This window comes from Osmerus mordax, chromosome 10 (assembly GCF_038355195.1).
Source record: "Osmerus mordax isolate fOsmMor3 chromosome 10, fOsmMor3.pri, whole genome shotgun sequence".
NCBI classification, from domain to species: domain Eukaryota; kingdom Metazoa; phylum Chordata; class Actinopteri; order Osmeriformes; family Osmeridae; genus Osmerus; species Osmerus mordax.
Window position 1 is genome coordinate 6519551 of NC_090059.1, and position 116529 is coordinate 6636079.

Here is a 116529-nt window from a genome sequence, read left to right on the forward strand (position 1 = left end):
ATGATTTGTTTAGTACATCAACACCAATGAGCCTGTGATGGCCTATAGCAATGGCAGGTCCTACAGGGATGATATACAAGTGCATGTCTGCTGTAGAGTCCCACGATTTCACACGACTTATCTGAGTGTAAACATCCCAGAGATCATATCCGTATGCCACTGTGCAATTCCCACGAGATAAACATTAACCAAGACACAGAATGGCTGTGCTTTTTATGATAATAAAAAGGCATGCCATTGAAGCTTGTTATTAGCAGGGATCCTGGGGAAAAGTCATATTAACAAGAAATGTGTGTAAGTGACGGAGATTGTCCTAAGTATGAGCACAGCGGGGTGGCCGTTTTCACTCTAATTCACATTGGAATCAAATCACCCTGCTAAGATCTCATCAGTGTTATTGCCAATGTGCTTAGCCAACACCCTCTCTGCTGTCCATGTGTCCCATGGAGCAAGGCAGGCCCCCGTCATCAACACTAGGGCAGAGGATTTGTCATTATCGTTCCCCACCTCATTTAGATTGGCCAACGCAATGCTGATATTTGGGAGGGAGGGCAGGAAGGGAGGGGGTGGGGGTGGGGGGGAGGACTCGATTATCTTTTATGATCTTTATTTCAGATCGGTTATGGCAGGGATGAATCTTTTACTGAAGGGACGACCGTGTCTCTCCTCAGGTACCAACCGTGGTTAATTGTGGTGGAACTTTAATGACAGCTAATGTTACCACTGTGTTGAGTCACTGAGGAAAGCGTGGATGGGGACCCAGTTCTGTTTGTACTATACTCCATGTCTTCACAAGTCAAATTCTATGTGTGCAGGACATGTCTTTGGGACTTTTTCCTGATTGTTATGCTAACATATTGCTAATATGCATTGCATAATACCTTTTTGCCACTGTTGATGTAGGGGACGAGAAGGCCATTGTGAAAGGGGTAGGAGAGGTGCTGTTCAGGCTGTTGAAGACTTTACTGGCTTTCTACAGACGAATTGGTCTTGGCCAGGTCACCCGAAACTCCAAGGCTAAAGGCACTGTGATAGAAAACATGATAGAGCAATGGGCCGAGGTTGTAACAAACATGGGCTTACATCAATAAAATGCACTGTACTGTATATCCACTGTGAAGTGTATTCAATTGAAACCATTAAAATGCTGAGAAAACCCCATAGCGCAAATGAAATTGTTGTACATACTCACTGGGCCCTGACCGACAAAATGGAGTGCAAATGTTAAATACTGTGAGATGTAAAGTACAAACACATTATGGGCAGGTATTAGCTTATAAATACCATGAAAAAAGAGATTGTGGGGGGGGAAATCCCTGCATTGCTGTGGTTGACCCCACAGACAAAAGTTTATTATTGTTGACTAAATGAAACGTTTGGCTATTTGGTGGAATCGCATTGTGACATTTAGGATAAAGCAAGGACTATGTTATGGGCTGGTATAGCATCCACAGTATGGCTATTTAATGTTAACTTTAATTCTCTTTATTGATTCCAGTGAACTATACACAGTATAGGAACTGTTCCTAAACTCTGCCTTACTAATAGTCAAACCATTACATGTTGTCAACAAAACCCCTGTTCGGTTGTATCTCCTAGTTGTTCTGTCTTTCAAAACTTGTTCAGTGTTGGTTAAGATCTTTGGAAGAACTTGAAGGAGAAATGTTCACTGATTTGTTGCCACTCAGCAGTACTTTTCTTGTTAATGAATTTTTAATATCCTTAATGACAGCAGAAGAATGATGTCATTAAGGGACGAAGTTTGGAAAATGCTGACTTGAACTCTCTTGGTCGACCGTTTTGATAATAATTTAATATAGATTAACAAATCATCTTAATGAGCAGTTTGCCTTGAGGGGGCTACCTTATATTCATATAAAGCCTGCATTCCCGTCCAAAACTTTTACAAAGTTTTCTGTCAAAGCCTTTAACTTCCTCTATCCGGTAGTTTACTGTGCTTTTCAACAAACTATCATATTGACTTGTGTACTCTTCAACCGTCAGCATACAGATCAATACCCAGTGAAGTGAAACTGAAGACTCAAAAGTGATATTCATCTTTACTACATAGTTACAGTAACGTTCACTTCCCACACAAGATAGAACTAATACTGTCAGAAACTGACAGGTATTATAGTCGGAGCAGATGTGTATTTTATCGTCTTTCACACTTACACTTACAAATATATTCACACACACCATGAGGTTCACATATTGTTGACATGCGGTCCTGATATTGCATGTGTCCTCTGCCATTGTTGCCAGACACAAGTGCAGAACACAAAACGCTTTGATTCCACCAGCCTAGAATCCATGGCATGGCAAGCATACTGGTGTTCTATCAGCCCCTGTTCTGAAGCCTTGTTCAGCTCTGGACGTAGCAGTAATGCTACGGAGGGAGAGAATTAAGATGGTGTCCTTCTGGTAATTTACCTACTGGACCTCATGTGCTGCTGAAGTGTGAATCAATTTGTAAAGGATAGTTAAATCTCTATAACAACCTCCCCCTTTCTTCACACTTGACTATCCCACATCAGCCATTAAAAATGAAAGGAAAAAAAGTAATCTTAGGAGGATGATCAGGGGGGGGGAGGCTTGTCTCTACAGATGAGAAAACGGGTGGTCCCTGTTTTACCCCTCTGTGCAAATAAAACTCTCCTCTTGTGCGTTAGCAATTGATAAATAAATAAACAACTGAATAAAAGGCGAATCTCCAAGCAGGCCCTCTAAGACACTGATATCCCTCGGCAAAATGTTTTATTATATTCAGCAAAGGAGGAGCCTTTATTTTATTGATTTAAAAAAATCCCAGAGGCACTAAAAGGAACAGGCAATGATTAATGTCCCTCTCAGAAAAAGAAATTATATGGAATAAATTAAACTACTGCGGCAGCAAATTGAAAAATAAGGATGTAAATGAGGTTTGAATACTTAATATCTTATAAAGAAAAATAGTCAATGAGGCCAAAAAATTATGAGGGATTGCCAAAGAAACATAATATTAACTCTAATGACTGAGGCTAGATTTTCTGTACTGTCAGAGTGTATCTGTCACGAGTGATTTTCTACCAAGGACATGAACTTTGAGGGACAACATGTAAAGCAGTTGAAGCCACTTACCCTGTTTACTGTAAGAAATACAGTGGGGACAGACAAATACACATAGGAATAGACAAAAAAAGGTGGTGAGGAATTTGAAGTTTTTCATTATTTACTCAGACTGTAATACGTAACAGACATGATTGATTCCATTTAAGTTATAATGCCTAACTTAACAAATGAACAATGTTTATTTAGTTAGACAAAAATTTTAATTTACCAATCTGGTCATTCTTAATTTTAAGCATTCTCTATAGCACAAATCCATGAAAACGTCACCACCAATTTTCTTGTACTATACAGTATGGTCATTAACCTAAATGATAGACAATCTGATATATGAGTAATTAACAATGTGAACATGTTGATTCATCTTTGACTGTGATCTGAAAGGTCAATCTACTCAAACAGTGCTTCTATTTGTCATCAAGAGCAATTAATATTTTTCTCATCCTTTTCACGTACCCGCAATTAAGTCATTTGAGAATCTATTAATAGTGTCATTGAATTAAACATTAAAATAAGGAGGAAGGCTTGCCATTTCTCATAGTTTTACAGTATGGCATGCATATCTTTGTTCACATAGTTTGGAACTGAATAAAATACGGAAACATGATCATCAGGGGATTTTAGCAAATGCATCAGTATTTTTTTGTTGCATCTAAACCAGGGCCTAGTCCTCTCCACCCATCCATAGTTGGGTTAAATGTTAGACAGAGTGAGTAAGTGGGGGGGCCTGAGGAGTGGCAGGCGGGTGCTGGCACTGCTCCCCATTACTTCAGATGGATAGCAGAGGGGTGCTCCACATTAAACACTGTTCTCTCAGATGGAACCTGCAATTATAACTCCTCAGTATCACTTACAGCAGCCCAGCACAGATGTTAAAAACCTTTTGCGGCTTGGTTACCCTACCTTACTTAATCTCAAGGAGGGGGCGAAGATACAGATGGCATATCAAGAGACTGAGTATATGCTTGATCTCTGACAACAAACATGTTTTTATCGTGTCAGGGAGAGAGCAAAGTGGGGAAGGGAGGTTGGGAGGTGAATGGAGGAAGGAAGATTTGGTCTGAAGTTAATTATTTGATTTCTTCTGCCATCACTGTCACATCATGGTAATTCACAGTTTTTTGTGTGAATGGGAACACAACACAATGTGGCGTCAGAGGCTGCAGAACAAACTGTTGATGGATCAAATCAACGGTGTTTTAAGCAAACATAAAATCTCATTAAAAACACCTTAACAGAATTGTATTTGACCCCACCAGTATCAATGATTGTGCTTTAAACTCACAGGCATCTACCAATAGTACTTTCTACCTGGGGTGAGTGGCCTTTGAACAAAACTCAGTGTCTCTCAATTGTATTACAGTACTGTGTACTCTATCTTGAATTGTAACCATTAAAGTCCAATTACTCAGGGGCGGTCTAAAGGCCTCGTCTCTGTGCATCACCCAGCTAGCCTATATAAGCTTGGCAGCGCTACAAGCAAATAAAAGTTAGGGACAGTGTTGCTGCTCCATCTCTTTGTTCATCAAGAGGTTACTGCACATCTGTCCCTTGTCTTTACAAGGGTACACTCAATCCAAAGGGTAGTAAATTACATCTGTGCAATCCTATAAACATTGCTTGTGACCGTCACCTTCAAGACAGCAAACAAACTTTTTTCCACATTAGATCCTTTGCATTCCATGGCACCCTAGCTAGAACAGTTTTGAATATTTTATTTGATTGCGCACATGTCATTAATTGTATTTAAACTGCCAATATGTGTGTTTATATTGGATCTATCAAGAGGTCATAAAACCTGAAGCCAGAGACTTGTTAGAGACGTCTTTTGACTCTTTCTACCATTTTATAGGAAATATAATTAATTGATATTCTATAACAAAACAAACATGCATTCTTGTATGCTCTTTTTCTGTTACAGGTCATCTGAATAACTAGTGAGGGGAATCTGTATGGAGCGGAGAGACTGTATGACAACAGTCTCTGATGCAAGGTGCCACAATCTAGAAGGTTCGGTAAGTGCGACATCCTGACACAGAATCCATTTGGTGAATCTATAAGCCTTGCCTGAGTGACTATGTACTATGTGAGCAGATAACACATCTCTCTCCACCACAATATTCAATGCTATTGGTGCATGGTACCTGTGGAAACATACTGACAACATGTACAGCAGAAACCACATTTCTGTTTTTCCACATCACGTCTCAGTGATGCAGATGAGGTGTCAAAATGTTATGCTATGTATTCCTTATACACAAAGAAATCATGTCATCCCACATGTTTGCGAGTAGGAAATTCTATAGTGACTTGTCATTGAAGACTTTTGTATATGCACGCAGCAATTTTTGGTAAACCAATATGTTTGCCGTGTTAAGTCTCAAACTACAGTAAACATTCTACCAAATCAAACTGTGCTCTGCCCAGACTGGAATTGTAACTGATGTCTTGACATGCCAATAGTAACAAGCTTGGCCTCCAACCTATTCACACATTTTTCCATTGTGTATGTGTTTTACATATGCAGTAGTACATACAACTTACACTCCAAAATCTAAACCCCCAACCAAACCCATACAAATTCAAGAAGACATTGTATGAAGTACATACACTATATGGATATTCCACATCACACACCACAAAGGTGACTCTCCTGCATTGGTGCAAGAGGAGAAAACTTAACTTAACAGACCTTTGCATTAAACATGTCGTAGAATACAGTCTAACATTCATCACTGTCATGGACAGAGTTTGAATACATTTAAATGCACTGGAGCGTGCAAATATTTTTTTCTCCATTTTGCCTTTGTCTATGTATGTATAATCTCAGTATAAAACAGCCTCAGTATTTTTGTGTGTAACAATACAGACAAAAAAGGCTACAACAGTTGGAATAGGAAACTTTGTTCAGATATTCTACTAAATCTATTAAAATGTCCATCCTGCAAGAAGCATTGTATTGAGATTTGTGGGAACAGATTGTTCAGAAATGTAGGCTGGTTTAAAACCAATCATGGCTTTAAGTGTAGCATATACTGGGGACCAAGTCATGGTGGTGTTGGTGCCTGACAGATTTAACATTAAAATAAATTACCTAACCTTTCCAACATCTCGTGACAAAAACAGGAAAAATGAAAGATAATGGGTTATTATTCACTGAGGGATCCTATACATAATAATGATATCATCAATAATGGTGGTGATACACACAAATCCTGCAGCTTGAAAAAAATCTAAAAACATTTAATGGAATTACTCTTTTTGAATCATCAGTCCTGGTCTGGTCTTTAGCCATTCAACTGGAGAAAAAAGTAGAAAAGGGTGTGAGAGCTTTTGTTAGCGTGTATGTGTGAGCAAAATAGAGTGAGGGAGAAACCGAACAGGGGAATGTATCACATTATAATTCTTTGAAGTCCATTTCCAACCGATGGCCATGAGTCAATTTGCCAAATAACACAAGCAGAACCACACAAAAGAGGCACATCAGTACCTGCTTAAAGTGCACGACAGTAAGTGGGCAATAGACTTACAAAGTATTGCGGGAGCTCGCCTGACAAACGCAATAAACTGTATTATCCTTCAGAAGCGCTGCTGGTGGTGGCTGGTTGTGCTCCAGAGACCCCCCTGCCTCTCCCCACCTTCCCACCCCCATCTCAGTGTGGAAACTGGGGCGGAGGATGGTACCAAGCAGAGAAGTTGGGGTGAAGGGAGAAGGTGGGGTAGGAGGAGGTGTCTTGGGACTGGGGTGGTGGTGGTGGGTGGGTGGGGGCTCTGAGGGGAAGTTGGTGGTAGAGCGAGACTGGCACCGACATGTGGGGAGGTGTGTGTGAGGCAATCTACAGAACAAATGAGGGCACTGCTGCCTGTCATATTTCACTTTTTTTCTTCTAAATAAGACAAAGGCCCCGTGTGCTCGGCGAGTGGGGAAGCTCTTAGGAGGCATAAACAGCTGGAGAACGCTGCACTTCCATAGCACTGTGACGCGCCTGGCCATAAATCTGTATGAAAGTGATTATGATGAGCCAAAGTGATCAAGCAAATGAAATATCCAGGCTTTAGCATATAACTCAGGGATGGGAGGTGAGCTTTATAGTTCAGGCTCTGCAATAGCCATAACATGTCCTGGGCAATTGGCTGATCTTATTGCTATATTCAGCTTTTATTTCCAGTGTATCTGGCTACACTGTACAGTATGTGAGTGTACACGTGTAAATATATCTATGTAAGTGTGAGTGCATTCTGAAAACACACCCGACTGTGCGTCTTTGGAAAGCTTGTTGAAAATGAGCCCATGGTTCATAAATACATAGAAAAACACAAATATATTAGACATTTCTGAAAACTTAGTTATTCTTATAACCTTCTCACATAGATACAATACAGTACAATAAACCTATAATTATTATTTCACTATAATTTCAAAATTATGCTAAAGCAATGCAACAAATGGGTCTGATAATCACACCAGTCAGAGCAGTCCATCTGTCCCATGTCTGAACACATTTTGTTCTTTATTGGACCACAACGAACCACCTTGGACAGCTCAGGACAGGGAGTCTGCCAACTCCCCGGTGCTGAGTCTATATCGTGATGATCTAGCGATCATAACTGGATCAATACATCCAGCCATGTGGACAGCCGGCTGTGAACTGCCTCAGTAGTCTCCTAGGGGACGGTGCGGTGTGTATATACCTCTCTCTCTCGCTGACTGACAACTTCAGACTCCTCTGACACACATCATTCTATAATTTGATCAAGAAAAGTGTCCCATTAAGCGTTTCCAGGATCATAAAAAAGTGGGTTTTATGAACTGTAAATGAGTACTCTTTCTTGGATGGTCATTTTAGTATTTAAATATATTAAACCAACATTTCTCCACAGTCAGCGCTATGAAGTAGTCTGTTAGGTGTAGCTGTTTGTTTGACTAGTTTGATGAATCATTTACCTATACTTCTTGTAAATCTTTCAAATTAATGTCAAAGATCATGATTAAACATCAATTGCATATTTGAATATATTACAAAAATATGTGGCTTATGTTTGCAATATTGATTGTCTGATAACAAATAAAAACATCTGCTTTGTTGAAAAACTATTTGATAGAATTATCTACATTTCATTACCATACATTTCAAAGCTAACTGTAAGGTTTACAAAAACGACACCAACTCTATATGTGTGTGCTCTGATGGAAAAAGAGCTGAAAAAATAGGTACACCCAAAGAGAAGTGTCTTTTATCGAGAATGAAATTCCTAATACAAAGGCATGTCGGTAATAACAATGTCCTTTCTCCAGTGACAAAGACAAAGTGCCTGCGTTTGGAGCGTACAAGCGCAGGAGACAAGTGACGGCTGAAGGTAGACTTTGGGAGAGCATTTGAATTTCATGTCCAGGAAGAGGCAGCCCATCATTAAAAAACCCTAATTTCAGTGTCAGGTAGAGTTACAGGTAATCGATCATCTTGTCAGACCGATTTATTTTTTTGTGCCTGTTCAAAGTGAATTCTACTTTTTTCCAATTAAACTTGTTGCTGAAAAAAGAAAATGTCTCTGGCTATTAAAGGTACATTTTGCCATGTTAGGTTTTTTTTTCCACACCAAAGGTAATTTCCAAACGTTTTGAAGAAAGAAACCCATGGGAAATTGAGGCTTCCTGGCCATTCTTTATGTATAGCTGATCTGAACAAAGAAGGTGTTTTGAGGTTGTCATTGAGGAATGTCTCCCATATGCTGTCTTGAGGCATTAATAACAATTAAAAAGTGGTCATGTAATATAATATATTTTTTTACCGTGAGTCAATCAGGGCACAATTTCTTTGTCCCGCCACTTCCATATGACTGTCATATTGAACCAAATGTAGGTTTCTCACCAAACTTTTACATTGAATGAAAATGTGTACTGTTTCAATGTGTGTGCGCAGCTTTACTTTTGTACATACAGTTCAATATCTTCAATGGCATGTTATAGAGGATACTACTTTAAGTCCAATGTCAAGACAACAGCAGATCTAAAATACGGAAAGTTCCATCGGTACCAACTGTAAGGTGATTTCAGAGGTTTCTTTCTACTGTCAAAAGCCTTACACAACCTGACACTCAGTCCCGAGCAACAAATATGTCTCCGACAGTGAGTCTCACCATACCACGGGATACCTCTGCATAAAAAGTCATTTGTTGGTACCTTTCTAAATGTTAACGGTTGTCAGCTTCAATTTCTTTCGAGGACCACGGCTACCTGGGGGATAAAAGGCCTCTGCAGTTGTGGGGCAACGCACCTCTGTCCCTGACAGACAGTGACAAAGAACACTGTGGCCTCCGAGGGACCCATGTGGGAGCTGATGCTCCTTTGTCCCTCAGACTAATTTATTTATGTGGCTAATCTTCAGGGGGTGGAGCAGGCCATGCTCAGAGCTATGTCGATTTACATGGGAACCTCCTGAAGGATCAGTGACCTTGTGAAGACGTAAAAAGTGTGATTCATTTCAATTATCACCTGAGATCAGTCTTGGTTCTCAGTGACATGAGGGATATCAAAGGGCGTGAATAAACAACAACTAGATGTTCCCCTTTGCTTCTGAAACCTTTGACCGCCCGTCAAACACACTTTATCTTATACTGTTGGAGATTGTCATTGAGTTACCAAAGTGCCCTCATTGCTCATTAGTATAACTGAGAAAAAGGATGTGTAGATTGAAAGTTGACTGATCTTAAAGTGGGTAGATTCAGCACTGCACATGGTGTGAGGCTTCCAACACATGGCTCCTTCAAAACTCCTAGTCAGAAAAGAGACCACATTCATCCTTACTCCACAGCATTTATTTGGACAGAGGTGCAGTGGCAGCAGAAAAGAGTGGAGGAGACGGGGAGTTGATTAGCAGAAGCCTTCCCAGAATGCAATGCTATGACAAATGATTGACTCGGAACAATATCTAAGGCGATCAGGATAAAGCACCTACCATTTCAAGGCTCAGCAAAATTCTAATTCTAATTAGACTTTGCACCACATACCAAATAAAAATTGTTCCCATGGCATTTCGGCCTATCAAGTGTCTCGCTCTGATCACTGAAACAAAACGTATAAAGAACATGATTAAAGTGATAACAAAGGCATAAAATGTAAATTATTGAGGCACCACATCTGGGATCTGTATGTCACTGCTCTACCATTTTTGCCCTCCCATTCAGTACTTCATTCTCTCTGCATGAGAGAAACTGCAAAACAGAGGGAAGGGAGAAATGGGAGAGGGAAAGTGGGGGGAAAAGATTTGTAACGTTAAAGGTAGAAAGCGAATACGCAAATAGGCAGCTTCAGCTTTAGCGTTATTAATGGCTCCTCAAAAATCGTAGACTTTTCCAATCTCTCTGAGAAGCGCATGAAAGAGTCTGTAGATGAAGCTGACCTTCAAAATGTTCTTTGGTCTTTAGTTAAGAAATTCACTCGCCATTATGGGATCATTAAGGAAACAAGGATAAAATTACTCCATGGTTAATGGCCTATAGGATCCCCCACCAAAATTTGTTTCAGATCTAATAAAACTGTGCCTAACACACTCGAATGAATTATGAGAACTGTTATGCAGGGTATTAAAATGTGGAAAATAGATTTTCGAGAGCTTGGAGGACTGGACTTTTTAAATCAGATAGTAGAATGGAATTTTCTGGGCAATAAATTCTACCATGTCTCAATTTCATTTCTTTCAGCTCTCAAAATCCAAAGCTATGATCAATTGTGTGGGTTTGAGGCTCATTCAATGACATTTCTGCGCGGCTCCGGTCCCTTTGCTACATTGAAAACATAAACACAAACATTTGCACACATATTCACACACCATACATATCTGCTATCTCTTACGCTCACACCATGCATCCTTCCCAAAAAATTATAATAAGGGCATATAGATATTTGAACACTGGCAACAGTGTTAAAAAGAGAGGTGTGATTAACAAGATCTGTGTTCATTTTTGCTGATGATTTACCGTTGAGACCATTTTGAAATTGGATTTTGCATTTACGTTGACTCAACATGCTGTGCAGATTACTGGGTGCCAGGGTAATAATTAGCGTAACGCGTCACAGGATAGGAAAAGTGGGCAGGAAGCTTTTACAAGGGGAAAACAAAGCAGTAGTGTATTGTGGATCTTCCTTACCTCACAGACAACACTGGAAACCTACTTAGCTGTCTCTGTTACACAGCTCGGTCTGATATCATAATCCATTCCCCGATGTGAAATTTTTCTTTTTTTAAAGGCAAAAAAGTTTGAGAAAGATAGTGCCACGGAGAGGTGGTTTGTGAGGTAATGGCATTTGCTCTCTTTAAACTTTAATCTTTCCTATTAATTCCCTGCAACTGGAGAATGTACGAGAGTTAATGTTCCATGAACGTGTTTCTCACTCCGCAATCTCTTCAAGCTAATTACCTTCAGGTGCTAAATGGTGGGAAATTGCCATCCATTTGGATGAGAAAAATTTCACCTCCCAATCCCTAGTGAAACATTTTTTTGCCAGGCACATTAAAAAAGGAGGAAAAGAGGCAGGCCTCAGTGAAGGTAAACAGTGGTCATAAAGCTACCACCGGTCTTCTCTGCCCCTGCTGCCTGAAATAGGAGACCGTACTCCCACTGCTCACCGATGGAGGTCAGGCAGAGGTCAACAGGTGCTCCTCTTGACAAGGGGAATGCAGAACAGATGTTTGATTGGCATGAATCATCTAAACTGCCCATTAAAAACTTATGAAGTGAAAGGATAGGGCTCGGGCTCCTGCTTCCTAACGTACTGACGGGTAAACAGAAAGGACATCTTAAAGGAGCTGTGCTTTTCAATTAGGCCCAAATGGTGGTACTGCAACCCTTTGGCCCAATATTGAATAACCTTGTCTGTCACTCACCTACCTTTGGATTTTTTCGGTTCTTAATGTCTGTTTTCTCCTAGCTTATATGAGGGGCAAACTTAACAAAAGCAAACTTCCAGTTTGCCCGGAAAGATGCAGGAAAAAAGCTGTATAAAAGCACACAAGCTTCATTTGAGTGAGAGCTCATACAAGAAAACAACCGTTTTTCCTGTGAGGGTATCAAATTTACTTCTGCATGCAGTACACTTTATGTTATTGTTTTGGATACAGTAACAACCTCATGTTGCAAGAATGTGGGTTGGGGAGGATAGGTGGGTGGACAAAATATTAAACTTTTTTATCTGGATACCCAAATCCACTCCCTAGAAAAAGATTGTAAAGCGTTTGTTTACCAATTCCAATATACAACTTGTATTTAAAGTGCCATTATAAGGTTTATTTGGAGTACCAGTTCAGAGAGCAATGGGGTTGTGCTTTTAAAGATACAAAGACTTCAGTTTCTTTGTGCCTGAATCTTTGCACAATTACACATTGCATCTTTTTGTATCTAACTGGCAAATGTTTTCTAATTTAACATTCACATTGTGGTATTGAAGATTGTTGGAGGTTTATGCAACCCCTGAAGATCAGGAGGTTGGTAAGGAGATCAACAAGGTCAAATCTAGTAGTAGAAACACATTCTAAACCGCGATTGAACTACGAAAACAAGCAGCTAACCATACAGTACCCCAAATACCCAGTATGTCCTACTGTAGTCACCTCTGTGTGGCCAGTATGACATCCTCCCTGTGTAGCTCAGCGGCTCTTCAGAAAAAGTCAGGAAGATGCATCATATGAGGGGAGTAAAAAGGCCAGCTGGGATGGGTGGGCCACATTGTGATCACTCACCTTCATCCCTGATTTGTAGTCATTATCCCTACCAGCATTTGAAGATCAAAAACAAGGGCAGGGAGAGTGATGGGACAGCGAAAGGGAGGCCGAGAAAGGGAATGGGAAAATGACTGAAGGAGGGAGGGACACAAAAGGAAGGGGTGGATGCGTGGGTCCCAGTGACTGCCATTTGCCCCATGTTTGGCGGCTGGGGTGTAGATGGTGGCGATGCCGGCGAGTGGGTGGGGTTGGGAGGAGGGTGGATAAGGGTGATAGCACCTAAAAACCAACGAAGCTGCAAAAGCAATGAATATTAAATTCAGGCCTAAATAGCTGGGTCTATGTGAAGCATTACAGTATTATAATTTTAGATTTGTCATCGATGGGATGCTGGCAGCAGAAAGAACAACAAAGCACATCGAACAACGTTTACTCTTTTAATAGTAGCAGGGTTGTAAATGTCATGAACTGAAAATGGTTGTGTGTTGGATCCAAACTGTATTCTTGATGTTTACCATGCATATCATTGGATTCAATTAAATAGTGCTAAATCATAGTTTGTCCTTGAAACTGAGAGAAATCATCAATGTATTGTGATTTGTTTAAAACCAAGACATCAAGTAGACAAACAACAATGTGAATAGAAAAGAGATGTGGCAAGAATCGTCATATTCACGGTATAAACATGAGCGTGAAACCTAAGAACAATAAAGTTGATGCCCAAATGCTTCTGGTCCCCCATAGGGTTATTGTATAAATTAACCAAACCCTCACTGTGCTAAAATCTCTCCCCAACTGTTTGTGTGTGAAAGCAAAGATTTTTCCCTTTTTAGATTTAATTATCTTTTGTTGTTCTTTTTATCTACCTTCAAGGATTGTCCTCAGTGGGGGGTTAAAAGAATGGGAAGTGGAAAAGACGAGGGGGGGTTGTTTAACAGCTAGCTCCGGGTATGTGGGGCCAGTTTGTCCTCTGTCTGTTCTGTCTCCTCAGATGACACAGCGGGAAATAAATATGAAACCGAATCTAAACTACTGTTTAAGGAACCACAGGGAAACCAGATCAGCTAATTTGCTTTCATGTTTCAGGGAGTCTGACTTCTCCTCTGTGTTTATTCTTTAGTTCAGGTTTATTAAGGGAATTCGAGAGCATACAAAAAAAAGAAGGATTCAATGTCCCTTGTACAATCCAGGTTGCTACAGAGAAAGAATGTTCAATAACTGTGTGCAATGTCCCTTTCAAAGGCACACTGTGGTATCGTGTAAATGTACTGAAGGTGAGTTAAATCCATTTTGGCAACCTAGATATTGATTGAATAGACCCTTTAAAAGAGCTTAGCTTCCCTCCTCAGAGAGAAACGGAACACATGTAGAACATTAGCTGAATAGATGTTGGTAAATAATTTAGTATCAAACTTGTATGTGCTGTCACTCATGCTAGAGTGGGTGCACAATACATTGATGATACATCGTTTTATATTTTTATATTTTCCATAATAAACCGTGTTTCTCATACTTTTGCCTGTGATGCTTTTGATATTTCAAGGCTTTCATTGTCAATTATACTGTATGTCGTGGGACACTTCAGTATTTGTTGTCTCTCATAGTCCTGAGTGAAAAGCCATAACTGGAATATGCTGTCCCCATAAGGCCTTACAGTTTGAGGCATGACCCAAGTTTTTTATGTTACTTTCTCTGACTATAAGCGTGTTTGTTTCTTAAAATAAAACAACTTAAATATAGGCGTGATTATCTCTCTTTTGACAGGTAGGAATACAGTGGATCATTTAGAACTTACAGGATGCTGATTGGCTCAAAGACATCAGGTCGGTGCAACAAAAACATTGCCGACTGATGGTTTGGCAGGTGGAACCGCCGCCCTGCCAAACTGTCACCATTTAGGCCCTGATAACGCAGGTAATTGCATTTCCAGAAGAGCAAGACCAGATGAAACATGTGGTGGACAGATACTGCTGGCACACTGGCCCCTTCTGTTGGAAAATTTCATTTTTCCACAAGGAAGCCATGAATGCTAAAGCTGAATCCAAATCCTTTTTTCCGCACTTTATCAGTGTATGGCCCACCAAGTGGGGAGATGGAGGTAATTCATTCAGCTGAGACTCACCACCCTAATCCAATTTCCAGCCTCCCGCAGCAAGAGATAATTACAAGTATTAAAGCTGTTAGGACAAGGGGGAAAGGGCCCTCTCTCTAAAACTCTGCTGCGGGCCCTGGAAATATCGACTGAGCGGGGGGATTTCTGCTGGGAGAACTCAAGCTAAGGCATTGTTCAAAACTAAGAAAGTGTGTTAACTAATGAGGCAAAGGGATTCTCAAGGTATAAAGGACACCCATAGCCTTAATGTCATAACACACCCGAGGACTTTTTCATGTGCCTCACTTAAACCTACATGAACAATTGGTCATTTCATCTGTAAAGACAAGTAGGGGTTTCTGCACTGTCAGTATGCATTTAATAGTCCCATAATACCTTTCCTCCTTCTTCACGTTAAAGAAGCATGCCTGAAAGTAAATTATGTCATCTGCATACACTGTACGACTTAACACCCGAGCAATCAACGATTAAGTTAGGCCCTGAGCATAAATAAGAATCAATGCGCCTTAACCTAGCAAAATACTTGAAATGAGTTTCGATGGATGGCCAGATGGATGAACTATGCAATATATGCTCTTATATGTTCAGGCGGTATTCTACACAAATTTTCTTTTATGGTAGTCCCCTGTCTAAACTATTTAAACATTATAACATCCCAGCTTTAAACTATACTTTTCTATGTCTTTGATGTTAGGGTGAGCAGAATGGAAAGGGGGGTGGGGAGGGTGTAGGGATGTTTTTTTCTGGATATAATGATGACTTCTCAAGGAACGGAAGCTGCAAAGAGTTCTAATTAACGGAAGGAGAGACGCTCCTCAGGTCTTCTATTCAGCGCCTTACAATGGGTGGACCTCTGAAGCAGAACCAGGAATGGAATATGGAGGGGACGAGTGAAAAACACACCCAAATAAGAGAGCTGGCATCACCCTGTCCCTTTCTTTGTCCCGTCTCTCATTGTGAGTCTGTTCAAGAGGTTCCACCACAGAGAGTTCTATTCTCTTTGAACTGACCTGAGGATCAAACAGAGATGGATTTGTAAATTTGTCCTCCGACAATGCACAAGAGGACGACACCGTGATATCAAATGACCATTGTAAAGTTGAAGTAGTATATGCATGTGTAGGAGCACTATACCAAGAATTCTTGGTTATGGGCTGAAATGCATGGAGATGACCTACCTCTATGACAAGCTGGCAATAAACACTTGAGGGAATATTTTTTGTGAAATATCACTTGAAGACTTAAGTACACTGCAAGAATCCCATCCTCTAAAAGCAGAATGGGCCAATATGAGGCATTCATTAGACTGTGGCTGATCCTACTAAAACCCTACTTAAAAACCCAATCTGCAGTACAGTAGCCATTCAATTTAAGGGGTGTTCCCACAGTGCCTCGCATAATAATTTCAACCAATATAAAAAAGTGTCAATCCAATTAATAAGCGTCAAGCTGGCAATTTTGCATGGTTGTAGTGTGTTTGGGCCTCTTATTGTGTCAGTTATCCCTCCCTGATTACAATGTTGTTTTTCTCAGTGGGAATTTAGGGGATAGGCAGGGATCATTTATGCAACAGGTCCCGTAACAAAAGCCCAGTGATGCTCTTTTCAGAGCAGTTTAACGCTGCTCCGCTGCTGAATCCCTCCACCGTGGTGGGTCTAGAGGCACTTTTCTGGAGGAAAGCATCAGAGCCCATTCAGATGATGAAACCTTGGCTACGTGATTGGAAATCCCTAAAACACATATCAAAGACTTTCCACTCAATGTCTTACTGAAATCCTAAATCGAATCGAAAGCCAATTTCATTCCTGCACCCAAATCCTTTTTGTGTGTGTGTAGTTTTACTTTCGCCTATGCTGTGAGAGCTCTTGTCTCAGTTGAAGTTTGGCAGTGGCAGAAAGAGCAAGTGTTGGTTTGGATACTCAAAGTATTGGCATTCCCATACCTCATACCCATTGTTTACCATTGAACATAACTTTTAGAAATACATTCTCTATCCTTGGCAGTGGGGAATACATTGCACCGAGCCTTGTGAGATGTTTCTAATATGTCACAGGCGTAGTGCTGTTTGGAAATGCAGTGTATTTTACTCAGCCTCTAATAATCTATTCTGCTCAGCCAGGCGCATACATTGACAAATGTTTCCAGCATTAGGTATTTACCTAGTGGAATGTAATGGATGTAGAGAGTTTGAAAATGCCTAGCGCACTAACAGCATGGGCAGTAGCAAGACTATCGAGAATGAGGAGAAAATACACCATTCAAAACACAATCAATGCACCTGAAGGATGGCGTGTGTGCGTGCATGTGTGTCTCCCTTAAACTGTGCATGTATAGCTGATGTATAGCTGGGCACATACACTTCAAGTATGACAAGAGTTGTGTATCCTTCAGATTGTTTCCTCTGTATCATAAGAAATCTTTGGTTCTGTATCACAAGAAATCTGTCCCATGAACACTGGAGTTCCCAAAATGTTCGTGGGCTCAAACTGTTGGTGGAACAGTTAGAGGGGGCTGAGAATAGGGTTCAGCTTGGATTCACAAGCCAGTGCGAGACAATCCCTCTTCTCATCTGGTTGATGTATTCTTTTGCGTTTTTCCTTTTTTTCTTTTTTTTAATCAAAACTCCTATTTCTCCCTCCAGAGGCCTAAACCTTGTCACTTCAGGCCTGGCGCACACACTCTCTGGCTGGGCACAGGAACTGGTAAGTTTATAGAGATGTGCTTTTTACCATATATTTAATTCTAAGTCTTAGTATTCTTTTTCACAAGAATTGTTTATTGCCAGTTTTAACGTTGGTCTTATAATAGTTTCTTCCTTATTTAAATGCTGTGGTACATTTCCATTAAATGTAGCTGACATTTCTAAATGATCAGAGATCACAAATCTAAGAATCAGAAGACTAAACTTATTTATACCTCCTGAAATTGTGAGATACACTATAGAGTATTGTGTTAACATTGCTGGAGGTTGACTTAGTAACTGTTTTGCATGATTGTATGTTATCATCAATCAACTTTTAGACTTCTTCCACACAAATCAGGACGACTACTGCTACTATCACTGTAATTTACAAAAGGTTTATTTTGGTTGTACAGTATGTCACAGATGGTCATGTTTTATACCACAACAAAAGTGAAGGACCCTGTGGCATGCAGTCACTATTTGGGTGGTGTTCCCTATATAGGCCCTGGCCTTATTTCTTTGCATGATTTATGGTCGCACCACCTTTGGTCAGACGGGCTCATGAAAGCTGTGTCACAGTGCTAATGAGACTGTTTGTTTTGATTCCCCATTTTGTCTCTTTTGCCTATTCCCCTCCCCTTCCACTGCCGTGCCCTAATTCCTAGTCTCCCATCCTGGCTTGTTATCCCCTTCTATTGCTTTCTTAATAGGCTTCTCGATGCTGAGGTTGGATGCCATGCCATGTTAATTTCATAGGGAACCGTGATAATGAGTTACACGAAGCAATGTAAGGTTACTGCACAGAACTGTTTGGTTGTCTGGTCATGCTAACTGAATGTATTAGCAGGCTGGCTAATACTTGTAACTTACTTGTAAAGTACTGTGCATGCTTGCTATACTCATTATCACGTAGCTTATGGTCCAGATAAATCTTTATAAAAATGGAACATGTATTATCTTACAGCAGTTATGGTAATGTTTGTTGGCTCAAGTTAGGTTTATAGTCTGGATGAACCCCCCCAAAAAATAACAGTTAATTTACATTTTAAGAACAAACTGAATCTTATAGTATAACAATTTAGGGGTTTTATATTTTGATAAAAAATAGCACAATTATTATTCCCACTGACTGGGATTTCACCTCTGTGGTCCATCACGCCTAAATTCCCCAGTAATTTGATCGCTGTGTTCGCAAAAAGGAATTAACCACAGGTTAATAATTAAACGATGAGTCTGTCAGACACTCTGTCTGGGAAAGTTTGTAAGGCGGGCTAACATGGCCAGGATCAAAAATCATTTGCCGTGTTCACATTAAAACGTGCTGACAGCAATGGGAGAATAAATTCCCATTTTCATATTGTGACAGACTTCCATCTGACCTGAACTTCATATTCCTCCTTCTGCAATCTAACTTTTATTAAGTGTGCCCACAACACTGACCAGGGTGTGGCATTGATAACATTCTCCATAGTAAGCCAGTAGTTCAATCAAAAATTAAAATACATAACAGCATGCAGCGCTGTTATATACATTTACTTTTCCTGTTTTTGTCAGAACTAAAAAAGTACACCCAATGTAATCATCACAAAGTTTATTTCATTTGTTGATGAGGGTCTGTAGATGATCAACAGTAGTATTTTTGATATTTGTACTGAATCAATGAATAAAATAGCCACAAATACATGATAAAAAAAGTAGCTCCACTTCTAGTAAACACATTATAATTAGGCATTAGAGTTACAATTGACTTTGTGATTGACTTAGGACTGAACTGACAGTGGACTGACAAGTCATAAAAGTTAAACTGTAGGAAGAAGTGAGCCCATTATGTCCCAGACTGCAGCCATATTGGGACAGCTTACTAAAGTCTTCTGCTGCCCCCCAGGGGTTTATCAACGAGAGTGCACTAGAGTCCAGTTATCACTAGTTATGTTTCTTTCTTTCTAGGTCCCAATCCCAATATGAAAGAAATATACTATCTATTAATAATCTAAAAATACATTACCAAATCATATAGAAATCAACCTGGCAATAGGTAAGCAGGAGCCTACCTTTGTAATATATGTCCTGTGATCTTTTTGCCTGTCTTACCTCTGTACCACTTATCTGTGGCTGTCAGAATGATGAATGCCCTGGAGTACACAAAGGAACTGACTGATGGAATTGGGCGAACATCTAATCCCTTATCTAAACACTTTGTATAATACATTAACCCCTCCAATAACATAGTCAGTACAAAACCAGATTTGTTATATTGTAGAGAACTATATTTAAAAGTGTATATAATGTTAAACATCAAATGCCGTCAAGACCTATTAAGTTGAAAACAAGCTCTTCAAAATGTAGTATTTTGTCTCTCACATGTGAAAACAGAAACAATGCATCACCAAACATGCTCTTTGGACAAATCTGAATTGTTCTGTGCTAGACCTAAAAAGACACATGTTCTTGGCAAGCCAAAACAATCAATCATAACATAACTGAATTTCAGTGTTTCAATGAGATTTTATGATAATATTCCAAAAGATGATGGTAATACATATTTGACAAACTATTGATATCATTGTTAGTGTGTTTTGAATGTGGGGGAAACTCTGGGAATGGAAAGAACACACAACCTATAACACGACTTAAGATGATTATACTTACAAAGTCAGGAAGGCATACATTTTTGGACAAAATGTGCCTATGGATACTGGATAATAATAAAATATAACTCATCTGCTCTAAGTAAGAAATAACAGTAAAGAAAATTCTAAACATAAAGGTTTGTCCTCTGTAGCTTCTAAATCCACAAAAGACAGTAGTTTAAAAATCTTACCTTCAACCCTGTAGCAAGCTGATGCCAAGGGAAATATTTTGTAATTATAAAAGTTATTAACTTTTATAATTAACTAACAGCCTCAAATGTAGAGTCTAAAATTAGTAGTTTACTCTTTCCTATGAAGGGATTCCATCTCTTCGACCTATTTTTGTCACACTTGGGTGGAATACATTATCCCCAATATTTGGAGAGAACACACCTGCAACAGGTTAATGACCTCACCATTTCCACACCATTTCACTTATCGGGCTATGGCCAGGAAAAGCTAAACGTTTCACTCCAAAATCACTAAATTATGAATTGGCCAAAAAGTGAGATTATAAAAAATGCAACATTTTTTCCTCCTCATCCAATAGATGGCCTCTAAGTTAGGCTTGGGTGGGATATCCTCTCCCATTAGTTGAAAACTATGTGTCGATATCCATTACAGAGAGCATAAATATTAAAGGAGGAGAACAAATAATCCAGAAATAACCAATCATAGTTCATGGAACCTGAGAGGACTGTCCTAATGGCATGACTAACAGGACACTGTACACAATCCGCTTAAGGAGGTGTAAGTGTATAGCTGAGAAATTACATTCTGTAATATAGATGAGATCAACCCCATCTTCATATGCTATAGTCGAATAAATTAATATACAGAAGAAGTAAAATTATAAACATAAAGTTGGATGTCTACTGATGTTGTCACTAGACCATTATTTCACAAGCTAGTCAGGTTGACTAGAGTTGAAAGCGTATTTATGCCAATAACTAGTAAATATATTTCACAGAGAATTTATGAAGTAACTTTTGTCAAAAGAAGCACATCCTGTACACAAGTGTATAAGTACATAAGCTGAAGTTTCCAGACCACATTTGAGACTGGCGAATGTGATCTCGTAATTGTAGCCTGTCAAAGTTCTTCAACCTCATCCATTTTGTAACAAGCACTGACAGGTCGCACAGAACAAAATGTAACGTCTGAATAATTTTAACAAATGCTAAATCATTACAAAACAGCTCAAGAGATCAATGACTTGAAAGTGAAACGTACGCTTCCCCAAGGCTCAGTGGCATCTGTTCTACATGTGTGCAGCAACAACATCCCTGTTTCACTGTATTAATCCCAATTAATTGTGTCTGATTCACAGCAAATATTTGACTTTGAAGCACTGGAGCCTTAATTGAAATCCACTTTGCATAGCTGCTGAAGCATAGTGGGAACAGGGAGTGTGTACATTGTGACAACATTTCAAGGTCAAACTCCAAATGCTAGCATGTTTCAAAACGATTCGCTTCTTATTTGGGCTGCTTACTCAAACTCAATTGATACTGTGTCAATACTTTTTGTCAAACCTCGCTCACACTAAATCTGTAGAAAGTGTGTGTTTTTGCACAAAGTATTCCGTAATAGGATGGGGAAGGTTTCCGCTTGGTTCCACAAATTTGACTGTTGAGCAAAACAGTTCAAAACAGTTCAAAACAGTCCAATGAGTCCCTTCGCCCAGACCCATGGCATGTCAGGGCCACCAGGGAGAGCTACTCGATGTTCATTTCTTATAGTTGCTGGAATGTTCCTCCACAGGCATCAGATAAGGAGCTTGTCACTTGAGCAGGGGTCTGCTGTCATAGGTCGGAAGAGATAAAGTAGGAAGAGCTATGCAATGAGTATACAAGCTGAAGAGAGGTGACATTCCTACATTGCTCCATACCTAGTCTGCATGTTGGGTGACTCCCAAGCTTCAAAACATTATAAGAAGGGGTTGCATGGTCCTTAGTGACATTTAAAAAATGTTGGAACCATGTCTAGTCTTAGGCTGTAAATCTGTTGGTACTGTATCTCTGCACTTAAGAAAGATCACCAATGTTTTGATAATACATATTCCATAAATACCAGCCCATCTGTTTTAAGTTTGACATCCGTGTTTCACAAATGCTGGACACAATGACCTAATTGGAAAAAAGAATTAACTAGATGAAACCGTTGGATGTGTGGTTGTTGGGGTCTGATGCTTCCGCTGGCCATTAACTTGGGATTAGTGCTGGCGGGGTACACAGCCTTTGAAGAGCTAATTCTTCACACTTCCTTGCTATTGAAAACTAGGAAGCCATCATAAACCAAGTCATGCAGATGGTCAAGACTTATAAAAAGCCCATGATTATTTCTCTCCAATGATAATTAGGACTCTCAAGACTCCTGGCAAACAACACCTAGTGAAAAGCACATCCAGGACATTGGGGGTGGGGGGAAACTGAGAAAGGAACAAATGATTTCTAGGCTGCTTATAAAGAGGAAGTTGTGTTTACTGGCGGTATAAAGTCCTCATAACTCAGCCCAGCTATTCCATAACTTGTAATATATCTGTCAACACAATGTACCCAGGACTATAAATGTAGCTACTGGGGCTTTCAAAGACATGTCACAATGCATTTCCATCGTGCGTCAGTATACTTAGAGAACTTAAGAAGGTATGTTGCTGTCTGTGTCGACTAGACATGAATCATTATTACTGTAATTATTTAGGATGATGCCTTTCAGCTAACCTTGAACAGCACAGGTGAGAAAATCATTGCTCATGGTGTGTGGAACTCTGATGACCTCTACAGGGACAGAGAGACATTGAGATTTATTTTCTTTTACTACACAGTAACCATGTATGAATAGTTCTGTCTATTTGAAAACTACAAATATGGAATGTTTTCCTCATAAAATCAAAGTGTACTATGCCATTGACGTGCTGCCTTTAAAAACCACAGTCTGGTCACACAAAATTCAAGGTGAGAATCATGCCACATGTAACTTACCACAGTTCAACAATGTGTTGTTTAAAATGGGGCCTACACGATTAGCATACAAGACTATGATTTAGGCATCAAAATGACGGGTTAGTGGTAGTACAACTTAAATGCACTAAAAATTACTTAACAAAACCAAATTCTTCAGCCAAGGTGCAGGCAAATTAGTTGTTTATTCCAAGATGTATTTCCTTGTTTACGAAGTGAACTCTCAGTTTTACTCAGTCAATAAATTATTATTTAACTTGTGCAAATATATGTGTGTTAATTTTAAAAGTGTGAGTTGCAAACGTAAAGAACCTACCCTCAAATTGGAAGAAACATTTAACATACAGCTAACAAGTCAAAAAGGGAATGTTGAATCTGGAACACATTAGCACTCCCTCACCCATTGTCTTGTAGACAAAAACATCTGATAAATGGACCACTAGGGCAGCGTTCAATGTTTTCCACCACAAGAGACAGTGATTATCAGCAGCTAGGTTACACGTCTGATAATCAGAAGCTGGAGACAAGTCAGTGGCCATCATGTGAGCTGACTTATCAGTCATTATTGCATGCTGTTGCATAAGTCCCGCATCTCTTTTTGCTGAAACCAAATTGCAGGTATGGCTTGTGAAAACCATCTGTAAAAAAAAACAACCTACCAATTTATTTCTAAAATTAGAGCTCAGTTCCATAAATATAAACTTTCAGGAATTCCATGTGACCATTCAACATTTTTGGTTTTTGACTACAGTACAAAACTTCACTTTTGTTCTCCCAAATAACTTTGAAACTAAACAAACTGAACTAAACCAATGCGGACAGACTCAATTTAATCAGATTTAGGAACAGTTGCTCCCTTGTTTCCCAGTCAACGGTGATCTACTACAGTAGCTTTCACTCATTCATGTCTGAATGTCCCCTCATATTGTTCTGTTCCTTCCTGAAACCCATGCTGATGAATGTGGCCTGGAAAAACAATATTCTTTAAGTATCTGAAAATGCTCTGCTTAAGTACTCATACCATGTAGGCTGAGGCCTTACCACAGGCGCTCCGGTTCGAATCCAGCCTTGGCGATAACCTGCATGTCCTTCCCTTACATTCCCTGTCGGTTCACCGTCTCTCTCCCAATAAATCTGAAATGCCTTAAGGAATACATGTAAGAACAACAATCTGGACTTCTTGGTTCAAAAGTGCCATGGTATGGGTGTTCAAAGAGATGACAGACATATGGTAGACCCTCCTGCCCTTTGACCCAGCTGTCTTCTGCCTAAGACAGATACTAGCTCAATCCACCTTAGTTAACAAGAACTGTGGGCCCCACCCTTGTGTAGGCCAATGAGTTTGGCTCCCTCTCACATGGGCCTCTCAGACCGTACTGTAAATACATGTTAAACTAACACTAATCACCCAAACTTGTAGTTAGGGGAGAGCAGAGAGAGAGCTAGAAGGAGTGGGACAGAGAGGAAGGTCCTGTCGTGGTTAACACAGATATAGATATGTTTTCCTTTAAACCTGTAAAAATACAGTAAGAATACCTTAACTGTTGCTGGTATAGCCTCGTTTGAGGTAAGACAAAGTAGTCCCTTGTACGCAGATCCTGTGCAAAAGTGCTTACAGACAAATTAAGTGGTGTTCGTCTGTCAGCTCTCATTAATGATAGGTCTTGGCCCTACCACCTGTTCGGTCCATTCTAATGCTGCACAGATGTTTAGGAAGCTGGAGGGGACTTGTCGCTGCAGGGCCGGGGGCGAGATGGAGTACTTCCCATACAGCACCAGTGTGCCCAGGACATTTGTGTAGCCTCCTTTGTGTTTGTGGGAATGCACACCTGTTTTCATCTCAAAATCAGCCCAGACAGGATAACACTTGCCTGATACCACACAGCAAAACATTGGAAGCACTACTAGTGGCTTTGGTTTAATATCTGTGATTTATCTAAAAGATGAGTTACAGATTGACGAATTTAGAAAAAATAACTTGCTGAAAAATGGTTGGTTTCTTTATGTAGTTTTTTGCCAAATGAAAAGGAATTTTAGCCTCACCTCAGCCATGTAACCACAAGAGGACTGAGTGTGCCTTTTACGCTAGAACTATAGAGGCTTTGTGCATAAGGAACAGCCAGGGGTGAATGTTTGAGAATGTTCCTTCTCTGCTATCCCAATATCAGAGCAGACAGAGTGGTCCTGTCCAGAAACTGACCGCTCTGGGACGCCCAACGTGGGAGCGTATTTCCTGCTTTGCCGCTTTCTCGCTCACCACCAAGTACATTTTTAGAGTAGGCCCAAGAGAGTGAGATTAAATCCCTCAAGGGAGAATAAACAGGATCCAGTTATTTTTGCACATACTGTACTAAGCCTATACAAACAACTTGTCTATTCAGTTGAAGTCAGTGGCATTACATTGCCTAATGGGTACTGTACAATAAATCATATGTCAAATATATGTATCCTTTTAGTCTCCTCGTGGTGCATTGCATCTTAGAAATCTGAAAAAAATGAAAAGATGCATATTAAACATCTAAACAGTCACATCACAGAATGCAGTTCAAAGAAAGACCATCATCTAATTAGTAACCAAATTGTTATGGTTAATTTTTTCAGATCCAAATACTTATTTAACAGTCACAACATGTCTTGAAACTGTGAAAGATTGTACATTCTATTGCCAAGAGTAAGCAGTATGTACAACCAAACTTTATAAGCATCCACCCTGATGGGTCATCTTCATCCTATCTGTGGTGGGAACACAAACAGTATCACATGGTTCCCACATGTCCTCTGTAATTTAATACAGGAAGCCTTTTCATTTGACAGTGGCCAGGGCAGACTGATTGCAGTTAATGAATGGATTAGCACTGTCACAAGCAAGCAGCAGGGATTTGAAACTTTGGGATTCCCTTTCTCATGAGTCATGTCTCAAAATGTCTGTTATGTTCAACCCTCTCATTTGTGAAACATAAAATGTTTTTTTTTGTTTTCTTTAAAGATTTGTGTATTTATCAAAACAGAATATGTTCAAAAACGGTCATAAACATCACCTACCCATGTTATTTTCAATTTATATTTTCTACCTATGTAATCTGTAATAAAGCAACAAATGGCAATGCAGTTCTATGGAATCTCCATCAACTTTTCTCAATCTATTGCAAAATGTACCAGTAGCACGGGATAAAGTGTGTGACGTGCATGAGCTCAAAATGCTTTTAGGGACCTTTCCTCTTGCTCCTGTGAACACAAACGATGGCATTGATGTGCGCCAAGGTAAGGAAAGACTACAGCTCTGTTTTTCAAACAGCTCCAACTGAGGAAATGGTGCTTAAACAAACCCAGGTTGAAAATGTTCTGAAGCTCTTCATCTTCGGTCCATTAGAAACTCTCTAAACTCTCTGAGTATAAGTCTAGCTGTTAGTGATTAAGATATCAGATTGCAAAGACAGAGACAATAGTGTACCCTGTAGTGTCAGTACTACGCAGTTGGACAAATGCAAATTCAAACAATTATTTTCACTTATTTTATCACAATGTCCTAATAGATGACTTTGTGTGATGTGATTTTCACTCATCAAACTGCAATGGAAAACCTATTTATTAATGTCAGAAAGTCTTACCATGATTTAGCATAATTTACAAGACTTGACTGAGGCCAAAAACTGTGAATGTATTGTTCATCAAACATATCTTGACAAAAGTGACTAATAGCACAGTACACCAAATACATATCCATTATCGATCTATCACATTAACATTAGTAAAAGATATGTTTTTTCTAGTAATGTTATATTGTAAGGATAGTGTTGTGCAGGGAAGAGAATGGGGAGGGTGAGATGAGAAAGTTGTGCGAATGTGAAACTTACTCTGATCCTCTGGTCCTCTTGCTGTAGGAAGTGCAGTTGACAGGAGAGCTAACAGTTGTATGGGTGACAGTCTGCTTGTGCCCAGTTTGTAATGTCTCGAGTTATATTAGACTAAGCACAATATGTGCAGTGGGTGTATCCTCTGTGCTTTGCACCACAAATCAAATATTTGGTCAATCTGGTAGTGACCCAGAGTCTGTGGATAGAATAGACCTTTGTGAGACCGTTTATTTTGTACCCCCTGATTACCCCTCTTTAGTTATTTACTTAAGAAGACCCTTTTTTCCCCCACTGACATTGTTCCTTAAATGGCTCTGGGCATTCCAAGGAATGGTTTCCAAGTGGTCAAAAACCAAATAGGGTCATGAATAACTATGCAGGGTCTTATTTATTTGCAGCGTTCCAAAGTGGCATGGTCACATTTCGGAGACCTTTAATCATTACTCATAGCCATTTGTCATGACATGTTCCAATCCTGTCTATATTAAGAACAAGGGTAAGACCTGTTGGTACTGCCAAAAACACAGAATAAGGAAAGACTCATGGTGGTGTGTGAGAGCATTCTCTGAATAATTGAGGTAATTTTAGACAGCATGTTGGAACAAGGTGAAACACCAACTGAGAGACCAAATTATATAAACGTTTTGAGGAGTTACATTGAGCATCATATGTAATTTGTAAACATATTTTGTTTGGGTTCTTTAGGCCAGACCAACTTACAACATTACAACATTATGTATTAGCTATATGACTCACTGTACGGGATCATGGGACCATGTGTTCGTTAAAAAACATTGCCTTATATAGACAGTAAAAGGGCATGTAATTTCACAAGTCATGTGTAAACATATGTAGGGGTGACACACCTATATAAGGGCTGCTGGTTCTTAAATTCATAACTTCTTGAAATGTCAGCCACATAAGTGAAAATGTTAGTACAACTCTACCACAGGAACCACATTTTGTGTTGTTTTTCAGACAACCATGTTTACAAAGAGACTCAGCAAGCACCAGACACCACATCCGTTGGGAATCTCTGTGGTATTTCTCACTTGTTCAGCAAAATACAAATTTGACCTAATCAGAAAATTGCATGTATGGCTCAGTGTCAAAGGGGTGATTTTCTGTGGAGAAAGAACTTGATGAAACATTCAACCTTTTACCTTATGAAAGTGGCTGAGTAACAGATACATTGCTACAGCTTCCTGCCTGTAACAGGAAGGTTGTATTGTACTTGAACTGGTTGCATCTCAAACATCAGTGTGTCGCCGTTGCTTCTGTGGCTGATACACTTCGGAAACTGATCTCAAATGTTTCCTGTAGCTACTTAAGAAACCGCACATGCAGAATATGTTTCACACGATTAGATATTGGTACTTGATAAGATCCATGTCTAAATCTATGTGCTGTACAGAATTTGAAGATAAAAAACACTTACAATAAAACCACAGGTTATCATTTCCTGTCCAGACTTGAATTTGCCCAATCCAAACAGCAAGACAGTAGCTCACAAGACATTTAATCCAGGGTCATAAAATGATAATGAAAAACAGCTTTCAACCCCAACACGTTATTTGAAACAGTAGGATACTGGCCAAGAAACATGTCCCATGTACAGTACCACCATGCCTAGCCGTTACAGCTCTATTCACTCAGCTCAAAGCTGTTCATTCAAACAGAGGAATGCCTTGTCTAAGAAAACCCATCATTTATCTGTCTACTCTTCAAACATCAACAATCATTATTGTCGGGCACCGACCGAGGGTGCTGCTCTTTGATGTCTGTGGCTCGCGTGTTTCTCAAATCCGAAAGGGAAGCTTTAGATTTCCTCCATTTTGTCTCTGTGTCGACAGATGCGACAGCATGGTATCTCTCTGACCTCGTCCTCCTCTTCAAGTTCCTTTGCATATTTTTAGCCACTCTTGGTCGATGTGGCAGGGCACCATATAACAGGGCAGGAGGGTGGAGTAACTGGAGCTAAATGCCCTTATTTCATTGGAGGGAGGAAAAGGGCTTTAATTCAGTGGAAAGTGGTTCTCCTATTCTATATTTGCCTCAACCGTACTGGGACTCCACCCTCCACATAAAGCCGCAGCAATATAAGGGTTTATGAATGCCCTGCTTCTACTCATTAGGGTGCCTTTACGTGACTCAGATGTCATGGCTCGGATGGCGCGAGTTAGACAGCGCCGTTGGTCGTTGAAAATATATAAGATAAGACGTGGGTCTGGGGAAGACACAAAGAGACGTGTTGATATGAATGAATAGCGGTGTTGGCTGAACTGTCTGGTCATGACTGCACTGGATAATGAACATATTCGGAGAGGTGTGTCGGCTGTGTTCTGTATTTGTCTGAGAAAGAAAGAAGGTAGACAGGAAAACAAAAAGTGTGCCTAGGAGAGAGAGAGAGAGAGAGAGAGAGAGAGAGAGAGAGAGAGAGAGAGAGAGAGAGAGAGAGAGAGAGAGAGAGAGAGAGAGAGATTTGTGCTTTTCAGTCTACATCCTCGCAGGGTTTATGTAGGCGTGCCGGGTCAGGTGGAGGAAAATGAGTCTGACCACATAATATGTAAAGTTTGGGGAAATTGCTAGGTTGGGAGACTTAAATAGCGAGGCCAGCACAGTAGTAAACATGCTGGTCGTTTAAGAGCTGCCTCCATGCAGTCCTCCTTCCTCGAAGGCAAGGTTGTTAGTTTGGTCTAAGTACAAGCAAAGGGGTGCGAGGGGTTCCTGAGTCACTTAGGAAAATAACGGAAGGAGTTTTGAAGAAAATCTTTGCATAAACAGTCAGTTGAATAGGGTCACACAGCCTTTTGGTTTGGGTTTCTTTAATAGTTACATTGCCTTTTAACGTATTGGCCCACTTTGGTCCAAAGACATGATAGAGATATAATGTGGGTGGGTAATGACCACTATAATACTAATAATTGCACTTGAGGGTTGCTGAAGAATGCATAGAGAGCTGTAGAGTAGTCATTTTATGGCAATACACATTCACCATAAGCATGTTCATTATAAATTGAAATTAAACACTATGGGCAAATATGAAAATATGATCAAAACTCAAAATTGCACTGGACAGTTTATAACGACAGTTTAGGCTCTTTTAATCACTAGCCAAGAGGCTTGTGTCAATAGACGATAGCCTTGCATCAAATCTCACACAATTCTGCAAACCAGCTGCAGTTCGAATGTCTGTACATACAGTACCACTGTAAACATCTGTTTAACAGAACAGGTACCAACACTGTCTCCAAAACTTCAAACGACTTCTGGCCAATTAAAAAACATGCACATCCAGCAACCTACAGCATGGGAGGCGCCCACTGGGAAATTGAGTGCACTCAAAGCCTAAGTTATAATGACCTGTCAACAAACATAAACTGCAGTATATTTTAAATTAACATGAAAAATAAATCCCTTCTTAGTGTTTTGCATTGCAGGAAATACATAATAGGGGATCAGTATTTCTTAGTATACACAAAGTAAGTCATTCATTTATTGACCTCTAACATTCATTTCAAGTTTTCTTTGGTTTAAAAGCAGCCTTTGTTCTTAAACCCAGACTTCCTGCCCTCTAAAGTCATTTCCAATAGTTCAACAGCTGTTCAAAATGTACTGGAGTGTTATAGATTTATGACTTATTTCATGCTGTCTCATTTCATATGTATATAAAGGAGTGTACATATATATTTTTCGTAAATTCACAAGCATGTGGTGGGAAACTAAAGCAAAGATTTACAGATCCCTGAAACCTGGTCACAGAGTGTGATAGATAACATAAAAAGGTGCAAAGTGGAAGGCAGTATTCAAAATCTTTCCACAAGAGCATGTGCATGTAAAATGATCTGTTTCAGTCACATACATCCTATTTGTTCCAAGTAAATATGAATGTTTGTGTTTGCTTGTACAGCAAGCAGGGCTATTTTTATCTCTATGTAAAGTTGAAATTCTTTTCCTCTATCAAACTGATGGACTTGTCTGTAAGCATTGCTTGACTGTTAACTATTTTGTACCCAAAAAGCTTTAATGTCGGCCCACAAACTCTCTGCACAACCTGGGCTATTTTGTATGGTATCCTGAACCTCCATTTCTCGACTTGCTCTGATGAGTTTTTCTGGGTTGAGTACACACCACTGGCCTCCTTGGAAGCCTGAGTGTTTTGGAGTATCCAGTTTTTTACCTGAGGAGTGAATGGGATGCCGGTAAACCTGTACATGTCTGCAGCCTTCCTCATGGGGAATCGGGCGATGTCCTCGTAGCGAACTAGCATGTAGCGTCTCCTCAGCCAGGGGGGCTGTCGCAACCCCACCTCAGCCGACATCCTAATGTTATCGCAGTTGCCTTTCAGCTTCCTCACCTCGTCATCGTCGATAGGCACGTCCCCATCCACTGCCCACTTCTTCCAGTTCTTGTACTTGGCAGAGAAGGCCACCATGCGTGAGGCCAGAACAGCCCGGGGGTCCCTGACCAGCTGGATGAACTTGACGTCCAGGCGCGGGTCCTCGGCCAGGGGCCGCAGAGTCTCGAGCTGACGCACCCTCACTGACTTGATGGCCCTGTGCTCCTTCTGCAGGCAGGATTCGGAGGCCATCGTCAGGTTGAGAGGCCCACAGCGCCTGGTCCTGCAGTGGTAGCGCTCAAAGACCTTCTTGACAATGGGGCTACAGACGGACTCCTCGCACAGAGAGCTGCTGGATTCCCTGCGGAAGAGGGCAGTGGTGATGTGGTCCACGGGCCGGGGTTCGATGAAGCTCTCCAGCATGGTGAAATCACACAGGAACAGCTGGCGGAGCACGTCCCGATAGGCTGCGGACGCTGCCGTGGCGTTTGTCCCTCCGGTCTCTAGCGTCAGGGAGCGCTCAACGTGCCACAGGGGCTCGAATAGGTAAAACATGTTGTCGCCCTGCTGGTTGAAGAACTCGCCCACAAAGGATGAACCGGTCCTGGTGGTGGCTAGCAGGAGGATGTGCTTCCTGCTGTTAGGGGTAACCTCATGCTCTGTGTAGTTCTCTAGGCGCCGCTTCATCAGGGTGAAGGCTGGGTCCAGCTTGCTCAGAGTGGTGAAGGAGCCATTGTACTTCAGCAGAAGGGGGGAGGAGATACCTTGCTGTAGAGGAGTCTGGGGGGTCTGCTTCAAGGCTAGTTTATCTGAAACCCTAAAAGACAGTACAGTGTTGGACCATTTAAAAATACAAAAACAAAACCTATGGTAAGTTCCCTTTCAGGAAGCTGCAAAATAATTGTTGTACCAAGCAAGACAATCTTTCCTTGAGAGAAATATGTAAGACAGGCAGGCCGAGGTTTACAGTTGGAAAACCCAAAAGCGCTCTGTTAATCACGGAGATGGCTTACCTCGAGATAATGTTGTTTTCCTTTTCAATGATGACAAGTGCCACAATAAAGACAAGGGATATTGTGTATTTGATCCTCATACTTGGATGTAGCTGTGTCAGGATATGCTTTTACAGACTGCTTCTTAATAGCTTCTGCCAATCTTGTCAGATTCTGTTTGTCTGTTTAAAGAGCCCTTCTGTTCTTGGTATTCCCCATTGCAGAAGTTGTTTCATTCTGAAAGGAAAGTGAGTATTAAAGTGTCAGTCACACATCTTACACATATCAACAAAGCTGTAAACAACACAAACCTTCTTTTATGCCATCAGATACAGCTGCCGAAATAGGTCTTCTCCATCACATTGTAACACTTGCTTGGTGTACAACATACTGTACAGTATCTGGACAAAAGAATTGCATGCCACCGCGTTGCTTTGTCAGCAAAGACCTGCTGTTAGCGGTTGTGTGCATAAAATGGTCTACAAAAGCCTTCCTCTGTTTCTTGCTTTATTAGGTTTATGGACTTTATAAATGTAAAAAATGTAATACTGAATATTTGATCTGCTTAGGGTTAAAATAGAAAGTGGAGAGGTGTAATTTCAGGAATGCAATCTGGTCCTTCCTTTGGGATGGGGGGTTAGTCTATATTATCTTTAAGTGCACCGGGGACTTTCAGAACATGCCCACCCACCAAGCAAGTGCTGAAAGCTAGTGACCTGCGCACAATCATGTCACAATCAACAATCCGCTGTTAAAGAGCTGCATAAACTGACTGACAAACGAAGCATTGAAAAAACTAGGAACACAAACTAAAGGGTAATACATTGTCCTATTTTCTTTATCTTATGAATGCAGACCTATGGTCAGTCATATCTATAACGCTTGTGGCCTGTTGTTGGAACTCTGCTCTTTATTTGCAAGCTACTCCTCCAATATATCAACACAGGGAGGATATCTTTTCAAAGGAGCCCCTCGGTGGGATGGCCAGGCTACAGACGAAGGAGACCATCTGGTGACGGGCTAATGGGCCCCCAGTATTCCCACATAAAACCTGGCCTGTCATGGACTGTGACTGTGAGCGAGGGGGATATATGGGCAAACACGCAGAGGTAAAAGTAAATAGAAATTGAGGGGGAGAACTTGGTTGTCATGGGGGCAATAAATCAAAGCATTGTGTGACGTTGCAGTACTGAGCTAGTAGGTTTGCAGGATACGTAACCTGTACCTGGAAGAGACTGAGATGTCAAGTAAAGATTTCATTTAATATTGACTTTGTGGATATTTTGTTTGGATATTTTGTTTTGTTTTGTTTCAATAGGCTCCAACCCAGGAGAGGGACTTCCTGTTTCTGGAGGACTGAGCTCTGTACACTGAGGCTTATTTACGTTTAAACAGACGGACTTGCCTATGCCTCCAGAATCATTCCACTTTGGGCTTAAATGAACCAAGTGTTTTAAGCACAAAGTCTGATTGTAGACACGAGGACCTGACCACTGTCCATGTGTTTCAATTCCAGATTTCCCAGTGTTCCACAGATATCCTGTCTGGGTCCACGGAGCTGTGGAGGTGCCGTTCTAACATCCTGTCGTGACCTCTGTCAAGGGCTGATTTGGAGCGCTGTAGCCTGTCCAAACTATTACAGTCTAAACACCAAAAATGATTGGACACCATCTGTGAAATTCTGGAAACGGGAAAGGGGTTATGCACTTTTTAGAGGCAGTACTTCTGTTGACGTGGAAGGTGAATGAGCAAAGGCTGGACAGGCTGCTTACTGAAGAGGAAATCTTCATCTCTGTGTTGCACCATCCTGCCGCATGCCAATGACACAAAGGTCTCTCACATGGGTTAAACTGTGAAGAGTTTTGGGTTGGGATCACAGCACTTAAACTCCCCAGGTCACTTGAATGTCTGTTAAAAGGCGATACAAATGTCACAGTTCAAATCAAAGAGATGAAAAATGAATAGCGATACACTTTTTAGACAGGAGATTACTTTTTCTGTATTTACTTTTGACTGAATTTTTTAGACCTTAGTAGCTGCAACAAGGTACTAACTGGACATTCACATATGCAGTTGCGTGGCACAGGGATTCCATTATCTGCAGAGCTGTGCTGGTACCTAGGTGTGGACCAAGTTGGAAGCTATGTGCAGCTAGCTAGCTAGCTAGATATGTTTGTTAGCTCTTTGTTTCCTTATTTGCTTTGTCTGTTTTACAAAAGACCAAAGCGTGCTTTTTCAGTCAGCTTTTGTTATCAATCAAATATATATATATTTTTTATAAAATCGTATCATCAACCCAGTATCATGATTTGTATCGAATCGTGAGTTGAGTGTATCGTTACATCCCTAGTTTTTTTTAAACGTTTTTTATAATGATTGACCGGCAGCTTAATGTTGTATTTGCACTGGGGAACTCGGAATGTAAACATTCCAGTCTGACACAGGTCAATTGACTTCCTGACCTGTACTAGCTGTGTTACTGAAAGGGTTGCACCAGGAAACCCAATCCTGTCATCTGTCTGCACACTACAAACGCTCTGTCATCGGTTGTAATTTTTTTCAAACAGGTATTCTTAAATATTACATTCCAAAAATCACAATCACATCTTGATGTGTATCAATTTTCTTACCGTATTTAAATATAATTACCATAATATTTAAACCATGACCATTAATAACCGGGATGATAGGGATGACGAATACGAAAGTGTATATTTATTCAAGAGAGTTAGTGATTTATAATATAAGTCAGTGTAGTACACCAATTATCTGAGCTTATTATTTCAAGCCATCTTGTCAAATAAAGCTTATGAGCTGATGTCTTGAATATTCACGAATTACTGAGACGAGTGACAGATTTCATCATCAGCTCCTAAAGAAACCACCATCGCCCCATTCATCATCTTGTTACAAATGATCCCACAGTATTAATTGCCTGCTCTTTAGTATTACAGTTTTAAGGGCACTTCTTTTTATAGACCAGGCAGTTTCATTTCCAAGTTTAAATTTCTGCTCAACAAGACTAATCATGAATATCATAATCATAAAGCATGAGTATTTTCACTGTACATTACGTTAGAATGTACATAACAATGAACCATTAAAGGAACATACTTGAAGTACCACAGGCACAAGCCACTCAGTTTTGTCTCTCTGGCTGATACTTAAACCCCCTGCAAACAGACTTTGGGTTGACATACTGTAATTATGAAGTGCCTTTTCAAGCATGGTATGGTACAGTGCGCTCACGATAAAGTAGGTGTTGTGCTCCATGAGGAGTCTGGAGAGCATGCTGTCATGGCAGGTTATGTCTTGTCTCATTGTAGAGAGCAGTTAAGTGATTCATATATAACTGGTCCTACCTGTACTGTAGTACTATTAGCACTATTAGCCTTGATGTACTGCCTTTGTTTGTCCAGTAAGTGAAATGAGAGAGAGAAAGCGAGTGTGTGAGAGAGAAAAATAAAATTGTCAGATGATAAAAATGTCAAACATACGTTATCTGATGCATTCATATTGATGTGAATTGTAAGTGATGTTCTACAATATGCTGTGTTCAAATCTACCAAGCTAGATTGTCTTAGTTACAGAAACATATGAGACATTGACTACAAGAGAATGTTCTTTGGAGAGACAAAACACAGACACTTGTTGGGATGAAACTTCTCTATGGGGATATGTGCGGATCGATGACTGATTTCTGATCTCACACCTATATAGACCTACACCAACATATTGGTCACTTATAATACCAATATATATTGCATTGGCGTGTACTTTCACATTCTACATGTCTGTAATACACTTTAATACATAGCCTACCAAATAATGTGTATCAGACTTATGTAGTCTATTTAGTGCTTAAAAGGTGCATTAATATAAACCCTTCCAGTAATTAAAATACATTGTTGCTTAAGATAACTATATCCATCCATAAACTGTGCTTTCATTGTAATTTACTTAAAAGAAATCCCTACTATACCATTGTCCGGATTGCAGCATAAAGAAAATGCTAAGGCGACAGTTCTGTGTCCGATGGCATCCCGCATGGTCTCTTCTTTCAAACACTGACGTTCTGTCTCAATCACTTTCAGAATGTTTCTTGAAGGAGGAAAACATATCTACATCCTTTAACTTTTCACGAGACATCCCAGAATGTAATGAGACGAAAGTGTTGTATCCGACCTTCTGAAAGAGATACTTTGTAGTAAGAACCAGAACGGTCCTTAATAATTCTTCCAATCTCAATATCACAAGTGGATAAATAGTTGTTAGTAGCCTAATATATATTGGTGCTCCGAGAAACAATACATCTTAGTTTATTTCCGTCACTTCAGACGCGTTTCTCAACGACGGTCTTAAACTGATACTGAAGTGCCAACCATGCAGGGACTAAAGTGCGCTGTTGATTCAGACTGACAAACCGTGGGTCACATGAAACCTTCAATACAGTGATAGCGGTTTCGAGAACGAGCCACCATGTGTAGTCTAAGCATAGGGATTTACTATAGAGTTTTCTGTTGTATTTCTTGGTGGTAGTCTCATAAATATTCGCATAGGCTACTTTACTACTGTAGGCCTATCCATTTTTATTAATAAAATAGTAGCCACGTGCTTAATTAAGCAGGCATTGTTTTGTATAAGATATATGCTACTAACTGGGTAAATAGCATGCCCTGCGTGAATCTATATACCTATTTAATGAATTACCAGGTTTTATCTGACAGATAAATTCTCATAAAATCTCATCAAAATTGTAGGCTATTTACTGATGGTTGGATTCTAAATTAGGCCTACTTATAGGGGCTGACTGACACCTAGTGGTGAAACACTTATGTTCCCAGCCCTGTCACTTCTACCCACCTCGAAAGTTTACATCAATGTAATTACATTTTACGTAGTTTGGTTTAAGGATTTTTTGTATTTCATTCCAAGTGTATCATTAAAGCAAATCAAATATTAAGTTTCTGCTCTTAATGTCCGATTACAAAATTAAAACTCGTCCCTTCGTGATGACGCACTCTACACGCAAAAGGTACATTTGTTTTGGTTTAACCGGAATATTTTCTTGTCACTTGCCAGTTGAAACAGAGTGGACGGGGTCATCTACAGTTTCAAATCAAGACCATTTAAAACATTTAAAAAATTTAGGTATAATTTTGTCGTTAAAAATGAAATATATTTAATAAAAGCACCATCGTTTCAATCCGCGACAAGTCGGCGCGACGCGGGGTGGCGTAAGTATCCAGATTTAAGGCCCTCTGTAAGAACGTTCAGGAAGGTTACTCCTTATTTCGTCAGTCAAGTGCGCACCGTGAACAGAAAAGGTGGACAATAAATTTACACTTGTGGTATGTTAGCTATCTATCTTTCTTATATTATAACAAGCTGTTTTCTTTATAAATATAGATCTTGCAAATTGTACGCCGGCAGACGTAGCAAAGTTGTATGCAAGAAAATTAGCTACCAAGATAGATAATTTGGCATTCCTTAGCCTACATGTTAGCATGTTACGCCACAGTTACAAAACATTGTGTCAATGCTGCCACTGGCAAGGCAAAGTGCGAGTGCTAGATATGACTTGGTGTAATGTATTTGTCTCACTAGCTTTGTTTGCGGCTGTTCTCATAGATGTGGACAATAATTGTTGATGCCAAAGTAACGTTTCAGATAACGTTTAAACGGTTAAGTCCTGGTAAAGTATAGCTAGGTAGCAGGCTAGCTACTAGCTAGCTTTCAATTGTGAGTAGATAGACAGCAGAGTATATCTCCTCGATGTTTATAACCTTTGTTTATGGGCTCTTTTCAGATCGTTTTACCTGAACTTCACCAAAACCATGTTGGTGGCGAGGCTAGCATGCCTGCGCACTTTCCCAGTGGTGGGGCTGCGTCCCATGTTGTCCGGGAGCACTCCAGCCATAAGGAACTCGACCCTGAAGGCTTGCCCACCCCTGCTGAAGCCTCACCAGGTAGGGTATTTTTCCAGAAGACAAGTTTAGATAAAGGATTTGACATATTTTGGAATTGGGTGGAATTCCTCCAAACTAAGTTAATATGTTTGCTACATTTCTCAAGTGCACACAGTAATTGTATGCCAGTATGTTCAGTGTCATTATATTTGATTGAAGGGACTGCTGTTAGGCCTATATGTCATGTTTAAGACTTCCCTCTCCATCTTCCCTCCTCAGGGCTATTCAACAAAATCCAGATTTGGCTTCCGCCGCACAAGAAGTCCCAAAGACCAACTCAGTGAAGCTGCTTTTGAGCCAGCAACCAATACTGCCATTAAAAGTGAATATGACTATTTTCTTATGCCCCATATTTAAAGAGTGACTTACTCCAAACCTCTTGAGTTAAAGCCCAATGATTTAATAATCAATTATGTCTAATCCTGGTCTTGATTCGGCCAAATATTTTCAAATGATTTATTTTTATGATTTGGTTGTAAATCCCAGGTTATTTTTTTGCCCCTAGTGATTCAAAACATTTGAAGAAAATTTGTGATGTATGAGAGCCTTTTCCAGGTACTTTGACGTCGAACTGGGAGAGGTATATTTTGTACCCTCCCCTGAGATGTGCTTGCTGGCAACACCGCTAGGCTGATTTATGAATAGAGGTGACTGCATGGTAGCCTGGTCCTAACCAGACCCTCGTACATTTCCTTTGTACAGAGGGTCTGGGATTGCTCCATTGACAAGAGTTAACTTCCTTGAAGGCAGGTACTCTGAAGTTTAAAACTATTGGATCTACCATAACCAATCGCTAGTGTTCGCTTTAGCCAACTCCTTCACCACTACTAGGACCTAGCTGCTGTAGTTGGAAAATCAAACTTTTCCCAAACCCCGTGGGGAGGAGGGCCACAACATCATGGCCACCAACAAAACTCAACAAGGATTGTTCTTGCTCCGGCTTTAACTTATGGATATTCGGCAGCGTTGCCACAACGGACCGAATAGCTTCGCTCGCATATTTCTCCGCCGCCATTACTGAACTACAACTCAAACTAATGCACGACATCAACGTCATCGTTCTCAGCCACCCCCTCTGTTCGCTGATTGGACCTACAAAAACGGTGTTTCTGAAAACCGACTAATGCACCGAAATCCCAGACCTAGTACAGAAGCAAAATCAAAATTGAGCGGAAGTACGTAGGAGGGCAGAGCCAGGCCAACTGTATGGGAGTTTTAGACTGATTTATAGTGTATTTCCTTTTTAGATTGACAAATGATATGCCTTCTTTGAAATTTGTTGAATCTTGCACAACTAAATTAAAGGGGAGTCAGGTGGCTGAGCGGTGAGGGAATCGGGCTAGTAATCCGAAGGTTGCCAGTTCGATTCCTGGCAGTGCCAACTGACGTTGTGTCCTTGGGCAAGGCACTTCACCCTACTTGCCTCGGGGGAATGTCCCTGTACTTACTGTAAGTCGCTCTGGATAAGAGCGTCTGCTAAATGACTAAATGTAAATGTAAATGTAAATTAATTTAGAATGGTTAATCATACATGTGCAGTTTGAAGTGGCAATAGCAATTCTGGACTGCGTAGGTTCCCACAGAATAATGCCCTGGCACAGCATTGTATCAGAATTGTTGTGTGTGCAAAAACGGATTCTGAACCTTGTGTGCCATGGTTTATTTATTGATTTTTGTAGGGTTTGGCGATTTTACTCGTCCTTACCCCCGAATTTGTTCTCACACCTATTGCAATCATTCTCAATGTTATGTTACCCCTGAAATGCTACCCAATATGTTTATGGTTTATATTATTTTCTTTTGTCTCCAGTTGACAGCATGGGCAGAATGGTTCTGGCTGGTGGGGCTGCTGTGGGTCTTGGAGCTCTGTGTTACTACGGCCTGGGCATGTCCAATGAAATTGGAGCAATTGAAAAGGCTGTGTATGTATTGAAAACTAACTCGCACTATGCAGTGGAAGTTTAGTGTCATCTGCCGTAAATCATACACATTTACAGCGCATGAAACACGTATAGCTAATTTCTAGTTATTCAACCTCAACTAACCATCTTTTTTGTCGCCACTTGGGGCAGATGTGACAATGTAAACACACGTTTATCTTTCTCATGACTCAACACGAGATCTGTTTGAAAAAGGCAACTCAAACTGTACTCTTTATCTGGTCTGTACTAGGATTTGGCCCCAGTACGTCAAGGACAGGATCCACTCCACCTACATGTACTTTGCAGGCAGCATCGGACTGACGGCCTTGTCTGCTGTGGCAGTGAGCAGGACCCCAGCTCTAATGGGCTTGATGATGAGGGGCTCCTGGATGGTAAAAAATGTTTTTACAGGATTCACCCCCCTTTTCCCATCTATCTCCATTCCCTCAATACATCCATATTCTTAACCAGTTTATTTATACAGGCCATTGGAGCGACCTTTGCTGCCATGATTGGAGCCGGCATGCTTGTCAGGTCCATTTCGTATGACCAAAGCCCAGGGCCTAAACACTTGGCTTGGATGCTCCACGCAGGTAACTACCGTTTAGCTCAATGCCGTTGTCATATGTTTTAAAGTGGCTGTAAAGCAGAACTAACAATGAGTTTAAGTTCATCACACCACAGAAGAATGTGTTGTTAACTATCCATCCAAATTTGAATGAACAAAAAAAACACACAAGTATGATAAATTAGGCTTTGATATCGTGAAGGAAAATCAGCAGTCTTCTCTGCTTGATACTGGGGGGGGGCGTGTTGCCTGAAGAAGCTGAAGCTCCGCCCCCTCTAATTTATTGAATTCAGCAACAACTAGCTAAATCAATTGCAGATATCAGAACAGACCTACCTGCAGTCTCTGAGTCTTTTATGTGTTAATTACTTTGTCTTTGCTAACTCCACATTTCAGTGTGACAAAGTTTTAGAGCTTTGCACATGCTTTCATTAATTCATTTCACACGTATATAATGTACTGAGAAGGAAATCATAGAATTAGCTTTACAGCACCTACATGATCCAACAGCTATAAAAGTGTTATTTGCATCAGTGTATCACTAGAGGGCAGCAATGTCAAGCGTTACAATTGCTAAAAGTTGTTTTTAATCTGAAAGGTTTCATTGCTGATTTGTTTGCTTGGCCTAAAGGTGTGATGGGTGCCGTTGTGGCCCCTCTGACGCTGCTGGGTGGGCCCCTGATGATGCGTGCAGCGTGGTACACTGCTGGTATTGTGGGCGGGCTGTCCACCGTAGCCATGTGCGCCCCCAGCGAGAAGTTCCTCAACATGGGTGGGCCCCTGGCTGTCGGCTTTGGAGTGGTCTTCGCCTCCTCGCTCGGTTAGTTAGCGGCCCTTGCAGTGAAAGGTACATGCGTGAAATAATGTAAGGTCGCTGATTTTTCAAAGCGGTCCTTCCCTCCCCAGGGTCCATGTTCCTGCCCCCCACCTCTGCGTTTGGAGCTGGGCTTTATTCGGTGGCGGTGTACGGAGGCCTGCTCCTGTTCAGCATGTTCCTGCTCTACGACACACAGAAGGTCGTCAAGAGGGCAGAGACCTACCCTCTCTACGGAGTCCAGAAATACGACCCCATCAACTCGTAAGTGCCCAAAGACCATTTTTCCGCCACCTGCTACTGGTGTAAATATCTGTTCGGCTCATCTTCGTTTGAAACGTCGTCTCTTAGGTGCATGGGGATTTACATGGACACAATGAACATCTTCATGAGGTTGGTGATGATTCTGTCCGGCAGCAACAGGAGGAAATAAGCAGTGCCTGTTTGGCAAACTTCAAATCTCAATTCTTCAATTAGCTGCATACACAATATCTTTTAGTCTAATGTTGATCTGAAAAATAAACTGTATGCATTGCATTTGTGCGAAGGAGAGGGATGGCATGTACTAGTGCATATTGTCACTCAACAAATTGCTCCAATCAATATTCTATAGTTTTTACCCTGAATGCAAAGGTGGTGCATTTGATTGAAGTCTTTAAGGGTTTATATACAGTGATGTTTGTCTACATCAGTCCACCTCAGTCTTGTTCATTTTTGTATTTATTTATTTACATTTGGGGGGGGTTTCTTTCTGTAAAGTGTTGGGAAAACATATAATTCAAAACAGGGTTGTGACGGCTAATCTAATGCTACTTTTGTCTCCCATTGCATACCATATGATAGCAGTACCTGCAATAAAGTGTTCAAAATGCATTTGTTGGGCTTTAGAAAAGTTACATTGACTTTGTCAAGATATATATTTCAGGAATTCAATAAAGCAAGATGAACAGACTTTGGTGGGTATTCATGTGAGTACAAATGTGAAGATTATTGGGTGTAATCATTATGCTGTTGGATACACCTAACTAGTAAGGGAGAGTACATTTTGTGAGTATAATCATGACTAAAGGTTTAGATTTATTAAATAACCTTGCAATGAAACTGTATACAAAGTGGTATCCTATTGAAACCCCCAAAATACCCATTATGTGAAAAGCTTTTTATAACACAGCATCTATTTTGGATTGGACACTTCACTTTTAACAACCAACAGATGCAAACACAGCTCTCACTTTTCCAGATTACATCTATTAGCTTTAACAATTTAAGAAATTGCTCACAGGTGATTTCTTCATTTGAAGAGAGAGCTGTATCAAAGGTCAACTTCAATAGTATCCCTAATGTACACCAATCAGCCATAACATTATGACCATCTGCCTAATATTGTGTAGGTCTGCCTTTTACCACCAAAACAACCCTGACCCGTTGAGGCACGGACTCAACTAGACCTCTGAAGGTGTGCTGTGGTATCTGGCACGAAGATGTTAGCAGCAAATCCTTTAAGTTGGGAGGTGGGGCCTCCATGGGTCGGACTTGTTTGTCCATCAAATTCCAAAGATGCTCAATTGGATTTAGATTTGGGGAATATAGAGGCCAAGTCAACACCTTGAATATACACCTCGCATTCCTGAGCTATTTTTGCTTTGAGGCATGGCACATTATCCTGCTAAAAGATGCCACTGCCATCAGGGAATACCATTTCAATAAAGCGATGTAAATGATCTTTAATAATGCTTAGGTAGATGGTATGTGTCAAAATAACATCCACATGAATGCTGGCTTGCCTTCTTCCCATAGTGCATCCTGGTGCCATGTGTACCCCAGGTATGTGACGCACCCATCTATCCACGCGATGTAAAAGAAAACGTTCTGATGAAACGATTCATCAGACCAGGCCACCTTCTTCCATTGCCCCATGGGCCAGTTCTGATGGACAATACAGGGGTCAGCATGGGCACCATGACTGGGTTGTGGCTATGCAACCCCATATGCAACAAATTGTGGTGCACTGTGTTGACATCAGGACCGGCATGTACGTTTTCTGCAATTTCAGCTACAGTAGCTTGTCTGTTGGATGGGACCACACAGGCCAGCTTTCGCTCCCTACTTGCATCATATGTATCAAAATGGTTTGCATCACAATCGGTATGCTGATGGCTCTCAAATATGAGGGGCTGCAGAAATATTTCAGACTGTTTACACAAATGTATATGAAACACATACATCGATACAACTGAAAACTCCCATACATACAGAATATCTGACACGCTCAGACACATGAATTGCATTCACACATACTTAGAAAGTGTTCATACAGATACACTAAAACTGGTAAATTCACACACAACAAGCTCATTGAGATACTGGTAAGACAGACTCACATGCATATGAAATGCTCAAAGATGCATTTGAAATACATTCACAGTGTTTCTGGTTTGTTGCTCAAAGAAATAATGGCTCAGCATGGAAATGCAAGGGTTTCCTTTTATTTCCTGGAAGGGACAAATTATTTACAACAGACACTGCTGAGTGCAAAATAAATAAGAATATTGTCAGACACAGTGGTACTAGCAGTCTCTTTTTTGAACAGGAATGTCAGAAGACAGAAAATAATTTGAAAAGAGGGTAGAAGTATATTGATATACTTATAAATATACTTTTATATTGTTACGTCATTACAACCCATACAAAGAGAATGTCCTTTACAGCTCTACTAATCACAGAAGTAGCGTTCCTAGCAACAAGTGCAGTATGGTACTAGAAACTACAGCCTCATGTAAAGGTAATAAGGTATTCGGGGTATGCCTGGTTGTCGTGAAAGATTACAAACATGATGGGGCACTGTACGTTGTCTACCAGGCAGTCGTAGCGGTTGTTGGGCAGCTGGGGAGAGCGGGGCGGGGGGATTATCATATCTGCCTTGCCTAGCGTGTACTGTCCTGTCAGGACCCTGGCCACAAACATCTGTTGGTTTCCGTCCTGGTCTTGTCGTGAGTAGATGGGGTTAGCGGAGTAGCTTGCATTCACAGCAAAGTATGTCCCTTTACCGTAAAGAGTGCCTGAGTGAGAGATGGAGAGGGACAAAAGAGAAAGAAAACCATTATATGAAAATCAATGGTTGGCGTGAGAGACTGAGTGGGTAATAAAGATGATATCATAAATGATAATATAGATTTAAAATAACAGTTTGCACAGTCAACTATACAGGAGAGGGGACTTTATAGTGGTTATGGAAGGGTTAAATCTACCCACCGTTCTGCCCAGCGAAGCTCCTGTTAAAGCCAGTCTCCAGGATGGCCTGGCTTCCCTCACGCGAGGTACCATGGTACAGTAGCTTCTCGCCCGACCCATTCTTATCCTCCAGCTGTTTTCTTTTGACCTCGTAGGCCTGCCGCAAGTGTACATTCTGAATGCGTTTAATCTACACAAGGAAACATGGACCTAGGTAAGGTACTATTAAGTATCATTTTGTGAATCACAAGGTGAACTTGAGTTCGGTCACTGAGTACAAATTCACAATTTTGACCACAAACAAATCTTTGAGACTCCAAATGACATTGTCCTGTGATATGCTCTGGTACATTTTTACATGATAGGTGTTCCCTTTTATAACTAGACAAGAGTTGCATACAGCCCATAATGTCCTTTACAGTACTACTATTCTAACTTTCCTAGCAACTACTGCTGTCCTAGGTACTATGCTAGAAACTACCACTTCCTTTAAAAGGTAATGAGGTATTCAGAGCAGACCTGGAGGTCATAAAATATTACAAACATGGTGGGGCTCTGATTCTTTGATCCACTGATGCAAGTTTAGGAGCAAATCGCAGTATCAAGAGTCTGTTGTGGCAGGTTATGCCCCTGCATCTACATTATTGAAATGTATTGAAGAGCAATGTAAATGGAGTCCGAATAAGATGAGCAGTAGTCCGTTGGACTGAGCCAAATTTCCTCTTCAGGCTATGCCCATATTTGGTGGGGCGGGGGCAGCTAAGAAGTGTACCGACACAAACTAGATTTGAACTGAAGTAGCACTGATCTAAGTGCAGTAAGACTTGTTTTGTGGCAATTTATACTCTTCATGTGACAAAACATTGCATCAAATAAAATGTGTAATAGCACATGGTCTTATAAGTTCACTTACAGTAAGTACAGGGACATTTCCCGAGGCAAGTAGGGTGAGGTGCCTTGCCCAAGGACACAACGTCATTTTGCACAGCCAGGAATCGAACTGGCAACCTTCTGATTACTGGCCCGATTCCCTAACCGCTCAGCCACCTGACTCATGACTTTAATGGAGTCTGCTTAAAAGTATTATGGCCTATGAGGATACCAAATAAGGTTACTAAGACTTTGAAATGTGTGAAGGATTGTTTATACGTCATGTGGGTGTTTGGCTTAGAATCACGTTATGGTAATTTCAAAATGTGTGTTGAACAACGCTGTCACTCTCGGCTAGTAGAGCTAAGTTAGTACTGTAGTTAGTAAGACACATGCCCGTCATTACTTCAATAAAATAGTAATTTTGTGTATCACATTGTGTTGTGTCTGTTTCCTTTTGAGAAACGTATGTTCAGCCTTTGTGAATGTGAGGTTCGAGAATGGACAAGAATACCTTAATAAATAACTTATAAATGTTTAATAAGGCATAGATAGTTCACACTAGATTAGGTCACGCAAAAGCGTTAACTAACAGTTAACGCTTTTGTAAATGCTTTATAACTTGCATTACTAATCACAAGTTGCATCATTAGTAAGTGTTTATTAAATTGTTGTTATGATACCTTTGTGAATGTGAGGTTTGAGAATGGACAAGAACACCTTAATAAATAACACAAAAGCCTTAACTAACAGTTAGTAAATGCTTTATAACTTGCATTACTAATCACAAGTTGCATCATTAGTAAGTCTTTATAAAATAGTTGTTAAGACATCTGCTAAGTATTAGTGTACATCATCTATTCGACTTGGCGTACATTAATTAAAGACATAAGTAAATATGTTGTTAGTTATTTACTCATGCTTTGTAAAGGTAATGTAAATGGTTTGTTCACCATTTGCTAATGCTTTCTATACCAGCTCATGTACCATTAACAGATACAACAGATAAACAACTGGTTTGCAACTATATTAACAAGCTGTCTATAAAGTATGGTAATGCAGTTATCAAACACCTTATGAATTGTATTATGAATCAAATCCATAATGTTTAACAGTGTTTATTAATGATTAACATAGCATTTAATAATAAGCTTATTAACTATTTAATAATGTATTGTTAATGTTTCAAAATGTTTTATAAAGGATTAACTAACTATTAGTTAACACTTTGTAAATGCCAAAAAGCGTTGACTTATTATAAAGTGTTACCCAGCAGGGTAATACTGGGGCACATGCCCCAGTAAAAAGGGTCTAATGACACCCCTGTTTCAGCCTCATGAGAACTGTTTTTATTTGGTCAAAATTCACTTTTGTACTACAAGACCATTGACAGAACCTCACTATTAGCGGCAGGGCAGGTTAAACCCAAACCCATACAAACCTTGAGCACAGTCCTGCTGGAAGCGGTCCTCCTAAAGTCCTCTTTCACCCTGCGGAACTCTACAGAGGAGGTGGGCAGGTTTACCAGCTTCAAGGACTCCCCCTGGGCCATGCTGTCCCAATCCAGAGGGAGACAGAAGTCTGGGAGAGACAGAACCATACAAACCAAAGACAGTTTGAAGGTTTAGTTTACAAGTGTCTAAAAAGTATACACCTGCTAAGACCTAAAGATGGGAGTAGTTTTGAGAAGGTGTGGATAAAACCTGCTGTCTAGGCTTGAAAAAACATCTAAATTAATTTAGTAGCTACAGTGTTGCTTTGGGTGGGGAGAGCAAGCAGTGAAACATGTACTCACCTTCAATGTTCTCCAGACGTTTCAGGTTAGTCACCCTGCCTGCATCCTGGGCAGTGGCCTCCATCTTCCTCAAATCCACCACCCAGTTTCCCCCCAGCCCATCCACCACTCCACCCTGCACCTCATGCCTCTCTAGCTGGAGGTTGGCCTCCTTTGGGACCCTCTCCCAATCACCCCTGGGACCCATCATGCACCAGGTTACGTGGGAGTACACCTCCTCCTGCTCCCTTTCCCTCCTCTCCCGGCGCAGACAACACCACTGGACTAGCTGCACTACCTTGTTCACTCCATCCTTTGGCCCATACAGGGTGAACCCTCCCTGGGTAGATCGACCCTGGCCTTCACCCCCACAGTGAAGCTCCATGGTCAGGTTCAGAGATGACACCTGCCTGTTCAGCTCACCTACCTCGGCCAGAGTAAGCCCAGCTAGGTCTTCCCTTGTGAAGCTGTATTGGCTGCACTGGTCCTGGTACACCCTCTTGATCTCTGCACCTGCCTTGGACACATAATTGTCACACAGGCCCAGCACAAGGAACTCAGATGGGGACTCTGGAGAGCGGCTTGTGGGCAGATGGCTGCTCAGGTCTGGGCCTGTGGAGGATGGAGGAGGGGCCTGAAGAGATATTGGGCTAATGGGGGACTGATATAGGTGAGCTGGAAAAAGAAATGGATGATAAAGTCAGCATAAGAATATAGTTTGGGTACTCTGAGGTTTATCACATCACTGTAACACTGAATCAACAGACAACAATGCCCCAATATCACCTCAGCAGAATTCAATCAGCTGGTCGACACCCTCCACTCCAGTAAGGCTGACTACTCTACCAAATGACCCAACAATACGGGGGGGGGGGGAAATCACCCAACATTGCTTTATAGGTCGTCTTATCTTTTGGAAGGAGCTTCTGGAGCAAAACCCTCCGTCTCCTGTTTAATTACGGCTTAAGAACCGTATTTAAATCCTCAAAAAATGTGTTCAATGTGTCTAGCTATATTTCTTACTTGTGACATTGGCATGAAGTTGATTTGTATTGTTTGTGTTTGAGTAAAACTATCGTTAGTTAGCACTAGATACCTAATAGTTGCAAGTGAGTGCAAGTCTGGATTATCTTCCCACCTTTTATGTCAATTGTTTGTCCTGTTGTTCATTTTGTGATCAAGACTCTCAAGTACTAAGCCCATAACATATCCAGTATTGTTCATTCAATATTTCGTATTACCTAAAATCATTGTGTATAATTTGAACTCACATACTCTACTATTCGTTCCCCCATGTTATAATCTTCTCTACACCAAAAATAATTACGATTTACGGTGTTCAAAGTCAATATGTCTACCTGAAACAATACTCCAATTCCACAACCTCAAAATTTCAATATGGAACTCCACATGTTCTTCTTACTAACCTGTCGAGGGATTTGCAGGGGGAAAGAGCTTTTCAGCAGAATGCTTGAATGCCAGGAAAACATTGATCTTGATGAAGACGAAGCGAACCAGTGTGAGGTGTTGGAGAGGACTGGACAACACTGTTGCTTTGATGCCACAGAGAATGGTGTCAGCCACCACCTTTGGGTCCAGCCCGTCCTTGCCTACATATTGAATGCAATATAGAGGCTTTTATTCACAGCAATGCTCTTCTATGAATGTACATTTTCCTAGCTAATTATTGCACACCGCTGGCGGTTGTATCTACAATATTATGTGCAGGTAGAAGAATCTGAGGGTTGATGTTGGATATTTGTGAATAACTGTGATACCTTTAAAAAAACTGTATAAATGGTACCATCTCTATTGTCTGGCATCATCTCCAGGCTGCAGTTACACTTACCTGCACAGATAGCAGGAATGGCCACAGACTGGTGTCCTTTCTGTTCACATGTCTTCATGATGTAACAGACCAGACATTGGATCACGGTGGCATCCTTCTCTCCGTTCACGTGCAGAATGGACTTGCAGGGGAATCGACCAGGTTTGGACTCAAACAACCCTCCTCTGGTCACATGGGCTAGTGGAGGAACAGAGCAGCACAGAGTCTAAGAGAGCTGACCTCAGATCAGCTTGTTGAGAGGTAAGAAGGGGAAAGACTATCACCTGATCTCAGTTCAGCCTGCACCTCAGGTCCAGCTATAGTCAGAATGTCCTTGCATACACCTGCAATGTGGGACACACTATAAAGTAAAATCTGGTCTTTTTGCTCTCGAAGCTAATAATATGTCAAAATCTTAATGTCTCAATATGCAGTTAACTACCAGACTGTAGGTCAACAAAGTCAGTCGAGTTCACAACCACATCAGTTCTCTCATTGGTGATGTCACCAAATACCAGCTGCACTTGGACTTTCCCAACCTCCAGGGTGATGGTATCCAGGTCAGAGGTCAATGAACGGAAGACCACTGAGGATAAAAATTCAAATTAATTGGAGGTGTAAAAAGGAAATATTCAATTTATGTACTACAGTTGCTATGTGCCAATTGATCAATTCAATCTTGCCTTTTCCTCTCCTGTTCACCATTTTGGAACGTAGGATCCTGTGGATATTCTGAAAGCTCTGGAATTACAGTAAAAGTACATGACAGCCCTACTGACACAATACAAAAACTTTACATCATATCTACAGTATTAGTCGTAAGAAAATTGACTAAAGGCGTCTTTTCAAAGGGAACCCTGCTTAAAGTGATAAGAAATTGGCTGAAAGTTTATAAAATCTGACGCCTCACCTCATCAGAGTCAGGGTACTCAGGCTTAACCACGATGCGGATGGTTAAAATGGACACAGTGGATCCGGACAACCCAAACTTGATAATTTCTTCCGTCAGAATACGTACTGCCTCACGTAAAGGGAACTTCAGAGCTATCCCAGGTCCAATCATAGGCAAAGCCACAGAACTCAGGCCTTGCTGCCTGCACATGTCCAAAACCTGGGACAGTCCAGTACGCAGTGCCTATATGGGTGACAGCGTTTGCGTTGTGCATGGGTGAAATAAGGGACACCCTTCTAAATATACAAAACAGTGAGTGAGTATGTCCAGTGTTCCATTTTCTTGACTCAATTTTTTTTTTTTTTTTTTTTTTTTTTTATACTTACCTTCTCACTTTGACCCTCAGCTGCATCCCAGGGCAGGCACTCTACAAAGAAGACCTTGCGGCTAACAAGGAACGAAGTCAACTTGACTTCCAGAACCTCCCCTGGGGTACAAAACCGTTGCTCTGCAGCTAGTTCAAAACTTGTACTGACATTGTTAAATTGATTTTCCAAACATTTGCCTATCATGGTGGAGTGCAGTTGTGTCTTCATCATAGGGACCACCAGGGCATCCACCTTTATTGTAGTAGGGGAGAATACTAGTCTTAATTAAAAAATACAAATAAACGATCAGGAGGCAGATGAGACTAATGTGTGAGTTAAAGAGAGGACTTGCTTTACCCGCTGGTCTTCCAGACTGCCCAACACAACCTCCAGGCATGCTTGGCTGAGAGGGGAACTTGTTGGAGCTGGATGAGGACTGCTCCCCCTAGTGGAACTGGCAGCACTTACCGCCCGGATCGCTGCTGCTGACCTAGCTTGTCTGTCCTGCTGGGGCAATATGACGACTTGAAAAAAGCGCTCCACTTGCTCCAGGTTCCCCTTTCCTTCCCCGAGATAGTACAGTAATGCTCCTTGCCCATCCAGGACCACCTTTCCGCAGGTCATGCAGGCCAGAATTGCACTGAAATCCTGCAAGACTTTCTGAACGAGACACCGGGGTCCAGATAGCTTCACGGAAGGAACTGGGGAGTGAGACGATGTTAGTTTAACACCCGGGTTCAGCTTTGGACCCACCAGGTCTTTGACTTTATCAAATGAGTCAACCATTTCTAGAAGAGGCAGAGGTAAGCTTTCATGGACCTCAGCCTGGTTAAGCTGGTAGTCCACTAATACCTCCTTCAGCCTCCCCACCTCTTCACTGTAGCCCACCAGCTGCACTCTAGTCCTGGGGTCTCTGGAGAATCCATGATGGTATTTGACCACCACCCTGAGGCTTGTGATATTGGCCTCAGCCTGGGCATTTCTAAGGGCTTCCTTGAGCCTGTCCAGTGCTGGAGGTAGGCCTGAAGCTCCCTCTAGAGGCACAGTGAACCAGCACAAGTCATTAAGAACAGTGGTTGCAGCCTCTTCCAGTGCATCTGATGATAAGCTGGACAGGATCAGGTCCGACCCAATCTCCAGAGCAACTGGGCTGAGCAGACTCCACTTAAAGCGGGCCTGGTATCTGGATACAGAACCACTAGACTCCATGAAGTCTAACTTTACCTTGGGAAGTTGAAAAGTTTTTTCTTTAATCTCTTTTAACAGTTCTTCTAGTTTTGTCAATCCCAGCTGAACTTCCTGGTTGGGTCCCTCAAAGAGCAGAGCATTTGACCCATTTTGTGAGATCTTCACTCCGGGGCTAAGGATCCTCAGTTCCTTCTCAAGCTTCTCCTTCACCAGGTAGTACCGTCTCTCTGACACTGGGCAATCCTTCCGTGTTTGGGTCTTCACCTCCAGCATCTTCAGCTTCTCCTTCACGTCCCTCCCCACCCCCACGGCAAATGCATCTTCTTCCAAGTATACCTTCACATCCTCAGTCTCCAGGGCAGCAATGTTTGACATCAAGATCTTTATCCTCACTGGGTCCACCTCATAGTGGGGACGGTAAACGTTCTGCACCTTGTCAAAGATCTGCTTCACCTTCTGAGCCCAATCACGGACCTCTGACTCCGCCCCAGCAGTCCCACCATTCACCACAGCCTCATCTATCTCAGGGGAGAGCTGGACAGAGGAACTGAGGGTGCTGAGCTGGTTCTTCAGAGCCTCGTTTGCCTTCGGACAGTCCCTAAGGTACTGGAGGAGGTATTGGTCCATGATGAACACCTTCTTCAGCTTCCTGCTAGATGGGGTCTGAGAGAGAATGGAGGGTTTAAATAGGTGTCCTGTCTGTAGTCTATGAATGACAGTCGAATATTATAGCTGAGCATTTTTGTTTACTGTGTCTTTTTAATACATGAAAAATAATTTCTATACATTGGGTACACTTGTACCTGCTCAAGGGGAACATGACGCATGGGTGACATCAAGTGGGGAAACATAACACAAAAGCACACTATGACAGAAGTGAACAAGTAAAGCAGAATGGGGGTTTGTCTGTGACGCAGCAAGGTACTTTCCACTGTCCAAGTAAACAAATCAAAACTGGTTTGACAGTTTACCAACAAGACAGTTGTCAAGAGTGTGTTCTCTACAATTCACAAATATTATTTATTATGAAAAATGCGTAAATTTCAATATTCAGTTAAATAAGTGTTATGCAGTTCCATGTTATTGTGACACACCTGTTGGTCGTCCGAGGATGGCTGTGGAGGTTGAACTGGATTTGTGGAGTCAGGAATTAGACCGACCACACATGCTGCGAAGCGCATGTGTGGTCCACGATTCGCTTGCGCTCTGCAACGATCATTTCGGCAGCGGCTTTTCCGCGAGCCGCTTGCAAATTCGGCTACAAGATGATAAAACAAAAATATATATAGATGGATAAAGAAACATGTCATTAAGATTTTACTACGTTAGTTATATGCTACAGCATTTAAACTAGTCTGTAATAGCCTGATTGAAAATGGGAGGCGAAATTCTGCTTACGAATTTAGGCTTGATTCGCAGCCAAAATTCCGCCACCCATTCATTTTCAATGGACGTCACGTGACAGGCCCCGCAAGGCAGAGTGGCATAACTGGCGACGCAAGCAAAGCGAACTGGCTGCTTTGCATGGGGAGCGAACCATGGGCGTGCAATACTTTTTTTTTTTTACTGGGACACGTGTTTTAACAATTTACTTTCTTAGTCAGATAAGTCATTTAAATTGATAATGATAAAAATGGATCTTGTAGGAGCCATAAGTAGGCTATTTGGGTGTGCTTTTGCCTTCGGCAAGGGCACAACCTTTGTTCTCTCACATATATCTTATTATTATTATTTTCCCACCCATAAGGATCTCTCAATATTTGGACTACATAGACAACGTCTGTGTCAAAATGTTCGTCTTGGTCACGATTGCGTTGCTTCTATTGGGATTTACGTTCCGTTGCACGGTTTAGGCTGAACTTAAATTTTCGTGGCAAAAAGTGCCTTGTGTCAACAAAGGGTGCTCAGTGCTAGCCTACGTCACAACGTCAGCACACGTTAGCAACCAGGGCTGGACTGGGACCGAAAATCGGCCCTGGCATTTTTGGGTTATGCCGCAGCGCCCAACCGAAATTACTCTGGCCGCGCCTCTCTCACTATGGAACCGGCAGGAATCAAGCGCGTCTCCCCTGGAGTTCTTAGTCGAGCCTGCCACTTATCACCTAATCCAAAAAAAGAAAAAGTCGACACAATAGCTAATCAGAAAATAGCACTATTGTATCTGGGTAAGATTTAACGCAACAACCAATGGAAAAAAAGTATATCCTGGAATTGTTCACGTGATTATGCTACAATAGGTGCGTTCGACTTCATGCAGCGCCGGCGTCGCCTGCAGCCGCCTGCAGCCCAGCTGACGTGAAGCAGCCAATGGCATTCTCAACTTCAAGGCAGCCGGCTGCAGCCGGCTGTCGGCGCCGCCGGTGCTGCATGAAGTCGAACACACCTAACGTCTTCTGAAAGTTTCGTCCACCTACAGAGGAAACCACTGGAGCTCGAGCATCACTTTGAGCACAGAGTAAGTCATGATCTCCTGTTTTAATGTTACAACTAATTCACAACTTGTTTGACACAAACAATGACAACTTAGAAACTGTTGGAAGATGTTTCCCAGATAATTAGCATCAGTTTTTCATGAGTGTCTGTAACTAAACCAACAGTTTTACAGCCTGTTCACTGACAACACCTGCTCAAAACAAGTAGTCTAGGCAGTGGCGACTTTAGACCTTTTTTTAGGGGTGCTGAAAAAGAATAATTTACATTACATTTACATTTATTCATTTAGCAGACGCTTTTATCCAAGGCGACTTCCAAGAGAGAGCTTTACAAAGTGCATAGGTCAATGATCATAACAACAAGATAGCCAAAAAACATCGCGAGTAGCCAAAACATGAAGCACACATTGTGAACAACCAAAGTAAGTGCCAAAGGGAAGAACCATAAGAGCATGTAGTTAAACAAGTCACAACCAAACAACATGAACAGCTATAAGTGCAAGTGTACCTGTGGAAAAAAAGCAAGCAACAGTAATAAAACAATATATCACAGCGAGAACCAAAAAATTTAAATCAGTTACCACTAACCACAAGAGCAACAAGTCTCTAAGCAAGAGTCATTGTGATCCTTGAGGAAACTAACATCGGGTCAATTATTAATAATAATTAAACAGTTCATGAAAAAGGGACATCCTTAGTTTTTTCATTCATTCAATATTTTGCATAATAATACATAAATGTATGAATTGTTATCCAGTGAAATTAGGGATTTATTTACAGGCATGCAAACTCCTCACCTTTTTGAAACAAAAATGGGTAACCTACGTGATTCGTGGCCATGGCCAACAAGGAATTTTACCCGTGCTTCCCAACTTTACAACTGGCTCTGGAACCAATGCTATACAAAAAATGTCTTTATGGTTAAAAGAAGGGAGTCAGGTGGCTGAGCGGTTAGGGAATCGGGCTAGTAATCCGAAGGTTGCCAGTTCGATTCCCGGTCATGCCAACTGACGTTGTGTCCTTGGGCAAGGCACTTCATGAATGTCCCTGTACTTACTGTAAGTCGCTCTGGATAAGAGCATCTGCTAAATGACTAAATGTAAATGTAAGAACATGACATTGTTTACAAGAGCACAGATTCTACATAGATCTAGCCTCTTAATTTTGCTCTCAAAGTGCACCAGATTCATGCGTTTAACTTTCAAATGCAATCAATTTTCTTCCGGGGGACCATGCCCCCGGACCCCCCTAGAGGGTCGGGGGTTCGCCATATCTTTCTCACCTTTTTCACCCTTGACCTGTTTGCATGCCTGTTATTAGCTAGGGGGTTTTGCACTTTTGCAAGGCACTGTATTCATGTCACATTGTCATTGGGGGCTGAGCACCCCTAAAGGTCAGATCCTAGAATCGCCCGAGTCTAGGCCTAGTCATATCTTCGTTATCACACGATGACTGACATATTGTCACATTATAAACATATTTTTTCCAAATAGGCTTAATCATTTTATTAGCACAAAATACATTTAAGTGTTTTGCATAGTCGATGTTATAGGTCACTTTTAAAATCATGTCATACTTTATCATGATATCCTGGCCATGGATGCATTAATCATTGCTGCTTTTCAAATATGTCAGGTAAATGTCACTAGAAGAGAAAAACTTAAGGGGACGGGCCCACCTGCAACCGACGCAAGCAAGCACACCCTACAATTTTCCCAGAAATTGTACCCTCTCTGTATTTGGTTTTATAGTTTTTGTATTGATCAAGTCACTGTCATAGGTGGAGGATGTGCACCTGGGTTTGGGCGGTGAGGGTATGATTTTAAGTAGGCTAATTGCATTCACCTGCTCGCTTTTTTCGGGGGTGAACACCTTTGTGTCTACCGCTCTCATGCAATCAAATGGTAGGCTACCAGCATTGTTTGATGAAAGAAATAATAAACGGTAAAACTCCGACGAGGTGAACTGGATTATTTTATGTACGCGTCACGATGTTCTTACTCCCGTGTTTAGTCTCTTGCGGCCTTTTTTATGGACTGCCTAATAGGCCCAAAGCCGCTATAGATCTAAAATGCAACGCAATGATAGGCTACCCAGGACAGGCTACATGCCTGAATGACAGAACTTCTACGAAGGAGCCTCTTTGACATAAGAGATAAGAGAATCGTAGCCTTGAAAGGCAGAACGCAAATCAGCAAACAAATCGGAGCAAAATAATTATAATCATAATTAATGATATAATGACAAAATACTGAGTGGTGAAACATTACGAAAGCAGGGTTCTGGAATTTCAGTTTTACTTTTCATTGCAGTTAAATAACCGGTGCTCCTAATGTTGCCAACATGTGATAAGTTTCCCCGTTATGCTATCTGTCTGATTATGAACGTAAATTTAGGTTATGGTTGGTAATATGGTTATAAATATATAAAACAATTATATAAAGGCTAACAATATATAACATGATTGTCATGCTATTGGAGGGAATAGAGCAAAGAAGGGTTCATACCTGTACGAAAGATTTTGGATTTCTTCGGGGGAAGACAGGACGACCACTCCTCGGTGGTGCCATTGGTTTTGAACTGGTGGTTCAGGTTCATCTCAGCCTGCTCAGTAGGCTACACACAAGAAAGCGAGATACATTGGAGGGATTCAGCCATAAGCCTACATGTTTGAGCCTCAGTCAGACCCAAACCCAGATGGAGTGCGTAATACATTTCAGGTCAATTTAATCTAAATAATCAAAAGCTTGACGATATTCCATTAAAGTTAACTAAGTGCATTACGAGTATTTACCTGAATTCCCAGGAAGTCTGTCAGCAATTTTGGGTTTCAATTTTAGCATTGTCATATCCTGCTCATCTGTTCTTCTGTATTGCACGTCAATTTCACCTGGACCTGGTAGATTTTCCCCATTTCTGAAATTCTGCCTGTGAACCACTGAGGTATATTTGTTATGAAGTAAGAAGCCACATAGCCCACTATATGTTACTGTGACAGCTGCTGACTTTCATTTTCATTTGACAAAAGAAAACACGAGAAACGGGAATAAACAAACAGACCGGGTATAGGCTTATCCGCCCAATCCAGGTTGTCCATTAGCCTACATGTTTACAGCCCATACTTTAAACAGTTAATTATTAAAAGTGAATCCAGTCGGGGCTCTGGAGGCGGTCTAGAGTTTGTCTTGTAGCCTATTTTTTTCGCGTCAGTGCTCAGCTGAAGCTCATTTAAATCAATTTCAGCCGCGGTGAGCCGCTCTGCCCTTGTACCCTTGGATGTAGGCCTGTAGGACTGCTCTCCCGATCTCGGACTCTGCCTGTGTGTGACCTCGATGTACCCTTCTTTGGACAGACTCGTTGGACTTCTTCCAGTCTCCGGCTCTCAAGCCGCTTGTTTCCCGGGCCTTTTGCTCTGGGGATTTTAAGTTTTTATTGTTTGCACTACGCGTTTGGGTCCTCTTTATAGCCAGACGTGACAGAATTCACTGTATAATAAATATGGGAAACATGGGGCATGGGGGGCCTAGGCCCCCTCATTTGCAAAAAATCAATGGAATTGTTGATATATAGGCTAGGCCTATATGTACCCACGTCCCTGTAAATTCCTCCGAATGTTGTATTCAAACTTTTAGCGGAATAGTAGGCTATTGTGGAACATTTATTCCACAATATATCCTAATTGCATTTACATTTACTGTTTAATTGGTTGAGAAATCATGCTTGTACACATGTTCCTCAATGCCATGGGTGCCAGGCCAAATAAATGCTGAACACAATTAACCAAAGCACACTCACTATAACTATTACTTGCATCAACACCTATAAACTAGAAAAGGCAAGATTTTGCTCCTCCATAGGATCGTCATTTTAAAATGTAATCAAAAGAATCTTGAATAAAGTAAATAAAAGTTGCCATAGAGTTGAGAGTTGCCTCAATCAGGATGACTGGAAAATACCTGAAATCCCTATAGCCCATAAAGCTGTGCCAAAGTTGACGTAGACCTAGTTGTTTGAACTGACAAACCTATGTGCAATACTTGACCCGAAGTGCGGTAGTAAAATTATAAGTAGTATTCTGTCTTCAAGGAAACGTATCACTCCTATGGAAAGTTATTTTGGAATTCATAGTATTAATAGAAAAACAGAAAAAAAACATGGGGTTTACCATGACCATGTTGAATCCCCAACAAAGTTAGATATGTGCATTTAAAAATTCAGCATAGAATTTAACCTATACTGAAATCACATTGAAATCTGGCAATAATGAGCTTACTTTGTCATTTTTGTAAAACTGATATTGAGTCCATTGATCATCTTTTTTTCTTCCTCTTATTGGTGATTTTTGGGTTGACTTATCTAACTTCTTAACCTCCAAATTTAATTCAGATATTGTATTAAAACTAACTACGTGATGTAGGCTAAATTGTTATCTATCTCTCTGCAATTCTAATGTAGAATATGTGTTTATTTTAATGGATAAATACTTTATTTATAAGTGTACATTTTCTTTAACAGTTCCTAAATATATTCATTTTCTTACTTCATTAGAACACTAAAAACAATGCACAATGCAAAAAGTGTCAAACTGGTCGAACCGTATGAAACATTTAGTTAATTGTATAAAATGTGTGCCTCTGCTGACTATTTTGTACATACATTTATATATGCCTATCTTTGTAAGTATTTTGCCTGTGTGTATTTTGCTTTTCTTGAGATATTTCTCACCCAATGTTAATTGATCCAATTGTTCTGAATGGATTGAACTGTCATTGTATTTGTTTACATTTTTGCAATAAAAAATAATTATAAAAAAAATAATGTGCAATACTTTGCATTACACCGGTTACTGTGTATGTAGGAGTGATGTAGCCTACTAAAAAAATATCCACATATCGTGAATACATGTATTCAGTTTGTGTTCAGACAGTGTACATTTTTATTTGGAAGAAAATACAATTGCGCTACATTCAAATTTCAAAGAAATATTTCGTCACGTAACTTCGTGTAAGCTTGTTTGAAAGAGAAAGTAAAACCGAACGCTGTTGAAAAACCAGAACCAGTGTCAATAGCACCATTGAATATCTATGAATAGCATGTCAATATCTCACCGAAAGTAAAGGGGCTGCATGATGTTGAATAACGCTATACTAATTTCAGAATGTTTATATCCTTACGAATATCTCCCAGCACACATAATATGGAAAAATACCTTTAGTGTTCCTACCGATAGATTCGACGTTAGTATCATCAGCGTCTTCTCTCATGCATCTCCAGTGTAGTTGTTGAACATGCCGCTCAGCCTGAACTCCTGCCCCTCATATTTTAGATTTGTTTCATTGGACAGTATTCATGCATATGCACAAGACTGTCAGAAAAAATAGATCGCATGGTAGTGGTGGCACCAGTGGTGGCTAATCACTTTTCAGTGGTGGCCAGTGACACCCCTGGACACCCCCCTGCCATGAGACCTATGGTTTGTACCCGCGAGCACATTTCCAGGCATTTTTTCTTGACGTAAGCAAATAAATGGGGTGCTAGTTCACCCATTTAGGATTGTTTTTCAAACTTAAAAGAGATAGTTTTGGATATGTTGACTTTTTAAAAAGTTTTTTATTATGTCTTCACAATACAAACAAACAAGGTACAAAATCAAGGCTCTGAATATAACAACACTTGTTCAGTCTAAGGTTGAGCACAGACAATATCAAAAGAGAAAGATCACAGTAAACCAAACAAACAAAAAGTAAGAATAAAAAAAATAAAAAATAAGATCAAATAAAGGGGCTTTTTAAAATGAATGTATATGTATAGAGAAAGAGAAGATAAACCAATTTGAGGGCTTTTTGGTTTTTAACACATTTGAAATATTTGCACAATAATTTAAGCTCATTCATCCACTGATTTACATTTACATTTAGTCATTTAGCAGACGCTCTTACAGTAAGTACAGGGACATTCCCCCGAGGCAAGTAGGATGAAGTGCCTTGCCCAAGGACACAACGTCAGTTTGCATGACCAGGAATCGAACTGGCAACCTTCGGATTACTAGCCCGATTCCCTAACCACTCAGCCAACTGACTCCTGATTTAAAGTTGGGGTTAGACTTAAACCATCTACAAGTATGAATGAAAAACTTACCAAAGCATAACACAAAATAAATAACAAAATCCAACTCTTTGTTTTTCAGACAAATACCAAACCTAATTAGCTTTTTAGTGAGGGGTGGAAGTTCAACCTCTAGATCCAACCAGTTCTGCACATTTCTCCAAAAGGGTTGCACTATATCACAACAAAAGAAAACATGTTCTAAATTTAACACAGTTATTCACGTCAAAATTAAATTTCAATCATATTTCATTGGTAGGATAAAACTAATAATGTTTTCTATAACATGCTGATTAAAGAGTGGTAATGCAAGCATCTCTATGACACAGGGATACATATGATCATCCAGTTTGATGTACAGTATATATCATATATCTCTCACAAATTATCCAGACTGACAATGTCAGCTATCATAAAACAAAACAAGGAGATTGGAGATAATATCCAAAACAGCAGTGCAGCAAGTGTTACAGCACAACCAATCCAGAGCAGTGCAACAAGTGTTACAAACAGCAGTGCAGCAAGTGTCACCGCAGGGGTCTAGGCAATCATCTTCTTTGTGACAGGCACAGGAGCAGCCCTCAGGACAGGAGTTGGCACACTGCATGCAGACATTGTCCTCCTTCATGGATGAGGTCTCCTCCTGCAGGGGTGAGTTCTCTTCCAGCATGGAGGAGGTCTTCTCCTGTATGGATGAGCTCTTTATCATAAACGTTGTGGTTCTGTTGAGGCAGAAATTGACAGTTTGAATTACCTTCTGTAGATCACAGTAAAAACTTCATTCAGAGAGTTGCAACTTACAAAGCTAACCTCACTGTTACTGTAAAGCTACTGGCTGCCAGAAAAAATGAACACATGTCATCCAGGTGTCAATGATAGATACTTGCCTGACTCCTGTTGACGTGGGCAAGTGCCCCTGCTGTCAGGGTGATGGCCCCTCTCTGCCAACCTTGCCCATGGGGAAGGTAACCCTGAGTGCAGCCTATAGCTGGCAGTGACGGATGGCGCTAAGAATGCAGGCTTCAACTGTCATTTCATTGAAAGAGACAAAGTAAGAGGAGCTGCCCTATGTCTGCACTGGACTTCTGAGTTTCCTGAATCCATTTCAAAATAATGCCTTAATGAATAAATGTGGACCTTATATGAGTAGTATATTTATTTATTTTGAAAGCCTTTCAAAATAAATTGGGGGGTTCCCGGGCAGTGTCCCTACCAAAGCTGAGACCAAACGCCCTTGGTTTGCCGCTGTTAAATTATTCTGTTTTATCATGTCGTTTAGATGTGTAGGTCATACTCTTGTGTTGTTTTCTGTAAATGTGAAAAGTAAACTCACTCACTGCAGATCAAATTGACCTCCTACTGGTATAAAGAAAGTTAACCGAACATAAAAGCAATGACGCAACGGAGTTTCGCTTTCTCCCATAGATGAGGTCAGAGGAACTCAGCTATGTGTCGAAAGTCCACAAGTTGGCGTAATTGTTATGGCTTTCTTGTCTAATCTTGAAAGCCGCAGTCTTCTGGCTTAATGCGTTTCTCAGTTGGAGGGCCTGCTCACCTGCTTTAGCAACCTATCAGTTAAATTATTATTATTATACTGTATGCATGCATCACAATAACAAGTGATAACCAACGAAACAAAATAAGCTTATTAATGAAAAACTAAATGATTGAAAGAGTTCATCTTTAAATCTTCTTTCATGCCAACTCATGCACACACCTGCTCTAACAACAAATGCAGACTTTATGCCTTAATTGAGTGTAGGCTTACACGATCCGGTGCCTGCCTTGGCCTACCTGGAAAGGGGGCAATAATTAGTTACATTTTCTTTAATGGCACTTAAGGTAGGCCTATATGACAATCCCGTAATTTACTATGGATATAGATTTAACTTTATTGTTGTAGCCTAATAGCTTAAAGTGTTTGTGTTCAGATTAAAATGGTCGTTGTGATTATCCATTGATTCATGCCGTTGTTGTGCGTGGCAATTGCAATCAAATTAAATTATGTCAATAGTTTATTTGTGACTATGTTACATAATTGGACCTAACGAATGCGGTTCGTTCTGTTTACAACCGCTCACATGTCCGGAAAGAGAAAGGGAGAAGCGGTGGATTCGTTTTGTGAAACTACAGTATATATGCTGCATCTCCATAGGTAAAAACGCACAACACCTTTACTACAAACTTTAGAAAACAAGCAACAGTGATAAGGACATAATTGTTTTGTTCATTTTCAGAATGAAGTGTTTACTTGTTTGCTTATTTCTAACTCTGTGCAGTCAGAGCCTCTCGCTCAACTGTAGATGGTTGGATCAAAAGTTCAAAGAAACAAATGCAATCTGTTTGGGGCTGTTGCACATCATGGTGAGTACACTGCTATTTTTTGTCCATTGGTTTATATTTTTAACCTACTAAATGTTTACAACACTAAAAGCATGTCCAATGAAATACATATCCCTTTTCCATTATAGGGTGGAGATTTTACAGAGGAGATGAGGAACATTCCAGCCTTTCCAGAGGGCTTGTACACACAAACATCTAACGCAGCAGTGAGTGATACACTGTATAGTCACACACTGAAACCAGCTGCATCATGCTGTCTTAATATTGATGTGACCTGTATATCTTAAAAATAAACATTCTGGACTGTTAATGTTATAAGTAAAGTTTACTGTTAAAAATCATCTGTTATTATTACTAACATAATTGTACTCATTATTATAAAATCTTGCAGGGTGATGATAAGGCTTGGTTTATGCTTCAAGTTCTTGAGGAGATCCTGGAGTTGTTCAATGAAGACCTTGACTCCGTTACTTGGGAGGAAATTAGACTGGAACATTTCCTCTCTGTTTTGGATACACAGAAAGAGGGGCTGAAGTCATGTGTAAGTGATACATGGGGAACTGAATATGTTGAATATGAATAATGATGAACAGGCTTGCTTTAAAAAAAGAAACAGCAAAAAGAATGCTGAAAGTCTACATTTGAAGAATAATAGGACAACAATTAATGATCATTTTAATTATCCCCCAGATTGTGACCAAGAAGAAGAAGAGCAAGAAACTGCAAATGTACTTCAAGAGACTGGAAAACCATATCCTGAAAGAGATGGTAATGTCTCAGAACCCTCTAAACTTTATGTAGAAGTTATGTATTAAATAGCTTTTATTGCAAATGATACTGATATTTCTTTGACTTCTACATTTGCAGGATTACAGTGCTAAAGCATGGGAGTTGATCAGGAAGGTAGTCAGAAGACACTTGAACAGACTGGATGTCATTTAAAGTCTAAGCAATTATGTTTGATGTTCATATTTATATTAAATTATTATAGCTTATGTCTATTATGCAGTTAAAGGGTTTTATATGTATATTTATTGATGCAGTGATGCTAGATGGAGAAATACCTGTATGCATGACATATTTATTATGTTTTATTTACTGTTATTTATTATGTTGGAGAGCTGAGACATGTAAGTTATTTAAAATAATTATGTTACAGTAAGAGGTGGATGACAACATTCATGAATACATTTGAAGTATTTACAGATTACTGCTGTTTCCACCAACTTTATTAATAAAAGCATTTTAGAACAATAACTGATTTAATTATTTGTCTACTAAAAAAATCACATAAATTGTTATATATACCAGATATGTTATACCAGGTGTACCTAAGCAGTCGGGCATATTAATAAGAACACACTGAATCAAATACATTTTTTAAACAATTTAAGTTCCAGTAAATCAGATTTTGGCATTCAATCACACTGCATAAAACAAACACCATGACATTTACATTACATTACATTTACATTACATTACATTTAGTCATTTAGCAGACGCTCTTATCCAGAGCGACTTACAGTAAGTACAGGGACATTCCCCCGAGGCAAGTAGGGTGAAGTGCCTTGCCCAAGGACACAACATCAGTTGGCTTGACCGGGAATCGAACTGGCAACCTTCGGATTACTAATCCGATTTCCTCACCGCTCAGCCACCTGACTCCCATGACAACGTTTCACATTACAAGCTCAGCATAATGTAGTTCTGAGAACACCCAGTAACATTACTAGTATATAGTGAAATAATACAAAAACATAACTGTAACTGTGGGAACTGAAATGAGATGTGGATTTCCATTTTTGCTCTCAATCTGCTGTGCATCATGATAACACTGTGTGTTAATATCTGCTATAAAACGTACAGAGAACACAGGTCAAAGTATGCCTTACATTATAGTAAAATGTCTCCTGCGTAGACAAAATTCATGATCACTGTGGCACATACAAGATAGTGGTATGCCACCTAGTGGTATTAATTAGAAAGTACAATGTACACACTGTGATAAAAAAAATCATGCTGTGATATCATGCATAAGGCATGAAATCCTCAAAGAAGCATTATCTTTAAAAGGCAAAGCTTTGCAATAAACACAACCCTGATGTACAGTAAAACACAACCCTGAAATAGACTTTGAATCTTTATTACATACACATTTTGATCATGTTAACAACCTCTCTTTCAGTCCTTAAATGTACTGTATGCTTATTCTAACATTCCCAACCAGGCATCTGGTGACATTTGATAAATTATAAATTAAATCCCATGTTTTAAACATAGAATATGTACTTTGTTTCAATCCTCTTTGGCTGTCGTAATACAGCGTTAATACAGGTCAGGCCCAGGCCAGCTTACTCTTTGTTCCAGGCAGCCTCTGCCTGCTCAGGCTGGGCATACGCTGAGATGTCCTCGTACACTCCACCACCACATTGCTCTATCTCCAAGCCCTTTGTTAAGGAAAATTTTAAAGTACATTTGATTATTTTCACCACTATTCACAACCTCTTGATCCCTAACATTACTGACACAAAAGCAGATTCATTATTTAGTCAAAGAATTAAGTCATTCATTTTATAAACAGGGTACATTTCTTTATCTCCTATTATTTCTAAGATGTGATGTTGAACTACAAAATAAAAATACAATTTAGAGTTGTACATAACTATACATTATTGTGTGTATTTTATTAATGGACTAGCCTGATTAAGGTGAGAGCACTATTGTAACATGATAACACATTTAACAATGTTTTCTATTGTAATTATACATTCAATGAAAATTCCTCCAGTGCATTTTCAATAACCAGGTGCATCTTTGCTGAATCATTATCATCTCACTACATGACTCATCTACAAGAGGTGTTTGGATTTTAATTAACTCAAAGGTGACATGACATGAAAACTTCACAGAGGTTATTTAACATCAATATGAGTTCCCCTAGCCTGCCTTTGGTCCCCCAGTGGCTAGAATAGGTGTAAACCAAGCCCTGGGTATTCTTCTCCGCCTTTGAGAAAATTAAGGCTCAATTGCTCTGTTTGAAAATATCCTCCTTGTGACGTCACAAGGAGGAAGGTTACCTCCCCTCTCTCTGCTTTGCCCGTCCAGAGAATCTGGCCCACCCATAAGAAACTGAGCTAGGACCGTGCAAGTGTTTTTATCCTGGAGAGACATCATGGCTTGCAAACCAACGAAGCATTACATTTGCTCAGTTTGGACAGTTACTTTTGCTACATTTACATTTAGTCATTTGCTAATGGGAAGGTAGATAGCATCAAGTATGTGTGTGAATACACATGCTGTAACGACTAACGTGAGTGTACACTTCTTTGTTATTTGGACAACCTTTCTGCTGTTGGTGTTATGGCGCGCGCGATATCCGCCTTTCCCCTCATTGAAATGACTGAGTGTGTACCTCTGCAAACCAGGGTTATCAGATGAGAATGGGCAAATTCGAGGCATCTTACAGCAAAGGGGCTACAGCCATTGCGATACATCCATTGTAAACATTAGCGCATGGTGCCGCCCCTCCGCTCTTCATTAGCATTTAAAGCTACAGACACCAAAACAGCGCGTTCTGAGGACAGCTCCTGGTTGGACTGCTAGTAGTGGCTGTAATTCTGCACCAAGGCTGAATTTCGGGAAAGAGACTTCTGATACAGTATTAGGGGACCACTAAGGCTTATATAAAAGCATCCAAAAACAGCATGTTATGTCACCTTTAATGTATTCATGCTAACAATTAACCCTGTAAGACCCCTTGTTGTAAAATTACAACTTCACCTTTAGCTCTTTAATTGCTAATTTCTTTTTTTTTTGAAAGACCAAATTTAACCATCAACATTGCAAGGCAAGACAATAGGACCCATTGGTTATGGAAATGTGGTCGTTCAAAAAAAATCTTATTTGCAATGGGAGAGCTAAAGTTGATGTTGAAATTATAGGGTTGGGTCTTACAGGGTTAAGAAAAACTTGCATTATCCTTTAATTGTTTCCTTGGGAACAGCAGAATAAATTTAAAAGATCACAAGATTGTTCCACTGACAAATACCAAAGTACATGCATTCCCGACCCAAATTCCTCAGCCATAGAGAAAGCGATAGTGTGTGTATGTACTGTACAGTATGTAAGAGAGAGACCAGCTGTTGTACAGACTGTGCTTCCTGTTTGTCATGGCATGCTGCTTGTTCTAAGATAAGACAAACCAAATGTGAAGTAATGCATGCTTTGTCAGAATCTAATATTGTACTATCTTACCTAGCATCATGTACATGATGCATTAATTTCTTGAACAGGCCCTGAAAAAATGTATTGCCCTTAACCCCCTTTAGGTGATCAATGTACGATTTTACCCAATTGGTTCAATTTTTTGTTTTGGTCAAATCTGTTACATACCTCATAGATGTGGTCATGTTGAGGCTCTTCATAAATGGTCTCCTCTTTCTTGAACTGAAAATAAGTCGTTTTTCATGAGGTGACAAACACATTTAAGAATACTTTAAGCTACCAAACATATATTGTTTACTGGTACAGTGGGTAGGTCTATAGAAAAGGTTATCAAACATTATTATACAGCACAGATATTGAAGTACAATGTTTCTTACTAAGGTTTGGCTTCGTATTAAGGGAGCAACAACACATAGTGTCAACAGAAAGGCTTGGATCAGGATCAGAGCATCCTTCATGTTGCTCCTACGCACTGCACTGTTAAAGTTGTTTGGTCCTAAAAAGAAACAGAGTAAATTCAAGGGTACCATCAGGGCACCTCATCGCTCACTCAACTCTAATGTGTCATTAAGCTCTGAGGATGTACATTAGGTAGCACAATGATAATGACATGTAAACCCCTGACCCATGGTATGAACAACAGTTTATCTAAAGACGAATAACCAAAATTCAATGGAAGGAACCGATAATCTGGAAATTGATGTAAACACCATGCAGCTCTTACATCTACTATAGCAATCATCATTTACAATAAAACGATATTCCTTTCATACTTACTAAACACCTGCAACTCTGTCCCTGGGCCCCAGTTATGATTCATTTTGCAGAAGTACACCCCACTGGCTTCAGTGGTCAAATCTCGAAAGCTGATTGAAGCGTTTTGTGTCATACTCTTTTCCCTCATATGGATTTGCTGCCCGGCAGTAACTATTTCTCTTTCCGCAGAAGGTGTATTATATTTAGGGGCTTTGTACCATTCCACTTCAGCATTTTGAGTATGGCCGGGAGCCACACAGTAAATTATTACACTTCGGCCGGCCTTGACTCCATAGAAACGAGGCTTCTGGTTCAGGTTCAACTGTAGGGCAGTGGTTAGAGCCACTGTATGTGATGACAGTTAATAAGTAGCTAAAGTAAGTTCATCAAAACATTTACTATAATCTAATTACATTCTATGAAACATAACATTCTGTGTAACATGTGTCACTGCACCAAAGTCTAAGAAACCAAAGAAACCAAGAACTAAGAAACCAAACCTAAAGAAGAAAAAAGGATGGTAGAAAAAGCTGAACTGTAAATTCTCTAATATTACACATTTTTACTTTTATAAAATACAATAAACTTGGTTATAGAAGATTTCTATGTTATGACTGTAATGACTTGTGTCGGGTTACTTCCTCATTTACTAACAGATGTGCAGGAAATATGTTGGCTTGTGATAAAAATAACATGCAAAACATTATTGTACAGAAAACGTACATGTTAAATATTTGAAGAATCATGAACTTAGAACTTAAGTTTTAGTTTAAGAAGTACCTGCTAAAGTATGGAAACATCTCATATTCAATATACCTATGATGAACGGATATATACTGAAACCTTCTTTGAAAGCATCTCAATGTTTGTCTCATTGTAGGCATCAATGATTCTTACCTGAAAGATTCACCAAACACCAACAGCTTAACTGTAGCCAGTGCATGATGGCTGATAATACCTGATGTTAACTTAAATGTCAGAGATTCTACAAATCAGAAATTCCTCGGTCTCATGAAGCCTCGATTGTGTAAGTGGGACAAGAATAGCACTAAATTCAGTGGGTGTTGGTTACTGTATAGACCACACCTTTGAAGTGTAATATTCAAAATAGGACTTTCTTTTAGCCAATTCTACATATCAACAACTTAGAATATTCTTTAGCATCTTCTGACCATGGACATGGGAGAGTAACTGTCACTCTAAAAAAGTTAAATTAATTTGATTTTCCTTATATGGTCCCACTTCTAACCCTGTACTGTTTAGAGGTGGAAGATAAGCCAGGAAGACCACATGGAACCATATATCTATGCTTCAGAGGATACAATTGGGTTGGACTCAATTGTAATGTTTGTAAGTCAGCTGGTGCAAGCAAGCACGGCACATTTTACTAACAGATACCGTTTGACTGCCCACCCCTGACCTTTTGCTTGGGCAGCCTAACAAACACACGCAGGATAATGTGCAAAGCACATTTTGCACTAGTGGTTGTGTGTAGTGTAGATAGAGTACACACAATGTAAACTAACTTTAAAATATAGAATTAAATGGAATATTATTGAATATTTTATATACATAATTGTATAGAATGTTAGTCGGTGGGACCTTACTCTTCCCGAGTGGAAACACCATTAGCCCATTAATTACTTTCACTTCAAAAATATGACATATACAAACATCTACGCAATTGCTTTAGCGGACTGCTAATGTTCTGTAGACAACCAGTATATTTAATACACAACTAATCCCAAAGAGGTCACTGCAAGGGGAAACAAGATGCAGTTTAATGTGACAATTGGTCATCCGGAGTTCAACGTTTTCTATTTCAAGTCTACACAACTTTAAGAGGTGTTGTGAAAATCCAATATGAAAAGAGTCCAAAGAGACCATAAAGAACTAACTGATTATGTGAAACAAATCTGGTCAATAAAACAGTACATGCAAAACACTAATTGAGGAAATTAAGAAATATGAAATGCATAAAAAATAAAATAACGCATAAAACCAAAATGACCAGATCTTGATAGCAACCTGTAGTTAAGACATATTTTTGCCTTGGGTAAAAATAGAATGTGTGAACAGGAGTGTCATATGTGCTGCCTAAAGAGAACCAGCAGAGGGCCTAATGGCAAACATAATGATGATGTATTATATTTTATTATTAGATGGCGATGCAAACCTTTTTTACGTTTGAAAATCTATATTTATTCTAACAGCATGGTTCAATTTCACAATAATAATACATTTAATTCAGTGGATACAGAAAAAATATCTAAAAAACGTAGCCAAAAGTATATACAGGCAATGTTGATAGTAAGCATACTATTAAGACATTGAATATGACTATACTCTTTTATAAATGTAAACAGTGAAATGTATAATTAAATTACTTTTGTTTTAAGTATTGCACAGTGACAATTGGCAATAAACAAAGAGAAAAAAACTTCTCATATACCATCACTGAGGGTCTCGTCTTGTTTTTGTAACAGAAAGTATTGACTTTACTACAGCATTTTTATAAGACAGTCCCACGGCTAGTAAGTAGTGACAAATGTGTTAAGGGCCACTAGTTATGACTAAAGCACACTCAAACGCACACCTTTATTAATCTAATGTTATAGCAATATCTGATAAGCCACAGTACATTGTAATCCATGGAATTTAAACACTTAAAAATGGTTAATCTCCACCAATGATACTTTACCTATCCAATACTTCTTTAGTTACATTTAAAAAGACTAATACACTATGTAGGATACAACGAGAGGACAAACATTTATTCAGGTTTCATTCTATGAAATTATTTCAGCTTGTCTGCTTAATGAAAGTGAATCCAGAGTGCGAGTCGTAGGTAATTACTGATGGCTGTTTTGGATGATGCCATGCCACACAGCTGGTAAGAGGCAAATCAATAGTAGAGAAAAGTCCCAGCTTTCAAAGATGCGTGCGTTAATTACTTGAACTTGATGTTACAAAATATCAGTTGACGGAATTATTTCAGGAGGGTTCAGCAGTAAGTCACACTGTAAAAATTATGATATTTATTACTGTGCTAAGGGGTCATGAAGCACACTTTACAATGAGTATACATAATGTTAACAAATATAGAAGTTAACATGCATTGAATAATGCTTCATTGAAGTGTTATCATATACATGTAGATAATTTAAAAGGAGGTAAGAGTCCATTCAAATTCAAAAAGAGTAGCAATTGTTATAAAGTGCAGTTAGTAAAAATGATAATAATACAATAGTTGATGCATGTCCAGATTATGTAAAAGACCATTTGTTAACTGATGAATTTGAGACAAGCACAGAATAAAAATGATTTAGTAATAATAATAATAGCAAGTCAATTTTAGTTAACTGAACATACTAATGTGTAAACATTATACTAAGTATTGATGACTTTGACAAATATTCTTTCTCAAACCCACATTAAACACCCACCCAAGACAAAATTGAGTTGAAAACATTCAATGTATTACTATGGTTTGAAGATGCCTTATAGTTTTAACAACTTGAGCAAACACATGACAATAAATACCATGTCTATAAAGGTTAGTTAGACCTGTTGGACATAAAGATGAGACCAGCCTGGATACTCCTCAAGACAGGGGTGCCTCTGACAACTACACGATAAACTGCTTGAACATGACCTGGGGAGAGGAGAGTTATAAATAGTGCAAAGTAAACTGGGGTCCTTCAGAAAGAGCCAAAATACAAGTAAGAGTACAGCTGTGCTTTTTACACAGAGAAGCTCTGACTGTGTTAGCTTGGTTACATTGTACACAGTTTTTCATGGGCATACTGTGTAGTATTGTGCTTCAATAGTATTTAGCATTTTGAAATGGAGTGAAAACCCTCCTCAGTTCAAAACGACATTTGCATGGACAGCCTACTTAAAAACCTCATTTGAAAACTCAATTTAAATAGATATATTTCTTCATTATATTTAAGTGAACTACCTTACTTATATTTTCTCTTGATACAATAGAAAAGTGTGTAAAGTCAAAAAATGGCCTTACAAAATATGAATAGAAAAACATGACCCCATTTATTTCGTCTGATGATCTATAAACTTGACTTTAACATTCACAGCACTATCAGCTATGTGCAATCCTTTCTTGTTGTGCAGTGTAGAGAAGTAAATTGCATTGTTTTTCACATTATAAACACCTTATGAATGACCTACTGTGCTGTTTGTTATACAATTGTCTCTCGTAGGTTGCCCAAGGATGATGAAAGCTTGCGGATGGGGGCAGAGTGTAACACCACCTCATTTGTGACTTCCACAGGGACAACCAGTTGGTGCGGTCCAATAGACTCCAACCCATGGTCCGGGCTTTGCTCTATGTAGTCTGAAATCTGCTCAGATGTTTTCATAGGAGGGCTTGGTAGTGCTCGCAAAGAAGCCAGCTCCATCTCCTCAGCAAGGTTTGTGTTGCTCCCATACAGCACGTTCATCTTTCGTGCTAGCAGTCCCTCTTTCTCCGGTGGCTCCTCATCTTGCTCTCTCTTTACCAGCCGCTTGGAGCGCCTCATGAAGCTGGCATGTCGGATGGAGCGCTCTAGCAAATGCTTCCGGTAGAACCTCTGGATGACAACTGCAGCAGCCACCTCCTCTTTGCGGCGCAAAGTAGTGGTGATAGGTGCAAATGAGGCAGATGTTGGGTTGCTCATGATGAACTTAGCCTCAATGCTCTCCCGCATGGCTGCCATCTCCACTGTGTCACCCAGCACCTCCTGAGTTACGGCCAGTAAGATATCCAGACAGTGAATCCTATCACCAATAACCAGAGGAAGGTCCATGTTGACAAGACGAATACGGTTGGGTTTGGCTACCCGAAAGGGCTCCTGCAAGGTATCGCAGAATTCAGAGAGACGTTCGTAGTCCAAGAACTGGGTTGCCTCAACATCAAACTTCTCCCAGGTCTCATTAAACATCTCAAAATCATCCTCACAAAGCAGGTCACCGCTCTCCTCCTGAGCCACATTGAAGTTTTCCAGAATTATGGCAATATACATGTTGACAACCACCAGGAAAGACACGATAATATAACTACAGAAGAACATAATGCCCATGCCTGGGTTTCCACAGTTGCCTCTCACATCCGAACCTGGATTCTCAACATTGGGGTCACAGTCTGGGGGACCACTGTTTAGGATTGGAAGTAAAAGCGCGTCCCAACCTGCCGATGTTGTGATCTCAAACAGGCAGACAATACTACTACCAAACGTTTGAAAGTTAAACATGTCATCAATGCCAGCCTGCTTTTTCACATAGGCAAAGTTTGACATGCCAAATATGGAAAAGATAAACATGATGAGGAAGAGCAATAGGCCAATGTTGAATAGAGCAGGAAGTGACATCATCAAGGCAAACAGAAGCGTCCTAATCCCTTTAGCTCCTTTAATGAGACGAAGAACTCTGCCTATTCTGGCTAGTCTGATGACTCTGAATAGGGTGGGTGACACAAAGTACTTCTCAATAATGTCTGATAGCATTATACCTGGAAAAAAAGAGATACTCTTGTTAAGGAGTAGTTTAGATGTTTAAATCTTTTTTTGTATCATTGTCATGTAAAAGGAGGCAGATACATACCTGCGACAGAAAGGATGACCACTACAAAGTCAAATATATTCCATCCAACAGTGAAGAAATGATGTCTCAGGGCGAACATCTTTAGGAAGCACTCTCCAGAAAAGACTATAATAAAAGCGAGGTTGATTTTGTACAGAAAATCCTCTTTCTCTGCACTTTGGTCATCAGTCTCCACCATCATGGTTACCATGTTGAGGCAGATCAGAACCATGATGAAGATGTCAAAGAACTGCTGCGATATGAAGTCAAACACCACACCTTGGATTTGGTTCTTCAGAGCAGAGGGGCACAGGGGAAGACAGAAGGATACATTTGCAGTAAGTCATTCGTGTTATTTGGGCTGTTTCATGTGCAGAGTACAGAAGCTTTACACAGTCGACATGGCTTGTCTTGCATTTTAATTTGACGTGTTTTGTGCTTGAAGAGGTTTGTTTGTATTTGTATATTCAGACTAATATTTAGACGAGATGTATGTGAATATTTCTAATAAAGGTAATAAATCACTGCTGCTACTCCTACAACTACGACTATTCCTCACCCCCTGATAGTGCTGTAATAAGGGTGTGGTTACAAGTGAATGACACTTCTGTATGGCATACCGTTGGTCTTGGTATGGGCTTCTGTGGCTTCTTGGAGCCAAGTTTCTTCATAGCGTTGTAGTATTTCAATTGCTCCTCAGTCATGAAGAGGTCTTCTCCTCCAAAGTGCAGAACCAAATGACAAAAAAGTATTCTGGTCATTCATAACTTTAACCACAAACAAACACAATTTCTTCAATATAGTGCATCCTTACACTGTTGTCTGAACTAAATCATTCATAGACAAATCATCATAAAAAATCATTGTAAATTGATACTTATCTTTTTCTTTTGCTGATTGAAATTGTCTATTATGACACCAATGAAGAGATTGAGAGTGAAAAAGGATCCGAAGATGATGAATATAACAAAATACATGTACATGTACAGGTTGATCTCGTATGAAGGCTGCTCCTCAACCTAAGGAACAAAATGAGTTGTATAAAGACACATGGATAGGGAGTCAGGTGGCTGAGCGGTTAGGGAAGCGGGATAGTAATCAGAAGGTTGCCAGTTCGATTCCCGGCCGTGCAAAATGACGTTGTGTCCTTGGGCAAGGCACTTCACCCTACTTACCTCGGGGGGTATGTAAGAGCATCTGCTAAATGACTAAATGTAAATGTAAATGGATAGAAAACTCTCAGACATTTCTTAAGATAAAATATTACAATATATTAAATACAGTCAAAGTTGACAAGTATAATTGTGTTAGTATACCTCTCTTGAATCTACTGCAGCATACATGATGTCCATCCATCCTTTAAATGTAGCCTGAGAAAAGAGTGGAAAATAGCATAGACTGTGATGTTGTATGGGTACTGATTAATTACATTAGCATTAGAATGGCAAATCAATTAATTCAGCAGCACCATACCAATAATCTGCAACCAAAATTATCATTATCATGACTTTATATCTAATAGCAATACAACTAGATGTAAAAGTCACTGCAATTACATTGCATAATCGTAATAGGTGGCATCGGTTCAGTCAGGAGACTCAGCTAGTATTTTAGCATTTTATCTATATCATTTAGTATTTTGGTATATTTTTATTCTTGAGAGCACAGACATGTCCTCTTTGAAGGTATGGTTCTGATTTGCGATAGATGTCTTCCCAAGAAACTCAACTTTGGAAGCAGAGAGCTTAGATATCCATCATTCCCCCTGACAGACGGAGCAACGACAGAACCCAGATGGAGACTAGGGTGGTAGGGAGGGAACAATGTCAGAGGAGAAGTTCCTCGTCTTAAATAGATTATCCTATAGACTGTCTGACGCAAGTGCTCTCCGAGTCTCCGGCCTGAACTATCGCCCATTTATCACACATGTATATTCAATAAATGGTCTTTACAGGGCCAAGAGAAAGTAGTCAAAACAGAAGGTTGTTATACAAAACAATATCAATTACTACATTAAATTACTGCAAGCCCCCCCTCACCCATATTCTACCTTGTTCCACTTAAGTTTTAACCTATGCTGTTCCGAATATCTTACCCCTGAATATAGTGTAGTTACAAGAAAATTAATGTGAGATAATGTTACATTCTTGACATAAAATGTCTAGCAAATGCTTCCTGTTTTGTGCAATGCATCTCAATATATATATATAGGTTATGTCATTTAACTTCTTCCTGTATCCAGTCTACGTTTTGGTTTCCAGGATAGAGGTTGTTAAGCTCACCACTTGCAGCAGGGAGAGGTAGCCCAGACCAACGTTGTCATAGTTGACCTTGACATTGGTCCAATGTGCCTCCTGGGTTGCATGCATCAATGCTAAACAGTCGCTCTTGTTGTTGACCTCACTCATAGGGAACAGCTCCTCTGTTGTGGTGTTAATGCAACGGTAAAACTTTCCAGCAAACAGATTGACCCCCATGATGCTGAAGATGAGCCAGAAGATCAGGCACACCAGCAGCACATTGAAGATCGAGGGGATGGCCCCAACGAGAGCGTTTACCACCACCTGTAAAAAGACAAAAACAAAATATTGAGGTTACTGCTGTCAGATAATTTGCAGTTGCAGACATCCTTGTCAGACATTGAAACGTTTCAGTGTAGTCACCTTTATCTCAATCAGCTATGTTACAGCAACCGTGTAAGTTTACAAAACAACTCAGTCAGCATATAAAGGAAATACCTTATTAATGAATTGTATTAATATGTTCATTTAGCAGATCATTTTATCCAAAGCAACATACAGAGGGGGAATCAAACCTGCACCATCTTTTGCAGTCTAATGCTGTCCCACTGATCTATGCCTATCCGGTTAGTACGGACACTAATCGCTAGTGCAGAGATACTGTTTTGTTTCAGTGCAACCTTGAGTTATGTCTGATCTTCTTATTTCATGTTTGGGGATGCCTTTCTAAGTGTGTGTGTGGATAGGGGTAGGGGGTGTGTGTTGTTTGTGAGTAGTGACTTACTCTCATCCCCTCAAACCTTGACAGAGCTCGAAGAGGTCTTAGAGCCCTGAGTGTTCGAAGGGATTTGATTGGTCCAAGTTCTGAATATCCCATCAAGTTGGCTCCTAAACTAATCAAGGAAACCTGAGGCATTGAAGGACAGGTAAACATAGTAACATTACTGCTTAAAACGACTGCTTCAGATTTTTGTGTCTATTATTTGAAAACAAGAAACTTACATCAACAATGAGGAAATCCAACCAACACCAAGCATTGGTGAAGTAGGTCTGGAAGCCATATGCCACCCATTTTAGGAGCATCTCAATGATGAAGACATAGGTGAAAATTTTATCAGCATACTCAAGGATGATTTTAATAACTCTGCGCCTTTCGATGTAAATGTCTTCAAATGCCTGTCAGATGAAAAACAGAGACTATGGTCAGACTGCACTTGAACTCAACAGTTGTAAGACATCAACTGTGAGATAACTAACCAGAGCTCCACTGCTAAGGAGGATCATGAAGATGATAAAGGTCTCAAAGTAGTCATGCTCCACGATGGTGAAGCAGGTCCTGCGGAGGTTCCACCATTTCTTCCCTTTTCCTTGAGTAGTGTCGAAGGTGAGACATGGCCATCTTCTTATACACTCTGAGGGGATAAACATGTACATCAATATGTTATTTTATTGGTTGCTTTGATTTTATCAGTACTTTTACCTGGGCACTGCATTTTTATGGTTTTTGGACCACTAGGACCAGAAGCCTCAACATTATGAGGCATCTTTTTCCTCTAAATGAGGAAAGGTCTGACGATTGGGTCGGAGAGAGATATCAGTCTGGAAATAGTATAGTATAGCAGGGTTTCTTTGCATTGTTGTTGGATTTGTAGTTGAAATGAGACAATGTAAATGTCAAATTTCATGAAACTTTCATTCTTGTGTACCTTCAGTGAAGCAGGCTTCTGGTTCTTCTGGCTCAGGTTCCTCCTCTTCCTCCTCCTCTGCCTCGGGCTCAGGAGGCTGGTAGTCCACAGTGCTGCACACTGAGGACTCATCATCATCACCATCTTCACCTGTCGACTATGACAGAGCAAAAACATAGACTCGGGTTGGGTAGAAAGACCTACTAAGTCAGCTAACATACAGGCATGCTGATTACTGCGAGACAAAATCACAAAAATATATAGATTTTCCCTCATTTGTGTTCAAAATTAGATATATTAACCATCTTCTAACCTTCTTCACCCTAACATTCTGGGTATACTCTGGGTATAATTTCAATACCTCTCAGAACTGTTGTGAACCATTCATTAACTTTGCATAATAATCAGAATTTGCGTCATACCTTTAGATGTCGGTCATGTTCGTTGTCTTCATCTGAGGACTCTGACTCTGAATCATCATCGTCGTCCAGTTGTTCAAAGTCTGACTCCCCTTGTGCAATAGGCACTGTGAGGCGAACCTCTGAATCCAAATCCACATAAAACCCTGAGGGCCTGCCCTCAACCAAACAGTCCGACTTCATGTCTGTTACTTGGAAATCCTGGCCAGTGTCCAAGTGGTTCAGCTCAAAAGCTTCCTTTTGGGGCTCTCCTTCACCTCCCTCACCCTCCTCGTCTTTATTAGCTTTCTTGCCCAGGATCTGTCGGACCGTGCCGATGACAAAGGCCTTGGCCCAGTCAATTCCCCGAGTTATCCTGCCAAGGGCAATCTGCAGATTGTTCATCTCTCCATCGTCATCGCCACTGGAAAGGTTATCTCCGCTGAACGAGCTCAGTAGTAAGGCTAAGAAGAGGTTCAGAACCTAAAGAATCAGAGAGAGTAAGAAATGTTTTATTGTTTGTTTTATCTTAGGTAGGAATTTTCTTTTCTTTGATGATTCGTTACTAAGTAGTTGATCATTGTAAACTTGTAAAGCGTTACAAAATATATATAAAGTAAATATAAATTTCACACTGCAGACACTGTAGTGTATCATTCCATTTAAAATGTTTACTTGATTTTATAGTAGTCAGCCTTGTATACCTACATCAAACCACATGCTACATACCTTGAAAAAAAATCTAGGTAACCCAACCATGTGAAAAGTTTAACTCAAGAGCGATTTCTATACACAACAAGTATCAAGTTAGTGTTATCCTGTCGTAACGGTGCATTAATAAATATTATGTTGTCTAGTCGTGGATGCTATCTTTAGTGTCTAAACCCTGTTAGCTAGTTTCTCGGTGTCGATTTCTAATGTTAGACATAGATCATGGTTACATAGGCCTGGGGCAGACTGATCTCTCTTATTCCACTGCAGGTGCTGTGAATCAGCAAGGGGCACAGGAAAAGGGCTGATGGGGGAAAAACCCCAGAGATGTCAGGAGGTGTAAAGAACGAGAAAATGTCATGAGATAAGGCATCTGAAGAAGCTGGGGAAAACTGAGTCCACTGTCAGGAGGAGAATGCACTATTGTGAGTGTTGATACAAATGTTCTGTTTCAGGCGGACTCCAGGAACACCAAAAAATTTGTTGTAATAAAAAAAAAAAAATCTAATGAATGAACATCACGCATTGGGCCAAATATTTGTTCTAACTGTTTGACACATCATTTGTGACTTTAATTTGCAGACCTGCTCCTACCTCCAGCAAGAGAGCAAGACAGTTAATGTGACTGAACAGATCAAGACGGCCATTTAGATTTTTGTATTATGTATAAAATAGAAAAATTCAGGTGCTCACTGGATAAGTGCACGTAATACGTAGGCTGTGGCGTTACTGCAGCGGCCTTGGTTTGAATTTGGCCTTGGCCTTTTTCTGCATATCTCTCTCCCTGTTCACTTACAATGTATTCAATAAAGCGTGAAAAATGCTACTTTTTCCCTAGTGTACATCTTTAATCTATTGATTGAATTCAAAGAACTGATATAATGTATTGGTTTATGAAATATTCACAATATGTTGAGAAATCAAGTGGTAAAAATAGGGCATGGGGCATAAAATGGAGAACCTGAAAGTATGAACGGGTCACACAGACCCTGCAGAACAGGGTTTAGAAACAAAGGAACACCTCACTTTTTGTTGAGATCCGTCTATACACAAGTGGAGTGGGACTGCCATGCTCAATGCAGTGTGGTATCAACAGGAAAATTGATTATCTCTCTATCAATTGAAGCACATTTCACTGACGCTTGGGTCCTATTCCTTGTCTCTCAAACAGGGCCACATCACTCACTCATGACGTCCAGCTGTCCATGTTAGTTCCCTACCATGCCAGGAGCCTTGCTTAAGCTAGGTCTTAGCACATACTCAAGGTCAGTACCACAGTTTGCTGGCTCAAGACTTTTTACTTAAATAGAAGCACCCACCCATCAGCCCCCTTCACAGTAAATGATGTGCCCTGCTTCACACTGTTTGTTGCACACAGTGCAGCTAGACAGGGCAGAGAAGAGGAGCTCTAGATCAAAAAAAGCCAAGTTGATTTTGACACATCACGGTACCCTCTGCTTTTGTTAGCTTGTCACGATGAGCGGTTTCCTTTTCAAATCTATGAATAACCTGACAGGAAATCCATTTGGCTGGAGTTGTAAATATGCTGCTTATGTGATCAGCTGCTAACAGCTCATCTGCATTCTCTAGTTCTTGCAGTTCAAGGCATAATGTCAGGAAGAATTAGTTTAAATACTTATTTTTAGCAAATTCTGAAGCTGTTTGTCCTGGTGGTTCTTCCGGCTGTCCAGCAATAGACTCATCAACACAAGATCCTTTGGACTGACTAAGTATTACAATACCATAGATCAACAGAGACGTCAGACAACAGATTTTGACAAGTTAACAGCAGTGACAGATGGACAGAGGTCATGTACTGCTTATATTGTCAAGTGGCTTTACCTGTAATCTTTAGAATGGTCACTACTTAAAATATGTATCTTGCCTTGGCCATCAACTACTCATGTTACCATAATTATATAGCATGAATCTGTTTACCAGAGCTGCTTTAAAAAAAAAAAAAAAAATGTTATTATATACATTACGACAGAGAGTTAACATAGCTATTGTGTGAAATCTATGCGAAAAATAGGTTGACACTGAGATCAGCATGAACATTACTTGTGAAGAGCTAGGAGTTGTAATGAGTGTATTAAGGCATTTCTGTACTCACCACCAGGTTTCCAATGACCATTACCATCATGAAAACCATCAGACACATCCCGGCTCCGGCCACCTCCATACAGTCCCACATGGTCTCAATCCACTCCCCACACAGGATGCGAAAAACAATCAGGAAGGAGTGGAAGAAGTCGTTCATGTGCCAGCGTGGCAACTCACAGTCTATGGCAATCTTGCACACACACTCCTTGTAGCTCTTGCCAAACAGCTGCATGCCAACCACAGCAAAGATGAAGACGATGATGGCCAGCACCAATGTCAAGTTTCCAAGAGCGCCCACGGAGTTTCCAATGATCTTGATCAGCATGTTGAGGGTGGGCCATGACTTGGCGAGTTTGAAGACACGCAGCTATCTCCAATACAGCGCAAAGTCAAACAAAGAAACCAAATAAGGAAAGTCAGTTTACTCTGACAGAGATTTCTCTCATGACATTGTCTTTGTTTTTAGAACGCCTTAACGTGATACACTAATAACATTCATTCAGTCATTTTCATTCTATAAAGCAAGCAAGGGATATATTGAGGTATCCAGATGGTGCAAGTGCAGTATCAAATATGTCTTACCAAACGGAAGGACCTGAGGACCGACAGACCCTGAACATTGGCCAGGCCCAACTCCACTAGACTAAGCGTGACGATGATGCTGTCGAAGATGTTCCAGCCCACTTGGAAGTAATAGAAGGGATCCATGGCCACAAGCTTAAAGACCATCTCTGCAGTGAAAATCCCTGTGAACACCTGGGGGAGAATAACCATGTTAATTGTTCTGATATCAGGAAACAAATGTGTACATATGTGGCCAAAGCACATCACAATGTGCATTATATATTTGTTAATAATTAATTAAGTATTGGTCCTCATCTACATTATCATTTGATCAAACAAATATGGTATTGAGTTCTGTGGACATGGAGTCCATGTGTCATAAATAACTTACATTTTAGGGTTGGAAGTACAATATGCTAAATTATTTTAGTAAAAAAGGTAAAATGTTGTCCCATATAAAAATGTTGTGTAAGCTGAAGAGGCCCTCTGAAAGTTGTTTAGTTTAACACAGACAGCTCAGTGCCAGTGGAATGTCAATTTCATATTTTTGGAGCAGCTCACTACCTTCTAGTCAATTATGTTTCGAGATTTCCTCCATGGCTTATTTTGAGAAACCATTGCCAATCAAACTCAAGCTGGAGGAAAGTGCAACATTTCGGACAAGATTTGGGGGTGCTGTTTTTCTAAATGTAATTGATTTTATAATATTACCTAGCACAGATATAATGGCCCTTTAAAAACAATGACAGTCTTAGAGTGACAAAATTGTTTTCAATCTCACCAGGTTGCCCACAGACAGCATGTGATCAAACTCAGGAGTCATGGGGTAGTGCTCCATAGCCATGAAGAGTGTGTTCAACACAATACAGATGGTGATGCCTAGGTCTACAAAGGGGTCCATCACCACAAAGTTCACCCACTGTTTGAAGACCACCCAGGGTATACAGCAGTCCCACTTCAGGAAAATGTCAGCAAACTTATACCATCCAGGTGGACAAGGCTTTTGTGCATCTTCCAAATCTATTAGATCAGAGATAGGGACAATAAATCCATTCTTGATAATTACAAAATGTAGCTGAATTTGAATAATAATAAAATAAACATATAATTAATAAATATATGATTTTAAGAAGACAAAATGCACTTTTAGAGATTAGCCGTTAATTTATAATATAATTATATCAACTATTCAGTTAATTCAAAATAATTTGGTTATCCAATTTATATATTAACTCAGTTAGCAAAGTATTAAGGAAAGCCTAGAAATAGAATACACAGTGCACCACAATTCGTGGCTAATGGTGCCAAGTCACCCCCAGGCTGAAATAACCCAAGCTTAGCACCAGAGGGGCTTACCACTGTATGTTAACAGGGATCTCTCCATCACACAATGTGATTAGCACTCCTGTGTGGCAGGTTGCAGACAATGCTACTGTAATGGCTTTGAGATTTTGTATAACAAGATAAGCTAGGCAATTACTATTCACATTAGAAGATGCACCTGCCACATATTTATACATACTCTTAAGGGAGACTGGGGAAAATTGTCACGGGGGTACGTTGCCACAGTTTATTTAATTAAAATAACATGTGGTTTGATGAAAAAGGTACAAAGTTGACTAAGTTGGTTACAACACTCCAAGTCAAAACACTCCAAGTCAAAACACACACACAAAAAATGGTCACAGTGTATTTTACCAGCAATAACTTTGTGTGATATATTATGACAATTGTCATTTAATTATATATTTTATTTATGGATATTATAATATAGAGAAATATTCTTATTACAGGAGATTTACATATTACTGGTGTGACAACTTGCTCTGGTCTTCCCCAAAATATATTGTACGATGCATGTCTGTTGCATGTGTAAAATACAACCTTACAAGTTAAGGTTAATTGCTAAACTTTGATTGTGGCAAATGACGAAGTGACAAATGGAACACTACATAATTTACACAATAGGAAACCTAAGACATAATGACTAATAAAGACTATACAGTATCCTGTAAATGATGGATGAAAATGATGGATGAAATATTGTACCTAATAATAACAACAGGTTACTTAATACTTATACAGATTCGAAAAGTGAATTGTTGCACAGTACACTTACTGCAATGTAATGTTATTATATGATAATGAATGTAATAAAATGTTATACTAATTCAATTGACCCATATAATTAACCATCATATAAAAGACCATCATTGTCATCAATTTGAGGTTTTTCTCCTACCTTCCATCGCATTGGTGAGAACACTTATAGCACTCGCAGTTCTATGTTTCAGGACGGGTTCTTCCAGGAAAACCATGTCATGAACAGAGCCCAAGGACTTCTCTCTGTGCTCATTTTCTTCTGCAGACTAGAAAAAAGTGAAGGTTGTCATCTTTATCATAAAACAACATCCAAACAAACATGCTCCCCAAAAGTAATAGACAAAAGAATCAAGCAAACATTGAATACATGAACCAAATGAGCATGCATTCCCAACAGTCTAACCTAATTCTGACCTGTGGACCTTTAACCTAATAATGTAAACAAGCAGACAGGGTCACAGACTGACCTCCTCAGGAGACACTGGGTTGAGGACCAGACGGGGGATGATTCTCCCGTTACAATCCTTGATGACTTCATCACCCCCGCCTACGCTCCTTTCATCGTCCATAAACTCAGACCCTGTGTGATGACTGAGAGCTTTGTGACTGGTAAGGGTTGCCTGGCTCCCAGAAAGAACCTTTTGAACACAAATGAAGATCATTGAACAACTTAATTGAGATGTGCATCTAATGTCATTCTATTTTTATTTTTTATTTTACATTTGCATTGTATCACAGTGATTAAAGTGTACAACCAAAACACACAAACTAGTCACCTGACCTGTTCATCGCGCTGTCTGATTAGCTCCAAAAGCCTTTGGAACTCCTCCTCTTTATCTTTGGCCTCTGCCAAAGTGGCCTGATTCTGTTCATCATAAGCCATGGCAACCACAGCCAGGATCAGGTTGATGAGGTAGAAGGAGCCCAAGAAGATGACCAAAACAAAGAAGATCATGTAGGTCTTTCCAGCTGCTCGCAGAGTCTGCATGCAAAAGGGAACACACAGATAAATTATTTAAACACTGGCCCAGTTTCATACATATACAGACATATATTAAACCTAGTCTCAAAGTGAGAGCAATATTCAATAAATTTCTCAGTTGAAAAGGTTTTTGGGCAAGTACTAGGTATAATCCATGTCTGGGAAACTGGGCCTGAATCAGATACTATACTTAGGTCTGAAATTGTTTGTCAACATTTACATTACTAACCCTAACCCAACATTTACCATTGTGTAGAAAACATAAACAACATATACTGCACCAAACATCACTGCAAAACAAATAGACATCCAAAAAAGAGTTGGCATAGCTAACAGTAATTTATTATTATGTATATATTATTTAGTATAGGTACCAACCAGCTGAAACAGGTTCTCCCAGTAATCCTGGGTCATGAGTCTGAAGAGAGCCAGGAAGGCCCAACCAAAAGAGTCATAGCTGGTGTAGCCATAGTTTGGGTTCCTCCCAGCCTTCATGCACATGAATCCTTCTGGGCACTTTCTATCAACATGGCAGTGGAGAATAATCAGTGTGGACTGAGACCATGCTTTCACAGTCCATAAGTTCTGCATAAAAATATTGTTTAAGAGAAGCTAATTTGACCCATGTTCTGCAATTAAACACATGGATTTCACAAAATATTGCTCTGCAAGTCGTTGTAGAAATAATATTTGGCTGCTTGAAAATGCCGCAGATCTCTACTTAGGCAAACTTTCATCTCAGCCTCTTGAATTTTGGTTGACTTAAATCTCTGGATATTTTCACGCACAACCCCGCATAGCGGTTCCTTGCGGTTCCACAAACTCATTACAACAGACTAATTGACATTGTGCCATCTCAATTTCCTTTGAGGAATTTGCAATACATTAAAGTACCATACCCAGCATCAGAGCTGTTTCCACAAAGAAGAGCATCCAGGCTACCTTCCAGATAGTAGTGATTTTCTATAACAGAAATGCATCAGATCAAATTTGTGTACATATGTACCAACATAAATTATATTGCTAATTAGTTATAAAACTTACCAATATCATCAATATAAGCTTTGAAATCAAAAGTACTGTTGAAATTTGTTTCATTGTAAGCCACGGTGTCACTTAATGTTGAATTAGAAAAGAAATCTTCAAATGTATTGTTTGTAGAGATGGGCCATCGGACACATTTATTACGAAGATTTCCCATGAACAGTTGCAAGCCGATGAGGGCAAAGACGGCCAGGGCAAATACAGTGAGGATCATCACATTTACCATCTTCTTTACTGACTGTACCAAGGCACCCACAATGGTTTTCAAACCTGACCAAATAAAAAAGAAATGTAATCATGGAGATTGAACTGCCTTAACTACAGTTCAGACAGTGTGAATGCAGAACGTGAATTCATAAAAATATGTGTTGTGGAATATGCAAATAGGGCAGAAAATAGTCTGGTCAGTGACTTTTCTTGCCCTCAACAAGGATGGGCTGCATAGGAAGACTTACCAGGAATCACTGTGATTGTTTTGAGGGCACGAAGTACACGGAACGTCCTCAGGGCTGACACATTGCCTAGATCTACAAACTCTGTGACATACCTGACATGAGACACACAGAGCAAACAGCAAAGTCATCAAATTGAGTAAACTAACATTTCTTTAAAGATAAACACTCTACAAAATCAGATCATATACCAAAATATCCCCCCCAAAATATGTTTAATTTTAACCAACTACATCTGGTTGTTGTTTCATCAGTAGATGAAAAATAACTAATAATCTCCATTATTTAATAGTGGATCTTGCGGTCACAAAAAGATGTATTCTCCAATACTCACGCCATGCTGATCACCATGAAATCCAGCCAATTCCATGGATCTCGAAGGAATGTAAAAGACCCAACACAGAAACCTCTAGACAGCACTTTAGTTGTTGCCTCAAAAGTATAAATACCAGTAAAAACATACCTGCGAAAACATAAGCAACAAAACACATCATAGCCTTTCAAGTGTTATGGAAATTAGCATTAAAGGCAAAGTACATCAAATTAAATGACCAAAAACATTGCTTCAAATCAGTAGAATGTGTGATTAATGCAGATGTAAGTACAGTATATATGTAGCATATGAAGCACTATTAACCTACTCAACAGTTTTACTCCATGGAGGGGGGTTGCTCATCGTCATGAACACGCAGTTCGAAAGAATGGTAATCATGATGAACAAACTAAATAATTTGATATTGAGTCAAGGGTAAATGTTGGAAGCTTGATTAAAAATACCAACAGCCCCATTGTTTCTTAGTTGGTGAGACGGCTAAGCACATCTATCTAATTATAGGAAATAATGAAAATCTTGATTTACATTAGGCTAATTTGAGAATATGTAGTGACCAAACATACAGCTTTTGTCAATTTAAACAAGACCATCACAATTCAAATAATCCCTTCCACCCCTCCACACTATAGTTTTAGTTTAAAAAAGGATATGAATGTATGAGAATTTTGATGGCTCCTCTTCTAACAAGACTAAAGGGGCTTAGAATGTAGCAAGCTGGTTCAGCATTGAACCTGAAGATTGTGTTTCCTTTGGTGATCACAATGAAAGTCTGCAACACAGATATTTAAATGGTTAACATCACATCATAAAATACTAAGACCCATAAAGCATGCCTTTCACTCCAGTAATGCAGTTACATACAGTATACACATGACATACAGTTAATGGAAATTAATGAATAAGTGTTCCATGTTGTCATGTAACAGAGACATGGTTGGCAGTCTATACCACAAACTGTCATGGTTGCACTGCTGTCCATCTCTAGAAACTGATAGGGTAAATTGCTTTTACTTTGCACTGAGAAAGCATTTCACAGTCAGTTAATCTTCCCAGCAGACATTTTCCCCATTGGAGTTGCATTTGTAACATGTATCATGATTGAAATAGAAGCTTTCAAACTTTATTTCCAAGCAATACTGCTTTACTTGGTGACCTGATCGGACCTTCTGTGTTTTGTAGAAGGGGTCCAAGTCCTCCAGAGGTGTGTTGAGCACCTCTGCGGGAGCATCTCCATAGATCATGGGCAGGCTTTTGCCTGCCTCCAGATCCTTGCTCGGAGCCAAGGGCCCCATGTCGACGTAACCCTTCACTTCCGCATCCCTTTTCCTTTTCTCCATGAGCCTCTCGATCTCCGCCAGCGAATCCGGGGTGAAGCGGCGGAACGCATCGCTGCCTGTGGGAGGGAGCAGGGTGGCCATCTTCGCATTGCGAAGGGATACCACCACTCTGGCGTCTCTCTAGACTGACCTGTCGGGACAGAGATCAGGGGATGCATTTCGAGATTTGCAATACTTGTTCATTAGCATTCCAAAACCTATACGAGAGCCCTGATCAGGCCGTCATGTGTGCACAATATCTGACTCGAGTCGTTTTTTGTGGCTCATGCTTTCCTTCTGTAATAGAAGGGAAAAGCACAAAGGTAAGGTAGTCAAACCAACCTTACAGAGTCAAACTAACAATAGGCAGATAACGAGTGGTCAAAATGTCCAGAAAGTATTACGAAAAAATATATTTCACACTCAGTACACCAAGTTTCTATACAAAAGCGTACTGTCCTCGAGATGCCTGATGGTATGATAGACATGCATGTGCACAGTGATCTTGGCGTGTGAGACTTGCTGTATATGTTTGTGTAATTGTAATGATCCGAGACCCCCAAAGCCCTCCACCCCTAGAAGTAGGAGAGGAGATGACCCACATAAAAGTGTCAAGGTAATGACAAAGTGACAAGCCGCACTCCGGACCAGCTCTGGAGCTTCAACAGGATACTTTCCCACAGTACCAAAGAAACCCTGACATTACTCATGAACATCATATTACTTATTAGCTTACCAGACGGCTGATATTCCAGCCAACTGGCATTGCTTACAAGACTCCTCTACATGTTTAGCAACCAGTTGAGACAGATTTGTTTTCTCTGAAGCAACTAAGGTTAGGATTCTGATGTAACCGCTAGCACACTTATTTTGAAATACGCTAATCGCTATCTAAAAGCCCCTTGGCCATCATTCAAGCCCTATCGAGTATTCTTGATGCCTTTGCCCAAACTGTAGAAATGTAACTTGATTGGGTTATGTCACATCCACCCAATCAAGTTTGAGATACATCTCATATTTCTACACCTTATTGTAAACATGAGAAAAGGGGATCTTTTATGAGGCCTCTGCGGGGAAGAACTATGACGTCTCTCATAGGATAAGGTCCCAGTGACAAATGGTGTGATGCTAGTTTATATACACCAGGTAGTTGAGAGAACAGCATACATTAAACCTACATTCATTTGAACTGTGCTTATGACTAAATTACAAGGTTCAAAATCAGAACACAATATCTTGGACAGGAAAACGAGCCAAAATGAGTTGTAAATAAGTTTGATGCATAATGTCTGGGTTGATTTCCTGGACATTATGAGATTGATGTTGGAAAATGTACCACTGCAAAATACAAAAGTGTGCCAAATACCATGGAAGTCATAGATTCAGGGTTACTTGGGCACGTAGAAGTGAACACAACTTAATGTGGATCTAACCATAAATAATTCATCACATTCATGTGATAAGTCTGATGTGGTATGAACATTAGTACAAAAGAGTTTCCATGCTAGGTAGACTCTTTCAGAAACCAGCCTATAAATGACCAGGCATTTGGGAAGAATGCATTTATACGGTGTACAGTCTGATTCAGGTCTTTAGAGAGGAGACACTGAGAAGGCAGGTTTGGTTAGAAGGTGTGACGACAAGACACACACGCACGCACTGACCGTGATACATGCACACATACATGTATGGTTACATGCAAGCACACTTATTCAGATAATCACACACAGTCACACACACAGATACGAGTGCTGCCCAGCTGCCGCGAGCAATCATGTCCGAGCATCATGTTACAGAACCCCGATGACTCTGCTCATTCCTCCTTGGCCTGGTGCTCGCTCTCTCCCTCACATCGCGCCGATAAACAGGCCGGCATGCCAACTTAACTTACTGCGGCTAACTCCACTCTCTGCCACCTTCTATTTTACTGAGCTAAATCCACTGGGCTTCCGCCCTCCCTCCCCATGCTCCATGACACCGAGAGCACTAAATCCCCCTTTCACACCACTCAGAAATCTTCTCTGTCCTGCACCTCTCTCACCCCGTCCACCACACATCCCCTCCCATCCCTTCAACAACACCTCTGGTCCGTATTTGACATTTCAGGACAAATATATTCATTGGACCTTTTCGTTTTGTACGTTTTTTTTAGTCATTTGTGTTTTCTCACAAAGAATATGCTGTGCGATCCTGGTTACGCATTAAGCATCTGGACCACCTGGAGGAGTAGATACTCCTCATCTTCCAAACCCTGCCACCCGAAACACACACACACATACCCAACCCCCATCACCCATTTCAGAAGATCCTCCATGTGGACAAGGGGCCCCTCTTTCCTAGTGAAGGATGGACAACCTTAAAATACACATCCTGAAGACAGATTTGTTTCCCTGGGGATTATTGAAGACATTTCCTATTTTGCATTATGTCACAGCATTAGTTGCGTAGCCTTGCTGATCTCTCCAGACTCTGGGAGAGAGTGACCTGTCTTGTCTTGTAAGTGAGAAAGAAGTGGGATAGGGGTTAGCTATTCAGTCATTTCATTACATTGAACTTTACTGATTTATTACTTTTCATGACGTGTAGCTTTTTGCTGCCAAGTGCACATGGTTCAGTTCTTAAAATGAAAAAAGGGCATCAAACAGATGAATCAAGCCAGTGAATGTCTGAGAGAACATTGTCCAGTTCATTATCAATCCCTTTCAGAAACCAGAATCTAAAAACAACAGTCAGTACCTTAGACGGGGCATTAAACTGGACCTGAATGATCACCAGTCTACAGCTTGGTACCTCTCCATCACCTCTTAAAAGCCAGGCTTGACCTCTTAAGGCTGTCCTGTTAAGGTCTGGTGACAAAAAGAGGAAGGGAGAGGAAGGGAGAGATTTCTATAGTCGTCCCAGACATCCACATATATGTCACTGTGAATGTCAATGAAGGCCACCCGTCCATTTCAACATGTGACATTCCGGTTGAGGATATGGAAGGGGAAATATAGACCACTAGCGTTACTCTAGCCGGTCAGGGAATGTGGATGCTGGTATTTCTACCCGGAAACTAACTTACAGAGTGTTGGGTTAATGGCACAACGACAGGAATCATACAAGTGTGTCGAGTTGAAGATCAGTATGAACTGGGTTTATTAGGGCTGTTGAATCCTGATTTTTTACAATGTCTTATGAAGCAATGTTGTCAATTAGATTTGAGAACTCCTCAACACAAAAAGTTCTGGCCCGTTTCCATTTCGACTGGAGATATTTTCATCATTATTCACTGGGCTTTGTTAAGACTGCTTATCAATGCAGTCCACATGAACATGAAACGTACCATCAGAAATATTGGTAATTGAGCTAACCAACACTTTAACAGGACATATCCATGTGGATAACTCTGCAACACACACAGCTCAATTTCCTTGCTATACAGTAAGCCATGCCTGGAATGTGGTAAGCTGTAAACGACAGATCTACAGAGCAAACAAGGGCTTTTATCCACACGTCCCCATGACATTTGCTGTGCCCCTGTTCTTTCATTTTCTCACGGGGTCAAATCTCATGCCTCTCTCTCCCAGACTCTCTTCAACACCGTGTCACCCACCAGTTAACCTTGTACTTCTAACTCTATAGGGGGCTGCATTAATGGACCACACTTATGTTTTTATCCCCTTCCATATACAATTTTTGCTACATCATCTTTATATTTGTATTCTTAATAAAGTCCAAAATTATTATGTCATCCATACTACAGGAAATATTTTGTCTGTTTAAATTGTTGCTGCCATTATTCAGAAAGACTTTAACATAAAGCAGGCAAATAAAATAATTTATTATAGGATTGATAGATCATTAGATAGCTTCATCGATCCCTAAGAGGAAATTGCACCATTAAAGCATCAGTAAAAAACTTTGACTAGGTGCATGTCAACAGCAAAATGTTTTGATGAATTAATGACCTTAAATAATTACATACTATAAATAAGTATATAGATCCAAAATATTGACAAAATGCAATAACAACCAAAAACCGAAAATTGTTAAGAAGGTATAGGAAGTCCACAGTTTGTGCCTGCATTTAGCATAAAATGACAGATAGGCCAAACAAGAAGGGAGCCATAACGTACATAGGTTGTCAGCAACCATCAGTGGAATTCTCACACATACTATGTGCCTGCTGGTGTGATCAAGCACGGGACGTGTGTTATACTTCTGTCACTGCATTCTTAGACCCTGTGAATAGCTGGAATAATCCTTAAGCTGTTTCAATAATAAAATACAGAGGCTGTGACAACCTAAACACAATGTAATTGTACTACAATTGTGATTTGTTATCAGATTTAGCATTAGCTGTAGGACAATTGATTGAAATCTGTAAATGTTATATGATAAAGCACAAGGAAGCTTGCAAATTGCATCAAATAACTACATATTAGTAAAAATTACTAGGATTATGGATTGAACATGATGAGGTTGATTAAATCTTCATAATTCTATTCATGCGCCACCAAAAAGCATTTGCGTGACATTGAAGTTCTACCTTAGAGTTGTAAATGCGCCATTTGTTAGAAATAATAATTCAGGAGTCAGATGGCTGAGTGGTTAGGGAGTCGGGCTATTAATCAGAAGGTTGTTGGTTCGATTCCTGGCCGTGCAAAAATGACATTGTGTCCTTGGGCAAGGCACTTCACCCTACTTGCTTTGGGGAGAATGTCCCTGTAAGTCGCTCTGGATAAGAGCATCTGCTAAATGACTAAATGTAAATAATTGTGCTATCCTTGTAGAACTTTGGAATCTCTTGTCGGTCAGGAATTGCTTTATCAAATAATGGTGGGCAAAACATATAGGAAGAATCTGGCATCTTTTTGGGCGTAAATCCCTTCCGTGTTCTCTGAAACCATCACATAAGACAACTGGTCAGTTGTATCTTTTGATCAGGATATAGTTTTCCCCTCAACATTCAAATCAATACATTTCCTAATGTAGACAATAAATAACGTATTACCTATTATGTATCCCATGATTACAGGTTAGGTTCACTGCTGAGCTTCACTCAACTGGTTAAGTGTGAATCATTGGCAAAGCTGTCATCAAACTGTTTGCACCAAATGAATGTTCTCATATTCCTATGTACATATGGAACACGGTGTAGGAGCCAAAGTTTAGAGCTGGTTTCAGATTCCGTACACCATAGGCCTAAGTCTAATCCATGCTTCTTGAAAGAAAAAAGTCCTTCTGGATGGGAGCAGGAGACTAGTTTATGAAAAAGGTCAAATAAATGAATAGACATAACAATCGTCTCTCATGTACGGTACCTTTTGAGAGAAGACAAACTGGGATGTCCGTGTTGTTTCACATTAAGTACAACATGATTATATGACTCATGTGATACATGATCTTCTCACAGGGTCAAGCAAGATCATGGCTGGAGGGGGATAGTGGTAAATGAAAAAGCATATGGAGCAAGAAAATTAGGGGCAAGCCAGTAGAATTTGGAAAATTCCACAATTGGCTTTAACCTTATTTCACCTTTTGCCTTCGATGGAAAAGAGGAAATCCTTGCCAAGAAATCACATGATCGTCCTTGGTGAAAGAAACCCAAAACCAACACCTTCTGTGTCCAAGACCATGTGATGCTCTCAGCTGCGACACATACAGGCATAGAAAGACACAAACGCTCATAGAGAACATCATTACACACAACACTGCATACAAGCAAAATCTTGGTGGTGTGTCTCCATACATCTTAGGCTAGTTTTGATCAAAATATTGGGTTTCAAGAACAAAACATTTTTATTTCAATCTTGAGTCCCCGACAAACCCTTCTTTTTCATATAGATTCATTTTTGCTGACACAAGCAAATATTGGACACTTTTCTGAAGCTATTTGTTGTAAATCAGCAAATACTGCATCAAATAAGAGAAACTTAATGACTCTTGAGTAATTCCACCTAAACACAAAAGAAGTAGCACACACTATGATAGAAGCCTGGACAAAATGTACATGAGTAAACTAATTTGCTTCGGAGTTGAACAAATTATGCAAAGGTATATTCTTCAAAATCGTCTACTGCCTTTAAATGGGTAAAACATTCCCATTTCTCAAACTGAAGTTGTACAAGTAAAACAATTACATAAACATAAACACTGAGTTTATGTATTATTTTTAGCCAAGGCCCAATCCGTTGGGAGTCCTTTGTAGTCCAGTATTATTATACTAGCCAAGGCCCAATCCATTGGGAGTCCATTGTAGACGTCTAACTTGGTTGCGTAAGAAGCAGTATACTGCTGACAAGCACTAATATACACGGCAGATCACCACCTGATCTCCAGCACTACCCGCGTGTTCAGGGAACAGAGCCCATGTCTGGCTGTCTCCATCCCCCCCACACACCTCTGATATGGGCAACATGGATTAGCGAGTGGAGGAACAGGGTGGTACCACTGAGCATCCACAGTATTACGATGTCCTGCCTGCCTGACATGACGAAACGGGTTAAAAATAAACTGTCCCCTTGTGGAAGGATGAGGGGATTGAAAGGGAGGAAAACCTGGATAAAGGGCCTTTCGGACTTTAAGCTTGTGCTTGTGACGAAGCCACTGTCTACTGGCAGAACTGACTTTAGTTTGGTTAGTTGTAATGCTTGTGAGCACTGCAACCTTGTTTTAACATTTAACAGGTGGGTGAAACACATCTGTAATGGCACACATACACACTCTCACATATGCACACAAACATACAGTAATCACACAAATAAGTGAACCAACACACACCACACATATACAGTCCACAAACACACTACACCACACCACACAAATATACAGTGCACACACAAACCACATACATTTGCCCGCTTAAATTTCAAACATCAAAACCACACTTACAGTATATTATTTAGGGTAAACTATTGACATCAGTAAATCATCAATAAATAAGCTACACGGATTTACAAAAGCACCATTGCAAATACAAGCCTAATGTGAAAACAGGTAAATTCCTGTCCGACATTGGCCTGAGGTCAAAGGACAGGTTTTATATATTTAGTAGAATGGGCCATTCGTTGACTAAACAGTGACACGCTTGAAAAAATATATTTAACTCTTTCATTTAATTAATTGGTGGAACAGCAATCAGTTACCACTTATCAATGCAGAAAGGGCTGCAATGGTGTCAAGTATTACTTGATTAGTAGATTTTCTAATGTTTATATTATTATCATATAAAACACTTCATGAAAACAATTCACCCCAAGTACATCTGGGATAAAATGTAATCTATAGCTAATGTACGTACACATCTCAGGTAAACAGACACAAATTAAAAAATGAAAAAATGACTTAAACCTGAAAATGTGAGGTACATTTTTTAAATGCTTTCAAATAATATGGCAAACCTCCCTGAACTGTTGTCCTATCCACCTGACAATGGGAAATGTGAAAGCCATGCAGAGCTCCTCAAGCCAAAAATTAACCCTCATATGGCATTACAAAACAGTGTAAAAGAAAGCTCATGATTTACCTTGCACAGTAAAATAAATATGTATTTCCAAAAACTCGAGAAACTCCACAGAAATTCAAGTCTTCCGTCAAACTTTGTACTGAGGACTTAATTGTCCCCTTCTGGAGCCCAGGCGAGCTCCAAGACAGCTGTTGCTGACGCAGGGGTGTGCGGAATGAAACCTGAGATTTGTTTCAGGTAGGATCATCATGTCAAAACCTTTTGACACTTCTAGTGTGACTGTGGTTCTCACACTGTAATCAAGTCCATGGTACATCTCCGTCGGTTTAAAGTTAGGACTAAAGTGTAAGAAATGTTCTACTTAGGAAAAGTGGTTTTCAGTGAAAGGTATTGCTTGAAAATTGACGACCTACACGAAATGTAGAAGTTGGATAGCCCTGCACGGATTCCCAGCTAGTTCGGTCTGCACGTCGTCTATTGGCTGTGAAGTTTGTAATGTGCACCAATTTGTTTTGCATTACTGTCTTCAACATTTTATTTGATGCATTTTTAAGGATAATCTACAGTCATTTACTTTATGTCCATATAACTTTACGTAGTTGTAATCCATGCCTGTATGGATAGGATATAAGCTAGGATCATGTATACAATTTACAGCTTGTAGTAAAACGAACATGTCACCGACCTACAAACTTGTGAAAGAAAATATGCAATAAAGCATCCGAAATTATTGAATTAATTAACGTTGTGGGGCGCATGCATCTCCACAATAGGACACCGATTGAAACGAGTCAGTTCATTGCGCATGAACTGACAGGTGAGAAAACGCATTAGGATCAGCGAAAGAGGAGAAAACATTGCGCCCGTCCTATATCTCTGAGGCTACAATTCGATTGAGCGCGGAATCCTATCCATTTAAATGCTATATTTGGCTCCAAGGTGCGTAATATGATTATATGATGTCTGTGATTACAAACGTTTGACTAGCCTATGTCGTCTGCTTCTTGGAACAAGCTGTTCCTTTAGCGCAAATTTCCAATATTTCTCATGGTGAAGCATGTATTTTACAGTCTCGTGTCACATTTAATAGAGACACATTTATTAATCCCAATCTTCGTAGCATCACTTTTAAGTTGTTTATGAGAAGTAATATTAGGCTACATTTGATGCCATTTCAACTGCACAGCTGTTTTCACCTTTCTCCGTAGCCTATCATGATGCTTGAGGGAAGACCAGAATGGGCCTAATAGGCCATCACCAACAAAATGTCGCCTTTTCAATTAAACCCAAAAATGTCATTTGATTTCCAGCCACTCCAGCCCACCATATACCCTTTCTTCCCACTCTGTTCTACCGTCTTGTGTTGAGATAAAACAGCTGAGCAGAAACTTAATCCCGCGCCCGAGCTCTCTGATAACGTTGCTGTACAGCCTACTGTCGCCGAATCACCAGTCGCTTCTGGGAAGGGATGAATTGAAGTGTGGTATGATTGGACCTTTAAGACTAAAGTTAGATTTTTTTAAACCAGTGACAGGGGTCAAATGAAAGAGTTAAATCTGATCCTAATGACGAGTCACTTGAGGCATTACACCAGTGTAAATATCAAATTATGTTTCAAAAGTGTTTTATTTAGTATAACAGTCGGTTGAACAGCTGAAGAAAAAGAAAAAAACGTTTGAAAAGTTAAGGTGTTAAAAAACCACAAACTTCACTTTAGGGACTTACTAGTGCCATCCTCTGGTCAAAATTAAAAACATGGCAAGTAATTATAACACACTAAATTCATAATAATCAGGAAACTTTTTACAAAAACTTGTTACATCAGAAAACTTAATCAGGTTAGAAGCCACATTAATTAAAACCTTACAATTGACTTATGTATAGAATGTTTTGAAGTAATTTACATGTAAACAATTGTAAATATACAGCTAATCCAATGTCAAGTAAGCTTACACATGAAGGTGAACTTTTTGTATCTGTAAAGGTGACATTATGTGCATGCATTGAGGATATAATATATTTTTAGTATTATGAACAAGTTGAGAGGACCTACCCTTAATCTAGATTTCTTCTAAAATACATAGTCCTGAGTTGCCAGATTAAAGGCATTGTTTTCTTCCTGAGACCAACATCCTTTCATTACTTTTCGAATTTCTTTTCGTACCTCGTATCTTACTTCTGCGTTTAGGAAGCAGTACAACAATGCAACTATAAATCCCTGAAAATGAGGGGGAAAAAACACATTTTAGCTCACATCAATGTCACTGTACACATGACATACAGTATACTTTTTGAAGTTCCAGTCTTTGAAAATTACTGCACCTGGAAAGAGCCCAAGACAAGTTCCAAGTAGAGTCGAGGACCAACGCCAACGTGCTCAGGGAAGAGGGCAAAGACAACGTAGTGCACCCCGAACAGAGGGATGAGCAGCAGGGTAGATCGTGCCAACCTCCTGCAGAGGGAAGCAACATGGAGAACAAGATAGAGAGAGAAGATTAGGCGGAACTTCCGTAGAAAGAAATTCGACTTTCAAGACTTCCTGAAAGTAGAATTGATTTCATTCATTCATTCCCCCAATTTTTGCACCTATATGGTAATCTTACTTATACGGTGGCTTCTCAGTTCCATTGGACTTAGTAGCCTTTGTCTTCTGAATAATGATTCTACTGATATTTATGAACACCACAAAGTTCACCTACATACCACAAATAGAAAACACAGAAGTTAGTTTTTTTATTTTCTTGATTTCGCCTGTTGTCAAGTACGATTAGTAAAAGCAATCTGAAATACAAGGTGTACAGGGCTTACTAAGACAGATAGAAGGATGGGTGTTTTAATGATCCACCAGAGGGCGCTATCCAAGTCATCCCAGCACCTGTGTCAACACAGAGGAAAGATCACACTCACAAACTCACTTTCAATCTTTATGACACTCACGTCTCACTAATTTTCCTTCTTCTTCAATTGAATTTATGTTTCAAATGTTTCAAACCCAAATCACTACACTGGATACTACAATGTTTTATGCAGGTTTACAACACATGTCAAGTCACAGGTAAGTGCTGTACAGTTTGTTAGATATCCACTAAACACATACCCCTGGTCATCCAATTGACTCTTCAGCAGGGCCCAAATTATAATAGTTATGGACGGTGTACCTGAAAAAATAATTTAGATTTACATAGGAGGAAAAAAAGCAATACATGCAAACTGTTCCTTGCACTGTAAACCCCAATAAGGGGTTAAAGAAATATTTTAGATTATTTAAATAGTTTGATGAAATCAGTTTCCACAAAAGCTATGAGTATCCTGAATTTATTGGTTTTGAAATGTGGCCACTGTAAAACTATTAGAACTGTGCACTTCTGGTCTTACTATTTTGCATGACTTTGGATTAAAACATCTGCTAAATGAATAAATATAGAAAACACAACACCCATACCCCAGCCTATGACGGTGTAGACCCAGAAGAGCTTCTTCTTCTGAGCAAATGTGAAAATAAGCAGAGTCTGGAGGTACAAGCCCTCCACAAGCAACCAGAAAAAATTGGCCAAGACGCAGTACTGGAAGAACGTTACTGCCGATTTACACTTCACCTAATGGACAGAGCATGGTGAGTTCTCCGAAACAGATTAGAATGTATGTACTGAAATTAGGTGTACTCATTATCACGTTATGATAAAACACTTTCCTTTAACGTTAACTGCATAAAATGAATAAGTACGTCAACTGCTAAATCTATTAAAAGTTTGTTATCTCCCCTACTTCCTTTGTGAAATTATTATTGTGTTCCTGTACCGTTGAGACAGTGCAGTGGTTCATGCTCTCATCTGCAAACAGGACAGCGTCTTTGACAAACACGGCAAGGCCTCGCAGGATGAAGGTGGAGAAGAGGTTGAGATGGATATATGTCCTCGTGCACAGTAACTTCCTGTAGGAATCAGGTGTAATGATCAGAAGACCATGATACTGGTACACTGATTATATGCATTCATCTTACACCTACCCTAATCACAAGAGTAATACACTTGTATATAAGGTATTGTATAGTGAATGTACAATAAATTGCATGTTATTTTATTCACCTGAAGATGCAGAAGACCAGAATGGCCATGAAGAGAGAGGCCAGAGAGACCCCATATCCAATGGTATAGATCAGCTTTACAGTGGCAAAGTAATTTTGCTTTAAAAAAAAAAAAGAATGTTTTATTTAGAAAGAAACACAGCCAGTGAAATGTTCCAGGATGAAAATTATATCACATGGAAATAAAATCAAATAAAGATAACACATGGGGGACATCTTGTGGAACCACAAACAGAATGTGTATAGCTACTTGGTCTTGGTCACCATTTATCTGCAGTTGGTCTCAAAATTATTTTGGTTAATCATTTTGGTTTTCATTAAAGAACATATATCCATTTCCCTTGCTATGCACTTAATGAAATGTTTATTGCCATTTTAAAATGTCATAAAATATGTAGGTTATATGTATGAATTCTTCTCTACCTCATCCCCTGTGTGTTCATCCTCATTACCATCCTCAAGGTAACAGGCTGTGAAGTACGGCAGGCTCGGCTGGCTCCACCCTCGGAGAGTGCAGTTCCGTGTGATGAGAACTGGAGGGAAAACGCTGTTAAGGGTATGGTGTCACATCTTAGTTTTCACTGTGTTCATTGTCTAAAGGAAGCTTTTTTACTTTAAAATTCATCGGACTGTCTTATAAGGCTTATAAGGTTTTTTTTATGTCATTTTGTAGTTTTGTAAAGAGTTACAGAAATAAACAAAACGACATTCCTGTTAAAGCACATAATATGATTCACAAGCCTTGTTTACCTGATGGAGAATCAGGTTTTAACAGTGGGAGAGGGCATGCGACAGAGACACTCTCCCCTATCATAGCTGCAGGCCAACAGCTCACTGCATCCCACTCCACCGCACAGCCTGACGTTTAGGACACAATTCAAGCATTACAAATGAGGAATGAATTTTTCTGTCAACCCTGAAGTAAAGCAAAGTCGGCTCTGAGGCAGACCACGTAACACTACGAAGAAGCTTCAAATGTTTGAGATGCTAAAAATGATCCTGAAGCTGCACCACCTGCAGTCTTATTGTGGGCTGTTGTTGATAACACAGCATTGGTGGTTTTCTTTTTCAGTTTGCATTCTTCCTCTTTCTCCAGCAAATGAATGACGATAGAACAGTCAGCGTGTGTGGTCTGCACCTGGTGGACAATTGGATACATTTGTGTAATTCATGTTTAAATTCATATATACATTCATGTACCTGCTTATCCTCATTTAATATCATTTAATAATTAGAATGCATTTTAAGGCCAATTGTCTTGTTTTCAAAATATTCCAAAACAGACAACAGATGTTATATTGTATGATACATATGTATCATACAATACAAACAAATTGGAAACAATCAAATCAAGCTGTTGAGTTAGTCAATCATCTTTAAAAAAGAATGCACATTGTGCATTCATATAGTCATTATGAAATAAAATAAAACTTACCACCTTGGCTGTAAAAACTAAGACAAAAACAGCTGCAACAAACTTGACTTCCATATTTATCTTTGTTTTAAATGCCAGAATGTGTAAACTGTCAGGTAACATTCATGCTACCCTGTCCTTCTTCAGTGTCTTGTCTTGTGAGCTACATGATTGCTTCATCTTCTTTCAACAAACGATTACAAGTTCAGGGCAACCTCCCAGTTGGTGTAGCCTAGTTTTAAGTTTCCAGAAAACGTTCACCTCTCAGTGTCCAACCAAGTTGACTTTCAAATGTATTCCTTCACCGGTTCATTACAAATTCCAATGTAGCACAAGACACCCCTCCAAAGCTGTTAAGATTTGATCTGAAAACTGCTGATATTATCAAAAAAATACAAATAAGGCTAAACAAAGATCACCTGTCTTGTGAATTCCCCTGCAGAGCCACCTTTGCTTGTTTGTCTCCTACTCCACTCAAGAGTGCACAATGGGACTGTTTTGCAGCACTCAACAATTCCATTAAAGGGATGACTGAACTTACATTGCATATAAAAGACTTCCATTACCTGTGAGGTATGCAGATGATCCACCTTTGCAAAACATCAGCGGATGGACAAGAAAAGATCTTTATAACAACAGACAGTGTACAGTAAAATGGACACATGCCACAAACATGTTATCAAACATGTTTTATAAAGTGTGTTGCAGTGTACATTTTGTCACTTCAGTTTGAGCTGAGAAGCAGATGGACAATGGTTTTCTTATGCATATTTCAAAAAGGTCTCCTTCCCAGTGGACTCTACCATGACAAGCACAGGGCAGCGAGAAGAGAATCTGTCTCTGTGTTGCCGTGCCTTCCCTTGGCTAGCGATCATCAAATATTAAAAATGCAGAATATTATCAAGAGAAAGAAAATGACAAAATGAGAGGGTACAAAAGTTATAGAAAGTGTAGGAGCACTGCTATTCGTTTTATAACTAGAAAAGTCATTAACTGCCTTTGATGAATGACTGATCAATCATGACAGAATATGTTCAAATAAGAATTTTGTTATCTTAGAATTGAAAATGATTTTTAAGTTCATCACACCACAGAAGAATGTGTGGTTTACTACCCATCCAAATTCGAATGAAAAAAAACAGTATGAAAAGTATGTTAAATTAGGCTTTGAAATCGTGAGAAAATCACTGTGCTTGAGACTGGGGGGACGTGTTGCCTGAAGGAGCTGAAGCTCCGCCCCCTCGAATTTATTGAATTTAGCAACAACAGCAACATTAGCTAAATCAATTGCATATATCAGGACAGCCATACCTGCAGTCTCTGAGTGTTTTATGTGTTAATTACTTTGTCTTTGCATCGTACCAGCTGAGTAACAGAATGCAACCGTCTGTGATCTGACGTAGATCGGTCGCTGTGACGTAGATCGGTCGGGTTTTGGCTTCGCCTATACAAAACCTGAGTTGAAAACGGAAGAGAAACTGTTCAACGGTCTAACTCCACATTTCAATGCGACAAAGTTTTCGCGCTTTGCATATGCTTTCAGGAACTCATTTCACACGTACATAATGTACTGAGAATCAAATCATGGAATTTGCTTTACAGGATCTTCAAGATAATTAATCCTCTTAATTACATAGGGCAGTGTTTTTTTTATAATATTGGTCAGTGTGTTCAAAAGAACCATTGCACAGCTGTCCATCTCCACCTACAAGGAGGATGCCTATGATTTGACTCCAGTCCACCAGGCAGTATGCTGGACCCCACCCTATCTGGTGTTCTAGTTTGTTATCCAAACTTAGCTCTGTCCAAACCACATCCATGGATCATAGATGGCCCAGAGTGCTGAACAGTACTGTATGTTCCCTGTATGTTCCCTCTGTCTGGCCCCAGGGTACAATGGCATGTTGGGGGGTAGGAGGTGGGCAGCAGATATGATCTCATTCCTCAGGAGGGAGTATGTGAGTGCGTGTGGTGTGCATGTGTGTGTGTGTATTCATGTTAAAGTGAGGGGTGAATGTTTATAGAAAGGGGGGTCTGGCCACAACATGTGCATCTATAATAAGAAGCAACCTCTTATCCCCACACTTCTGGAATCAGGACCCTATTGTTTACCCCCGCCCACATCGACACACACAGACACACACACACACCAACAAACACATCCCCCCACCCCTGAAGCACACACCATCCTAAAGCTCTGTCATCTGCTATCTTTACAATGTAAGGGGCCAAATATGCTTTACAGTGCGTATTTGATGGGTAGAAAAAGATGGTGCCGAGCAGCTGATAAAATATGAGTACAAAACGATTGCTGGGCTAAACAATAAAGGCATGGGCAAAGAGGGTTAACATTTTAAAGTAGCCATGGGAATTCACCATTCTTGCCTTTTATAGAATGGTGAGTAATTGGGGGTATGGCCTACGGCGTGGGCAGGGCAGGGTATTTAACATCAGAGGTTGTCCCCCCCAAATATGTTTGACAGCACAGGCTCAATCGCGTGCCAAGATAGTTCTAAGGAGCGTTGTTTGTTTTCGTCAAAACAGTCATGCCACCCAACGAGCCAGAACCCATACTTGAAGAAGCAGCACCAGCTTCTTCTTCAGCTTCTGCCGCTGTCTCTGAGTCAGCTCCTGCTCCAGAGGAAGCTCCAGTATCTACCCCCGCCCCAGAAGATCCTCCAGTATCCCCAGAAGAAGCTGCAGTATCTGCCCCCGTCCCAGAAGAAGCCCCAGCATCTGCCCCTACACCAGATTCTGTCCCTGTTGAAGAGACTCCGGTTGTCACTGATCCTGCTCCTGAAGCCCCGGTCCCTCCTCCTGCCTCCCCTGCACCAGCCCCAGAGGCTCCAGCCTTAGACCCTGCTCCAGCCCCAAAGGCTCCAGCACCAGCCTCAGACCCAGCCCCTGCTCCGGCCCCTGAAGCCCCAGCCCCTCCTGCAGCTGACCCGGACACTCCTGCTCCTGCCCCAGCCGTAGCTGTTGGGAAAGGTCCCGCTGCTCCCACCAAAGCCCCACCACAGCCCAAAACACCTGGAAAAGGACCTGCCGCTCCTACCAAAGCTCCACCTAAAGGACCTGCAAGCTCTGCCAAGGTCCCCTCTAAAGCTGCATCTCCTGCTCCGCCTAAAGCTGCATCTCCTGCTCCTCCTAAAGCTGCATCTCCTGCTCCTCCTAAAGCTGCATCTCCTGCTCCTCCTAAAGCTGCATCTCCTGCTCCTCCTAAAGCTGCATCTCCTGCTCCCCCTACCACTCCAGCTCCTGCAGCTGAGACTGCCTCAGCTGCCTCTGCCTCTGCCCCAGATCCGGAGCCAGCAAAGGAACCTAAAGTTGTTCCTAAGAGGGTCATAGTACAGGTGAGTTCATATATCACTACTGTTTCTTCTTTCTGAACAAGGAAAGGTTTTTCGCAGTCTTGGGACAAATATAGTACTCTAACTGCAGACACTGTGGGTATGCTTTTGAAAACTCAAATACTCACTCTATTATTATTTTATAAAGCCTGCCAAGTAGGAGTGCTAAAATAGTTTTATTTTGAAGGAAAAAAAACATAAAGGTTCTTTTTTCACCAGAGTGACAATACCACAGTGCTTAAGAGATTAGCAGCAGCTGTAACATTGGATGAAAAAATACGTATTTCAGAAAATAAAAGTTGCTATACCTACAGTAGACTGCTCTCCAGAAACCCTTTTTTGAAAATATGAGAGATTAATTAGTAAACCACTGACAACTGAAACAACTGATGTTTGAATAAATAGATGAAAATATATTATTTTACATTATCCAAAAGGATCTGTTCATAGTTAATATATAATTGTTTTATTACATGTATGAATCAATATATACCACAATACATCTGTTTCCATGTATTACATTTCAATGCCATTTATTAGATTGGTATCTTTTTATTTAATATTATTTTATTTTTGGCAGTGAGGGATACTGTTACTGGACATTCTGTCCTGTAGATGAAGCTAATCTGTGCTTCTGGTTTGTACAGTAACTTACTGTACAGTACAAGTTCCCCATGTGCAGCTTGAATTCCCATTGTTCTTAAAAAAGTTCCCATTTTCTCATCAGGGGCAGGGCTGGTGATAATATCCAGACTTACAGTATCCATAAGTGCAGGCGCACAGAAGTCCATTGCCTAGAATAGAACAAGGGTGTGGTTGAGTTGTGCTGCCTGGTCCTCCACATCTCTCAGGGAATGGAGCCAGAAGTTCATTATTTACATTCTCTTCATTTCGCAGATGCTTCAAAAGTGACGTATGAGCAGTGCATTTAGAACAGTACAGCAGACATTCAAGGATCAGAAGATCTACAAGTTTTTTGGTGGTTGGTCAAGGACCAGTTTGTGTTTACCAGGAACAGTACAAAAAAACACATCTTATCTACTATGCACAGTGCAACAATAATATCTCAACTATAGATAGTGCAACAATAACATATCAAGCGCAATATTACATAGTACAGTGTAGAAAAATAACATCATAAGTGTAATATTACTGTTGGCGTCTTTGAACCAGAGGCACTGTTCTGGAAATCTTCTGTTCAAGACAGAACATTGTCTAACAAATACAGTCACAAACAGTAATAAATACATACTAAATAGACACTGTTATTTCTTGGTTCTGATATACATGGTTTTAGAATTTATCTTGGTGTGGCTGGTAGCAACATTATGTGGCCACATTTCATCATGTGGTCATGGCATGGTACACTACCTACTGTAGTAATACAGCTTTTTGCACTATTGAAATCTCAACCTTATCCGTGTTTTATCTAAATTCTAAATAATATCTAAATATTATTTTTTGGTTCTGTTTTAGACTGACTTTTCACCTGATCAAGTTGAAGGTAGGCACACTTAAACCAGATGCATTTAGCTTGATAGTTAAAAACATTGTGTTTTCTAAACCAGTTTTGTTTGTGCCTTCCTTCTACAGAGCTCAAAGAGGCTTTCTCGCTGTTTGACAGAACTCCTACAGGGGAGATGAAGATCACATATGCACAGTGTGGAGATGTGATGAGGGCCCTTGGCCAGAATCCAACAAATGCTGAAGTCCTGAATGTACTGGGGAAGCCAAAACCAGAGGGTATGTCCATAACTGGTCCTAAGAATCAAGTATTATACAACCCCAATTCCAAAATAGTTGGGACGTGTAAATCAAAATAAAAAACTGAATACAATGATTTACAAATATCATAAACCCAATATGTTATTCACAATAGAACATATACAACATGTCAAATGTTTAAACTGATGAAATGTACCATTTTATGGAAAAAATACGATAATTTTGAATTTGATGGCAGCAACACGTCTCAAAAAAGTTGTGACAAGGCCATGTTCACCACTGTTTAGCATCCTCTCCTCTTTTAACAACAGTCTGTATCTCTCTGGGAACTGAGGAGACCAGTTGCTTGAGTTGTGGGAGAGGAATGTTGTCCCTTTCCTGTCTGATACAGGATTCTTGCTGCTCAACGGTCCTGGGTCTCTTATTTTTCGTTTCATGATCCACCAAATGTTTTTAACTGGTGAAAGGTCTGGACTGCAGGCAGGCCAGTTCACTGGCCTGCCTGGCAAGCTAGACACTAATGCACCCCCATACCATCATAAATGCAGGATTTTGAACTGAGCGCTGATAACAAGCTGGTTGGTCCCTCCTCTTTAGTCCGGAGGATGCAGCGTCCAATGTTTCCCAAAATAATTTCACATTTCAATTTGTCTGACCACAGAACAGTTTTCCCACTTTGCCCATTTCAAATGAGCTTTAGCCCAGAGAACATGGCAGTGTTTCTGGATCATGTTCACATGTGGGTTCGTCTTTGCATGATAGAGCTTTAACCTGCATTTGTGGATGGCACGGCAAACTGTGTTCACAGACCATGAGTTCTGGAGGAGTTTCTGAGCCAATGCAATGATTTCCATTACAGAATCATGCCTGTTTTTTATGCAGTGCCGCCTGAGTGCCTGAAGATCACAGGCATGCATAATTTATTTTCCCCCTTGTCTCTTACACATTGAGATTTCTCCAGATTCTCAGATTAATTGTATTATGTTATGTACTGCAGATGATGAGATAGTCAAAGTCTTCGCAATTTGACATTGAGGAACATTATTCTGAAATGGTTCCACAATATGTAGATGCAGGTTTTCGCAGGTTGGTGAACCTCTGCCCATATTTCTGAGAGACTCTGCCTCTCCAAGATACTTTTTACATACCCAATCATGTTACTGACCTGTTTGCAATGAACCTAGTTAGTTGCAAATGTTCCTCCAGCTGTTTATTTTTAGTAACACTTACTTTTTCCAGCCTTTTTTGCCCCCGTCCCATCTTTTTTGAGACGTGTTGCGGCCATCAAATTCCAAATTACCGTATCTTTTCCATAAAATGGTACATTTACTAAGTTAAAACATTTTATATGTTTTCAATTATCTATTGTGAAGGACATGTGAGTTTCTGAGATTAGAAAATCATTGCATTCTGTTCATATTTACGTTTTGCACAGCGTCCCAACTTTTGTGGAATTGGGGTTGTAGATTGATCATGCACTAATTTGGATTTCATACAACACACAATGAAAAATCATGTTTGTGTATCGGTTAAATTAGAGTTGTGATGGATGATTACATTTACTTTTTTACTTTTCACTATGATCGTTTATCTTACACATCAAGTTGAGCTTCTCTTCCAAATGTATTGCCCTGTATCAACATTGTGACTCAGAGATGTTATTTGTGAGCTAACAACTGACTACCAAGGTGTTGTTGAAAGTAATCCTAGATTTACATGGCAGCATTTCAAACAAAGCTTAGATGTTAAACATGGCTCTAAATCAAGTATTTATCCATGTGATTTGTGGGTAGACATACCACAACAGAACACAAAGAGATACGTAAGTGTGAAAGTAAAATGGATTAATGTGCCTTGCTACCACTGGACTTCCATCTTAGCCAAGGCAGCTGAAATTCCATGGCCGAGGCGTATGTGGGATTTACAATGGTGTGACAATATAGCCAAGTATTACTCAGTTAAATGTTAGCACCCTCTAAATACAACAGATGACAGAGTTTATGGAAACATCGCTGGACTATCATAAGTTCACAGTTGCTTTGCCGATACTAAGGCTCTGACAAGATAGTCTCAAAGGAATAATCTGATACAGTTACATTAACCACACAACCATGCAATTGTTAGTGCCTCTAATACTGATTACACACAGTACAGTATGTAACCTTTCAGACCTAAGCCCATGCATGGACATAAACACAATATTGCCATCATTGTCATGGTGACAATATACAGTTGCATTGTTCTGTTGCTATAATAACACATGGGGGGTAAAGGTTACATTTTGAAGAAAAAATGTAGTGCTCAGCACAAAATTATCTGTTATTTTATATAAGCTTGCATGCTTGCATTTATGTGAAGAAAAAACTAAAGCCAGCACAATACCAACAATAACTTAGAAATATGTTACATATACACATGTTAGAATACAAAGTGCTGGAAGCACCTAAATTCCCAGTGACACTTTTTTGTATCAGTATTTTATCACTACAGTGAAGTGCAGACTGGAAGCTTTCACTTTAAGGTATTACAATAACCTATACATATTAGAAGTCTCCATGTTATGGGAGGCCAGAATTAGTTTCGCTCTGGATAAGAACGTCTGCCAAATGACTAAATGTAGTAGTACTTTGACAGTTTAAAATTGTCGACAAAAAGTAATTGTGTTTAGACTTGGCCAATAATCTTTTACAAGCAATGAATCCCCTGAAATCTGGGATCATAAGACATCCTCAGACATTGAGAATCTTTAAAGGTGATGCTCTTCCAGGTCCTCATGTCAAATGTATTTTCTTTTTTATGGACTTTTCTTTCTTATTGTATAATAATTTTCCTATACACACCTTTTCTCCTTATATTTACAGAGATGAACAGCCAACTGGTGGACTTCGACTCCTTCTTGCCCATGTTCCAGCAGGTGTCCAAGGTTACAGACAGGGGCACAACAGAGGATTTTGTGGAGGGCTTACGTGTCTTTGACAAGGATGGAAATGGCACCGTCATGGGAGCTGAGCTCCGTCACGTACTAGCCACATTAGGTGAGGGTTCTGCAACTGTTTGAACATGGACACGATAAAATGATAATAACAATTTATTAATTTTGCAGAAGCTTGTATTATAAGTGACAAACAGCACAGGGGGGGATTTTAACCTGTAACCTCTTGACATGCTGTCAAGTGCTCAAACCACTGAGCTATACCCTCCCCTACACATACCTACGTCCTACATAGTATCAGATGTTAAAATATTGTGCCCTACATTTGAATAATGATAGAGTTGTGGGTCGGAACATTAAAAGTATGCTGGCATGCATGGTGGGGCTATGTAGGACATAGGCAGTAATCCTGCCACTTTTGGCAAACTGTACCAGATATTATGTACTATATTGGGACAGACCAAATCTTTGTCTGACAGACTAGAATGGTAGTGTGCCAAGCGAGACACAGGGAATGGCTGAAGGCTTAGATGCTCTGAAAATGTGGCAGAGAGCCAGGTGGCAAGACAGTGAAAGCACTGTAAATTGGATTGCAAGTTCTTAAGTTCTTTGGAATGAATCACTGCCTCAATTCTTACTGAGGTCTTTCAACTCTGGAACTAGAATAAGCACAGGGGTGGTAAAACCCACAACTTCCTGGAACTAACTGGTTATCTGACCCAAAAGTAACATTGATCACTTTAGTGTGTCCTTAACCAAAACTTTGACATATTTCCTTTTCTAGTTGAGGAAATTTGACAGGATAAATACACAAGACTATGTTGTTATGTTAATATTCTGTCACACACAATGTACACTAGGTTACACAACCCCAATGTCACCTAGAGGTGAGGAGTGTAGTCAATTATTGAGTCGTTAACTAGTGTTAGAAAGGCTGCATTTAGCCCAGATAGCCTCAGGCACTTAGTTGCTGATTACGTGTTCTGTGTTATTGTGTTCTGCTTAAGCACCAGAGTCTAGGCATATCTTATGTAATGGACACATGTATTTAGCACAAACTCCAGCTGACCCATTCAACACTTTCAATTCAGGCTATTGATGCCCTGGCGTCCTCCTATTTCTCTCACTGGGTTGTAACACAACCCATAAGTTCTAAAGTAGAATTCTATAACCTGCCATCTGCCTTCAGAAAGACACCTGACTGACAAATGACATAGCTCTGTACGTGTGTCATTAACTGAATGCACAAGTGTGTGTGTGTGTGTGTGCTCGTGGCCCCTTTAGCCAGTGTCTGCACAGCAACCATACTTGGACTGGGACTGGACCCTGACAGGTGTTGTCGAGGTTTATGTTTTAGCCCTTAGGTTGGTGTTGGTCAGCCAACTACCTCAGATGCAGGAGAAAGTTTGTCTTTATATACAGTAGGGATAGAAGGTGCTGGCTGAAAGCTGGTTTCACAACCTGCATGGCATGATGGTTTGAAATACTTGCATCTTTTTTTGCTGCCTGTCAAAGTTGTGCAATGTTGCAAAAATTCCTTTCATCATTTTTTTTATTTTTCTATACAGGATTTTCTACAGTACATCATTAACAACAACTTAATGATACCTTGAACTCTACCTGCAAATGAAATACTGATTAACGTATAAGTGTAAAATGGCCAGAATTATTTTGGTGCTACCTTTCTCCAATTCTTGTTCTTCAGATTAGGTTGAGACACACCTCACACTAACCTGATATAGAACTACACTTACAATGTCCTTAAAGGTTCAGACAGCTTTGGCTTACATGTTTAACTATTAATGATGCAGGGGAGAAGATGTCAGAGGACGAAGTGGACAAGCTGCTTGCAGGTCAAGAGGACACCAACGGCTGCATCAACTATGAAGGCAAGCAACTGGGATGGCACTGCAACATCTCCATCTAGTGTCCAGTGTCAATTACACACACTCACATGCTCACTAATTTCCCTTTTCTTTCATTTCTAGCATTTATCAACTATATAATGGCTGGTTGATCCTTGATGTAAGTATTAAGAGGCTAGGTCTATACATTGTGATTCAGTCTAATCAACTAAATGCATGTATTCCATTGTAACTAATAGGAATGATTATACTTTTACAGAGACTTGGACCTCTCTAAACTGTTGAACCACATTGAGATGAAATGGAACTTGACGCATAGCTGTGAGACACAAGGGAAACTCATCTGTCCCAGCCAATTGGCTCTTTCTCTGCACCCTATCCATGTACCCATTCCCATTTGTATTGTGCATCTGACTTTGATGAATGAAAATACATAATTGAAATACATTCATCAGAGTATGATTTTATGTTATTCATTGAGTGACTCACTGTATCCATATTGCTCATCAATTACTGTCAGCTAGATCTGGGATGTGATTGCGGTTCTAAATCAGAATGCAGATTGTCAAGTGAGTCTTTGTTACCTTACTTTATGACCTAGTCTGGATTAAGACCATGGCCCTGGTTCTTTGTCTGATGAGGATCTCTCGGTAGCACCTGGAACTGACATCCGAGACAAATCCAAGTCATCTTCAACAAGACAACTGTGGCAGATGTTGTTCTAGGCAAAGTTCCAAGTGTAAGGTGGGGAAGAAAATGTTGGATAGCAATGGCAGGGGTGGTTCAACCAACTCCCACATTGAGTTTCTCGATGGAAATAAATATCCTGACATTTTCAAGCTAAATTGATTCTCAGTTCAGTGTGAATGTTGGCACAGTATGTGTGTGTGTGTGTGTGTGTGTGTGTGTGTGTGTGTGTGTGTGTGTGTGTGTGTGTGTGTGTGTGTGTGTGTGTGTGTGTGTGTGTGTGTGTGTGTGTGTGTGACTGTAAGAGCCACAGAGAGGGTAGTCAGGGAGCATTTACAGAACAAGAGTCCACTGTTGTCTTTTCTCACGCTGTTTTAGTCACGACCTGAACCACTGTGTCCAGCTCAGTGAACTTTGCACTTTCCATATTAAGTAGGCTACATAAAAAAATTTAATAAACGAATATATGCATACAATTATGTTAAATGCTTTCGGCCTGAAGGAAGGACATGGACAACTGCCTGAAAATGGGTGAATTACTATAATAAATTATCTGGTACAACGGTATAATGAATACGCAGATAATTAATGGACATTCAGAGCCACGGACAGACAGGTTGCACTTTGAGACACCATCACAATGTAGCTCTTGAGCGCCCCTCACGCTATGGAATCTTGAAGAACTGCGTCAAGGGACCGTGCGCTCGGTGAGCGACTGCCGCTGTAGAGACAACAACACTGCTGTCAACACACAGGTAAGTTAACCATCATAATTGTCTTATTTGAGGGACCTAAATCCTAAGCAGTCTCACCGTTGATATACCAAAGAACTGCAATGCACGACTGAATGCTTGTGAAATATGCCATTTTACGTAATAGGGTCGTAATTCTCAATCGGCGTTCCTCTGTCATTTTCTATTTTTCCATGAGGGAGAGGTTCGGCCTTTATTGAATCTATAGGTTACTGTCAAATAATATATAAGATTGAAATAAGATATTGTAACAATGTGATAAAATCATACCATGGACAATGCTGGTGCCAAACAATGACTGTTAAAAATCTTCATTGTGGCCATGTGTTTGTTTTCATTGTGATAATGCATAAAAACACCCAGACATATTTTGTACACTCAATTGCCCAACACTGAATTGCAAGGGAATTGCTAATTCCACAGTATCATTGACCAGGTAAGCAAGATTTGTGTAGCCACATGGATGAGTTTCGAGCACGCAATTTAAAGAGATTAATCCGTCTAATATGTGTAATGTGATTATATGTATTTGATTATATGTCGTGGACGAATTATTCGACATTTTTGATATCATGGGAACCACTAATTGAGCTGAACATATCGTATTTATACCGTCTGTATTCAAGCCATTCATCAAGAATCATTGGCTTTATGTAAACAGCGTAGTCAGTTTTGCAGTTATCTGGATCTTTCGCTCCTTCTTTCATCGAACGGCCTGTGGAAGCACGGTGCGTAATGGCGAAATATTCCCATTACAGCATTCCCATTCCCTAACACCAATTAGGAAATGTCATCGTTTTGGAAAATGAATATTTGCATTACATGCTACAATATTATAATTAGTTTGTATGTTGTATTTGTGACGGTGAGGCAAATGAAATTGTAGGACTGCACGCGACACAAATGCCAAGCCCATATCGTTTGATAAATATTGCATCGCTCTTTCATGTGCACTGCTGTCAAACCTTTGAGGAGACGGCCATTAAACCGGGTTTTCACACACATATGGAAGCCGCCTAAATAATCCGCCTTGGTATTGGTTGCTTCAGTGTTGTAATCTACATTCATGTGGAGGCGCGCATTAGCAAATCCACAAGGGACTTCATATTTGTCACATGAAAAAGATGTCATTATTGTACACTAACAAACGTATTGTCTAATCGCAAACAATTGGTCAATTGCTGGTGGAATAAGGCAGTTCACTTGCTTGCATGCGTGAATAAAACCATTGAGTCTCCATTTCCTTTCCACGGTCACACCTCTTTCTCTTCCCTCCTCTGTTTTGAAGAAGTGGGCGCTGAGTGATTTACATGCTTTTAAGGGAACCCGTGCGCCATCATATCGACCATACTTCATCTAGTTTTATTTCAATGATGGTGATGGTTAGTGAACAAATGGCATGCCTGATTGCAAGAAAGTCCATGTTGATATACTATGCTGAGGTTTCATATTCCCAGCTGCTACAGTGCTACAACGTGCTTGTTGTATACAGTAGTCACACATGCATTTTCACTGTGGTGGGATCCAGTTCTAAACCAAGCTGATGAGCAAATCTGTGTCAATACCGCAAACTTGAATACCATGTAGGCTCCAATAGGTTCACAACCTAATCTCATCATCTGTGTCATGGTGGTGTGACGGTATGTAACAGACGTAGCCACGCTCCGTCACAACATGGTGTCGTTCGCCACTCGCTGGGCTCGAACGCACAACCCCTGACTTGCCAAGTGCGACCACTACCAACTACGCCAAAGAAAAGCTAGCTATTCGTTGATGCGGGTGGCCTGTTACATACCTGAGGAGTGAGTTTCACAGGTTCACACCCGTTACATTCACCCCTCTGAAATCACTCGGGCAGGTCAGCTATTGCTAACCAAGTGATCCGGGTCACGGCACCAATGTGACGGTATGTAACAGACGTAGCCACGCTCCGTCACAACAAGGTGCCGTTCGCCACTCGCTGGGCTCGAACGCACGACATCTGACTTGCCAAGCGCGACCACTACCAACTACGCCAAAGAAAAGCTAGCTATTTGTTGACGCGGGTGGCCTGTTACATACCTGAGGAGTGAGTTTCACAGGTTCACACCCGTTACATTGGCATAGTGCCTTGCACTGCACGGACCTGGGCTTGATTCCCACACAGGGCACTGTTTGGTACTCAGGTCGGGTATCTTCCGGGCCTTTTTGTGTGGAGTTTACATGTTGTAACCCTCCTGCACTCACATGGATTTCCACAACAAAGAACCCCAAATAAAAACATGCAGAACAGATTGCTCTCCTGCCCTTGTCCCTGGCCAGGACACGGGGTGAGCACTTGGACATGGCCCCTGGCGGGTGCTGATGTGGCTTCCCACTGCTCCTGGCTGCCCTGGGAGGTAGGACAGCAGGATGGGATAAAGGCAAAAGCAAATTTCTCTGGTTGGACAACAATTTGGAGATGAATAAAGGTTTCTTCTTCTTCTAAGCCTACAAAACTAATCGTCCAAACAAAACTGTGAGAGACAAAACATTAATATCAACCAGCTTTCAGGGGTCATCGGTGAAGCACTTGCATTATTACGGCCTTCAAATGGAATTATACAAATTATTGTACCTTTGAGAAGACATTTGGCATAGCGATTGCCAGCATGCCTGTCAAAGGCAATTGGGAAACTGGGGCGTCTTTTGTCTGCCATTGCATGTGATTGGGATCTGAGGTTTGGGTAAAATGCACTTAAAATAGTTTGACACAATATGTGAAATGATAGATGAGAGCTAAAATGACTTATTTAGTGTCTTTATATAATACTTTAATAATATGCTTTATTGTGTAGTTGAGCCAGAATTGCAGAAATATCTACAATATGTGTAGCATGGTAATAAATAGGCCTACTGGCCTAACCCCTACATGAGCTACACTCTTAAACAACTGGAATGTCGACCAAAACAAGTCACTTAGAAGAAACGTTCATGAGGTATTGCATAGCTGCGTTAATAGAAGGCAGAAATGCCATTCTGGGCTTTAAAAGACATTCCAGTGTGTAGTTAACGGGCATCTCCCGGATGAAGGAATTCAGTTGAAGGAACCACTACTCTTTATTCAATGTCAGACAGGGCTGTATGTGCTGGTTCCAATGCTATCTGCAGGCGTTGTGTACATATTGGAGCATGCAGCAGCTGCAGCTTAGAAGATCATTAGTTGTGTTGATTTAGTTATGACGAAATAAAAATAAATAGAGTTCCAATGCTTAGATGAAGATTGTAAGTATCTGTCAAATTATGTCATTTTGCCTAGGAGCCTTGGTATACATATTTGACACATCTTAATGCATGACCAGTCTTTTTATTTCAGAAGAGAAATTTGATATTTCTCTTTTTTTGTTGTTATAAATGTCCAGTTTTGAGCTCAGAAGATGAATGGAGTTTTATATTAGAGTCAAAAACAGTCAATATCATATGAAAAAAGAAACCAGAACTTTGGGCATTGGGCGAGCAGTTACTAAGCAAACGTGTTTGTGGCTGCCAGGCTGCCATTAGATGCTGAGTGTACATCACAGGCTGTGCAGCAAGCTGTTTCACTGGAAGTAGTGGGATGTGAAAATGGAGGCCCGCCTAATGGTTACACTTAGATGAGCTAGCCGAGGCTTGCATTTAAAAAGGTGGAGTCAGTGTAATTTCTATGGAGTTCTGTGCCTGGGGATGGAGACCGGGAGTGTACAGAGGGAGTCATGAAGAAACTAGGTCAGAGATACAGAGGCAGCCAAGCATGAGGGCAGCATCCTCTGCTCAGCTGAATCGCGGAGATCATTAGCAAACATGCCATCAGATAATACTGTAGTAGACCTATTATTTGTACAAATCTATCAATCGGCTATGCATGGAATTATTTTATCGAAACGATTACATTTGCAGATCATTTGTAAAATGTAGTTTGATCTTTAGTTATTTTTTATGTCATCTATTGTGTTCTATTTATTTGTTTTTGAGTCATTATGACCAGGTCTTTAACATCCCAACAGCAAAGGGAGTTAATATATGACTCAAATGGGAGTTCTACAGTTATTAAAAAATATATATAATTTAGTAATTTATACTTTCAAGTATATCTATTAGCAGAAAAAAGCTATTGGGTTAGTTGTATCTTTTAATAAAAAGATCTTCAATTCAATTCTGCAAGTCTGCATCTGTTAGTTTTCTTCTAATCCTCAAAGCTCCTGGACACAGCATGAACTTTCTCTGAGGAATTGTTGTTTTTGGCACGGACTCTGCGCCCTTGTTGTTTGAATTCTGTCATGGGTGATGGTACAATGGGAGTTTTGTGAAGGAGCTGTGTGTACAGAGAGTAACCACACTTGCAACCGTAGTGCTGTCGAAACTCTTTGGGGTGTGCAAACATTTCTTCAATGAAATCCAAAGGCATTTGGGGGGGGGGGGGGGGGGGGGTGTTCTGAGTGTGAGCAGTGTGGTTGCCACTGAGGCTCTTTCATTTGATCAGTAGAGGAATGTTTGTCTACACTGTCCAGGACAGTAAATATGCAGGTGCACCCAGTGAAGGTCAGACCTCACATTAGGTTTTATTAGGAATGGTAAAATGAAGTTAGTCAAAGTCAAGTCACCCTAATATGTGGGACCTGTTACAAAGCCATTTCCGGCTCTTCCCATTTCCATTTATTCATTCAGCAGAAGCTTTTGTCCAAATCGACATATAAATAGTGCATGTACAGCTGAAAATCAAGGATCAGAAGTGTATAGTTCGACCAGTACTTCTGAGGTTAGAGTCTGTATCTACTAGGTACAGTGCAAAAGTAACCGCATTTCAGCCGTCAGGCATGGTGAGCAAAAACAATTTCTCAACCGCAATGAACAATAACATCTCAACTACATAATTACATAGTACAAAAAACCAGCATCATATGTTTAGTGCAACATCCAACAAGTGTGTTTATAAAGGAAAACATGCTTGTATGAAAGGCTACACCAATGGATTTTGGATGACATAAATAAAAAAATTATGATTATTCCCTATACTGAGTGACATATTGACTTCAGTCACTTGAAGCCTAAAAGTGAGCCTAAATCAAATCTGAATGC

At 40.2% G+C, this 116529-nt stretch overlaps 10 protein-coding genes across 10 annotated transcripts; 3 read left to right on the forward strand and 7 right to left on the reverse strand.

Moving 5' to 3' along the window:
• Positions 1-29895: 29895 nt before the first annotated feature.
• LOC136950676 (carbohydrate sulfotransferase 3-like) lies at positions 29896-36753 on the reverse strand. Its single transcript, XM_067245118.1, has 3 exons — positions 36384-36753; positions 32423-32638; positions 29896-32226 (listed from the first exon to the last, which is right to left on the reverse strand). Exons 2-3 carry the CDS (start codon positions 32500-32502, stop codon positions 31002-31004), a joined length of 1305 nt encoding a protein of 434 aa, XP_067101219.1. The 5' UTR covers positions 32503-32638; positions 36384-36753; the 3' UTR covers positions 29896-31001.
• An 897-nt stretch (positions 36754-37650) lies between these two features.
• Positions 37651-42626, forward strand: ghitm (growth hormone inducible transmembrane protein). Its single transcript, XM_067244500.1, has 9 exons — positions 37651-37752; positions 38211-38370; positions 38590-38692; positions 40181-40292; positions 40543-40684; positions 40777-40885; positions 41492-41680; positions 41767-41938; positions 42026-42626. Exons 2-9 carry the CDS (start codon positions 38239-38241, stop codon positions 42105-42107), a joined length of 1041 nt encoding a protein of 346 aa, XP_067100601.1. The 5' UTR covers positions 37651-37752; positions 38211-38238; the 3' UTR covers positions 42108-42626.
• A 1526-nt stretch (positions 42627-44152) lies between these two features.
• Positions 44153-47788, reverse strand: LOC136950848 (protein mono-ADP-ribosyltransferase PARP15-like). The gene is made up of 4 exons (XM_067245330.1): positions 47571-47788; positions 47217-47356; positions 44927-45095; positions 44153-44733 (listed from the first exon to the last, which is right to left on the reverse strand). The coding sequence occupies exons 1-4, from the start codon at positions 47758-47760 to the stop codon at positions 44447-44449; spliced, it is 786 nt and encodes a 261-aa protein (XP_067101431.1). The 5' UTR covers positions 47761-47788; the 3' UTR covers positions 44153-44446.
• Positions 47769-56858, reverse strand: LOC136950704 (uncharacterized). Its single transcript, XM_067245147.1, has 12 exons — positions 56765-56858; positions 52920-53083; positions 50995-52488; positions 50656-50889; positions 50288-50512; positions 50061-50118; positions 49820-49963; positions 49662-49721; positions 49399-49575; positions 48977-49159; positions 47840-48224; positions 47769-47808 (listed from the first exon to the last, which is right to left on the reverse strand). The coding sequence occupies exons 1-12, from the start codon at positions 56853-56855 to the stop codon at positions 47769-47771; spliced, it is 3255 nt and encodes a 1084-aa protein (XP_067101248.1). The 5' UTR covers positions 56856-56858.
• Positions 56859-62600: 5742 nt separating this feature from the next.
• On the forward strand, positions 62601-63647 carry LOC136950839 (interferon a3-like). The gene is made up of 5 exons (XM_067245321.1): positions 62601-62726; positions 62834-62911; positions 63097-63246; positions 63396-63473; positions 63573-63647. The coding sequence occupies exons 1-5, from the start codon at positions 62601-62603 to the stop codon at positions 63645-63647; spliced, it is 507 nt and encodes a 168-aa protein (XP_067101422.1).
• Positions 63648-64388: 741 nt separating this feature from the next.
• On the reverse strand, positions 64389-68690 carry cd79b (CD79b molecule, immunoglobulin-associated beta). Its single transcript, XM_067245325.1, has 5 exons — positions 68583-68690; positions 67707-68030; positions 67307-67425; positions 67098-67151; positions 64389-65152 (listed from the first exon to the last, which is right to left on the reverse strand). The coding sequence occupies exons 1-5, from the start codon at positions 68626-68628 to the stop codon at positions 65057-65059; spliced, it is 639 nt and encodes a 212-aa protein (XP_067101426.1). The 5' UTR covers positions 68629-68690; the 3' UTR covers positions 64389-65056.
• Positions 68691-69609: 919 nt separating this feature from the next.
• Positions 69610-86272, reverse strand: scn4aa (sodium channel, voltage-gated, type IV, alpha, a). The gene is made up of 23 exons (XM_067244829.1): positions 86189-86272; positions 85882-86010; positions 85551-85642; positions 85096-85365; positions 84951-85014; positions 84430-84571; positions 83851-84051; positions 83537-83707; positions 83209-83335; positions 81748-81986; positions 80985-81158; positions 80413-80769; positions 77613-78071; positions 77212-77347; positions 76763-76917; positions 76508-76681; positions 76290-76412; positions 75548-75829; positions 74582-74635; positions 74147-74284; positions 73886-73990; positions 73287-73557; positions 69610-73194 (listed from the first exon to the last, which is right to left on the reverse strand). The coding sequence occupies exons 1-23, from the start codon at positions 86257-86259 to the stop codon at positions 71888-71890; spliced, it is 5241 nt and encodes a 1746-aa protein (XP_067100930.1). The 5' UTR covers positions 86260-86272; the 3' UTR covers positions 69610-71887.
• Positions 86273-86512: 240 nt separating this feature from the next.
• Positions 86513-94947, reverse strand: LOC136950705 (sodium channel protein type 4 subunit alpha A-like). The gene is made up of 3 exons (XM_067245148.1): positions 94708-94947; positions 87045-87348; positions 86513-86650 (listed from the first exon to the last, which is right to left on the reverse strand). The coding sequence occupies exons 2-3, from the start codon at positions 87297-87299 to the stop codon at positions 86513-86515; spliced, it is 393 nt and encodes a 130-aa protein (XP_067101249.1). The 5' UTR covers positions 87300-87348; positions 94708-94947.
• A 1771-nt stretch (positions 94948-96718) lies between these two features.
• ghrhr2 (growth hormone releasing hormone receptor 2) lies at positions 96719-100220 on the reverse strand. The gene is made up of 12 exons (XM_067245149.1): positions 100167-100220; positions 99746-99869; positions 99482-99589; positions 99155-99264; positions 98733-98830; positions 98446-98578; positions 98090-98243; positions 97745-97805; positions 97456-97522; positions 97251-97342; positions 96970-97099; positions 96719-96865 (listed from the first exon to the last, which is right to left on the reverse strand). Exons 1-12 carry the CDS (start codon positions 100218-100220, stop codon positions 96719-96721), a joined length of 1278 nt encoding a protein of 425 aa, XP_067101250.1.
• A 3242-nt stretch (positions 100221-103462) lies between these two features.
• zgc:163073 (uncharacterized protein LOC100037358 homolog) lies at positions 103463-110441 on the forward strand. The gene is made up of 7 exons (XM_067244213.1): positions 103463-103498; positions 104972-104999; positions 105089-105238; positions 108082-108255; positions 109964-110041; positions 110141-110177; positions 110277-110441. The coding sequence occupies exons 3-6, from the start codon at positions 105136-105138 to the stop codon at positions 110167-110169; spliced, it is 384 nt and encodes a 127-aa protein (XP_067100314.1). The 5' UTR covers positions 103463-103498; positions 104972-104999; positions 105089-105135; the 3' UTR covers positions 110170-110177; positions 110277-110441.
• Positions 110442-116529: the final 6088 nt, after the last annotated feature.

Bases quoted from the DNA above. Each gene is read 5' to 3' on its own strand.
- LOC136950676 (XM_067245118.1), bottom strand. From the start codon at position 32,502: ATGAGGATCAAATACACAATATCCCTTGTCTTTATTGTGGCACTTGTC. The intron at 32,227-32,422 runs GTAAGCCATCTC...ACTGTCTTTTAG, and splicing joins GAAAACAACATTATCTCGAG to GGTTTCAGATAAACTAGCCT.
- ghitm (XM_067244500.1), top strand. From the start codon at position 38,239: ATGTTGGTGGCGAGGCTAGCATGCCTGCGCACTTTCCCAGTGGTGGGG. The intron at 38,693-40,180 runs GTGAATATGACT...TTTTGTCTCCAG, and splicing joins AACCAATACTGCCATTAAAA to TTGACAGCATGGGCAGAATG. The intron at 40,293-40,542 runs GTATGTATTGAA...GGTCTGTACTAG, and splicing joins GGAGCAATTGAAAAGGCTGT to GATTTGGCCCCAGTACGTCA.
- LOC136950848 (XM_067245330.1), bottom strand. From the start codon at position 47,760: ATGATGGGTCCCAGGGGTGATTGGGAGAGGGTCCCAAAGGAGGCCAAC. The intron at 45,096-47,216 runs GTTTGTATGGGT...TTCCTTGTGTAG, and splicing joins CCAGCAGGACTGTGCTCAAG to ATTAAACGCATTCAGAATGT. The intron at 44,734-44,926 runs GTGGGTAGATTT...TCTCTCACTCAG, and splicing joins GAGCTTCGCTGGGCAGAACG to GCACTCTTTACGGTAAAGGG.
- LOC136950704 (XM_067245147.1), bottom strand. From the start codon at position 56,855: ATGAACCTGAACCACCAGTTCAAAACCAATGGCACCACCGAGGAGTGG. The intron at 53,084-56,764 runs GTATGAACCCTT...ATCATCTTGTAG, and splicing joins ATCCAAAATCTTTCGTACAG to CCGAATTTGCAAGCGGCTCG. The intron at 49,576-49,661 runs GTGATAGTCTTT...TTCCTCCACTAG, and splicing joins GCAGGCTGAACTGAGATCAG to CCCATGTGACCAGAGGAGGG.
- LOC136950839 (XM_067245321.1), top strand. From the start codon at position 62,601: ATGAAGTGTTTACTTGTTTGCTTATTTCTAACTCTGTGCAGTCAGAGC. The intron at 62,727-62,833 runs GTGAGTACACTG...TTTCCATTATAG, and splicing joins TGGGGCTGTTGCACATCATG to GGTGGAGATTTTACAGAGGA. The intron at 62,912-63,096 runs GTGAGTGATACA...AAAATCTTGCAG, and splicing joins CACAAACATCTAACGCAGCA to GGTGATGATAAGGCTTGGTT.
- cd79b (XM_067245325.1), bottom strand. From the start codon at position 68,628: ATGCACTGGCTACAGTTAAGCTGTTGGTGTTTGGTGAATCTTTCAG. The intron at 68,031-68,582 runs GTAAGAATCATT...CATCACATACAG, and splicing joins GTGTTTGGTGAATCTTTCAG to TGGCTCTAACCACTGCCCTA. The intron at 67,426-67,706 runs GTAAGTATGAAA...GTTTCTTTTTAG, and splicing joins GACAGAGTTGCAGGTGTTTA to GACCAAACAACTTTAACAGT.
- scn4aa (XM_067244829.1), bottom strand. From the start codon at position 86,259: ATGATTACCATTCTTTCGAACTGCGTGTTCATGACGATGAGCAACCCC. The intron at 85,366-85,550 runs GTAAGTCTTCCT...TTATTTGGTCAG, and splicing joins AACAATCACAGTGATTCCTG to GTTTGAAAACCATTGTGGGT. The intron at 83,336-83,536 runs GTCAGTCTGTGA...ACTTTTTTCTAG, and splicing joins ACCCAGTGTCTCCTGAGGAG to TCTGCAGAAGAAAATGAGCA.
- LOC136950705 (XM_067245148.1), bottom strand. From the start codon at position 87,299: ATGGCCACCCTGCTCCCTCCCACAGGCAGCGATGCGTTCCGCCGCTTC. The intron at 86,651-87,044 runs GTCCGATCAGGT...TCTGTGTTGCAG, and splicing joins CCTTCTACAAAACACAGAAG to ACTTTCATTGTGATCACCAA.
- ghrhr2 (XM_067245149.1), bottom strand. From the start codon at position 100,220: ATGGAAGTCAAGTTTGTTGCAGCTGTTTTTGTCTTAGTTTTTACAGCC. The intron at 98,831-99,154 runs GTAGAGAAGAAT...TTTTTTTTAAAG, and splicing joins ATGAACACACAGGGGATGAG to CAAAATTACTTTGCCACTGT. The intron at 97,100-97,250 runs GTAAGATTACCA...TTCCCTCTGCAG, and splicing joins ACTGAGAAGCCACCGTATAA to GAGGTTGGCACGATCTACCC.
- zgc:163073 (XM_067244213.1), top strand. From the start codon at position 105,136: ATGAAGATCACATATGCACAGTGTGGAGATGTGATGAGGGCCCTTGGC. The intron at 108,256-109,963 runs GTGAGGGTTCTG...TTAATGATGCAG, and splicing joins TCACGTACTAGCCACATTAG to GGGAGAAGATGTCAGAGGAC. The intron at 110,042-110,140 runs GCAAGCAACTGG...TTTCATTTCTAG, and splicing joins CGGCTGCATCAACTATGAAG to CATTTATCAACTATATAATG.